The sequence below is a fragment of the Salvelinus fontinalis genome, unplaced genomic scaffold (genome assembly GCF_029448725.1).
Source record: "Salvelinus fontinalis isolate EN_2023a unplaced genomic scaffold, ASM2944872v1 scaffold_0682, whole genome shotgun sequence".
Classification (NCBI taxonomy): Eukaryota; Metazoa; Chordata; class Actinopteri; order Salmoniformes; family Salmonidae; genus Salvelinus; species Salvelinus fontinalis.
Window position 1 is genome coordinate 1 of NW_026600891.1, and position 104007 is coordinate 104007.

The 104007-nt window shown below is 41.0% G+C and overlaps 3 protein-coding genes and 2 pseudogenes across 3 annotated transcripts; all 5 read left to right on the forward strand.

The window, feature by feature from the left end:
• The first annotated feature begins 165 nt into the window (after nucleotides 1-165).
• Nucleotides 166-22577, forward strand: LOC129847041 (zinc finger protein 436-like). Its single transcript, XM_055914817.1, has 5 exons — nucleotides 166-329; nucleotides 6888-7531; nucleotides 7964-8061; nucleotides 8198-8375; nucleotides 20352-22577. Exons 2-5 carry the CDS (start codon nucleotides 7186-7188, stop codon nucleotides 21095-21097), a joined length of 1368 nt encoding a protein of 455 aa, XP_055770792.1. The 5' UTR covers nucleotides 166-329; nucleotides 6888-7185; the 3' UTR covers nucleotides 21098-22577.
• An 8506-nt stretch (nucleotides 22578-31083) lies between these two features.
• On the forward strand, nucleotides 31084-43313 carry LOC129847040 (zinc finger protein 135-like; annotated as a pseudogene).
• A 2794-nt stretch (nucleotides 43314-46107) lies between these two features.
• LOC129847043 (zinc finger protein with KRAB and SCAN domains 7-like) lies at nucleotides 46108-55372 on the forward strand. Its single transcript, XM_055914818.1, has 4 exons — nucleotides 46108-46603; nucleotides 47041-47138; nucleotides 47274-47451; nucleotides 52558-55372. Exons 1-4 carry the CDS (start codon nucleotides 46384-46386, stop codon nucleotides 53106-53108), a joined length of 1047 nt encoding a protein of 348 aa, XP_055770793.1. The 5' UTR covers nucleotides 46108-46383; the 3' UTR covers nucleotides 53109-55372.
• An 8840-nt stretch (nucleotides 55373-64212) lies between these two features.
• Nucleotides 64213-73320, forward strand: LOC129847039 (zinc finger protein ZFP2-like; annotated as a pseudogene).
• Nucleotides 73321-81483: 8163 nt separating this feature from the next.
• On the forward strand, nucleotides 81484-87446 carry LOC129847044 (uncharacterized). Its single transcript, XM_055914819.1, has 4 exons — nucleotides 81484-82066; nucleotides 82525-82622; nucleotides 82758-82859; nucleotides 87257-87446. Exons 1-4 carry the CDS (start codon nucleotides 81751-81753, stop codon nucleotides 87344-87346), a joined length of 606 nt encoding a protein of 201 aa, XP_055770794.1. The 5' UTR covers nucleotides 81484-81750; the 3' UTR covers nucleotides 87347-87446.
• The last annotated feature ends 16561 nt before the right edge of the window (nucleotides 87447-104007 follow it).

Consider the following 104007-nt stretch of genomic DNA (forward strand, 5'->3'; position numbering starts at 1 on the left):
GTTGGTTATTACTGCATTGTCGGAACTAGAAGCACAAGCATTTCGCTACACTCGCATTAACATCTGCTAACCATGTGTATGTGACTAATAAAATTGGATTTGATTTGATTTGATTTGATATGTGTCTGTGTCCCCTCTTTATGGTTACCAGGACAACGCTAGCCCTTCCTCCCTCCCGGAGTCCCCGTGCCGTGCCTCTCCCGGTAGCACCTTACTGCTGGGTATGAAGAGGTTGTCTGTGTTGCTGGTGGACTGCAGGAAAACAACGGGGCTGAGTGGAACTGTGAGAGGAGGAGGAGAGAAGAAAGGATCAGATTTGACTCATCAAAGTAAGTAGTTTAGTTTAGTTCGAACAAATACAATAGATCTGCCCACTGGTATCTGTTACCAGGACAACCAGCAGAGTTCTGTTAGTTGACTGGAAGATGGACTGGTATCTGTTACCAGGACAACCAGCAGAGTTCTGTTAGTTGACAGGAAGATAGACTGGTATCTGTTACCAGGACAACCAGCAGAGTTCTGTTAGTTGACACGAAGATAGACTGGTGGATATGGATGTTATGAATATCATAACACTGAAAAAGGATTCTGCCAATGAAAATAGAGAAACCAATAGACCATATAAAACCTTGGTGAAAGTTAGCTTTAGAGAGAAAGTTTCAAGATGATCTGATGTAAGGTGAATGTGTAAAAGTATAACTTTAGTCCGTCTCCTCGCCCCGGCACGGGCGCGAACCAGGGACCCTCTGCACACACCAACAACAGTCACCCACGAAGCATCGTTACCCATCGCTCCACAAAGGCCGCGGCCCTTGCAGAGCAAGGGGAACCACTACTTCAAGGTCTCAGAACAAGTGACGTCACCGACTGAAAGGCTATTAGCGCACACCACCGCTAACCAGCTAGCCATTTCACATCCGTTACACATGTTTCACAAAATCTTTCCCTAAAAACATTATGGATGTTACATTGCCTGTCCCAGTCAACCCCCTTATCTTTACAAGACTCTAGAACACACAAACTAAACTCCAGACACTTCAATGTGGCCTGTATTGCTTCATTAACATCTGATCTACACAACAAATGTATTGTTTAAAACAAACTCTGTAAGCCTTTTCTAAAAGCCATGAAATATGTATAAATGAAAAGCATTTTTTGTGAGACTTGGCCTCCGTCTCTGTAATGGACAAAATTAATTTAATTTCCTACTTTATCAGGTCAAGTGAAGGCTGAACTCCAACATAGACTTTAAAGAACATTGTTTCATTTGGAAATTACTAACTTTTTTGACATGAATGTGCTGCTAACAGTTTAGTTTCCTCCAATGTCCCTGTCCTCATACCTGGCTTAAACTGTTGATCCTCTGCTTCTCAACACATGTGACCGCTCTCCTTGACAATGAACCGATTGAAGCTATACAAAAGGTACCTGTTGGTTATCTCCGTCTGTGACGTTTCAAGCTCGCTGTGGAGTGAGTTTACGGCCCGTTCTCACCCCCGTTACACATGTTCAGGTTGACTTTCCCACGGAATCGACCATATATGAATGCTGCCCTGCATCCCCAACATCAATTACTGTTGTTGTTTACGCAACCAAAAAAAACGCCTCTTGGACCTTGACTTGGCGCTCCGGTACCGCTTGCCGTGTGGTACCGCTTGCCGTGTGGTACCGCTTGCCGTGTGGTACCGCTTGCCGTGTGGTACCGCTTGCCGTGTGGTACCGCTTGCCATGTGGTACTGCTTGCCATGTGGTAAAAGAGAGAACAGTCTATGACTAGGGTGGCTGGAGTCTTTAACAATTTTTAGGGCCTTCCTCTGACACCGCCTGGTATATATGTCCTGGATGGCAGGAAGCTCGGCCCCAGTGATGTACTGTAGTGCCTTGTGGTCGGAGGTCGAGCAGTTGCCATACCAGGCAGTGATGCAACCAGTCAGGAGGCTCTCGATGGTGCAGTTATCAGGCCTACCACTGTTGTCATCGGCAAACTTAATGATTGTGTTTGAGTCGTGCCTGGCCGTGCAGTCATGAGTGAACAGGGAGTACAGGAGGGGACTGAGCATGCACCCCTGGGGGGCCCCCGTGTTGAGGATCAATGTGGCTGATGTGTAGTTACCTACCCTTACCACCTGGGGGGCGGCCCGTCAGGAAGTCCAGGATCCAGTTGCAGAGGGAGGTGTTTAGTCCCAGGGTCCTTAGCTTAGTGTTGAGCTTGAGGGCACTATGGTGTTGAATGCTGAGCTGTAGTCAATGAATAGCATTCTCACATAGATGTTCCTTTTGTCCAGGTGGGAAAGGGCAGTGTTGAGTGCAATAGAGATGGCATCATCTGTGGATCTGTTGGGGCGGTATGCAAATTGGAGTGGGTTTAAGTGTTACTGGGATAATGGTGTTGATGTGAGCCATGACCAGCCTTTCAAAGCACTTCATGGCTACAGACGTGAGTGCTACGGGTCGGTAGTAATTTAGGTAGGTTACTTTAGTGTTCTTGGACACAGGGACTATGCTGGTCTGCTTGAAACGTGTTGGTATTACAGACTCGGTCAGGGCATGCTCGGAGTACACATCCGGGTAATTCGTCTGGCCCTGCGGCCTTGGGAATGTTGACCCGGAACAGCTGATGCTCTCATGCATGCTTCAGTGTTACTTGCCTCGAAGCGAGCATACAAGTAATTTAGCTCATCTGGTAGGTGTCACGGGGCAGCTCGCGGCTGTGCTTCTCTTTATAGTGTGTGATAGTTTGCAAGCCCTGCAAGAGGGCTGATATTAATACTATGCATGCCAGTCTCTCTTGGCTAAGAGTTGAGGAGAGACTGACTGCATCACTTCTTCTTTTTATAAGAAACATGAATGTGTTGAAAATCCCAAATTGTTTGCATAGTCTGTAAGGGAATTCTGCCCTATGTGCACATAAGAGACCACAGGAAAACTTATTTGATCAGAGGTTAGTTTGTTTAATAAGGATTGCAACACGGAGTTTACACTTACAGCAATTTGCAAGCAACACTCAGTTCAAAAGATGGTGCTTTCCCTTTTTATCCCCTACTGAGGATCACCCCGCCCAGGGTGATGTCCCTTAACTTTAATACCATATAAGCTCATAATTAATAGTTGCTAATACAAAGATGTCTCTGCTAGGCGGAGTTCAGCTTATTGCGTTATTGGCAGTTAGTTTCCCAATCACTCTTCCCCTTATTGCTATCATGTAAGACTGGAAGTAAGACTGGAACATAGTATCAACAGGAACTCTTAGTTCCCTTTATCCATCTGTTACCTAAAATATAGTTTCAACACGCAGACATCTGACTTTGTACAGTTGATCTTTTCATGCACTTGCAGGGTGTCAACCACTGATTCTTAATCTCAAGCTAAAGCAACACAAGAATCATTGTACTTTTGTCATCACAGATGTTCCTATAATGTACAGATATCATCCAAGTTCTTACAAGTCAACTTACAAGTTCTTACAAGTCAACTTACACACAGCTCTGACACACACACTTATCCCACCAGACATGCCACCGGGGGTCTTTTCACAGTCTCCAAGTTTCCAGAACAAATTCAAGAAAGCGTACAGTATTATATAGGGCCCTTATTGCATGGAACTTCCTTCCATCTCATATTGCTCAAATAAACAGCAAACCTGGTTTCAAAAAACCGATCAAGCAACACCTCACGGCACAACCCCTCTCCCCTATTTGACCTAGATAGTTTGTGTGTATGCATTGATATGTAGGCTACGTGTGCCTTTTACAAAATGTATGTAGTTCTGTCCTTGAGCTGTTCTTGTCTATTGATGTGCTGTATTATGTTTCATGTTTTGTGTGGACCCCAGGAAGAGTAGCTGCTGATTTTGCAACAGCTAATGGGGATCCTAATAAAATACCAAACTCTGTTATTCTCTCTGAGCTCAGAAATAAAGAATCTTGGTTTGGTTGGACTCCAGCAGATCCTTATTTTATAATATCCACCACAACTCTCCCACGGATTGCTGTTTATCATTGTCTCAATGAAGAGTTCTTTGTTTTACTTTCCTGGGGGCATTTACAAGCCTCCCACTGGTTGAATAAACGTTGTTTCCACGTCATATTAAAAAACATCCTTAACATTGATGAACCTTCACTACCTTCATCCCTAAACTAGCAACAATAACTATTGTCTATTGTTATTCTCAATAACTTCCTGGCCATATGAAAGCCAAGCTAAATACAATGTCGGTGCCAGTTTTCATGTCTTTGATTATGCAAACATTTGTTTATTCGATTATATTTGTCATATAGCAATGATGCTCTCTCCTCAATCACTTACAGTTTCTTTGGAAAGTATTCAGACCCCTTGACCTTTTTCACATTTTGTTACGTTACAGCCTTATTCAAAAATTGAATAATTAAAACAATTTCCTCAGCAATCTACACAAAATACCCCATAATGACAAAGCGGAAACAGGCTTTTTGTAAATTTCTGCAAATCTATTAATCACAAAAAAATGATTTACGTAAGTATTCAGACCCTTTACTATGAGACTCGAAATTGAGCTCAGGTGCATCCTGTTTCCATTGATCATCCTTGAGCTGTTTCTACATCTAGATTGTCGTCCACCTGTGGTAAATTCAATTGATTGGACATGATTTGGAAAGGCACACACCTGTCTATATAAGGTCCCACAGTTGACAGTGCATCTCAGAGCAAAAACCAAGCCATGAGGTTGAAGAAATTGTCCATAGAGCTCCGAGACAGGATTGTGTTGAGGCACAGATCTGGGGAATGGTACCAAAACATTTCTGCAGCATTGAAGGCCCTTGATTTAGCCCCCTGCAGTAAAAGGTTATTCATGGAGTAAAATGATCTGTTTAAGTCATTAGTAAAGGGCACATCGTTAAGAATACAAGGATCTTTTTTTTTGTGGTCTATATCCTCTCAATCATTTATTCCTTCATAAACAGAAAACATATGTGTACCTAAACACAACATGTGTTCAAGGGCCCCTCTAGGTTCACAATCTGTTGACCATTAAATCTGGATAGCTGACAACTATTTTTTAAAGGGTAAAAGTGATCTGTTTAGGTCGTCAGTAAAGGAAGTATAGTTAAAGAGTACAATGACCCTTCCATAGAGGATGGTGTGACCCTTTCAAAGACAGACATCCTCCGGACCTCCCCCCATAACTATTTTTAAAAGGGTAAAAAATTATCTGTTTAGGTCGTTAGTAAAACATATGTTTTGAAAGACACCTGGGGGTCCAGGTTGTTAGTTATTTTGTGTACATGTAACCGATGTGAAATGGCTAGCTAGTTAGCGGTGGTGCGCGCTAGCAGCCTTTCAGTCGTTGACGTCACTTGCTCTGAGACATTGAAGTAGTGGTTCCCCTTGCTCTGCAAGGGCCGCGGCTTTTGTGGAGCGATGGGTAACGATGGGTGACTGTTGTTGATGTGATTGAGTCTTTGAATGAAGAGATGGAGATAAAACTGTCCAGTTTGAGTGTTTCTTGCAGCTTGTTCCCGTCGCTAGCTGCAGCGAACTAAAAAGAGGAGCGACCCAGGGATGTGTGTGCTTTGGGGACCTTTAACAGAATGTGACTGGCAGAACGGGTGTTGTATGTGGAGGATGAGGGCTGCAGTAGATATCTTAGATAGGGGTGAGTGAGGCATAAGAGCGTTTTATAAATAAGCATTAAACCAGTGGGTCTTGCGACTGGTATACAGAGATAACCAGTTTACAGAGGAGTATAGAGTGCAGTGAGGTGTCCTATAAGGAGCATTGGTGGCAAATCTGATGGCCGAATGGTAAAGAACATCTTGCCGCCCAATGTATCCTACCATGACTATATCCAACCCAGCTCCATGTGCTGCCACTATCATGTATCCTACCATTACTATATCCAACCCAGCTCCATGTGTTGCCACTATCATGTATCCTACCATGACAATATCCAACCCAACTCCATGTGTTGCCACTATCATGTATCCTACTTGGCTGAAGCTTTGATCCAGTGGAAGAAGTATTGAGGAGCAGGGAGGTTAAAGGTCACTTCGGGATACAGCTGTTACTCTACACTATCCCTAGATAATCCAGTAATGAGAGAAACTGAATAGAATATTTAGGGCCCTATCAAATCCCTTTTCTTTTCTTTTTTTAACCTAATTCCATTTTTCCAGGTTTCTGATTTGTCCCTGTTTTTCTGTTTTTCTCTCTAAATCACACTGTTAATAGAAAAACAACAACATTGGATGTTCTAAGTCCACAACAATACTTTAACCACATCAGGAGACCACTTTTGAAGTCTGAGAAAAATCGAAGAAATGTTCATTTTTGTGTGTAGATACCCTTTAATTCAAGTGGCACCAGCAAGAGCCTTGCTTGGTTAGTGGTGTCTCTGTAGCACACATGTGATTGCAGAGTTTGCTGAACAAATCACAACAGGATTGATGCAAATAATCATGATATCATTATGCCAGGTAGGCATAGACTACTTTGTAGTTAACATTTAATTGACAAGGTTTTTGGGAAAGCTTTTCCATCAACCAGAAGATGGTTGTCATTAGCATAATCGCCCAACAGCTAAACATAATGGTAGACAAATGCACTCAGACAGGGGCATTTCTGGGCTGTTTCCTCTTCAGGAAGTTGAAGGAAAATACAAATCACTTAGGCTAATTTAGACGACTTGCAGGCAGTGGGTTCAGAATAACTATGACATAAAAATGAAAACTCTTTAATCTGTCACCTAATCCTGCCTAATGGGCAGGTCAGCCCTGGAGGAAAGTATTGGCTGTAAGAAGTAAGAGAAAACATAACATCTGTTTATTTTTATTTTTATTACCTCTCATGACATTGCTTGCAAGAATAAACATTGTAAATAATATTTTTCCAATCTGCGTTACCCACTCCAGTCAGCAGGTGGCGATTTGAGCCTTTCAGGGGATGCTGCTTGCGTGACGTATAATCTAGTGGACGGAACTGGAGGCTTCTTCAACAGCGACAAAAGGCTTCTGATTCAACCAACGTGGTGGTTTGCTAGCGAACATTAAACCTAAACATTGAAACGTTTAAGACAAATCGTGTGTATATTATTGTTAGTGTTTTAAAAACAATTCTGTTTACTTATCTACTAGTTCATTGAAACGTAGATTGCTTGTTAAATTAGCTAATGTGTTAAATTGATACTGCACTAGGCTAATCGCCCGGAACATGAGCTCACTAATCTCGACGGAGAAAGAAGCTCCGGTGAAAGGAGAGGAAGAAGCTTTCAGGATGAAAAGGGAGGAAGAGGAGGCTATCTCATTGAAAGAAGAAGAGGATGATATTACAGTGAAAGAGGAAGATGGGAAAGAGGTTGTCAAAGTGGAAGAGGAGGAGGTAGAAGCTTTCAGAATCAAAAAGGAGGAAGATGCCATAACATTGAAAGAAGAGAATGTAGTGAAAGAAGAGGAAGAACCTTTTAGAGTAAAAGAGGAAGAGGAGGCTATCTCAATAAAAGAGGAGGAAGACGTTTTGGGAGTGAAAAAGGAGGAGGCTGAAGATCGGATTACAAACAGTGAGTACTGTCTTAAAAACAGGGGCACAAATTATGCAGTTCTTGAAATAATGTGTTGTTTAAACGGGGCATTCTACTTCAGTTCTACACTTGAATATGTTGTTCAGTACTGTGGGAATTTAAGGGGCAATCTGCCATTGGTACATATGTTTTTGGGACTTCGATGTATTGAATTCTCATTCTTCATGTTGTCTACATTAAAGTTCACTTCATCTAGTATAACAGGCTTTTAAAATTGGTGCATTATTTCTGCTTAAAATATCAAAGGGACGTAGAAGGCACCCATTTTGTGGAAATTACCCTTTACATTTGCAACACAAACAATATTTTACAAAATCATAATGAAAGTGGCCATTTTAGACATATTCATGCCTCTTGATTACAATAGAAGATCATAAGTTTACTATCTGTTTGATGTTCTCGTTCACACAGGAGAGAGACGTTACTATCGTGGATCCTCTGGGGAGCCTAAACAACATCCTGATGCTGATGAGTCAGAGAAGAATCTCTCCAGATCAGAACACCAGATGGTACAGCTTAGTCTGGTCTAGCATACAGCTTGCTCTATCAGGGTCTGGGCTGAGTTTCTGTAAATAACTTTATGACAACAGTGACATCAGCATCCATAAAGATATGTGTTTGTGTACCCTCTTTTACGGTTACCAGGACAACGCTAGCCCTCCCTCCCTCCCGGAGTCCCCGTGTCGTGCCTCTCCCGGTAGCACCTTACTGCTGGGTATGAAGAGGTTGTCTGTGCTGCTGGTGGACTGCAGGAAAACAACGGGGCTGAGTGGAACTGTGAGAGGAGGAGAAGAGAAGAAAGGATCAGATTTGACTCATCAAAGTAAGTGTTGTAGTTTAGTTTGAACAAATAAAATAGATCGGCCCACTGGTATCTGTTACCAGGACAACCAGCAGAGTTCTGTTAGTTGACAGGAAGATGGACTGGTGGATATGGATGTTATGAATATCATAACACTGAAAAAGGATTCTGCCAATGAAAAGAGAGAAACCAATAGATCATATAAAACCTTGATGAAAGTTAGCTTTAGAGAGAAAGGTAAAAGATGATCCAATGTAAGGTGCTTGTTTTACAAAAACCTTTCCTTAAAACATTATGGATATTACATTGTCTGTCCCAGTCAACCCCCCTATCTTTACAAGACTGTAGAACAGGCAAACTAAACTCAAGACACTGTTAATTAATTAACTAATACTGGAGGAAAGCTGTCATCAGGCTGCCCACTCAAGAGAAAGCTTCAAACTGTAACCAGTGCCGTCAACCTTGTTCAGGTTATCAATCAACCTACCAGGGTAGTTACAAACAGTACAGAAATTAAATAATCAACATATTTTGATAATATCTTTACTAGGCTGCAGAAATGTGTTTTAAAGCAGTTTCTAGATCCATCAGATGTAGTGATCACAATATAGTAGCCATGTCTAGGAAAGCCACAGTTCCAAAGGCTGGGCCTAATATTGTGTAAAAGAGGTCATACAATAAATTTTGTAGTGATTCCTATGTTTTTGATGTAAATAATATTTGTTGGTCCGTGGTGTGTAATGACGAGCAACCAGACGCTGCCCTTGACACATTTATGAAAATGCTTATCCCAGTTACTAATAAGCATGAACCCGATAAGAAAATGACTGTAAAAACTGTTAAATCCATGTGGATTGATGAGGAATAGAAAAATGGTATGGTGTAGAGCTGTGGTTCCCAAACGTTTTATAGTTCCGTACCCCTTTAAACATTCAACCTCCAGCTGTACCCCCTCTAGCACCAGGGTCAGCGCACTCTCAAGTGTTGTATTTTACATCATTGTAAGCCGGTCACACACACACTATACGATACATTTATTAAACATAAGAATGAGTGTGAGTTTGTCAAAACCCAGCTCTTCCTATAAGAGTTCTTATAGCACCAGCGCACAAATAATATAATAATAATAAATGATTTTCCTCTTTATTTAACAATCTTACATATTAAACCTTATTTGTTCTTTGACATTTGTAAATAACTCACCACAGGTTAATGAGAAGGGTTTGCTTGAAAGGATGCACATAACTCTGCAATGCTGTATTGGAGAGAGTCTCAGTCTTAAATAATTTTCCACACAATCTGTGTCTGTATTTAAAATGTGTCAATACATTGCGCCCTTGATAACCAGCGCGCTTCTGTATTTTGTAAAAGCGTTACATGGTCGCTGCCCATATCGTTGCATCGTGAAAAAAAATAAAAAATTGTTTGACCAGATACAATGCGATCATAACCTGCTGCTGGAAAAACTTGTTATGGCTTTACACCCCCTGCTATATTGTGGATAAAGAGCTACCTGTCTAACAGAACACAGAGGGTGTTCCAGAATGGAAGCCAGTACAACAGAATCAAGGTATAATCGGGAATTCCCCAGGGCAGCTGTCTAGGCACCTTACTTTTTTCAATTTTTACTAATGACATGCCACTGGGTAAAGCCAGTGTGTCTAACGACATGCCTTTGGGTAAAGCCAGTGTGTCTAGGTATGAGGATGACTCAACACTATACACGTCAGCTACCACAGCAAATGAAATGACAGCAACACTTGACAAAGAGCTGAAGTTAGTTTCAGAATGGGTGGCAAGGAATAAGTTGGTCCCAAATATTTCAGGTAACCTTAAGTTACATTGGCCTACTATGCTAATTCTGTAGCTGTATTGTTAGAGGAGCGTAAAGATAAAGATTTTGTTGGGGCGCCAGGCAGGTATTAACCTGCTGAAAGGAGTAGAGTAGTGCTACCAGGCACACATCAGCAGAAGATACTGAATAGAGTGAAGCCTGTTGGCCAGATAGCCAGTAGAGACTAGAGTGGAGCCTGTTGGCCAGATAGCCAGTGGAGACTAGAGTGGAGCCTGTTGGCCAGATAGCCAGTGGAGACTAGAGTGGAGCCTGTTGGCCAGATAGCCAGTGGAGACTAGAGTGGAGCCAGTTGGCCAGATAGCCAGTGGAGACTGTTGGCCAGATTGCCAGTGGGGAGAGAACATAAGACCCACCATATAAAACACCCGTCACAGCCCAGGGGTAACCCAACCAATAATACCTCATACAATAATAATGACAGAGCAATTTAATTTCAACTTCATAGAAACAATTCGCAAGAAAGAACACAATCATCAACATTAGAGGATTTGCAATAATCTGTATTACCTCCCAGTGGTGGAGTGCAGGGGGGTATGCATGGGTGTGTGGGTGGGTGTGTTCATCGACAACAAAGGCCTTAAAATGTAAATAGTCCCTCAAAAAATCAATATAATTCAAACGACAATAAACATGAGCTCTCACGCAAACTCCCTCTAACTTCTTATGGACAGAAGTCTGTGTCTGGACGGTAGCGTCCCACCTGGCCAACATCCGGTGAAATTGCAGAGCGCGAAATTCAAACTACAGAATGATAAATATTTAACTTTTATAAAATCACAAGTGTAATACATCATAATAAAGCTTAACTTCTTGTTAATCCAGCCGCTGTGTCAGATTTCAAAAAGGCTTTAAGGCGAAATGATACCATGCGATTATCTGAGGCCAGCACCCCGCGTACAAAAGCATGAAAAACATATTTCAACCAGGCAGGTGCGCCACGAAAGTCAGAAATAGCGATATAATAAATGCCTTACCTTTGATCTTCTTCTGTTGGTACTCCAAAAGGTCCCAGATACATCACAAATGGTCCTTTTGTTCGATAATGTCCTTCTTTATATCCATAAAAACTCAGTTTAGCTGGCGCGCTTCAGTCAATAATCCACCCAGTTTCCCTCCATCAAAATGCATACAAAATGAATCCCAAACGTTACTAATGAACTTTTCCAAACAAGTCAAACAACGTTTATAATCAAACCTTAGGTACCCTAATACGTAAATAAACAATAAAATTTAAGACGGAGAATCGTTATTGTCTTTACCGGAGAAAAATACCAAAGAACGCGCTCTCTTCCACGCGCTTGGAAACAATACAGCCAAAATGGGAGCCACCTAGAAAAGCTACAATTTCTGTCTCATTTTTCCAAAAACCAGCATGAAACTCTTTCTAAAGAAGATCTAAAGCTCTTAAAGTGACAGCGCATGGTGAAGGCTCAGGATTTCGCCACAATTTCTCTGTATATAATGGCCCATAACTTTAACACTAGCAGAGATCCTGGAACTGATATACCCTTACAGTATATTATATTCAACAATATATACAAAAATCAACATTTATATTTTCAATATTCATGTAAGAAATGTTTGAATGAAATCCGAATACTACTCATATTACAGAGCAAGTGGTAAAGATTCATATTACACCAATTGTTGATTTGTAGCCTGTAGCATCTAATGATGAAACATTATGGAGTCTTGAAGGAGGACTGTAGCATCTAATGATGATACATTATTGAGTCTTGAAGGAGGACTGTAGCATCTAATGATGATACATTATGGAGTCTTGAAGGAGGCCTGTAGCATCTAATGATGAAACATTATGGAGTCTTAAAGGAGGACTGTAGTATCTAATGATGAAACATTATGGAGTCTTAACTTCTTATGGCTAGTGGAACCCCTCGACAACATTCCGCTGAAAAGGCAGAGCGCTAAATTCAATTTTTTTTTTTGAAATATGTAACTTTGATGCATTCACCAGTGCAATACACCAAATTAAAGCTTAACTTCTTGTTAATCTACCCATCGTGTCCGATTTCAAAAAAGCTTTACAGCAAAAGCACACCATATAATTATGTTAGGTCAGAACCTAGTCACAAAAACACACACAGCCATTTTCCAGCCAAAGAGAGGAGTCACAAAAAGCAGAAATAGAGATAAAATTTATCACTAACCTTTGATGATCTTCGTCAGATGGCACTTATAGGACTTCATGTTACACAATACATGTATGTTTTGTTCGATAAAGTTCATATTTATATAAAAAATCTCAGTTTACATTGGCGTTTTATGGTCAGTAATGTTGTGCATCGAAAACATCCTGCATATTTTCAGAGGCACATCAATTTACAGAAATACTCATAATAAACTTATAAAAGTTGATACAAGTATTATGCACAGAATTATAGAGATACTTCTCCTTAATGCAACCGCTGTGTCAGATTTCAAAAAAGCTTTACGGAAAAAGCAAACCATGCAATAATCCGAGTACGGCGCTCAGACACAAGCCATGCAGATACCCGCCATGTTGTTGAGTCAGAAATAGCGTTTTAAATATTCACTTTGATGATCTTCATCAGAATGCACTCCCAGGAATCACAGTTCAACAATAAATGTTTGTTTTGTTCGATAAAGTCCAACATTTATGTCCAAATACCTCCTTTTGTTAGCGCGTTTGGTAAACAAATCCGAACTCACGAGGCGCGGGCAAGTCCAGGGGAAAGTTCAGATGAAAAGTTCAAAAATGTATATTACAGTTCGTAGAAACATGTCAAACGATGTATAGAATCAATCTTTAGGATGTTTTTAACATAAATCTTCAATAATGTTCCAACCAGAGAATTATTTTGTCTTTAGAATTGCAATGGAACGCTGGTCGCTCTAACTTGTAGGCGCGTGATCAGCTCATGCCACTCTGGCAGACCTCTGGTTGAAACAGCTCTCATTCCCCCCTCCTTCACAGTAGAAGCCTCAAACAATGTTCTAAGACTGTTGACATCTAGTGGAAGCCTTAGGAAGTGCAATATGACCCCATAGACACTGTACATTCAATAGGCAATGAGTTGAAAACTACAAACCTCAGATTTCCCACTTCCTGGTTGGATTTTTCTCAGGTTTTCGCCTGCCATATGAGTTCTGTTATACTCACAGACATAATTCAAACAGTTTTAGAAACTTCAGAGTGTTTTCTATCCAATATTACTAATAATATGCATATGTTAGCTTCTGGGCCTGAGTAGCAGGAAGTTTTCTCTGGGCACGCTTTTCATCCGAACGTGAAAATGCTGCCCCCTTATCCCAAACAGGTTAAGTACTGCAGTGCATCTCCTCCTCATGGACTGCACCAGATTTGGCAGTACTTGCTGTGAGATGTTACCCCACTCTTCCACCAAGGCACCTGCAAGTTCCCGGACATTTCTGTGAGGAATGGCCCTAGCTCTCACCCTGCGATCCAACAGGTCCCAGACGTGCTCAATGGGATTGAGATCCGGGCTCTTCGCTGGCCATGGCAGAACACTAACATTCCTGTCTTGCAGGAAATCACGCACAGAAGGAGCAGTATGGCTGGTGGCATTGTCATGCTGGAGGGTCATGTCAGGATGACCCTGCAGGAAGGGTACCACATGAGGGAGGAGGATGTCTTCCCTGTAACGCACACCATTGAGATTGCCTGCAATAACAACAAGCTCAGTCTGATGATGCTGTGACACACCGCCCCAGACCATGACGGCCCCTCCACCTACAAATCGATCCCGCTCCAAAGTGCAGGCCTCGGTGTAACGCTCATTCCTTCGACGATAAACGCGAATCCGACCATAAACGCGAATCCGACCATCACCCCTGGGGATAAATCCGCGACTTGTCAGTTAAAAGCACTTTTTGCCATTCCTGTCTGGTCCAGTGACTGTGGGTTTGTGCCCAGAGACGACGTTGTTGCCGGTGATGTCTGGTGAGGACCTGCCTTTCAACAGGCCTACAAGCCCTTAGTCCAGCCTCTCTCATTCAATTGCGGACAGTCTGAGCTAGAGGTCGACCGATTAATCGGAATGGCCGATTAATTAAGGCCGATTTCAAGTTTTCATAATCGGAAATCGGTATTTTTGGGCGCCAATTTGCCTTATTATTATTATTAATATTATTATTATTATTATTTTTATACCTTTAATTAACTAGGCAAGTCAGTTAAGAACACATTCTTATTTTCAATGACGGCCTAGGAACAGTGGGTTAACTGTCTTGTTCAGGGGCAGAACGACAGATTTTCACCTTGTCAGCCCGGGGGATCCAATCTTGCAACCTTACAGTTAACTAGTCCAACGCAATAACGACCTGCCTCTCTCTCGTTCCACTCCACAAGGAGACTGCCTGTTACGCAAATGCAGTAAGCCAAGGTAAGATGCTAGCTAGCATTAAACTTATCTTATAAAAAACAATCAATCACAACCACTAGTTAACTACACATGGTTGATGATATTACTAGGTATTATCTAGCGTGTCCTGCGTTGCATATAATCTGACTGAGCATACAAGCATACAAGTATCTAAGTATCTGACTGAGCGGTGGGAGGCAGAAGCAGGCGCGTAAACATTCATTCAAAAAGCACTTTCGTAGCACTTTAGTTGTTCCCCTTGTTCTGCATGTGTAGCGCTGCTTCGATGGTGGCTGTTGTCGTTGTGTTGCTGGTTCGAGCCCAGGGAGGAGCGAGGAGAGGGACGGAAGCTATACTGTTACACTTGCAATACTAAAGTGCCTATAAGAACATCCAATAGTCAAAGGTTAATGAAATACAAATGGTATAGAGGGAAATAGTCCTATAATTCCTATAATAACTACAACCTAAAACTTCTTACCTGGGAATATTGAAGACTCATGTTAAAAGGAACCACCAGCTTTCATATGTTCTCATGTTCTGAGCAAGGAACTGAAACGTTAGCTTTCTTACATAGCACATATTGCACTTTTACTTTCTTCTCCAACACTTTGTTTTTGCATAATTTAAACCAAATTGAACATGTTTCATTATTTACTTGAGGCTAAATTGATTTTATTGATGTATTATATTAAGTTAAAATAAGTGTTCATTCAGTATTGTTGTAATTTTCATTATTACAAATAAATAAATAAAAATCGGCCGTTTTAATCGCTATCGGCTTTTTTTGGTCCTCCAATAATCGGTATCGGCGTTGAAAAATCATAATCGGTCGTCCTCTAGTCTGAGCACCGATGGAGGGATTGTGCGTTCCTGGTGTAATTTGGGCAGTTGTTGTTGCCATCCTGTACCTGTAGGTGTGATGTTCGGATGTACCGATCCTGTGCAGGTGTTGTTACACGTGGTCTGCCACTGCGAGGACGATAAGCTGTCCATCCTGTCTCCCTGTAGCTCTGTCTTAGGCGTCTCACACTACGGACATTGTAATTTATTGCCCTGGCCACATCTGCAGTCCTCATGCCTCCTTGCAGAATGCCTAAGGCACGTTCACGCAGATGAGCAGGGACCCTGGGCATCTTTTAGTTTTTGTGTTTTTCAGAGTCAGTAGAAAGGCCTCTTTAGAGTCCTAAGTTTTCATAATTTGAGCTTAATTGCCTACCGTCTGTAAGCTGTTTGTGTCTTAACGACCGTTCCACAGGTGCATGTTCATTAATCGTTTATGGTTCATTGAACAAGCATGGGAAACAGTGTTTCAACCCTTTACAATGAAGATCTGTGACGTTATTTCGATTTTTATAAATATTCTTTGTAAAACAGGGTCCTGAAAAAGACCCGTAATTTTCTTTGCTGGGTTTATTTTGTATATGTTTTATTTTGAAAAGTGTGTTTTTCTCAGACATAAATAAACAACTCCAGGTGAAAGACAAAAGCCAAAGCTGTAATAAAATAACAAATTAACTGGCAAAGCAGCAGAGCGAGGCCCGCATCCAGCAACGTCACGAGTCACGTTTTGCAGCTGTTTCAGTACAGCACTACAGGGAGAGAGAGAGGGAGAGGACAAACTCCACTGGACTAGTTTCAATGTATGGAATCACTTATGAGTTTCTGGATTTTGGTTAAACTTCTCCTTTAAAGCATCAGACTCCATAGTAATTCATCATTAGAAGCTACAGTCCTCCTTTAATGCAGCTGGTGGCCACACCAGATACTGACTTACTTTTGATTTTGACCCCCCCACTTTGTTCAGGGACACATTATTCAATTTCAGTTAGTCACATGTCTGTGGAACTTGTTCAGTTTATGTCTGTTATTGAATCTTGTTATGTTCCAACAATTATTTACTTATGTTAAGTTTGCTGAAAATAAAAGCAGTTGACAGTGAGAGGACTTTTCTTTTTTTTGCTGAGTTTAGATTGACGAGGGGGGGAAAACAATTGAATCAATTTTAGAATAATGCTGAAATGTAACAAAATTTGGCAAAAGGTGATGGGGTCTGAATACTTAAAACCTCTCTGGGATATGTGGGACGCTAGCCTCCCACCTGGCCAAAAGCCAGTAAAAATGCAGAGTGCCAAATTCAACTAAAATACTATAAATATCAAACTTTCATTAAATCACACATGCAATATACCAAATTAAAGCTACACGTGTTGTGAATCCAGCCAACATGTCAGATTTCAAATAGGCTTTTCGGTGAAAGCAAACAATGCTATTATCTGAGGATAGCACCATAGTAAACAAAGAGAGAGAAGCATATTTCAACCCTGCAGGCGCGACACAAAACGCAAAAATAGCAATATAATTCATGCCTTACCTTTGACGAGCTTCTTTTGTTGGCACTCCAATATGTCCCATAAACATCACAAATGGTCCTTTTGTTCGATTAATTCCGTCGATATATATCCAAAATGTCCATTTATTTGGCACGTTTGATCCATAAAAACACCGGTTCCAACTTGCGCAACGTGACTACAAAGTATCTCAGAAGTTACCTGTAAACTTTGCCAAAACATTTCAAACTACTTTTGTAATACAACTTTAGGTATTTTTTTACGTAAATAATTGATAAAATTGAAGACGGGATGATCTGTGTTCAATACAGGAGGAAAACAAACTGTAGCTAGCTTTCTGGTCACGCGCTTCTAACAAACAGGACACTTCGAGTGACCCTCCTTCAAGATGGCCGTACTTCTTCATTACACAAAGGAATAACCTCAACCAATTTCTAAAGACTGTTGACATCCAGTGGAAGCGGTAGGAACTGCAAGAAGGTCCCTTAGAAATCTGGATTCCCAATGAAAACTAATTGAAAAGAGTGACCTAAAAAAATCTGAATGGTTTGTCCTCGGGGTTTCGCCTGCTAAATAAGTTCTGTTATACTCACAGACATGATTCAAACCGTTTTAGAAACTTCAGAGTTGTTTCTATCCAAATCTACTAATAATATGCATATCTTATCTTCTGGGGATGAGTAGCTGGCAGTTGAATTTGGATATGCTTTTCATCCAAATGTGAAAATGCTGACCCCTATCCTAGAGAAGTTTTTAACGAATGCACTGTGTGTGTGTGTGTGTGTGTGTGTGTGTGTATACTGAACCAAAATATAAACAACGATTTACAGTTTATATGAGTCAGTGATTGTAAATAAATAACTGAGGCCCTAATCTATGGATTTTACATAACTGGGCAGACGCCCACCCATTGGCTGGGCCTGGCTCCGCAATCAGAATTAGTTTTTCCCCACAAAAGGGCTTCATTACAAAGAGAAATACAACTCGGGTGGCTGGTCTCAGACGATGTGGAGGTCCTGGCCTGTTGTCGTTACATGTGGTCTGTGGTTGTGAGGCCAGTTGGATGTACTGCCAAATTCTCTAAAATGACGTTGGAGGTGGCTTCTGGTAGAGAATTTAACATTCAATTATCTCGTAACAGCTCTAGTGGATATTCCTGCAGTCAGCATGCCAATTGCACGCTCCCTCAAAACTTGAGACATCTGTGGCATTGTGTTGTGTGACAGAACTGCACATTTTAGTGGCCTTTTATTCTCCCCAAGCACAAGGTACACCTGTGTAATGATCATGCTGTTTAATCAGCTTGATATGCCACACCTGTCAGGTGGATGGATTATCTTGGCAAAGAATAAATGTCAACTAACGGATGTAAAAAAATTCTGCAATCTTTTTTTTCAGCTCATGAAACATCCAACACTTTACATGTTGCGTTTATATTTTTGTTTATTGTAGTTACTCTCAGTTTTAGGAACATCTTCCCAAATATTTCACTTTATTTTTTACTTTACCCAAAATATGACATCAGCGATAGTCAAAATGCTGAAAATCTGTGAACGTCTAAATAAGAAATTGGGCCAATTAAACAGCAGGTGTCGAACCCTTTCGACAACGGGGAGATTTTACTGATGTGCTTTGTGTCTTCGACGTAAAAACAAGTTTTGGACTTCCACTTAAAATTACTTATTTACTTATTTTATGTTTAAGGAAGTGTGTACAGTTGTGGCCAAAAGTTTTGAGAATGACACAAATATGAATTTTCAGTCTGCTGCCTCAGTTTGTATGATGTTAATTTGCATATACTCCAGAATGTTACGAAGAGTGATCAGATGAATTGTAATTAATTGCAAAGTCCCTCTTTGCCATGCAAATGAACTGAATCCCCCCCAAAACTGGAAGCTTCAAAAGGAGGGTGGTGCTTGGAATCATTGTTCTTCCTCTGTCACCCATGGTTACCTGCAAGGAAACATGTGCCGTCATCATTGCTTTGCACAAAAAAGGCTTCACAGGCAAGGATATTGCTGCCAGTAAGATTGCACCAAAATCAACTCTTTATCGGATCATCAATAACTTCAAGGAGAGCGGTTCAATTGTTGTGAAGAAGGCTTCAGAGCGGTTTAATTGTTGTGAAGAAGGCTTCAGGGCACCCAAGAAAGTCCAGCAAGCGCCAGGACCGTCTCCTAAAGTTGATTCAGCTGCGGGATCGGGGCACCACCAGTACAGAGCTTGCTCAGGAATGGGGCAGCAGGCAGGTGTGAGTGCATCTGCACACAGACTGATATTCTGCAAAAGGTACAGGGATTGGACTGCTGAGGACTGGGGTAAAGTCATTTTCTCTGATGAATCCCCTTTTCGATTGTTTTGGGCATCTGGAAAAAACCTTTCTCTGAGAAGACAAGGTGAGCGCTTCCATCAGTCCTGTGTCATGCCAACAGTAAAGCATCCTGAGACCATATGTGGGGTTGCTTTTCAGCCAAGGGTGTGGGCTCACTCACAATGTTGCTTAAGAACACAGGCATGAATAAGGAATGCTACCAACACATCCTCCGAGAGCAACTTCTCCCAACCATCCAGGAACAGTTCGGTGACGAACAATGCCTTTTCCAGCATGAAGGAGCACCTTGCCATAAGGCAAAAGTGATAGGTGGCTCGGGGAACTAAGTGGCTCGGGGGAACAAAACATCAATATTTTGGGTCCATGGCCAGGAATCTCCCCAGACCTTAATCCCATTGAGAACTTGTGGTCAATCCTCAAGAGGCGGGTGGACAAACAAAAACCCACAAATTCTGACAAACGCCAAGCATTGATTATGCAAGAATGGTCTGCCATCAGTCAGGATGTTTTAGCCCAGAAGTTAATTGACACCAGGGTGGATTGCAGAGGTCTTGAAAAAGAAGGGTCAACACTGCAAATATTGACTCTTTGCATCAACTTCATGTCATTGCCAATAAAAGCCTTTGACACTTATGAAATGCTTGTAATTATACTTCAGTATTTCATAGTAACATCTGACAAAAATATCTGAAGACACTGAAGCAGCAAACTTTGTGGAAATTAATATTTGTGTCATTCTCAAAACCTTTGGCCACAACTGTAGCTCGCATTCTGTTTCATACAGCTATGAAAGTTATATATTTAGAACCACCTGCTTGATTGGAATTAAGCGACGTCTGTGTCTTGAGTGTCCTAGAACGGTTTAGTTTTTTGTGTTCTGACTTGTAAAGCAGAATGAATAAAAAAGTAATGTTAACATTATCAGTAATTACCAGGAAACTCTACAACATTTGTTTTAAAATCACACCAAGATTGTTAAAACTGGCCTTAGGTTATTGAGCGATCTGATTAGGATTTACCCTCGTAGCAAGGCCTATTTATCATGTGGAGGTTTCATTCAGGTCTCTTTTTTTAAAAACACACTGTCTTTGGCAGGAGAAAGACCAGACTCAGAGGAACCAGAGCCAGGGACGTCCAAACCAACAAGAAGACACCAGTGTTCCCACTGTGGAAATTGTTTTAACCAGTTAAGGGACCTGAAACTACACGAGAGAATACACACAGGTGAGAAGCCTTACCACTGCTCCCAGTGTGGAAAGAGTTTTGACCATTTAAGTAACCTGAAAAGACATGAGAGAATACACACAGGGGAGAAGCCTTACCACTGTTCCCAGTGTGGAAAGAGTGTTAACGATTTAGGGAACCTGAAAAAACATGAGAGAATACACACAGGGGAGAAGCCTTACCACTGCTCCCAGTGCGGAAAGAGTTTTAACGTTTTGGGGAACCTGAAAATACATGAGAGAATACACACAGGTGAGAAGCCTTACCACTGCTCCCAGTGTGGAAAGTGTTTTAACAAGTTAGATAACCTGAAACAACATGAGAGAATACACACAGGTGAGAAGCCTTACCACTGCCCCCAGTGTGGAAAGTGTTTCAAACAGCTGGGGGGCCTGAAATATCATGAGAGAATACACACAGGGGAGAAGCCTTACCACGGCTCCCAATATGGAAAGTGTTTTAACAAGTTAGGGAACCTGAAACAACATGAGAGAATACACACAGGTGAGAAGCCTTACCATTGCTCCCAATGTGGAAAGTGTTTCAACCAGCTGGGGGAGCTGAAATGGCATGAGAGAATACACACTGGGGACTTGCTGTCTTATATTGTTGACTGATAATGATTACCTATTTTTACCATATGAACTTGAATTGTACAAAGTATACTAAAACATATATTTGTATGTTTTTATTAAAAAACATGAATTTAATATGGAGTTTGAAAATAGAGTAGGTCAGATTCCTTCTGTTTTAAATGGTGGTTTTTTAAACTCTGACACTGTGTGTGTGTTTATCTGTGTGTCATTCCTCCAGCACTGCCGATAATCAAGTGATATTTGGATGTGATGCATTTGTTCCGTTGTTTACATTTGCAATGTTGGCCCACCAATGATTTAATGAAATGATAATGTTCACAGACTCTGTAATGCAAAATATTAATTGTATGTGTCCACATATCTGAGTATGTGACTTGTGGTGAATGAATCAGAATTAGTTGGGTAACATAGATAATTAAGATGTCTTATCTGCATAATATGCTCATGTGATATACTTGTTATTAGAATGTATTGCTTCGGAATCTGGTGTTGGCAGTTGCACTTCTTCCCTCAGCTGGGGCTCAGTCACCTGGGGCCCAGAGAGGGGAGAGGTCAGGCTTGTCTTTTACATGTCCCTGGTGCTATGCAGAATATCAGGAAGGGAAGAGGACAGGAGGGAACATTGTCTTCATATGTGAATGTATCTGTTAAACTGTGTGATTAATGGGGAACCACTTACTGGTTTCCACAATGTCTGTGCGCAAGTCACTCCCTCCTTTGGCATTGGGGGGAGGTGTATGGCAGTGTCTGGAACCATTGTATGGCCTCTCCGATGTTGCACTTATCCTGGGATAGTGTATGACCTAGAGGCTCACTCCCCTCAGTGAGCTTGTCCAGGAGTGGGGTCAAGAAGGGGTTTTACTTGAGATGGGAGTATTTAGAGTTGACAATTGAGTTATGCCATTGGATGAGTTGGTGTTTTTGTGCTATGAAGTACCAGGAACGAGATTAGAACCTCGTCTTAGGGACCAAACTGAATGATAAATTATAGCGAATGCTATCTGGCTACGGGATACTCCTTTCTCATTATAAAGTCTCACTTTGTAAACTGTTCCTAATATCTGTGGTTTATGTCGACTAGGGGGTGGATCTTTGCTATAAAAGATCTCAGTAGCCATTGTGTTGCCACTCTCAACGGTTCATTAGAAATAGTGAATTGTTGAAAGTCATTGCAAAGATCTTATTATTAAAGATGTAGTTTAAGTATAACTCTGATTGGTGTGTGAAGTTTGTCTCTCCTCATTTGGTAATACAGAAATTAACCACCACAGACTAACCTTGTGAAACTGACCTATTATAATCTCCTGTTCCTGGGAGTATCATCCTGCGTTGCAAACCAGTTTGCACCAGTGCCCTTTGTATGAATAATATCCCACCCAGGAACAGGAAACTATAAAGATATGTGCTCATCACCCAATGCTTCAGGAATTCAGACTGTCTACACTGCGCTGTGTAACTCTGTTATTCTCTCTGAGCTCAGAAATAAAGAATCTTGGTTTGACTTGGACTCCAGCAGATCCTTATTTTATAATATCCACCACAACTCTCCCACGGATTGCTGTTTATCATTGTCTCAATGAAGAGTTCTTTGTTTTCTTTTCCTGGGGTCATTTACAAGTCTCCCACTGGTTGAATAAACGTTGTTTCCACGTCATTTCAACAAAACAAATACATGTGATGACGTTTGATTAATGTGGAAAACTGATTGGATTTGTAAAAAGCCATGAACATCAGGTATGTTTTATTTTTCACCGAACTGGCAACCTAAATCCAATGACAGGTGACATTTTGTATTGATTTCATGTTGAATTCACTTTAGTTGAGGACTCAAAGAAATGTAAAGAGAAACTAGACGTTCAACACGTCTGTGCCCAGTGGGCTGGTTTGAATACGTGGTGTTGGATCAATATCCACCTTCGTTGCTAAGTTTCCATGCAATTTGCGACAGATTTCCATGTGAATATTCTCAAATCTGCATAAAACAGTAAACACATTTTCCCACCAGAAATGTTTGCATGAAACTGACTTATTGTGGATAAAAAGCTTTGCGTTATGGCGTAGTGCACAAGAAGAATAACGTTTGCTGTTAAATTCCCATGTACCAAATGAAAAATACAAGTTAAATTGGTTTCCATCACATTTTCAACTCCACCGATGGTTTTAAAAACTTGCGTAAAATAGAAAACGTGCTCTTGTCCCGTGCACTGTAGCCTGCAGATCACATATACAGTGTTGGTAGGCTACCTACATGATGAGATTATTATGGATAAGAGAGATATTATTTTATTTGTCAAATGGTAACCAAGCATCGATCATCATGTCACCAGAGTAAGACCATCAAATTGTATTGGAAAGGAGCATCAAGCTCATCACGTGCAGTTTCACCACCCTGTGAAGTTAATAACTTATTTAATCTGTAGCCTAATAAACTACATGGTTTCCCAAGTCGTAGAGGGAGGACCACATGTAACGGATGTGAAATGGCTAGCTAGTTAGCGGGTACGCGCTACTAGCATTTCAATCAGTTACGTCACTTGCTCTGAAACCTAGAAGTAGTGTTGCCCCTTGCTCTGCAAGGGCCGCGGCTTTTGTGGAGCGATGGGTAACGACGCTTCGTGGGTGACTGTTGTTGATGTGTGCAGAAGGTCGCTGGTTCGCGCCCGTGTCGGGGCGAGGGGACGGTTTAAAGTTATACTGTTACACACACAACATATCGCGTTGACTCCAAGTTATCTAAGATATGATCGTTATTAAATCAATATTTGCGCATAAAAGATTAATGCTGCCATTTCTCGTTTATACATTTTCACTGACACAAAAAGACCCCACCATGTCAAACGAACTAACAAATCGTCTGTCGGCATTTATGAAAGTGTACAGGCATATCCTGTTTCCATCAGCCCGGTCATTACTTTTGAAATGGTTGGATCAATATCCACCTTCATGATATGGATGAAGCCTGATTTGGAATGTCTGAGTAGTTCTGATGTCATAATACACCCCTCTGATAATCAAGTGATATTCACATGTGATGCATTTGCTCCATTGTTTACATTTAAGTTGGAGGCCCACTCTGATGATTTATGTCTTACATAGTGGGGCTTTAAAAGAATAGTATGGTGACATCTTAGTGTGGCTTGAAATGAATAGGATTATTATTGGGCTGATGGTTGGTGGTGCTACTATATAGGTAAGGTTGTCCAATATGAATGTTCAATACACACAATAGGTTGATCGGTAGCCAGTTAGCTAGCTGCTACAGTCCAATATGAATGTTCAATACACACAATAGGTTGATCGGTAGCCAGTTAGCTAGCTGCTACAGTCCAATATGAATGTTCAATACACACAATAGGTTGATCGGTAGCCAGTTAGCTAGCTGCTACAGCCCAATATGAATGTTCAATACACACAATAGGTTGATCAGTAGCCAGTTAGCTAGCTGCTACAGTCCAATATGAATGTTCAATACACACACTAGGTTGATCGGTAGCCAGTTAGCTAGCTGCTACGTCTTTAGCCACACAGCTAGCTAACACAGCTCGCTATCAACAAAGTCAAAATGGACTCCAGGCCTGGTGGTGGCAGCAGTGCACTACAACCACTGTTTACCGGAGCTTCCAGAGTGAAAAATAATTTGGCTATATAAAGAGGGCACGACAAAACCTATTCCACCTCAGGAGACTGAAAAGGTTTGGCATGGGTCTTCAGATCACAACGCAGGGCCAGACGGATTCCAGGATGTGTACTCCGAGCATGCGCTGACCAACTGGCAAGTGTCTTCACTGACATGTTCAACCTCTCCCTATCTGAGTCTGTAATACCAACATGTTTCAAGCAGACCACCATAGTCCCTGTGCCCAAAGAACACCAAGGTAACCTACCTAAATGACTACCGACCCATAGCACTAGTCTGTAGCCATGAAGTGCTTTGAAAGGCTGGTCATATCTGTGGAGATGGGAGAACCTTCAAGAAGGACAACCACCTCTGCAGCACTCTGCCAGTCTGGCCTTTATGGTAGAGTGGCCAGACGGAAGCCACTCCTCAGTAAAAGGCACATGACAGCTGACTTAGAGTTTGCCAAAAGCCAACCAAAAGATTCTCATACCATGAGAAACAAGATTCTCTGGCCTGATGAAATCAAGATTAAACAATGGCCTGAATGCCAAGCGTGACGTCTGGAGGAAACCTGGCACCCTCCCTACGGTGAAGCATGGTGGTTGCAGAATCATGCTGTGAGGATGTTTTTCAGCGGCAGGGACTGCGAGGCTAGTCACAATTGAGGCAAAGATGAACAGAGCAAAGTACAGAGAGATCCTTGATGAAAACCTGCTCCAGAGATCTCAGGACCTCAGACTGGAGCGAAGGTTCACCTTCCAACAGGACAACGACCTTAAGCACACAGCCAAGATAACGCAGGAGTGGCTTCAGGACAAGTCTCTGAATGTCCTTGAGTGGCCCAGCCAGAGCCCGGTCTTAAACCTGATCGAACATCTCTGGAGAGACCTGAAAATAGCTGTGCAGCAACGTTCCCAATCCAACCTGACAGAGTTTGAGAGGATCTGCGGAGAAGAATGGGAGAAGCTACCCAAATACAGGTGTGCCAAGCTTGTGTCGTCATATCCAAGAAGGCTCGAGGCTGTAATCACTGATAAAGGTGCTTCAACAAAGTACTGAGTAAAGGGTTTGAATACTTATGTAAATGTAGTTTTTCATTTCAAATGTCTAAAAACCTGTTTTGTGATGTCATTATGGGGTTATGTCATTATGGGGTATTGTGATGACGGAAAAACATATTTTTATCAATTTTAGAAAAAGGCTGTAACGTAACAAAATTTGAGGCTGTAACGTATTGTTTTAAGATGGCCATACCGTGGATTTTAAGATGGCCATACCGTGGATTATTTAGCTGTTTGATTTTTAATTCTAGGACCCCTTTAGGTATATAAAATATATGTGTTTATATATATACAGTACCTGTCAAAAGTTTGGACACACCTACTTATTCCAGAGATTTTCATTATTTTTACTATTTTCTTCGTTGTAGAATAATAGTGAAGACATCAAAACTATGAAATAACATATATGGAATCATGTAGTAACCAAAAAAGTGTTAAACAAATATAAATATAGTTTATGTTTGAGATTCTTCAAAGTAACCACCCTTTGAGTGGATGACAGCTTTGCACACTCTTGGCAATGTAGAAGAAAGTTAAAATAAAGAAAAACCCTGCAATGAGTAGGTGTGTCCAAACTTTTGACTGGTACTATATATATTTATATGCACTGCTCAAAAAAATAAAGGGAACACTTAAACAACACAATGTAACTCCAAGTCAATCACACTTCTGTGAAATCAAACTGTCCACTTAGGAAGCAACACTGATTGACAATAAAATGCACATGCTGTTGTGCAAATGGAATAGACAAAAGGTGGAAATTATAGGCAATTAGCAAGACACCCCCAATAAAGGAGTGGTTCTGCAGGTGGTGACCACAGACCACTTCTTAGTTCCTATGCTTCCTGGCTGATGTTTTGGTCACTTTTGAATGCTGGCGGTGCTTTCACTCTAGTGGTAGCATGAGACGGAGTCTACAACCCACACAAGTGGCTCAGGTAGTGCAGCTCATCCAGGATGGCACATCAATGCGAGCTGTGGCAAGAAGGTTTGCTGTGTCTGTCAGCGTAGTGTCCAGAGCATGGAGGCGCTACCAGGAGACAGGCCAGTACATCAGGAGACGTGGAGGAGGCCGTAGGAGGGCAACAACCCAGCAGCAGGACCACTACATCCGCCTTTGTGCAAGGAGGAGCACTGCCAGAGCCCTGCAAAATGACCTCCAGCAGGCCACAAATGTGCATGTATCAGCATATGGTCTCACAAGGGGTCTCGGTACCTAATGGCAGTCAGGCTACCTCTGGCGAGCACATGGAGGGCTGTGCGGCCCCACAAAGAAATGCCACCCCACACCATGACTGACCCACCGCCAAACCGGTCATGGTGGAAGATGTTGCAGGCAGCAGAACGTTCTCCACGGCGTCTCCAGACTCTGTCACGTCTGTCACATGTGCTCATGTGCTCAGTGTGAACCTGCTTTCATCTGTGAAGAGCACAGGGCGCCAGTGGCGAATTTGCCAATTTTGGTGTTATCTGGCAAATGCCAAATGTCCTGCACGCTGTTGGGCTGTAAGCACAACCCCCACCTGTGGACGTCGGGCCCTCATACCACCCTCATGGAGTCTGTTTCTGACCGTTTGAGCAGACACATGCACATTTGTGGCCTATATGAGATATATATAAGAGTATATATGTGATATATATGAGAGTATATGAGCTCTATGGTAGTTGACTATAACCCCAGAGTGAGAGACTAACGAGTCATTGAAATAGAACTGAAGGTTAACTAACAGAACCATGATTCTATGATATTCACCAGGTTACCTAACAGAACCCTGATTCTATGATATTCACCAGGTTACCTAACAGAACCCTGATTCTATGATATTCACCAGGTTACCTAACAGAACCCTGATTCTATGATATTCACCAGGTTACCTAACAGAACCCTGATTCTATGATATTCACCAGGTTACCTAACAGAACCATGATTCTATGATATTCACCAGGTTACCTAACAGAACCCTGATTCTATGATATTCACCAGGTTACCTAACAGAACCCTGATTCTATGATATTCACCAGGTTACCTAACAGAACCCTGATTCTATGATATTCACCAGGTTACCTAACAGAACCCTGATTCTATGATATTCACCAGGTTACCTAACAGAACCCTGATTCTATGATATTCACCAGGTTACCTAACAGAACCCTGATTCTATGATATTCACCAGGTTACCTAACAGAACCCTGATTCTATGATATTCACCAGGTTACCTAACAGAACCCTGATTCTATGATATTCACCAGGTTACCTTTCACACATGGAAGACAAACGTACTTAGATGTGAAGACGGGAGAGTCTATGGCCCTTATATAGGAAGTGGAGTCATCTGCTATTAGCTGTTGCTTGACAGACGTTGTTTGATTGGATCTCCCTAGACTCCGCCCCTAACGAGGCTTATAATATCATAGAACAGGGGTTACGTTAGGTAACCTTAAGTTACATGTCCTACTATGCTAATTTCTCTGTATTAAATGGCCCATAACTTTAACACTAGCAGAGATCCTGCAACTAATTTACCCTTAAAGTATATTACGTTCAACAATATATATAAAACATCTAAACATTTATATTTTCAATATTCATATTTATATTTTCTATATTAATAAATTCATGTAAGAAATGTATGAATGAAATCAAAATACAAATCAAATTATGTGTCGACCTTACAGTGGAATGCTTACTTACAAGCCCTTAACCAACCATGCAGTTTTAAGAAAAATAAGTGTTATGTATAAAATACAAATAATTAATATTAAAGAGCAGCAGCAAAATAACAGTAGCGAGGCTGTATACAGGTATTACCGGTATAGAGTAAATGTGGAGGCTGTATACAGGGGGTACCTGTCACGACTTCTGCCGAAGTCGTTGCCTCTCCTTGTTCGGGCGGTGTTCGGCGGTCGACGTCACCGGCCTTCTAGCCATCATCGATCCATTTTTCATTTTCCATTGGTTTTGTCTTGTCTTCCCACACACCTGTTTTCAATCCCATTCATTACCTATTGTGTATTTAACCCTCTGTTTCCCCTCATGTGTTTGTCAGAGATTGTTTTATGTCAGTGTTGTTTCTTGCTTTATAGGTGCGCGACGGGTCCTCGTACCCATGTTTATTTGATGTATGTTAATTTTCGTGTTTGGAGCATGTCGAGTGGACATTTAGTAAAAGTCTACATTTACACTCCGTCTAACTCTCCTGCGTCTGACTTCCATGCCACCTATACACACATTTATGACAGTACCGGTACAGAGTCAATGTGGAGGCTGTACACAGGTATTACCGGTACAGAGTCAATGTGGAGGCTGTATACAGGTATTACCGGTACAGAGTCAATGTGGAGGCTGTATACAGGTATTACCGGTACAGAGTCAATGTGGAGGCTGTATACAGGTATTACCGGTACAGAGTCAATGTGGAGGCTGTATACAGGAGGTACCGGTACAGCGTCAATGTGGAGGCTGTATACAGGAGGTACCGGTACAGCGTCAATGTGGAGGCTGTATACAGGAGGTACCGGTACAGAGTCAATGTGGAGAATGTATACAGGTATTACCGGTACAGAGTCAACGTGGAGGCTATATACAGGTATTACCGGTACAGAGTCAATGTGGAGGCTATATACAGGTATTACCGGTACAGAGTCAATGTGGAGGCTATATACAGGTATTACCGGTACAGCGTCAATGTGGAGGCTGTATACAGGTATTACCGGTACAGCGTCAATGTGGAGGCTGTATACAGGAGGTACCGATACAGAGTCAATGTGCGGGGACACAGGTGAGTCGAGGAAAAATACTACTCCTATTACAGAGCAAGTGGTAAAGCTTCATATGACACCCATTGTTGGAGGACTGTAGCATCTAATGATGAAACATGTAGCATCTCCACAGAGGAGCTCTGTCATGATTGTAGCAGGTTTACTAACGTGTTAGTTATATTATCTGTGTTGACTATGACGTTACTTTAGCTAATATGGTGACAACGATGCTGTGTGTAGCAGTTATGAAATGGTTTGGTTTGGAAAGGTTTTTTCTCCTGGTCACCTACAGCTGATGTGTTGTGCATTGACGTCCACAAGCGAAGGGAAAAGTTGAGCGAATTGACGTGAGAGGAAATACAACGTGGCAGTTGTGAAAGTGAACTGTGTTTACGCGTCATCAGGGGTGAATTCATTCAGACGATTCTGTTGACAAACGTTTCTTAAACGGAACAATACCGGGATAAACATACCTGAATTTGTCCAATAGAATCTCTATTTCAGCTAGATGCAGGTGAGAGTGTGCAAGGCAGTATTGAATGTGTCTGTCCATGTGTCAATGCCTGTCACCTCAAATGTTTCTCTCGACCAGTGTGCACCTACATTCTAAACTTTCATTCATAGGCTAGGTTGTAGCAACCTTATGATGGGTATAGGGGAAATGTTAGTATCATCTAGTAGCCTAAACCTATCGCTGTTACATTGAACAGGGTGAATGGAATATGATTGGCAGTCATCTAATATGCTGTAATAGAAATAAGGCCATGAATAAACAAATCGTCCTGCCTCATCTTAAACGGCACTGACCGCCACTGTTTGGATGGTGGGCCATTCTTGGGAAACTGTTGAGCTGTAAAAACCCAGCAACTTTGCAGTTCTTGACACAAACCGATGAGCCTGGCACCTACTACCATACCCTGTTCAAAGACACTTAAATATGTTGTCTTCCCCATTCACCCTCTGAATGGCACACATGCACAATCCATGTCTCATGTCTCAAGGCTTAATATCCCTTATTTAACCTGACTCCTCCCCTTCATCTACACTGATTGAAGTGGATTTAACTAGTGACATCAATAAGGGATCATAGCTTTAGCCTGGATTCACCTGGTCAGTGTAAGTCATGGAAGGAGCAGGTGTACTTAATGTTTTGTAGACTCAGTGTATAGCACTACAGATAATCAAGTGCTATTTGAATGTGATGCATTTGCTCTGTTGTTTACAGTATTATTTGTATCGTATAGAGCGTGGCTTTAAGGGAAAAGTACCGTCACATCTAGATAAAAACAAATGTGTAAATAAAGAGAGCAAATCTGTATTAAAACACTACCTATTCATAGATGTATTTATTCATCATCTACATATTCATATTAAGCTTCTACGTCTGCGTACAGGAAAGTATTTTTTGTGAGACGTAAGAGAAAATATATCAGTTTATTGTTAAATTATTATGACGTTCTTTCCAATTCAAAAAAGTGTAATAACTGTTGTTTCCAAACTGCGTTTCCCACTCCAGTCAGCAGAAGCGATATGCGTCTTTCGGGTGATGCTTCTTGCGTGACGTATAATTTACTGGACGGGACACGCTTATTCAGGAACAACAAGGCGCCTACTTTTTCAACCACCTCGGTAGCTTGCTAGCCAACATGAAACCGATAGATTTACGCGTTACACCGTGTTAATGTACATTAGCTAATCTCAGTGTTTTAAACACATTTCTGTTGACTTATCAACTGATGACCTTTAACCTAATTTGCTTGTTCAATTTGCAAACTTTTTAAGATTGATACTGAGCCTAGCGTTAGGCTAGTCGCTAATGCTAACTAACTAGCTAACATCCCCGACCATGAGCTCACTAAACTACTTATCCCCAACTAAAGAAGAGGGGGTCTGCTGTATGGAGAAAGAAGCTCTGGGACTGAACAATGTCGTGGAAGATGAGGGTGTTACAGTGAAAGAAGAGGAGGCTGTTATAGTGAAAGAAGAGGAGGCTGTTATAGTGAAAGAAGAGGAGGCTGTTACAGTGAAAGAAGAGGAGGCTGTTACAGTGAAAGAAGAGGAGGCTGTTACAGTGAAAGAAGAGGAGGCTGTTACAGTGAAAGAAGAGGAGGCTGTTATAGTGAAAGAAGAGGAGGCTGTTACAGTGAAAGAAGAGATAGCATCCTCTTCCTCTCTAAAAGTTTCTATCTCAATAAAGGTGAAGGAGGAAAACGTTTTGGGAGTGAAAGAGGAGGAGACAGAATATCAGATTAACACCAGTGAGTACTGTCTTAAACCGGGGCACAAACTGTTGTTGAACTAATGTGGGGTTTTAAAGGGACATTCTACTGAAGTTCTACACTAATGTTAGCTGGTGAGATTAATCGAATTCTCCATGTGGTCGACATTAAAGTGCACCTCATCTAATATAGCAGGCTTTTCAAATTCAATATTGTTGCATTTTTTGTACATTAAATATCAAAGGGACACAAAAGGCACCCATTTCGTGAAACTACCCTTTCACATTTGCAACACAAACATTATTTTATAAAATCATGATGAAGGGGCCATTTTAGGCCCTTTTTAGACATGTTCATGCCTCTTGTAAGACTCTGTGATTGCAATTGAAGATCATAAGTTTACAATCGGTTTGATGTCCTCGGTCACACAGGAGAGAGACATGACTATTGTGGATCCTCTGGGGAACCTCAACAACATCCTGATGCTGAGGAGTCAGAGAAGAGTCTCTCCAGATCAAAACACCAGATGGTACAGCTTGGTCTGGTCTAGCATACAGCTTGCTCTATCGGGGTCTGGGCTGGGTTTCTGTAAAGCACTTCATGACAACAGTGGCATCAGCATCCATAATGATATGTGTCTGTGTCCCCTGTTTATGGTTACCAGGACAACGCTAGCCCTTCCTCCCTCCTGGAGTCCCCGTGTCGTGCCTCTCCCAGTAGCACCTTACTGCTGGGTATGAAGAGGTTGTTTGTGCAGCTGGTGGACTGCAGGAAAACAACGGGGCTGAGTGGAACTGTGAGAGGAGGAGAAGAGAAGAAAGGATCAGATTTGACACATCAAAGTAAGTGCTGTAGTTTAGTTTGAACAAATACAATAGATCTGCCCACTGGTATCTGTTACCAGGACAACCAGCAGAGTTCTGTTAGTTGACAGGAAGATGGACTGGTATCTGTTACCAGGACAACCAGCAGAGTTCTGTTAGTTGACAGGAAGATAGACTGGTATCTGTTACCAGGACAACCAGCAGAGTTCTGTTAGTTGACAGGAAGATAGACTGGTATCTGTTACCAGGACAACCAGCAGAGTTCTGTTAGTTGACAGGAAGATAGACTGGTGGATATGGATGTTATGAATATCATAACACTGAAAAAGGATTCTGCCAATGAAAAGAGAGAAACCAATAGACCATATAAAACCTTGATGAAAGGTAGCTTTAGAGAGACAGTTATAAGATGATCCTATGTAAGGTGCTCGTTTTTCAAAAACATTTTCTCAAAATATTATGGATGTTACATTGTCTGTCCCAGTCAACCCCCCTATCTTTACAAGACTGTAGAACAGGAAAACTAAACTCCAGACACTGTTAATTAATTAACTAATACTGGAGGAAAGCTGTGATCAGGCTGCCCACTCAAGAGAAAGCTTCAAACTGTAACCAGTGCCGTCAACCTTGTTCAGGTTATCAATCAACCTACCAGGGTAGTTACAAACAGTACAGAAATTAAATAATCAACATATTTTGATCATATCTTTACTAATGCTTTAGAAATGTGTTTTAAAGCAGTTTCCAGATCCATCAGATGTAGTGATCACAATATAGTAGCCATATCTAGGAAGACCACAGTTCCAAAGGCTGGGCCTAATATTGTGTAAAAGAGGTCATACAATACGTTTTGTAGTGATTCCTATGTTTTTGATGTAAATACTATTTGTTGGTCTGTGGTGTGTAATGATGAGCAACCAGACGCTGCCCTTGACACATTTATGAAATTGCTTATCCCAGTTACTAATAAGCATGCACCTGATAAAAAAATGACTGTAAAAACTGTTAAATCCACGTGGATTGATGAGGAATAGAAAAATGGTATGGTGTATATGCAGTGGTTCCCAAACGTCTTATAGTCTGATACCCCTTCAAACATTCAACTTCCAGCTGTACCCCCTCTAGCACCAGTGTCAGCGCACTCTCAAGTGTTGTATTTTGCCATCATTGTAAGCCTGTCACACACACACACTATACGATACATTTATTAAACATAAGAATGAGTGTGAGTTTGTCAAAACCCAGCTCTTCCTATTAGAGGTCGACCGATTATGATTTTTCAACGCTGATGCCGATTATTGGAGGACAAAAAAAGCCGATACCGATTAATCGGAAGATTTAAAAAAAAATATATATATATATATATATTAAAAAAGAAAACAAATTATATATATTTTATATATCTATATATCATACACACACACACATTTTTGTAATAATGACAATTGCAACAATACTGAATGAACAATGAACACTTTTATTTTAACTTAATATAATACATAAATAAAATCAATTTAGTCTCAAATAACATGAGAACATATGTTAAAACGAACCACCAGCTTTCACGGGTCTTCAATATTCCCAGTTAAGTTTTAGGTTGTAGTGCAGATAGCAGAGCTTGTCTGCATGGCCCCCTGTCAGTCTGCTCGGTCCCCTGTCAGTCTGCTCCTTGGAGGACAAAAAAAGCCGATACCGATTAATCGGCCGATAAAAAAAAAAAAAAAATATATATATATATATATATAAAAAAAGAAAACAAATTATATATATTTTATATATATATCATACACACACACATATTTGTATTAATGACAATTGCAACAATACTGAATGAACAATGAACACTTTTAATTTAACTTAATACATAAATAAAATCAATTTAGTCTCAAATAACATGAGAACATATGTTAAAACGAACCACCAGCTTTCATGGGTCTTCAATATTCCCAGTTAAGTTTTAGGTTGTAGTGCAGATAGCAGAGCTTGTCTGCATGGTCCCCTGTCAGTCTGCTCCTCCACGAAACACAGACCTTATTTGAAGTAGATCAAGACATTCTCTATGGAAGACATGAACGGTAAAATAACGATAGAACCCCTTTCAAGTTCAGCCGCAGGTTATTTCAGGAATTATAACGCGTCGACTATTTCTCTCTAAACCATATACCTTTGACTAATCCGGAAACTATCACCTCGAAAACAAAACGTTTATTCCGTTCCGTATTTTATCTAACGGGTGGCATCCATGAGTCTAAATATTCCTGTTACATTGCACAACCTTCAACCTTGACAATGTTATGTCATAATTACGTAAAATTCTGGCAAATTAGTTCGCAAAGAGCCAGGCGGCCCAAACTGTTGCATATACCCTGACTCTGCGTGCAATGAACGCAAGAGAAATGACACAATTTCACCTGGTTAATATTGCCTGCTAACCTGGATTTCTTTTAGCTAAATATGCAGGTTTAAAAATATATACTTGTGTATTGATTTTAAGAAAGGCATTGATTTTAAGAAAGGCATTGATGTTTATGGTTAAGCACACATTGGAGCAATGACAGTCATTGATTGATTGTTTTTTATAAGATAAGTTTAATGCTAGCTAACAACTTACCTTAGCTTACTGCATTCGCGTAACAGGCAGGCTCCTCGTGGAGTGCAATGTAATCAGGTGTTAGACCATTGGACTATTTAACTGTAAGGTTGCAAGATTGGATCCCCCGAGCTGACAAGGTTAAAAATCATGCAGAACGTTCCTAGGCCATCATTGAAAGTAAGAATGTGTTCTTAACTGACTTGCCTAGTTTAATAAAGATTAAATAAAGGTGTAAAAAAATATAAAAAATAAAATAAAATCGGGGCCCAAAAATACCGATTTCCGACTGTTATGAAAAATTGAAATCGGCCCTAATTAACTGGCCATTCCGATTAATCGGTCGACCTCTACTTCCTATAAGAGTTCTTATAGGACCAGCGCACAAATAATATAATAATAATAAATGATTTTGCTCTTTATTTATTAACAATCTTACATATTAAACCTTATTTGTTCTTTGACATTTGTAAATAACTCACCACAGGTTAATGAGAAGGGTGTGCTTGAAAGGATGCACATAACTCTGCAATGTTGTATTGGAGAGAGTCTCAGTCTAAAATAATTTTCCACACAGTCTGTGTCTGTATTTAAAATGTGTCAATACTTTGCGCCCTTGATAACCAGCGCGCCCATAGACACTGTACATTCGATAGGCAATGAGTTGAAAACTACAAACCTCAGATTTCACACTTCCTGGTTGGATTTTTCTCAGGTTTTTGCCTGCCATATGAGTTCTGTTATACTCACAGACATAATTCAAACAGTTTTAGAAACTTAAGAGTGTTTTCTATCCAATACTACTAATGATATGCATATATTAGCTTCTGGGCCTGAGTAGCAGGAAGTTTACTCTGGGCACGCTTTTCAACCGAACGTGAAAATGCTGCCCCCTTATCCCAAACAGGTTAAGTACTGCAGTGCATCTCCTCCTCATGGACTGCACCAGATTTGACAGTACTTGCTGTGAGATGTTACCCCACTCTTCCACCAAGGCACCTGCAAGTTCCCAGACATTTCTGGGGGGAATGGCCCTAGCTCTCACCCTCCGATCCAACAGGTCCCAGACGTGCGCAATGGGATTGAGATCCGGGCTCTTCGCTGGCCATGGCAGAACACTGACATTCCGGTCTTGCAGGAGATCACGCACAGAAGGAGCAGTATGGCTGGTGGCATTGTCATGCTGGAGGGTCATGTCAGGATGACCATGCAGGAAGGGTACCACATGAGGGAGGAGGATGTCTTCCCTGTAACGCACACCGTTGAGATTGCCTGCAATGACAACAAGCTCAGTCTGATGATGCTGTGACACACCGCCCCAGACCATGACGGCCCCTCCACCTACAAATCGATCCCGTTCCAAAGTGCAGGCCTCGGTGTAATGCTCATTCCTTCGACGATAAACGCGAATCCGACGATAAACGCGAATCCGACCATCACCCCTGGAGACAAAACCGCGACTTGTCAGTGAAAAGCACTTTTTGCCAGTCCTGTCTGGTCCAGTGACGGTGGGTTTGTGCCCAGAGGCGACGTTGTTGCCGGTGATGTCTGGTGAGGACCTGCCTTTCAACAGGCCTACAAGCCCTTAGTCCAGCCTCTCTCATTCAATTGCGGACAGTCTGAGCTAGAGGTCGGCCGATTAATCGGAATGGCCGATTAATTAGGGCCGTTTTCATATTCGGAAATCGGTATTTTTGGGCGCCGATTTGCATTATTATTATTATTATTATATATTTTTTATACCTTTAATTAACTAGGCAAGTCAGTTAAGAACACATTCTTATTTTCAATGACGGCCTAGGAACGGTGAGTTAACTGCCTTGTTCAGGGGCAGAACGACAGATTTTCACCTTGTCTGTTATGCAAATGCAGTAAGGCAAGGTAAGTTGCTAGCTAGCATTAAACTTATCTTATAAAAAACAATCAATCATAACCACTAGTTAACTACACATGGTTGATGATATTACTAGGTATTATCTAGCGTGTCCTGCGTTGCATATAATCTGACTGAGCATACAAGTATCTACGTTTCTGACTGAACGGTGGTAGGCAGAAGCAGGCGCGTAAACATTCATTCAAAAAGCACTTTCGTGCGTTTTGCCATCAGCTCTTCGTTGTGCGTCAAGCATTGCGCTGTTTATGACTTCAAGCCTATCAACTCCCGAGATGAGGCTGGTGTAACCGAAGTGAAATGGCTAGCTAGTTAGCGCGCGCTAATAGCGTTTCAAAGGTCTCTCGCTCTGAGCCTTCTAGTAGTTATTCCCCTTGCTCTGCATGGGTAGCGCTGCTTCGATGGTGGCTGTTGTCGTTGTGTAGCTGGTCCGAGCCCAGGGAGGAGCGAGGAGAGGGATGGAAGCTATACTGTTACACTTGCAATACTAAAGTGCCTATAAGAACATCCAATAGTCAAAGGTTAATGGAATACAAATGGTATAGAGGGAAATAGTCCTATAATTCCTATAATAACTACAACCTAAAACTTCTTACCTGGGAATATTGAAGACTCACGTTAAAAGGAACTACCAGCTTTCATATGTTCTCATGTTCTGAGCAAGGAACTGAAACGTTAGCTTTCTTACATAGCACATATTGCACTTTTACTTTCTTCTCCAACACTTTGTTTTTGCATCATTTAAACCAAATTGAACATGTTTCATTATTTACTTGAGGCTAAATTGATTATATTGATGTATTATATTAAGTTAAAATAAGTGTTCCTTCAGTATTGTTGTAATTTTCATTATTACAAATAAATAAATAAAAATCGGCCGATTAATCGGTATCGGCTTTTTTGGTCCTCCAATAATCGGTATCAGTATCGGCGTTGAAAAATCATAATCGGTCGACCTCTAGTCTGAGCACCGATGGAGGGATTGTGCGTTCCTGGTGTAACTTGGGCAGTTGTTGTTGCCATCCTGTACCTGTAGGTGTGATGTTCGGATGTACCGATCCTGTGCAGGTGTTGTTACACGTGGTCTGTCACTGCGAGGACGATAAGCTGTCCTTCCTGTCTCCCTGTAGCGCTGTCTTAGGCGTCTCACAGTACAGACATTGCAATTTATTGCCCTGGCCACATCTGCAGTCCTCATGCCTCCTTGCAGAACGCCTAAGGCACGTTCACGCAGATGAGCAGGGACCCGGGGCATCTTTTTTTTTGTGTTTTTCAGAGTCAGTAGAAAGGCCTCTTTAGAGTCCTAAGTTTTCATAACTGTGACCTTAATTGCCTACCGTCTGTAAGCTGTTTGTGTCTTAACGACCGTTCCACAGGTGCATGTTCATTAATTGTTAATGGTTCATTGAACAAGCATGGGAAACAGTGTTTCAACCCTTTACAATGAAGATCTGTGACGTTATTTAAATTTTTACAAATATTCTTTGAAAGACAGGGTCCTGAAAAAGACCCGTAATTTTTTTTGCTGAGTTTATTTTGTACAGTTCATTATATAGTGGGGCAAAAAAGTTTTTAGTCAGCCACCAATTGTGCAAGTTCTCCCACTTAAAAAGATGAGAGAGGCCTGTAATTTTCATCATAGGTACATTTCAACTATGACAGTCAAAATGAGGGGAAAAAATCCAGAAAATCACATTGTAGGATTTTTAATGAATTTGTTTGCAAATTATGGTGGAAAATAAGTATTTGGTCACCTACAAACAAGCAAGATTTCTGGCTCTCACAGACATGTAACTTCTTCTTTAAGAGGCACCTCTGTCCTCCACTCGTTACCTGTATTAATGGCACCTGTTTAAACTTGTTATCAGTATAAAATTCTTCTGGGGATGAGTAGCTGGCAGTTGAATTTGGATATGCTTTTCATCCAAACTTGAAAATGCTGACCCCTATCCTAGAGAAGTTTTTAACGAATGCACTGTGTGTGTGTATACTGAACCAAAATATAAACAACGATTTACAGTTTATATGAGTCAGTGATTGTAAATAAATAAATGAGGCCCTAATCTATGGACTTTACATAACTGGGCAGGGGCGCAGCCATTGGTGGGCCCTGGAGGGCATACGCCCACCCATTGCGGAGCCAGGCCCAGCCAATCAGAATGAGTTTTTCCCCACAAAAGGGCTTCATTACAAAGAGAAATACAACTCGGGCGGCTGGTCTCAGACAATGTGGAGGTCCTGGGCTGGCGTCGTTATATGTGTTCTGTGGTTGTGAGGCCAGTTGGATGTACTGCCAAATTCTCTAAAATGACGTTGGAGGCGGCTTCTGGTAGAGAATTGAACATTCAATTATCTGGTAACAGCTCCAGTGGATATTCCTGCAGTCAGTATGCCAATTGCACCCTCCCTCAAAAGTTGAGAGATCTGTGGCATTGTGTTGTGTGACAGAACTGCACATTTTAGTGGCCTTTTATTATCCCCAGCACAAGGTGCACCTGTGCAATGATCATGCTATTTAATCAGCTTGATATGCCACACCTGTCAGGTGGATGGATTATCTTGGCAAAGAATAAATGTTAACTAACAGGGATGTAAAAAATTCTGCAATCTTTTTTTTCAGCTCATGAAACATCCAACACTTTACATTTTGTGTTTATATTTTTGTTTATTGTAGTTATTCTCAGTTTTAGGAACATCTTCCCAAATATTTCACTTTATTTTTTACTTTACCCAAAATATGACATCAGCGATAGTCAAAATGTTCAAAATCTGTGAACGTCTAAATAAGAAATTGGGCCATTTAAACAGCAGGTGTCGAACCCTTTCGACAACGGGGAGATTTTACTGATGTGCGTTGTGTCTTCGATGTAAAAACAAGTTTTGGACTTCCACTTAAAATTACTTATTTACTTATTTTATGTTTAAGGAAGTGTGTACAGTTGTGGCCAAAAGTTTTGAGAATGACACAAATTTGAATTTTCAGTCTGCTGCCTCAGTTTGTATGATGGCAATTTGCATATACTCCAGAATGTTATGAAGAGTGATCAGATGAATTGTAATTAATTGCAAAGTCCCTCTTTGCCATGCAAATTAACTGAATCCCCCCCAAAACTGGAAGCTTCAAAAGGAGGGTGGTGCTTGGAATCATTGTTCTTCCTCTGTCACCCATGGTTACCTGCAAGGAAACACGTGCCGTCATCATTGCTTTGCACAAAAAAGGCTTCACAGGCAAGGATATTGCTGCCAGTAAGATTGCACCTAAATCAACCCTTTATCGGATCATCGATAACTTCCAAGGAGAGCGATTCAATTGTTGTGAAGAAGGCTTCAGAGCGGTTTAATTGTTGTGAAGAAGGCTTCAGGGCACCCAAGAAAGTCCAGCAAGCGCCAGGACCGTCTCCTAAAGTTGATTCAGCTGCGGGATCGGGGCACCACCAGTACAGAGCTTGCTCAGGAATGGCAGCAGGCAGGTGTGAGTGCATCTGCACAAAGACTGATATTCTGCAAAAGGTACAGGGATTGGACTGCTGAGGACTGGGGTAAAGTCATTTTCTCTGATGAATCCCTTTTTCAATTGTTTGGGGCATCTGGAAAAAAGCTTGTCCGGAGAAGACAAGGTGAGCGCTTCCTTCAGTCCTGTGTCATGCCAACGGTAAAGCATCCTGAGACCATTCATGTGTGGGGTTGCTTTTCAGCCAAGGGTGTGGGCTCAGTCACAATGTTGCCTAAGAACACAGCCATGAATAAGGAATGCTACCAACACATCCTCCGAGAGCAACTTCTCCCAACCATCCAGGAACAGTTCGGTGACCAACAATGCCTTTTCCAGCATGAAGGAGCACCTTGCCATAAGGCAAACATGATAAGTGGCTCGGGGAACAAAACAGCAATATTTTGGGTCCATGGCCAGAAATCTCCCCAGACCTTAATCCCATTGAGAACCTGTGGTCAATCCTCAAGAGGCGGGTGGACAAACAATAACCCACCAATTCTGACAAACTCCAAGCATTGATTATGCAAGAATGGGCTGCCATCAGTCAGGATGTGGCCCAGAAGTTAATTGACACCAGGGTGGATTGCAGAGGTCTTGAAAAAGTAGGGTCAACACTGCAAATATTGACTCTTTGCATCAACTTCATGTCATTGCCAATAAAAGCCTTTGACACTTATGAAATGCTTGTAATTATACTTCAGTATTTCATAGTAACATCTGACAAAAATATCTGAAGACACTGAAGCAGCAAACTTTGTGGAAATTAATATTTGTGTCATTCTCAAAACTTTTGGCCACGACTGTAGGTCGCATTCGGTATCATACAGCTATGAAAGTTATATATTTAGAACCACCTGCTCGATTGGAATTAAGCGACGTCTGTGTCTTGAGTGTCCAAGAACGGTTTAGTTTGTGTTCTGACTTTACCAGGAAACTCTACAACAGTTGTTTTAAAATCACACCAAGATTGTTAAAACTGGCCTTATGTTATTGAGCGATCTGATTAGGAAGGCCTATTTATCATGTGGAGGTTTCATTCATGTCTCTTTTTTTTTAAACACACTGTCTTTGGCAGGAGAAAGACCACACTCAGAGGAACCAGAGCCAGGGATGTCCAAACCAACAAGAAGACACCCGTGTTCCCACTGTGGAAAGTGTTTTAACCAGTTAGGGAACCTGAAACAACATGGGAGAATACACACAGTTGAGAAGCCTTACCACTGCTCAGAGTGTGGAAAGTGTTTCAACCGGTCAGGGGATCTGAAAAAACATGAGAGAATACACACAGGGGAGAAGCCTTACCACTGCTCCCAGTGTGGAAAGAGTTTTAACCAATTATGGAGCCTGAAAGTTCATGAGATAATACACACAGGGGAGAGGCCTTACCACTGCTCCCAGTGTGGCAAATGTTTTTACCATTTAGGGAACCTGAAACAACACGAGAGAATACACACAGGGGAGAAGCCTTACCACTGCTCCCAGTGTGGCAAGTGTTTTTACCAGTTAGGGAACCTGAAACTACATGGGAGAATACACACAGGGGAGAAGCCTTACCACTGCTCCCAGTGTGAAAAGAGTTTTAACCAATTATGGAGCCTGAAAGGTCATGAGATAATACACACAGGGGAGAAGCCTTACCACTGCTCCCAGTGTGGCAAGTGTTTCAACCGGTCAGGGGATCTGAAAAAACATGAGAGAATACACACAGGGGAGAAGCCTTACCACTGCTACACACAGGGGAGAAGCCTTACCACTGCTCCCAGTGTGGTAAGAAGTTTAACCATTTATTTAACCTGAAAAGACATGAGAGATTACACACAGGGGAGAAGCCTTACCACTGCTCCCAGTGTGGAAAGTGTTTCAACCAGTCAGGGGAACTGAAAACACATGAGAGAGAACACACAGGGGTGTTCCCAGTGTGAAAAAAGTGTTAAACCTAACACCTACTTGAAAAAACATAGCAGAATACACACAGGGTAGAAGTCTTACAAATGCTCAGACTGTGGAAAGACATATTACTCATCAGTCACTTAAAAGTCATGTGAGAATCCACACTGGAGAGAATAATTACTTCTCCTAGTGTGAATATTGATATTTAACATCACATTGGCTTAATTAGTCCAGTGTGTAAATTGATATTTTACATCACATTAACTTAAAATTCATCAGAGAACATACACAGTGCTCCCGTTGTCTTATATTGTTGACTGATAATGTGTTTACCTGTTTTTACCATATGAAATTAAATGGTACAAGGTATACTCAAACATATATTTTTATGTTATTATTAGAAAACATGAAGTGAATATGGAGTATTTCAGTTTGAATATAGAGTAGATCAGATTCCATGTGTTTAAATGGTCCTTTTTAAAACTCTGTGTTTGTGTTTATCTGGGTGTGTCTTTCCTCCAGCACTACAGATAATACAGTGATATTTGGATGTGATGCATTTGTTCCATTGTTTACATTTGCATTGTTTGCCCACTGATGATTTAATGAAATGAAAATATTCACAGATTCTGTAATGGAAAATGTTAATTGTATGTGTCCACATAACTGAGTATGTGACTAACCTTGTGAAACTGACCTATTATAATCTCCTGTCCCTGGGAGTATCATCCTGTGTTGCAAACCAGCTGCACCTGCATCCTTGTATGAATAAAGTCCCTCCCAGGAACAGGAAACTATAAAGATATGTGCTCATCACCCAATGCTTCAGGAATTCAGACTGTCTACACTGCACTGTGTAACTGTTATTCTCTCTGAGCTCAGAAATAAAGAATCTTGGTTTGACTTGGACTCCAGCAGATCCTTATTTTATAATATCCACCACAACTCTCCCACAGATTGCTGTTTATCATTGTCTCAATGAAGAGTTCTTTGTTTTACTTTCCTGGGGGCATTTACAAGCCTCCCACTGGTTGAATAAACGTTGTCTCCACGTCATTTCAACAAAACAAATCCATGTGATGATGTTTGATTAATGTGGAAAACTGATTGGATTTGTAAAAAGCCATCAACATCAGGAATCTTTATTTATTTTTCACCCAACTTGTAAATCCAATGACAGGGTGACATTTTGTGTTGATTTCATGTTGAATTCACTTTAGTTGACGACTCAAAGAAATGTAAATAGAAACTAGATGTTGAACTGACGTCTGTGCTCAGTGGGCTGGTTTGAATACGTGGCAGGTGTTGGATCAATATCCACCTTAGTAGCTAAGTTTCCGTGCAACTTGCGACAGATTTTCATGTAAATATTCTTAAATATGTACAAAACAATATATGCATTTTCCCACCAGAAATGTTTCTTTCAAACAGACTAATTGCAGATATAAGGCTTTGTGTGAAAATCCCATATACCCTATGAAAAAAGGAAGCTTAGGAAGCAACACTGATTGACAATAAATTTCACATGCTGTTGTGCAAATTGAATAGACAAAAGGTGGAAATGATAGGCAATTAGCAAGACACCCCCAATAAAGGAGTGATTCTGCAGGTGGTGACCACAGACCACTTCTCAGTTCCTATGCTTCCTGGCTGATGTTTTGGTCACTTTTGAATGCTTACACACATTGGTGCTTTCACTCTAGTGGTAGCATGAGACGGAGTTTACAACCCACACAAGTGGCTCAGGTAGTGCAGCTCATCCAGGATGGCACATCAATGCGAGCTGTGGCAAGAAGGTTTGCTGTGTCTGTCAGCGTAGTGTCCAGAGCATGGAGGCGCTACCAGGAGACAGGCCAGTACATCAGGAGACGTGGAGGAGGCCGTAGGAGGGCAACAACCCAGTAGCAGGACCGCTACCTCTGCCTTTGTGCAAGGAGTAGCACTGCCAGAGCCCTGCAAAATGGGATTTTCAGTGAGTTTCAGAAGAAAATAAATTGGTAAAACATTAAAATAAAATCATTTTTGGATAAAACTATACTAAATATAATCACATCACCAAATAATTGAATAAAACATACTATTTTGCGTCCTCCTCTGGGTACATTGACTTCAATACAAAACCTAGGAGGCTCATGGTTCTCAAGGCTTCCATAGACTTAAACAGTAATTATGACAACTTCTGGAGGACATCCTCCAACCTATCAGAGCTCTTTCAGCATGAACCTTCTCCGCTGTGCAATGCGGTTTCCGAGCTGGTCATGGGTGCACCTCAACCCCGCTCAAGGTACTAATCGATATTATAGAGTTAAGAAAATGAGCAAATGACCAAAAGTTAAAAAAAATAATAAAAAGTAACACAATAAAATAACAATAACAAGGCTATATACAGGGGGTACTGGTACCGAGTCAATGGGTACAGGTTAGTCGAGGTAATTTGTACATGTAGGTCGGGGTGAAGTGACATTTCATAGATAATAAACAGCAAGTAGCAGCAGTGTACAAAACAAATGGAGGGTCAATGTAAATAGTCCAGGGGGCCATTTGATTAATTGTTCAGCAGTCTCATGGCTTGGGGGTAGAAGCTGTTAAGGAGCCTTTTGGTTCTAGACTTGGTGCTCCGGTACCGCTTGACGTGTGGGAGCAGAGAAAACAGTCTATGACTTGGGTGACTGACAATTTTTGGGTCTTTCTTTATATAAGTCCTGGATGGCAGGAAGCTTGGCCCCAGTGATGTTCACTACCCTCTGTAGTGCATTACGGTCAGATGCCGAGCAGTTGCCATACCAGGCGGTGATGCAACCGGTCAGGATGCTCTCGATGGTGCAGCTTTAGGACTTTTTGAGGATCTGGGGACCCATGCCAAATCTTTTCAGTCTCCCGAGGTGGAAAACTTGTTGTCGTGCCCTCTTCACGACTGTCTTGGTGTGTTTGGACCATGATAATTAGTTGGTGATGTCTTCACGACTGTCTGTCCATGTGTCACTGTCTGTCACCTAAAAAACGTATCTCGACCTGTGTGCACCTACGTTCTAAACTTTCATTCATAGGCTAGGTTGTAGCAATCTCATGATGGGTATAGGGAAAATTCTAGTATCATGTAGTAGCCTAAACCTATTGCTGTTACATTGAACAGGGTGAACGGAATATGAATGACAGTTATCCAATATGCTGTAATAGAATTAAGGCCATGCTCATGAAAAAACAAATCGTTCTGCCTCATCTTAAACGGCACTGTTTGGGTGTTGGATGATTCTTGATACACATGGGAAATGGTTGAGCTGGAAAACCCCAGCAGCGTTGCAGTTCTTGACACAAACCGGCGCCTGGGACCTACTACCATACCCTGTTCAAAGGCTCTTAACTATTTTGTCTTCCCCATTCACCCTCTGAATGGCACACATACACAATCCATGTCTCATTTGTCTCAAGGCCTAAAATGCCTTACAGGATGATTTGTGTCTTAAAGAGCGTAGCTTTAAGGAAATAGTACCGTCACATCTAGATAAAAACTAATGTGAAAAATGAATAGAAGTATGTATTCACCATTTACAATATATCAGCTTATTGTTAAATTATTATGACTTTTTTTTCCAATACAGAAAGTGTAGTAACTATTGTTTCCAAACTGCGTTACCCACTCCAGCCAGCAGATGGCGAAGTGCGTCTTTCATGTGATGCTTCTTGCGTGACGTGTAATTTACTGGACGGGACGCTTCTTCAGGAACAACAACGCGGCTACTCTTTCAACCGCCTCGGTAGCTTGCTAGCCAACATAAAACTGAAAGATTGACGCTTTAGACCATGTTAATGTACATTAGCTAATCTCAGTGTTGTAAACGCAGTTCTGTTGACGTATGAACTGGTTAACTTTAACCTAATTTGCTTGTTCAATTTGCAAAGTTGTTAAACATTGATACTGAGCCTAGCGTTAGGCTAGTCGCTAATTCTAACATCCCAGACCATGAGCTCACTAAACTACTCATCCCCCGTTAAAGAAGAGGTCTGCTGTATGCAGAATGAAGCTCTGAGGCTGAACATTGTCGTGAAAGAAGAAGAGGATGTTATAGAGGAAACAGAGGAAGAACCTTTTAGAGAGGAAGAGGATGCTATCTCAATAAAGGTGAAGGAGGAAGACGTCTTGGGAGTGAAAGAGGAGGAGACAGAATATCAGATTAACTCCAGTGAGTACTGTCTTAAAAACAGAGTCACACACTATGCCGTTGTTGAACTAATGTGGGGGGTTTTAAGGGCCATTCTACTGAAGTTCTACACTTGAATATGTTGTTCAGTACTGTAGGAATTGTTAAAGGGGCCATCTGCCTTTGTTAGTTTTAATCTGCCATTGGTACATATATTTTGGGGACTTTTAAAATAGATGTATTAAATTATCCATGTAATTTATCCATGTAACTAGTATAACAGGCTTTTAAAATGCAATGTTGGAGCATAATTTATATTTAAGATATCAAAGGGATGCAAAATGAACCCATTTAGTGCAACGACCCTTCAACATTTGCATTTTAGGCTGTTTAGAGAGATTAATGCCTCTTGTAAGACCCTATGATTATAATAGACGGTCGTAAAGTTCACTATCTGTTTGATGTTCTCATTAACACAGGAGAGAGACATGACTATCGTGGATCCTCTGGGGAGCCTCAACAACATCCTGATGCTGATGAGTCAGAGAAGAGTCTCTCCAGATCAGACCACCAGATGGTACAGCTTGGTCTGGTCTAGCATACAGCTTGCTCTATCTGGGGCTGGGCTGGGTTTCTGTAAAGCACTTTATGACAACAGTGACATCAGCATCCATAATGATATGTGTCTGTGTCCCCTCTTTATGGTTACCAGGACAACGCTAGCCCTTCCTCCCTCCCGGAGTCCCCGTGTCGTGCTTCTCCCGGTAGCGCCTTACTGCTGGGTATAAAGAGGTTGTCTGTGCTGCTGGTGGACTGCAGGAAAACAACGGGGCTGAGTGGAACTGTGAGAGGAGGAGGAGAGAAGAAAGGATCAGATTTGACACATCAAAGTAAGTGCTGTAGTTTAGTTTGAACAAATACAATAGATCTGCCCACTGGTATCTGTTACCAGGACAACCAGCAGAGTTCTGTTAGTTGACAGGAAGATAGACTGGTATCTGTTACCAGGACAACCAGCAGAGTTCTGTTAGTTGACAGGAAGATAGACTGGTATCTGTTACCAGGACAACCAGCAGAGTTCTGTTAGTTGACAGGAAGATAGACTGGTATCTGTTACCAGGACAACCAGCAGAGTTCTGTTGACATGAAGATAGACTGGTATCTGTTACCAGGACAACCAGCAGAGTTCTGTTAGTTGACAGGAAGATAGACTGGTGGATATGGATGTTATGAATATAACACTGAAAAAGGATTCTGCCAATGAAGAGAGAAACCAATAGACCATATAAGACCTTGATGAAAGTTAGCTTTAGAGAGAAAGTTTCAAGATGATCTGATGTAAGGTGCTTGTTTTACAAAACCTTTTCCTTAAAACATTATGGATGTTACATTGTCTGTCCCAGTCAACCCCCCTATCTTTACAAGATTCTAGAACACACAAACTAAACTCCAGACACTTCAATGTGGTCTGTATTGCTTAATTAACGTTGAAAAGTTTAACTATGTCTCATTGGTTAGAAGACATTAGTTTGTGTATTATTCCAATAACCAACCTGGAAAGGTAGTGTATCAATTTAATGTATGTATTAAATTGAATGAGACAATGATATCCAATCAGTTGAGACTGGATTGATATCCTACAGCGTAACCTGAATTATTATGAAAAATGACTGCCGATTCTTCGCCAGAGGTTACTGATAGCGCAAGCTGAGATCTCACATGATTCCCACCCGGCGCGGGAATTCACTATGAACAAAGGGGAAAACAAAAATGGCTGCTCCCCTTTCTTAGCTTAGCATCTGGCGCAATGCTTAGCTTTCCTTGGGCGGGGTTTCCACTTCGCGGCGCAAGGGAAGTTCCCCCCAACAAGGGAACGGGTTTACTAGGTGACGTCTCACGTTCAACCCTTAAACTCTTCACGTTACCAAATGCGAGAGGTAGAAAGATAATGGCTTCGCTTCGGTCAAACGAATATACCTACTCAAATTTCCGTAATGGCTGGCTCATATGTCCTTTGCTCTAGGAATTGCTTATGACCGAGTCAGATCACTCCTGAAAGCGACCTACTAGTTGGGCCACTAGTATTATTCTCAGAATGCCTGCATCCGCTGGTACATATGCCCTAGCTCGTAGCATTCAGTAGACCCTCCGACACACTGGCTTTCGTCAGATGTACCACAGGTGTGGTTCTCTCCCGACCAGTATCTGGGTGAAATGGAACGACACACACACGCTTCTCCCACACCAGTCCTGCCTATAGCTATTAATGGTATATATGTATCTTGCTACACAATTGGTATGGAATTAACCCAAAAGCTATTAATCTTACAGCTACCCCCCCCCCCCCTCCCCTTCAATTTCCGCCTGAAGACATACCCAAATCTAACTGCCTCTAGCTCAGGCCCAGGAGCAAGGATATGCATATTCTTGGTACCATTTGAAAGAAAACACTCTGAAGTTTGTGTAAATGTGAATTGAATGTAGGAGAATATAACACAATAGATCTGGTTTAGATAATACAATGAAAAAACAATATGTTTTTTCTTTTTAATTGTTGTATCATCATCTTTAAAATGAACAAGATAAAACAAACATTCAGATATGAATATGAGGACAATTTCAGTGGAAAACATAAGGCAACAGTACTTGTGCAAAGTTTCAGAATGATAACTTCCAAAATGAGTATGCTACATGACATTTAACATGAAGTCACCCAGGTGTCCCACACATGTAGCCCAAATGTACCCAAGTGGCCAAATTGGTGAAGGTATACATTTTGAAACAAATAACTATATACAAAATACCAAAATGATATTCTAACACACCCCCCAAAAAATGGAGAGAAGAAAAAAGGGAAAAAATATATATACATTTACAAAATAACACAGGTAACTATTTACACACTTTCAATATTTGGAAGACCCTCAGTCCTCTATCAAATCAAATCTGTTTATATAGCCCTCAAGAGTAAATATGAACAGTTTACCTCTAGATGGCCCGGGAGGTGTGGAGCCAGAGACAGCAGGGGTCCAGCTGGATGAACCAACTTCAGAGGGGGATGGACACACGTTGGGGATGGACACGTTGGCGGCAGACACACGCATCTCGACCATGCTCCCTCTAATCCATAATATGTAGACTGAGTTGAGGAAGCATGCGCTGGAGGAAGTATAGCCAATGTGTACTTTAAACATTTCATTACATTTTTATATATTGCAAATAAAATGTAAAAACAATCACAAATAATATTTTATATTATTCATTTCAAACAACGGCATTAGCATGAGAAGAACTTACCAGTCCAAAACAATGTCCTCTCCGTTCAAAAAATATGCTTCCATTTGAGTCATGGTCGCTAACTGAGTCGTCTTCCAAAAGCATATGTTTCACTTTCACGATCAATTTCCTCTATAATGTTGTCTACATTCGTATATCTAGTCTTAGATTTAGCTTTCCCTGATTTATTCGCCATGATTTTCGATATATAAACATCTGAAGATGCTTGTTAGCCAAACAGTGCTGTGCATAATGAGTTTGGCTACTTCCAGTATGAAACTTCAATGGCGAATGACAATCTTTATGCCGGAGTTTACTACATGGGTTGGTCTTCCAAAAAACAAACATTAGATATTGCCGTTTACCTCTGCTCATTGGCTATCTACCCAGCTAGATTTCAAGACGATTGGTGGTCATTGGGTTAAAATACAGTCAATCAACGAAACAGTGGTCATATAATTGGTGCACAATGAGGTCGTTACTTGTTGTCTTCCAATCGTTTTTTTCGGGTCAACACGTCCCGCGAAATGACCCATCAAGTTTGGTTGTGTTACAAACAAACAGTTGATTGCAAGGAAACCAAACATGACTGGATAAAGTCAGGTTTAGTCTGTGTATTTACGTCGAATGTTTAGTCGAAAATTGAATGACACGAAATTCAACGAGATAAGCGTTCACAAAATGTTTCGTGTTAGGCTATAAAAATGGATTTAACTGAACAAAAGCCCATTCAGTGTGTAACAATGAGCCTTGGGATTGCAAACAGAGTAAAATTTCCAAAGGTAAACGATTTATTTCATTGCAATCTGTGATAATGTTACGCTAGTGCTGGTTGAAAAAGTAGTTTGTTATGGAGCGCTGAGCTCAGATAATCGCATCCTATTCTTTCGCAGGATAATCCTTTTTTAAATCTGACAACGCAGTTGGATTAGCAAGATTCTAGGCTTTTGAAGCATGTGAGACACTTGTATTTTCAGGAATGTTTAATATGACTATTTGTGGCGATCACCGTATGTTGTCGAATTCAAACCCGCATCCGGTATCCGTAGATAAGAGAAGTTAATGGTATATATGTATCTTGCTACACAATTGGTATGGAATTAACCCAAAGTGCAGCCATAGTTTTATCTTTGATGCCTCCCACGGGGTGCCAATATTTCGTGGCGTTGTATTAGTTAATGTGACGACTGCTGCTCATCGAATGATTAACGGTTTATAATTGCGTGATTAAATGAATCAGACAGTTATTAACTCATTAACCTGGGCACCATGGGAAAATTAGTTTTATTGAGTTTCTATTTCCCAAATTACCTCAAAGAATATCAGAATATCGATTTGACAACAGTCGCTAATTAATCAATTTCCTCTACAGTCTCATTGTGAACGTCGCATAATCCGGGAATCTGCACAAACCCGAGTCCCACCAATGAGTTCGTACCACACCAATTTTAGTTGATTATTTATTTACTAGAAAGCTAAAATGATAATAGAAGATACGCATAAACAAAACACAGTCTAGGCTGTTGATTAGAACTTAGTACAACAGGCCAACACACTCTGACGCGTGTTCCCCAAAATGGGGATTTAAAAGAGAGAAAAAGAGAAAGTACACGAGAGAAATATACATTTGGGTGCATTTGTCAGCTATGCTTATTTGAACCCTGACCTTGCCCCGAACTGCCGCTCTTATGGGTCAGAATATAATGATGTAATTACGTGTTGAAGGTCTCCGCTGTGGGTCTCTCCGCGTGGGCCGTTTAGGCTTCAAGAAATGATGCAATTCTTTGGTGCAACTCTTTGGTTGTCCTCATGATGTCAGTGTCCTTTTTGCTTAGTGGTCTGATTCCTCACCCTTGTTCTGAAAGGGTTCTTCTGAGGACAGCCAGCCCTGTAGCTCAGGGCTCACAGCGTAGGAATGAAAACAGTGTAGATACCACGATTCGATGGTGGGTGGAGACCGGGTGGTCCGGCTTGAATTCACCCGCTTAGACGCAGCTATTCATCCATAGCATGAGAAGAAAAGGATTCTTTTGTCTTCAACCTCGTGTTGTGTTTTGGGTTCGTTGACTACTCAGACCTTTGCTGCAGCTCGGGTCACTTAGTCTGATATGTTAATTCTTAACTCGCATGTCTTATACCCTCGGGTCAGATGTGGGCGTAACCGCCTTTAGGGCAATTCTCTGGGCGTACCAAGTTATGAGGCAAGGTCTAGATTTTACTCAAATCCAATTTTAGACAACTAACTTCACATTTCATCTTTACCAAAACATTCTCTTTGATTTGAACATTTTCCACACAACGTACAATGTATGAACATCAAGCATATACTAGGAAAACTCTTAAAGTTACAATGTTTTCATAATGAAGGTCGTCCTTTAACCTTTAATAACAAAACAAAAATGACATTAATTTTCATATTCCATCTATCGTCATTACCACCATTGTGGCTGACGGAAACCATTGTTCCAAAGTCCATTTATTCCATGTTTAATGTTCTGAGGCCGGTTCTCCATAGTGAGAGGACAAAAGAATTTTGTCTGTTGCCTAAGATTTATAATGGGCGTGAGGGGTCAAAAACCCCCCACATCTTCATACCCCTAGATCTCTCCTAAGTTGGGGGTGAGAGATAATCGGTACGGTCATGACACCTCATACAAGGCAGCATTATCATGAAGAGGTTTCATTCAGGTCTCTCTTTAATTAAACACTGTCTTTGGCAGGAGGAAAACCAAACTTCGAGGAACCAAAGGTGTCCAAACCAGCAAGACGACACCTCTGCTCCCAATGTGGAAAGAGTTTTAACCAGTTAGGAAGCCTGAAAGCTCATGAGCGAATACACACAGGGGAGTTGCCTTACCACTGCTCCCAGTGTGGAACTAGGTTTACCAGATTAGGAAGCCTGAAAAGACATGAGAGGATACACACAGGAGCGAAGCCACACCATTGCGCCCAGTGTGGAAAGAGTTTTAACAAGTTAGGAAACATGAAATCTCATGAGCGAATACACACAGGGGAGAAGCCTTACCACTGCTCCCATTGTGGAAAGAGTTTTAGAGAGTCAGGGAACCTGAACGCTCATAAGCGAATACACACAGGGGAAAAGCCTTACCGCTGCTCCCACTGCGGAAAGCGTTTTAACCATTCAGGAAAGCTGAAAGAACACATGAGACTGCACACAGGGGAGAACCCTTGCAAATGCTCAGACTGTGGGAAGACATATTACTCATCACGGTCACTTAAACGTCATGTGAGAATCCACACGGGAGAATAATTACTTCTCCTCGTGTGTAAACTCATGTTTCACATCACATTGACTTAAAATTCATCAGAGAACATACACAGTGCTCCCATTGTCTTATATTGTTGACTGAGAATGTGTTTACTTGTTTATACCATATTGAATTGTACAAAGTAGTCTTAAACATATATTTGTATGTTTTTACGAGAAAACATGGAGTGAATATGGAATCTGTCAGTTTGAATATAGAGTAGATCAGATTCCATGTGTTTAAATGGTCCTTTTTTAAACTCTGACTGTGTGTGTGTTTATCTGGGTGTGTCATTCCTCCAGCACTACAGATAGTACAGTGATATTTGGATGTGATGCATTTGATCCATTGTTTACATTTGCATTGTTGACCCACGGATGATTTAATGAAATTGAAATGATCACAGACTCTGTAATAGAAAATGGTAATTGTAAACTCAGCAAAAAAAGAAAGTCCTCTCACTGTCAACTGCGTTTATTTTCAATAAACTTAACATGTGTAAATATTTGTATGAACCTAAGATTCAACAAATGAGACAAAATGAACAAGTTCCACAGACTTGTGACTAACAGAAATGTGTCCCTGAACAAAGGGGGGGTCAAATTCAAAAGTAGCATTCAGTATCTGGTGTGGCCACCAGCTGCATTAAGTACTGCTGTGCATCTCCTCATGAACTTCACCAGATTTGACAGTTCTTGCTGTGAGATGTTACCCCACTCTTCCACCAAGGCACCTGCAAGTTCCTGGACATTTCTGGGGGGAATGGCCCTAGCCCTCACCCTCCGATCCAACAGGTCCCAGACGTGCTCAATGCGATTGAGATCCGGGCTCTTCGCTGGCCATGGCAGAACACTGACATTCCTGTCTTCCAGGAAATCACGCACAGAAGGAGCAGTATGGCTGGTGGCATTGTCATGCTGGAGGGTCATGTCAGGATGAGCCTGCAGGAAGGGTACCACATGAGGGAGGAGGATGTCTTCCCTGTAACGCACAGCGTTGAGATTGCCTGCAATGACAACAAGCTCAGTTTGATGATGCTGTGACACACCGCCCCAGACCATGATGGACATTCCACCACCAAATCGATCCCGCTCCAGAGTACAGGCCTCGGTGTAACGCTCATCCCTTCGACGATGAACGCGAATCCGACCATCACTCCTGGTGAGACAAAATTGCGACTCGTCAGTGAGAGCACTTTTTGCCAGTCCTGTCTGATCCAGTGACGATGGGTTTATGCCCGTAGGCGACATTGTTGACGTTGATGTCTGGTGAGGACCTGCCTTACAACAAGCCCTCAGTCCAGCCTCTCTCAGCCTATTCCGGACAGTCTGAGCGCTGATAGAGGGATTGTACATTTCTGGTGTAACTCGGGCAATTGTTGTTGCCATCCTGTACCTGTCCCGCAGGTGTGATGTCCGGATGTACCGATCCGGTGCAGGTGTTGTTACACGTGGTCTGCCACTGCGAAGACGATCAGCTGTCCGTCCTGTCTCCCTGTAGCGCTGTCTTAAGCATCTCACAGTACGGACATTGCAATTTATTTCCCTGGCCACATCTGCAGTCCTCATGCCTCCTTGCAGCATGCCTAAGGCACGTTCACGCAGATGAGCAGGGACCCTGGGCATCTTTCTTTTGGTGTTTTTCAGAGTCAGTAGAAAGGCCTCTTTAGTGTCCTAAGTTTTCATAACTGTGACCTTAATTGCCTACCGTCTATAAGATGCTAGTTGCTTAACGACCGTTCCACAGGTGCATGTTCATTAATTGTTTATGGTTCATTGAACAAGCATGGGAAACAGTGTTGAAACCCATTACAACAAAGATCTGTGAAGCTATTTGGATTTTTACGAATAATCTTTGAAAGACAGGGTCCTGAAAAAGATCTGTCCATTTTTTTCTGTGGAAGAAAAAGGGACGTTTCTTTTCTTGCTGAGTTTGTGTTTGTCATTGCAACGATCTTATTATTAAAGATGTAATTTAACTGACTGGTATGTGAACTTTGTCTCTCCTCATTTGGTAATACAGCAATTAACCACCACAGACTAACCTTGTGAAACTGACCTATTATAATCTCCTGTTCCTGGGAGTATCATCCTGCGTTGCAAACCAGCTGCACCTGCGTCCTTGTATGAATAAAGTCCCTCCCAGGAACAGGCAACTATAAAGATATGTGCTCATCACCCACTGCTTCAGGAATTCAGACTGTCTACACTGCGCTGTGTAACTCTGTTATTCTCTCTGAGCTCAGAAATAAAGAATCTTGGTTTGACTTGGACTCCAGCAGATCCTTATTTTATAATATCCACCACAACTCTCCCACAGATTGCTGTTTCATCATTGTCTCAATGAAGAGTTCCACTTTCCTGGGGTTATTTACAAGCCTCCCACTGGTTGAATAAACGTTGTTTCCACGTCATTTCAACAAAACACCTTTTGCTTCATGGACTTGCAACCTAAATCCAATGACTGGTGACATTTTGTGTTGATTTCATGTAGAATTCACTTTAGTTGACGAACCAAAGAGATGTAAATAGAAACTAGATGTTGAACTGACGTCTGTGCCCAGTGGGCTGGTTTGAATAAGTAGCAGGTGTTGGATCAAAATCCACCTTAGTAGCTAAGTTTCCATGTAATTTGCAACAGATTTTCATGTGAATATTCTAAAATCTGCATTAAACAATATATGCATTTTTCCACAAGAAATGTTTCTATCAGACAGACTTATTGCTAATCAAAGGCTTTACGAGACAAAAAAATACTTTTGCTGTTGAATTCCCATGTGCCGAATGGAAAAATACAAGTTAAATGGGTTTCCATCACATTTTCAACTCTACTGATGGTTTTAAAAACTTGCGTAAAATAGAAAACGTGCTCTTGTCCCGTGCACTGTAGCCAGCAGCTCACATATACAGTGCTGGTAGGCTACCTACATGATGAGATTATTTTGGATGAGAGCAATATTATTTTATTTGTCAAATGGCAACCAAGCATCGATCATCATGTCACCAGAATAAGACCATCAAAATGTATTGGAAAGGAGCATCAAGCTCATCACATGCAGTTTCACCACCCTGTGAAGTTCATAACTTATTTTGTCTGTAGCCTAATAAACTACATGGTTTCCCAAGTCGTAGAGGGAGGACCACACAACATATCATCGCGTGACTCCAAGTTAACTGAGATGTGATGGTTATTAAATCAATATTTGCTCATGAAGGAGTTTCCACCATTTCTTGCTCATAAATGTTTACTGACACATAATGATCCCACCATGTAAAACAAACAAACAAATTGTCTATCTGCATTAATAAAATTGTACAGGCATATCCTGTTTCCGTCAGCCCGGTCATTACTTTTGAAATGGTTGGATCAATATCCACCTTCATGATATGGATGAAGCCTGATTTGGAATGTCTGAGTAGTTCTATATGATGTCATAATACACCCCTCTGATAATCAAGTGATATTTGGAATGTCTGAGTAGTTCTATATGATGTCATAATACACCCCTCTGATAGTGATACATTTGCTCCATTGTTTCCATGTCAGTTGGTTTCCCACTCTGATGATTTATATCTAACAGAGGGGCTTTAAAGGAATAGTATGGTGACATCTTAGCGGGGCTTTAAATAAATAGGATTATTCATTAATTTAATACTCCTATACCAACAATACACTGCAGCTTTGACATCAAGAAGAGATTGGGCTGATGGGTGTTGGTGCTACTATACAGGTAAGGCTGTTCAATATGAATGTTCAATACACACAATAGGTTGATCAGTAGCCAGATAGCTAGCTGCTACAGTCCAATATGAATGTTCAATACACACAATAGGTTGATCAGTAGCCAGTTAGCTAGCTGCTACAGTCCAATATGAATGTTCATTACACACAATAGGTTGATCAGTAGCCAGTTAGCTAGCTGCTACAGTCCAATATGAATGTTCATTACACACAATAGGTTGATCAGTAGCCAGTTAGCTAGCTGCTACAGTCCAATATGAATGTTCAATACACACAATAGGTTGATCAGTAGCCAGTTAGTTAGCTGCTACAGTCCAATATGAATGTTCAATACACACAATAGGTTGATCAGTAGCCAGTTAGCTAGCTGCTACAGTCCAGCTGCTACGTTTTTAGCAACACAACTCTCTATCAACAAAGTCAGAATGCCCTCCAGGCCTGGTGGTGGCAGCAGTGTACTACATCAACTGTTTACCAGAGCTTCCTGAGGGGAAACAATTAGGCTGTATATAGCTTGATTTTGGAGCCAGCAGCATACCACCCTACTTCCCACAGCTGGCTTGCTTCTGAAGCTAAACAGGGTTGGTCCTGGTTGGTTATGCAAACATTTGTTTATTAGATTATGTTTATCATTAAGAATATTGTTTTATTTCTAAATGGTCACGCCTTGCTTTGGTCATGTGTTCTCTTATGGGTCAATCATTTTAATTAGAATATAGCAATTACGGTGTCTCCTCAATCACTTCCGGTGCCTTTGGAAAGTAATCAGATTGGGGACATTGCCTTGTGTAGGGTGCCATCTTTCAGATGGGACGTTAAACGGGTGTCATGACTCTCTGTGGTCACTAAAGATCCCATTGCACTTATCATAAGAGTAGGGGTGTTAACTCTGGTGTCCTGGATTAATTCCCAATCTGGCCCTCATACCATCATGGTCACCTAATCATCCCCAGTTTACAATTTGGCTCATGCATTCTCCCTCCTCTCCCCTGTAACTATTCCCCAGGTTGTTGCTGTAAATGAGAATGTGTTCTCAGTTGACTTACCTTGTTAAATAAATAATAACCATGTTTCCAGACAAAGTTTATTCATTAGGATATATACAAATATGATGATGTCATAGTGAATTCATGACATGTGAATGAACAAGCCTTTTCATACTTTATAACATGGCTATATACAATGCCTTCAGAAAGTATTCAGACCCCTTGACTTTTTCCACATTTTGTTACATTACAGCCTTATTCTATTGTGTATTAAATCATTTTTTCCCTCTCATCAATCTACACACAATATCCCATAATGACAAAACAAAAACAGGTCTTTAGAAATTGTTGCTAATTTATTAAAGAATAAAAAACTGAAAAATAACATTTACATAAGTATTCAGACCCTTTACTCAGTACTTTGTCGAAGCACCTTTGGCAGCGATTACAGCATTGAGTCTTCTTGGGTATGACGCTACAAGCTTGGCACACCTGTATTTGGGGAGTTTCTCACATTCTTTTCTGCAGATTCTCTCAAGCTTTGTCAGGTTTCAGGTTGGATGGGGAGTGTTGTTGCACAGCTATTTTCAGGTCTCTCCAGAGATGTTAGATCAGGTTCAAGTCCGGGCTCTAGCTCGGCCGCTCAAGGACATTCAGAGACCAGAGACTTGACCCGAAGCCACTACTACATTGTCTTGGCTGTGTGCTTAGGGTTGTTGTCCTGTTGGAAGGTGAACCTTCGCCCTCAGTTTGAGGTCCTGAGCGCTCTGGAGCAGGTTTTCATCAAGGATCTCTCTGTACTTTGCTCAGTTCATCTTTCCCTTGATCCTGACTAATCTCCTAGTCCCTGCTGCTGAAAAACATCCCCACGGCATGACGCTGATACCACCATGCTTCACCCTAGGGATGGTGACAGGTTTCCTCCAGACGTGACGCTTGGCATTCAGGCCAAAGAGTTCAATCTTGGTTTCATCAGACCAGAGAATCTGGTTTCTCATGGTCTGAAAGTCCTTTTGGTGCCTTTTGGCAAACTCCAAGTGGGCTGTCATGTGCATTTTACTGAGGAGTGGCTTCCGTCAGGCCACTCTACCATAAAGGCTTGATTGGTGGAGAGGTGGAGAGATGGTTGTCCTTCTGGAAGTTTCTCCCATTTCCACAGAGGAACTCTAGAGCTCTGTCAGAGGGACCATCGGATTCTTGGTCACCTCCCTGACCAAGGCCCATCTCCCCCGACTGCTCAGTTTGGCTGTGCCGCCAGCTCTAGGAAGAGTCTTGGTGGTTCCAAACTTCTTCCATTTTAGAATGATGGAGGCCACTCTGTTCTTTGGGACCTCCAATGCTGCAGAAATGTGTTGGTACCCTTCCCAAGATCTGTGCCTCGACCCAATCCTGTCTCGGAGCTCTACAGACAATTCCTTCTACCTCATGGCTTGGTTTTTACTCTGACAGTCTCATAATAAAGGGTCTGAATACTTACTGTTATGTAAAGAAGGTATATTTTTTATCTTTAATAAATGTTTCTATAAACCTGTTTTTGCTTTGTCATTTGAATGTTTTATGTTTAACTAGGCAAGTCAGTTAAGAACAAATTCTTATTTACAATGACGGCCTACCGCTGAACAGTGCCTTGTTCAGGGGCAGAACAACAGATTTTTACCTTGTCAGCTCGGGGATTCGATCCATCAACCTTTTGGTTACTAGCCCAATGCTTTAACCAATAGGCTACCTGCTGCCCCAAATGATGGGCTATTGTGTGTAGTTTGCTGAATATATAAATATCTTTTTTTAAATCCATTTTAAAATAAGGCTGTAACTTAATAAAATGTGGAAAAAGTCATGGTGTCTGAATATTTTCCAAAGGCACTGTACAAACATCACATTGAATATTCACCTCACTTTTGAAAAGCTCCATGAGAAAGAAAGGATTCCCAGATGATCTTTTAGATGTTCTGTCTTCAGGATGTTCTGAGTTGATGGCTGTTGGAGAGGGGAGGGGCAGTTGAGTGAGCTGGGGCCTTTTATTGCCCTTCCTCTGGGAGCCTGTCAGCTTGTGACATGATGAGAGAGAGTGAGAGAGGACATACCTGTAAGATATATTGTGTTATAAATGTACTTCTATTTGAAGAGGTTTTTGACCATTCAGGGACCTAATCTCAAACACTCATGAAAACATGAAAAAAATATTGTCCACACGAAAGATAGAATTTGGTAATAAAAAATATTTTTGACAAGTTATATGCATGAAAATAAAGATGTTTAAAAAATGTGACACTTTGGAGAGGTTTTTGCAGACTATATGGGAGGCCTAAGCCTTGTTATGGATACATGTCTATAAAGAATGACTGGTATAAGATATCAGCTCCATTTTTGCGGCACATGTTGACAAGATGTTGGGGAATCACTGGAGGGGAATGTTGACCAACTGAGCATCTCAGTGTACAGTTCAATAAACACAATAGTAGTTTTGTTACATTTCAGTCTTCTGTTATGTATTTAAAGTGTCATATTGGGATGCAAACTCAAATATGAATACATTTAAACTGTATCTGACATGGTACTGGTGTCTCCTTTTTTTAAAGCCCATAACCATGTGTGTGATGTGTAAACAACAAAGGGCACCCCCCCCCCCCCCCCCCCATAAAAAGATCCTGCAACAGAAAGCTGCACAATATGTTGAGTAAAGTATTTTGCTTACCATGACTATATCAAACTCTACTCCATGTGTTTCCACTATCATGTATCCTACCATGACTATATCCAACCCAACTCCATGTGTTTCCACTATCATGTATCCCACCATGACTATATCAAACCCTACTCCATGTGTTGGCACTATCATGTATCCTACCATGACTATATCAACCCAACTCCATGTGTTTCCACTATCATGTATCCTACCATGACTATATCAAACCCTACTTCATTTGTTGCAACTATCATGTATCCTACCATGACTATATCAATCCCAACTCCATGTGTTGCCACTATCATGTATGCTACCCTGACTATATCCAACCCTACTCCATGTGTTGCCACTATCATGTATCCTACCATGACTATATCCAACCCAGCTCCATGTGTTGACACTATCATGTATCCTACTTGGCTGAAGCTTTGATCCAGTGGAAGAAGTATTGAGGAGCAGGGAGGTTAAAGGTCACTTCAGGATACAGCTGTTACTCTACACTATCCCTAGATAATCCAGTAATGAGAGAAAATGTATAGAATATTTAGGGCCCTATAACATCTCTATCTATATATAACATCTATATCTCATTTTTTTAAATTAACCTATTTCCATTTTCTCCGTCTGGTTTTTCCAGGTTTCTGATTTGTCCCTGTTTTTCGGTTTTTCTCTCTAAATCACACTGTTAATAGAAAAACAACAACATTGGATGTTCTAAGTCCTCAACAATACTTAAACCACATCAGGAGACCACTTTTGAAGTCTGAGAAAAATCTAAGAAATGTTAATTTTTGTGTGTAGATACCCTTTAATGTTAGTGGCACCAGCAAGAGCCTTGCTTGGTTAGTGGTGTCTCTGTAGCACACATGTGATTGCAGAGTCTGCTGAACAAATCACAACTGGATTGATGCAAATAATCATGATAGAATTCTGCCAGGTAGGCATAGACTACTTTGTAGTTAACATTTAATTGACAAGGTTTTTGGGAAAGCTTTTCTATCAACCAGAAGATGGTGGTCATTAGCATAATTGCTAACAGCTACACATAGTGGTAGACAAATGCACACAGACAAGGGCATTTCCGGGCTGTTTCCTCTTCAGAAAGTTTAAGGAAAATACAAATCACTGAGGCAAATTTAATGACGATTTGCAGACAGTGAATATAGAATAACTATGTCAAGAAAATGAATACAGATTATACCACCACCCAAAAGGGCACTTCAGAGACTGTAAGGGCAAAGGGGCATGTGCTCTACAAAGGTAGAGCCCTATCTGTCCACGTCCTATCTGTCTTTAAACAAAGCGGGCACTGCTACATGTGGCAACAGCAACACTCACCTAAATAGCCCATATGCCACTGGGTGAGAGAAGTTAGCATCGTATCGTTAGCATTGTCTCTAAAGGAATATTTCACATCAAATAGAGGCTACTTAAAGTTCATGAGAGAACACACATACTGCTCGAACCCTTTTTTACAAAAATATAATTGTGCTTTTGGTCATTAAGCCACATTAAATCAAACTGTATAAAGCTGTATGTTTTCTATTTCAACACCTTCCTCTACACTGTGCCTCAGTACATTGACTCGATACATGGACCCCCTGTATATTAACTCTGTAATCTATTTCAACACCTGCCTCTACACTGTGCCTCAGTACATTGACTCGATACATGGACCCCCTGTATATTAACTCTGTATTGTTTTCAACACCTGCCTCTACACTGTGCCTCAGTACATTGACTCGATACATGGACCCCCTGTATATTAACTCTGTATTGTTTTTCTTATTGTGTTAATTTTTTTTCCTTTAGTTTATTCAGGAAATATTTTCTTAACTCATTTTTCTTAAAACGGTGTTTTTGGTTAAGGGCTTGTCAGGGAGGATTTCACAATAAGGTCTACACTTGTTGTATTCAGCATTTCACAGTAAGGTCTACACTTGTTGTATTCATAATTTCACGGTAAGGTCTACACTTGTTGTATTCAGCATTTCACGGTAAGGTCTACACTTGTTGTATTAAGAATTTCACAGTAAGGTCTACACTTGTTGTATTCAGAATTTCACAGTAAGGTCTACACTTGTTGTATTCAGAATTTCACGGTAAGGTCTACACTTGTTGTATTCCGAATTTCACAGTAAGGTCTACACTTGTTGTATTCAGAATTTCACGGTAAGGTCGACACTTGTTGTATTCAGAATTTCACAGTAAGGTCTAAACTTGTTGTATTAATGTGACAAATAACATTTGATTTGAACTACATATGGACTATGTCAGTTTCAATATTACGTCTTTTGATTAAATTATATTTTTCAAACTCAGGCTGTGTGTGTGTGTGTGTGTGTGTTTATCTCCGCCATTCCTTGATCATTCTTTGTGGTCCTGTAGCTCAGTTGGTAAAGTATAGTGCTTGTAAAACCAGGGTAGTGGGTTTGATTCCTGGGACCACACATATGTAAAGTGTTTGCACACATGACTGCAAATATGTACACTGATTATACCAAACATTTGGAACACGTTCCTAATATGGAGTTGGACCCTCCCCTTTCTCCCTCAGAACAGCCTCAATTCGTTGGGGCATGAACTCTACAAGGTGTCGAAAGCTTTCCACAGGGATGCTGGCCCATGTTGACTCTAATTCTTCCCACAATTGTGTCAAGTTGGCTGGATGTCCTTTGGGTGCAGTGGAGGCTCCTCAGAGGAAGAAGGGGAGGACCCTCCTCAGTGATTTTCATAAAAATAAAAATGGTAAATATATAAAAAGTGATCATTTTTTAGATAAAACTATACTAAAGATAATCACGTCACCAAATAATAATTTAAATTTGAGTATCATGTAGTGGTCTAAACCTATCGCTGTTATATTGAACTGGGTGAATGGAATATGAATGACAGTCATCCAATATGGTGTAGTAAAAATAAGGCCATGCTCATGAAAAACAAAATGGTCCTCCCTCATCTTAAACGGCACTGTTAGGGTGGTGGACCATTCTTGGTACACATGGGAAACTGTTGAGCTGAAAAACCCAGCAGCGTTGCAGTTCTTGACACAAACCGGGGCGCCTGGCACCTACAACCATACCCCGTTCAAAGTAACTTAAATATTTTGTCTTCCCAATTCACCCTCTGAATGGCACACATACACAATCCATGCCTCAATTGTCTCGCGGCTTAAAAATCCTTATTTAACCTGTCTATCCCCCTTCATCTACACTGATTGAATTGGATTTAACTAGTGACATCAGTAAGGGATCATAGCTTTCACCTGGATTCACCTGGTCAGTCTAAGTCATGGAAGGAGCAGGTGTTCTTAATGTTTTGTATACTCAGTGTAAAGCACCACAGATAATCAAGTGCTATTTGCATGTGATGCATTTTCTCTGTTGTTTATATGATGATTTGTATCTTATAGAGCGTGGCTTTAAGGGAATAGTATGGTCACATCTAGATAAAAACGAATGTGATAAATGAACAGAGTATTAACACAAATGTGTATTAACACACTACCTATTCATATAAGTATTTATTCATCATCTACATATTCATATTAAGCTTCTACGTCTGTGTACAGGAAAGTATTATTTGTAAGACGTAAGAGAAAATATATCAGTTTATTGTTAAATTATTATGACGTTCTTTCCAATACAAAAGTGTAGTAACTTGTTTCCAAACTGCGTTACCCACTCCAGCCAGCAGATGGGGATGTGCGTCTTTCAGGTGATGCTTCTTGTGTGACGTATAATTTACTGAACGGGACGCTTCTTCAGGAACAACAACACGGCTACTCTTTCAACCGCCTCGGTAGCTTGCTAGCCAACATAAAACTGAAAGATTGAAGCGTTACACCGTGTTAATGTACATTAGCTAATCTCAGTGTTTTAAACACATTTCTGTTGACTTATCAACTGATGACCCTTAACCTAATTTGCTTGTTCAATTTGCAAACTTGTTTAAGATTGATACTGAGCCTAGCACTAGGCTAGTCGCTAATGCTAACTAACTAGCTAACATCCCCGACCATGAGCTCACTAAACTACTCCTCCCCTGCTAAAGAAGAGGGGGTCTGCTGTATGGAGAAAGAAGCTCTGGGACTGAACAATGTCGTGGAAGATGAGGCTGTTACAGTGAAAGAAGAGGAGGTTGTTACAGTGGAAGAAGAGGAGGCTGTTACAGTGAAAGAAGAGGAGGCTGTTACAGTGAAAGAAGAGGAGGCTGTTACAGTGAAAGAAGAGGAGGCTGTAACAGTGAAAGAAGAGGAGGCTGGTATAGTGAAAGAAGAGGAGGCTGTTACAGTGAAAGAAGAGGAGGCTGTTACAGTGAAAGAAGAGGAGGCTGTTACAGTGAAAGAAGAGGAGGCTGTTACAGTGGAAGAAGAGGAGGCTGTTACAGTGAAAGAAGAGGAGGCTGTTACAGTGAAAGAAGAGGAGGCTGTTATAGTGAAAGAAGAGGAGGCTGTTACAGTGAAAGAAGAGGAGGCTGTTACAGTGAAAGAAGAGATGGAAACTTTTAGAGAGGAAGAGGATGCTATTTCAATAAAGGTGAAGGGGGAAGACGTTTTGGGAGTGAAAGCGGAGGAGACAGAATATCAGATTACTACCAGTGAGTACTGTCTTAAATAGGGGCACAAACTGTTGTTGAACTAATGTGTGGTTTTAAAGGGGCATTCTACTGAAGTTCTACACTTGAATATGTTGTTCTGTACTGTAGGAATTGTTTCAGGGGCCATCTGCTGTTGGTACATATATTTGTGGGACTTTTAAATTAGATTAATTGAATTCTCCATGTGGGCGACATTAAAGTGCACCTCATCTAATATAGCAGGCTTTTCAAATTCAATATTGTTGCATATTTTGTACATGAAATATCAAAGGAAACAAAAGGCACCCATTTCGTGAAACTACCCTTTCACATTTGCAACACAAACATTATTTTATAAAATCATGATGAAGTGGCCATTTTAGGTCCTTTTTAGACATATTAATGACTCTTGTAAAACCCTTTGATTGCAATAGAAGATCATACGTTTACAATCCGTTTGATGTTCTCGTTAACACAGGAGAGAGACCTGACTATCGTGGATCCTCTGGGGAGTCTCAACAACATCCTGATGCTGAGGAGGCAGAGAAGAGTCTCTCCAGATCAGAACACCAGATGGTACAGCTTAGTCTGGTCTAGCATACAGCTTGCTGGGTCTGGGCTGGGTTTCTGTAAAGCACTTCATAACAACAGTGACATCAGCATCCATAATGATGTGTGTCTGTGTCCCCTCTTTATGGTTACCAGGACAACGCTAGCCCTTCCTCCCTCCTGGAGTCCCTGTGTCATGCCTCTCCCGGTAGCACCTTACTGCTGGGTATGAAGAGGTTGTCTGTGCTGCTGGTGGACTGCAGGAAAACAACGGGGCTGAGTGGAACTGTGAGAGGAGGAGAAGAGAAGAAAGGATCAGATTTGACACATCAAAGTAAGTGCTGTAGTTTAGTTTGAACAAATACAATAGATCTGCCCACTGGTATCTGTTACCAGGACAACCAGCAGAGTTCTGTTAGTTGACAGGAAGATGGACTGGTATCTGTTACCAGGACAACCAGCAGAGTTATGTTAGTTAACAGGAAGATGGACTGGTATCTGTTACCAGGACAACCAGCAGAGTTCTGTTAGTTGACAGGAAGATGGACTGGTGGATATGGATGTTATGGATATCATAACACTGAAAAAGGATTCTGACAATGAAAAGAGAGAAACCAATAGACCATATTAAACCTTGATGAAAGTTAGCTTTAGAGAGAAAGTTCTAAGATGATCCAATGTAAGGTGCTCGTTTTTCAACAACATTTTCTCAAAATATTATGGATGTTACATTGCCTGTCCCAGTCAACCCCCCTATCTTTATAAGACTGTAGAACAGGAAAACTAAACTCCAGACACTGGTAATTAATTAACTAATACTGGAGGAAAGCTGTGATCAGGCTGCCCACTCAAGAGAAAGCTTCAAACTGTAACCAGTGCCGTCAACCTTGTTCAGGTTATCAATCAACCTACCAGGGTAGTTACAAACAGTACAGAAATTAAATCATCAACATGTTTTGATCATATCTTTACTAATGCTGCAGAAATGTGGTTTAAAGCAGTTTCCAGATCCATCAGATGTAGTGATGACAATATAGTAGCCATATCTAGGAAAACCAAAGTTCCAAAGGCTGGGCCTAATATTGTGTAAAAGAGGTCATACAATACGTTTTGTAGTGATTCCTATGTTTTTGATGTAAATAATATTTGTTGGTCCGTGGTGTGTAATGATGAGCAACCAGACGCTGCCCTTGACACATTTATGAAATTGCTTATCCCAGTTACTAATAAGCATGCACCCTAATAAGCATGCACCCGATAAGAAAATGACTGGAAAAGCTGTTATATCCACGTGGATTGATGAGGAATCAAAAAATGGTATGGTGTATATGCAGTGGTTCCCAAACGTTTTATAGTCCGATACCCCTTCAAACATTCAACCTCCAGCTGTACCCCATCTAGCACAAGGGTCAGCGCACTCTCAAGTGTTGTATTTTGCCATCATCTTCCCAAATATTTCACTTTATTTTTTACTTTACCCAAAATATGACCTCAACGATAGTCAAAATGTTGAAAATCTGTGAACGTCTAAATAAGAAATTGGGCCATTTAAACAGCAGGTGTCGAACCCTTTCCACAACGGGGAGATTTTACTGATGTGCTTTGTGTCTTTGACGTAAAAACAAGTTTTGGACTTCCACTTAAAATTACTTATTTACTTATTTTATGTTTAAGGAAGTGTGTACAGTTGTGGCCAAAAGTTTTGAGAATGACATAAATATGAATTTTCAAAGTCTGCTGCCTCAGTTTGTATGATGGCAATTTGCATATACTCCAGAATGTTATGAAGAGTGATCAGATGAATTGTAATTAATTGCAAAGTCCCTCTTTGCCATGCAAAGGAACTGAATCCCCCCCCCCCCAAAACTGGAAGCTTCAAAAGTAGGGTGGTGCTTGGAATCATTGTTCTTCCTCTGTCACCCATGGTTACCTGCAAGGAAACACGTGCCGTCATCATTGCTTTGCACATAAAGGGCTTCACAGGCAAGGATATTGCTGCCAGTAAGATTGCACCTAAATCAACCATTTATCGGATCATCAATAACTTCAAGGAGAGCGGTTTAATTGTTGTGAAGAAGGCTTCAGGGCACCCAAGAAAGTCCAGCAAGCGCCAGGACCGTCTCCTAAAGTTGATTCAGCTGCGGGATCGGGGCACCACCAGTACAGAGCTTGCTCAGGAATGGCAGCAGGCAGGTGTGAGTGCATCTGCACAAAGACTGATATTCTGCAAAAGGTACAGGGATTGGACTGCTGAGGACTGGGGTAAAGTCATTTTCTCTGATGAATCCCCTTTTCGATTGTTTGGGGCATCTGGAAAAAAGCTTGTCCGGAGAAGACAAGGTCAGCGCTTCCAACAGTCCTGTGTCAAGGAATGCTACCAACACATCCTTAGAGAGCAACTTCTCCCAACCATCCAGGAACAGTTCGGTGACGAACAATGCCTTTTCCAGCATGAAGGAGCACCTTGCCATAAGGCAAAAGTGATAAGTGGCTCGGGGAACTAAGTGGCTCGGGGGAACAAAACATCAATATTTTGGGTCCATGGCCAGGAATCTCCCCAGACCTTAATCCCATTGAGAACTTGTGGTCAATCCTCAAGAGGCGGGTGGACAAACAAAAACCCACAAATTCTGACAAACTCCAAGTATTGATTATGCAAGAATGGGCTGCCATCAGTCAGGATGTTTTAGCCCAGAAGTTAATTGACACCAGGGTTGATTGCAGAGGTCTTGAAAAAGAAGGGTCAACACTGCAAATATTGACTCTTTGCATCAACTTCATGTCATTGCCAATAAAAGCCTTTGACACTTATGAAATGCTTGTAATTGTACTTCAGTATTTCAGAGTAACATCTGACAAAAATATCTGAAGACACTGAAGCAGCAAACTTTCTGGAAATTAATATTTGTGTCATTCTCAAAACTTTTGGCCACGACTGTAGGTTGCATTCTGTATCATACAGCTATGAAAGTTATATATTTAGAACCACCTGCTCGATTGGAATTAAGCGACGTCTGTGTCTTGAGTGTCCTAGAACGGTTTAGTTTTTTGTGTTCTGACTTGAAAAACAGAATGAATAAAAAAGTAATGTAAACATTATCAGTAATTACCAGGAAACTCTACAACATTTGTTTTAAAATCACACCAAGATTGTTAAAACTGGCCTTATGTTATTGAGGGATCTGATTAGGATTTACCCTCGTAGCAAGGCCTATTTATCATGTGGAGCTTTCATTCATGTCTCTTTTTTTAAAAACACACTGTCTTTGGCAGGAGAAAGACCAGACTCAGAGGAACCAGAGCCAGGGATGTCCAAACCAACAAGAAGACACCAGTGTTCCCACTGTGGAAAGAGTTTTAACCTGTTAGGGTCTCTGAAACGACATGAGAGAATACACACAGGGGAGAAGCCTTACCACTGCTCCCAGTGTGGAAAGAGTTTTAACCAATTAAGGAGCCTGAAAGTTCATGAGATAATACACACAGGGCAGAAGCCTTACCACTGCTCCCAGTGTGGCAAGTGTTTTAACCGGTTAGGGAACCTGAAAGAACACGAGAGAATACACACTGTTGAGAAGCCTTACCACTGCTCACAGTGTGGAAAGTGTTTCAACCAGTCAAGGGATCTGAAAAAACACGAGAGAATACACACAGGGGAGAAGCCTTACCACTGCTCACAGTGTGGAAAGAGTTATAACCATTTAAGGAACTTGAAAGTTCATGAGATAATACACACAGGGGAGAAGCCTTACCACTGCTCCCAGTGTGGAAAGTGTTTCAACTGGTCAGGGGATCTGAAAAAACATGAAAGAATACACACGGGGGAGAAGCCTTACCACTGCTCCCAGTGTGGAAAGAGTTTTAACCAATTAAGGAACCTGAAAGTTCATGAGATAATACACACAGGGGAGAAGCCTTACCACTGCTCCCAGTGTGGCAAGTGTTTTAACCGGTCAGGAGATCTGAAAAAACATGAGAGAATACACACAGGGGAGATGCCTTACCACTGCTCCCAGTGTGGAAAGAGTTTTAACCAATTAAGGAACCTGAAAGTTCATGAGATAATACACACAGGGGAGAAGCCTTACCACTGCTCCCAGTGTGGAAAGTGTTTCAACCGGTCAGGGGATCTGAAAAAACACGAGAGAATACACACAGGGGAGAAGCCTTACCACTGCTCCCAGTGTGGAAGGAGTTTTAACCAGACAGGACACCTGAAAGCTCACGAGAAAATTCACACAGGGGAGAAGCCTTAACACTGCTCCCAGTGTGGAAAGTGTTTCAACCGGTCAGGGGATCTGAAAAAACACGAGAGAATACACACAGGGGAGAAGCCTTACCACTGCTCCCAGTGTGGAAGGAGTTTTAACCAGACAGGACACCTGAAAGCTCACGAGAAAATTCACACAGGGGAGAAGCCTTAACACTGCTCCCAGTGTGGAAGGAGTTTTAACCAGAAAAGCAACCTCAACCAACATGAGATAATACACAACGGGGAGAAGCCTTACCACTCCTCCCAGGTGCAAAGCTTTTGCCCATTTAGGAAGCGTGAACGAACACATGTGACTGCACATAGAGGAGTAGGCTTACAAAAGCTCAAACTGTGGGAAAACATATTACTCATAACAGTCACTTAAACGTCATTAGAGAATCCACACAGGAGAGAGAAATTACTTCTCTTAGCATGTATTATGATATTTCACATCACATTGACTTAAAATTCATCAGAGGACATACACAGTTCTCCCGTTGTCTTATATTGTTGACTGATAATGTGTTTACCTGTTTTTACCATATGAAATTGCGTCTTCCAATTATTGATAAACATGTACCTGTTAAGAAACTGACTGTTAGAACTGTAAAGACTCCGTGGATTTATGAAGGATTTAAAAACTGTATGTTTGAAAGAGTTGGGGCAAAAGGAGTGGCTAATAAGTCTGGCTGCACATCTGGCTGGCTTACGTACTGCAAATTGAGAAATGATGTGACCAAACTCAACAAAATAATACACTTTATTAGGAAGCCAAGATCAATGATATAAAGAATGATGGAAAAAAAACGTATAAAAAATCATAATGAAAGAAAAGCAGTGCAAGTATTGAATGTTGTAAAGTTAGTGTGGGAGAGGTGGAAAAATTGTCATTGATCAATAATGACATTGACAACTTAGAAGGAAAGCTACTAAGGACATATTTTTAATCTGAGCCTAGAGGAAAGTCTTTGTCCTCAGGCCTGGAGGAAAGCCAAAGTAATTCCATTACCCAAGAGTGGTAAACACGGCCTTTACTGGTTCTAACAGCAGACCTATAAGCTTGCTGCCAACTCTTAGCAAACTGTTGGAAAAAATTGTGTTTGACCAAATACAGTGCTATTTCTCTGTAAACAAATGAACAACAGACTTTCAGCATGCTTATAGAGAAGGGCACTCAACATGTACTGACTGACACAAATGACTGATGATTGGTTGAGAGAAATTGATGACTGTGGGAGGTGTACTGTACAAGAAGATTGTGGGAGGTGTACTGTTAGATTTCAGTGCAGCCTTTGATATTATTGACCATAACCTGTTGTTTAAGAATGTCTGTGCTGTGGCTTTTCAACCTCTGCCATAATGTGGATTCAGAGCTATCTATCTACTAGAACTCAGAGGGTTTTTAATGGAATCTTCTCTATTGTCAAACATGTGAAGTGTGATGTACCGCAGGGCAGCGCTCTAGGCCCACTACTCTTCTATTTTTACCAATGACCTGCCACTGGCATTAAACAAAGCATGTGTGTCTCTCTGGGATAGGTTGGAAGTTAGCTTCCCACCTGGCCAACATCCGGTGAAATGGCAGAGCGCCAAATTCAAATTAAATTACTATAAATATTAATCTTTCATGAAATCACAAGTGCAATACATCAAAATAAAGCTTAACTTGTTGTTAATCCAACCACAAATTCCTATTTCAAAAACGCTTCACGTCGAAAGCACACCATGCGATTATGTTAGGACAGCGCCTAGCCACAGAACCACAGACATTTTCTAGCAAAGGAGAGGACTGAAATTAATCACTAACTTTTGATGATCTTCTTCAGATGGCACTCCCAGGACTCCATGTTACACAATACATGTTTGTTTTGTTCGATAAAGTTCATCTTTATATCCAAAAACCTCAGTTTACATTGGCGCGTTATGTTCAGTAATGCATTTTCTCAAAAACATCCGGTGAAATTGCAGAGAGCCAAATCAAATAACAGAAAATACTCATCATAAACATTGATGAAAGATACAAGTGTTATACATAGGATTAAAGATAAACCTCTTCTTAATGCAACCGCTGTGTCAGATTTCAAAAAAGCTTTACGGCGAAAGTACGCCATGCGATAATCTGAGTACAGCGCTCAGCTTGCAAAACAATACATACAGTTACCCGCCAAGTTGTGGAGTCAGCAAAAGTCAGAAATAGCGTTTTAAATATTCACTTACCTTTGATGATCTTCATCGGATGGCACTCCCAGGAATCCCAGTTCCACAATAAAGGTTTGTTTTGTTCGATAAAGTCCATCTTTATGTCCAAATTTTCTGGAATTTTCCTAAGCTGTTTAACGGCACAGTCAACTTAGCGTATGTAAACTTCTGACCCACTGGAATTGTGAATTATAAGTGAAATAATCTGTCTGTAAACAATTGTTGGAAAAATGACTTGTGTCATGCACACAGTGGATGTCCTAACCGACTTGCCAAAACTATAGTTCGTTAACAAGAAATTTGTAGAGTGGTTGAAAAATGAGTTTTAATGACTCCAACCTAAGTGTATGTAAACTTCTGACTTCAACTGTATCCTTCACTATCTATTCTTTACTATCTATTGCATCTTAGCTGCTCTGTTACTGCTCATCCATATTTTTTATACTTATATATATCCCATTCCTTTACTAGATTATGTGTATTAGGTTTAGTTGTGGAATTTGTTAGATATTACCTGTTAGATACTGCTGCACTGTCGGATCTAGAAGCATAAGCATTTTGCTACACTCACAATAACATCTGCTAACCATGTGTATGTGACCAATAACATCTGCTAACCATGTGTATGTGACCAATAACATTTGATTTGATTTCAACAAAACATATCCATGTGATGATGTTTGATTAATGTGGACAACTGATTGGATTTGTAAAAAGCCATCAACATCAGGTATTTTTATTAATTTTCACCTAACTGGCAACCTAAATCCAGTGACAGGTGACATTTTGTGTTGATTTCATGTTGAATTCACTTTAGTTGACGAATCAAAGAAATGTAAATGGAAACTAGATGTTGAACTGACGTCTGTGCCCAGTGGGCTGATGTGAATAAGCAGCAGATGTTGGATCAATATCCACCTTAGTAGCTACATTTCCATGCAATTTGCGACAGATTTTCATGTGAATATTCTCAAATCTGCATAAAACAATATACGCATTTTCCCCACCGGAAATGTTTGCATCAAACAGATTTATTGTGGATAAAAGTCTGCTGATGAAGTAGTGCACGGAACAAAATGTTTTTCTGTTGAATTCCCATGTACTGAATGAAAAATGCAAGTTAAATGGGTTTCCATTGCATTTTCAACTCTACTGATGGTTTTGAAAAACCGTTGAGTTATATAGCAAACGTGCTCTTGTCCAGTGCACTGTAGCCAACAAAAATAAAAAAATAAAAATACTAAACTGTTCATGTTGGAAATTATTACTAGGTTTGTTTTGTTAGTGAATTGACACATCCTGTCCTATTTTATTTAAGGGAAGATGTTATGGGTTTAAGATGGCACAGTGATGCCATCTGTTGGTAAATGTTCATTACTGCAACTCATGTGTTTTACCGGTGTGCTTGAGATACCCGGATGAACTGTGATGTACGGAACAAGACTGGTTACTCGCATCAATGCCTCTGTCTCGTCATTTAACATTCAAACAATGTACTGAATGAAAAATGCAAGTTAAATGGGTTTCCATTGCATTTTCAACTCTACTGATGGTTTTGAAAAACCGTTGAGTTATATAGCAAACGTGCTCTTGTCCAGTGCACTGTAGCCTGCAGCACACAGATACAGTGTTGGTAGGCTACCTATATGATGAAATTATTATGGATGAGAGCGATATTATTTTATTTGTCAAATGGCAACCAAGCATCAATCATCATGTCACCAGAAGAAGACCCTCAAAATGTATTGGAAAGGAGCATCAAGCTCATCACATGCAGTTTCACCACCCTGTGAAGTTCATAACTTATTTCATCTGTAGCCTAATAAACTGCATGGTTTCCCAAATCGTAGAGGGAGGACCACACAACATATCATCACGTGACTCCAAGTTAACGAAGATATGATCGTTATTAAATCAATATTTGCATAAAGGATTAATGCCGCCATTACTCGTTTATACATTTTTACTGACACAAAAAGACCCAACCATGTCAAACGAAATAACAAATCGTCTGTCTGCATTTATAAAAGTGTACAGGCATATCCTGTTTCCATCAGCCCCGTCATTACTTTGGAAATGGTTGGATCAATATCCACCTTCATGATATGGATGAAGCCTGATTTGGAATGTCTGAGTAGTTCTATCTGATGTCATAATACATCCCTCTGATAATCAAGTGATATTTGGAATGTCTGAGTAGTTCTATCTGATGTCATAATACATCCTCTGATAATCAAGTGATATTCACATGTGATGCATTTGCTCCATTTTTTAAATTTAAGTTGGAGGCCCACTCTGATGATTTATGTCTTACATAGTGGGGCTTTAAAAGAATAGTATGGTGACATCTTAGTGTGGCTTGAAATGAATAGGATTATTAATGGGCTGATGGTTGGTGGTGCTACTATATAGGTAAGGTTGTCCAATATGAATGTTCAATACACACACTAGGTTGATCAGTAGCCAGTTAGCTAGCTGCTACAGTCCAATATGAATGTTCAATACACACTAGGTTGATCGGTAGCCAGTTAGCTAGCTGCTACATCTTTAGCCGCACAGCTAGCTAACACAGCTCGCTATCAACAAAGTCAAAATGGACTCCAGGCCTGGTGGTGGCAGCAGTGCACTACAACCACTTCCACTACAAATGCAAATTAATTACTTAAAAATCATACAATGTGATTTTCTGGATTTCTGTTTTAGATTCCGTCTCTCACAGTTGAAGTGTACCTATGATAAAAAATTACAGACCTCTACATGCTTTGTAAGTAGGAAAACCTGCAAAATCGGCAGTGTATCAAATACTTGTTCTCCCCACTGTATATATATATAATTAAATCAAATATTGAATTTGGGCTTTACTAATATTGCCCATAGAAATGCATTGATAAACACGTTGATAACTGGAAAAAGATATATATATTTTTTAAGGAATAAGGTTTTGAAGTGTCTGTCCTATATCTAGGCGATATAAGAAAGCTCAGGTAATATTTTATATATTGTTTTACATATATTTAACCCCTTATTTTGGGGGCACAAAACTACCTCCGTACTTCCATTTGTGTGTATAGGTTACCTTCAAACGAGTTCCGATGAGCAACATAGAGAACACCGTTATATTGGTGAGTCTCCCCTTTTCCATTTGATTTTGTAGCTCAAACGGTTTGGATGCTACAGACATTTTTTCGTGAGAAGACACGATATTTGGGATGTCTTATGGTCTGACAAAAACCGCTGTAGCGACCACCTTCCACCTCACAGGCGGAAGGCCGACATTTGCAGATGTGATGGATTGAGACGCAGCCCATGCAACAAAACACATCTTTATCTTAAACTGATGGATTTGGATGGGATTTTTTTTTTACTATGTTACTTAGATTGACGCAAAGTGCTTCAATAGACTCTTAAGGATTAACATCAGCAGTAGGCTAAGGCTATCACACCCTTATGATATACAGTATCTATTTTCATAAGAGTAATGTGACTGCATTAACATCACCAGTAGGCTAAGGCTATCACATCCTTATGATATACAGTATCTATTTTCATAAGAGTAACGTGACTGCATTAACATCACCAGTAGGCTAAGGCTATCACATCCTTATGATATACAGTATCTATTTTCATAAGAGTAACGTGACTACATTAACATCACCAGTAGGCTAAGGCTATCACATCCTTATGATATACAGTATCTATTTTCATAAGAGTAACGTGACTGCAAGAGACAGGTCGGGAATGTCAGACTGTTTTACGGGACAAATCAACCTTTTTTTTCTAAATTAGTGGTGTTTGAATTTGTTGATAAAATGCAGGACATGATTGTTTGATTGTGCGGGACTGTCCGGGACATGTGGTCACCCTAATTACCTGCCTCACTGACTCTCCCTTGGCCAGGTGAAACGACCTCTCTCTCAGAAGCACTTCACTCCCTGCCTCTCGCTTCAGTAACTCAGCCACTCTTTTACCATAAGATGGTCCGTCAATCTGTAAGTCTCTGCTTTCTTCGCTTTTGATGTGCTGGTTTAGTTTTAGTTGTGTTCTATGGGCTCCTGCCTGTGCTACTTGGTCTCGAGTTGTTAACAATGTTGGGCTCTGGCTTGCTACTTACTACTTACTGTGGTGGTTGGCTAGCTAGGCTAGTTAGCTGGCTAGGCTAGCAGGTTAAAATAGCTAATGTTAGCTGGCTGGCTAACATAACTGCATGTAACATGATTTGATAACTGGTTAGATGGCATTGTGTATTTACAAAACTTTGGTTTACTTTAATGTGGCTCAATTTGCTATTAAAGCTGTAAATTAGAGCTTGCTAGGTGTTGATAGCTACTGGCTGACTCATGCAGTGCTGAAGTAGGTAGGCCTGGTAGGGCTAACATTAGCAGGCTAGTTGCCTAGCAACCTTGCAAGCTTATCTGTAACCGTCAATTCATAAAGTATTTGCTTGTAAGTTGGCTGAAAATGTTATTGAAACCACTAGTCATGAGTGCACACGATTTGGTTTAATTTGAAGTGATCTATTTGAAGATATTTCGGTCAGAGTTTACATTGTAGGGAATAGGCTGGCTAGCCGGGTCCTCCATATTACTTCACAGCCTGTAAAAAAACATTCTGACATGACTTCGGCATTCTTTGGAATTCTGATCGGTTTTATGTACTCTAAAAATAGAAAAGAGAGGTGGAACTTTGCATTGGGACTTGTGATGCTATACTAATGCAGATCCATATGTTACATGTGGTTACATTTAGCTACCTCCACTTTAAGGGAGTTGTATGGTCACATTTAGATCTGAATAAATAACAGACAGAGAAAACAATTATATTCTATTCTAACAGTATTTGGGTCATTCTTGAGCTCTGGTAATATTTCAGTCCCACTGACTGATTTTGTTAATAAATTGAAATGTCCAGTATAATGAATTGAAATAAATATAGAATTAATTTAAATTTTATTATCGCAATTGTTTCATGTCCCCCAGGTGTTTCAATGAATTTTTACCTGGGAAATTAATATTAAAATGTGCACATAATTTAATGCAAACATAAATTTGTGTTATTTTGTTGAGAAAGTATTTTTATCAAATAAATGCCTGATTATTGATTAAATGTACAGAATTTAGCTCTGTCCCTTAGTCTACATGTAACGGGTTGTAAACCTGTGACAGGGTTGAGTTATTTACTTTATTTATGAATATTATCTAAACATAAGCATCTACATTATATATTGTTTATATTCACTTATGAAACATGCTGTAACGTGTTCCATGTGAACAGAAAATATATTTTATGGCAGGTAGCCTGGTGGTAGGAGAGTTGGGCAAGGCTCTTCAGTTGTTCCTTTAAGTTGCTCTGGATCCTAAATTACTCAATGATTATAGTGTATACATGTATATATTCTAAGAATCTTTGATTTAACGTTATTCCATTGAAACATCTAGGGAATGATGGCACCCACATCAGCAGCAGAACGACAAAGGCAGTGTCTAGCACGTCACAATGCTGACCCAGTAAAAAGGGAACAGTACTTTGAGAGATGGAAAAGGAATGTTGATTCAGGGGGGAAAAGAAAAGATAATTGATTTATTAAGTTAGACAGACCAGCATCAGAAGCGTAAACAGTGGAGAACAGCATACAAAAGAAGCAAGGAGAGGAAAGGAGCACTGAGGAACTTGACCACTAAGTCCACATCATGAACGTTGAAGAAAACGGCAGACAGGTTGGTGGCTAAGGGCCGTGATATCAGCGATGCACAGGACCTTTACAAAGACCTCCATCAGACAAACACGTCAGTGAAGCTGTTCTGTGTGAAGAGTGCCCATGTTGAACGTGCGATGGAGATGATGCCAAGACCCATAAAAGTGGTGCCCTCCACCATGAGAATACACCAGGTCATCCCCATGGCTCCTGGTGAGCTGATGTCTGGGGATGTCAGTTGTCTTTGTTCAACAAAGAAGGACCTAAACTGTACATGCTTTAATAACACACAGCACTTCAGTTTCAGGCAGAAGGTCCTGGCTGCTCCAGAACAACCAGCCAATGAGGAAAATCGTTTTTTATCCAGGCATCATCCTCGGACGGATGAAGTTAGTGTATAAGTGAAATATATACATCGCGAAGGACCAAACAGATTTTTCTGGAATTCTCGAGACGACTTCCACTAGTGTCAGTTTGATGAAGTCCTTGAGATGATTCCAGTCCTTGAGTCCTTGAGATGACCTCCCTACTCTTCTACATTTGCACACACTGTACATAGATTTTTCTATTGTGTTATTGACTGCACATTTGTTTATGTGTAACTCTGTGTTGTTGTTTTTGTCACACTGCTTTGCTTTATCTTGGCCAGGTCACAGTTGTAAATGAGAACTTGTTCTCAATTGGCCTACCTGGTTAAATGAAGGTGAAATAAATAAAGAATACCTTCATGAGGTTCTATAGTAGCAAGGATCTGACACCTCCGGAGGGCTTGATCGCTCAATCCACCAGAGGTATGGCTACAACATAGGCATTGTTCAAAGGCATCTCTGTTCAAGAGATCTGTAATGCAGCATGTTGTGGTGATGTACCTTCATGAGGTTCTACTGACTGGACATCACTACACATACGGTGAGTAGAGTGGGGACCTCTGAGGGATGATCCTGTCTAGACTTGGCATCAGAGAGTATATAAGCTCTATGGTAGTTGGTAGTTGACTAGGTTACCTTTCACACATGGAAGACAAACGTACTTAGATGTGAAGACGGGAGAGACTATGGCCCTTATATAGGAAGTGGAGTCATCTGCTATTAGCTGTTGCTTGACAGACGTTGTTTGATTGGATCTCCCTAGACTCCGCCCCTAACGAGGCTTATAATATCATAGAACAGGGGTTATGTTAGGTAACCTTAAGATACATGTCCTACTATGCTAATTTCTCTGTATTAAATGGCCCATAGCTTTAACACTAGCAGAGATCCTGGAACTAATATACCCTTATACCCTTAATGTATATGTTCAACAATATATATAAAAAATCTAAACATTTATATTTTCTATATTAATAAATTCATGTAAGAAATGTATGAATGAAATCAAAATACAAATCAAATCAAATTTTAAGTGTCGACCTTACAGTGGAATGCTTACTTACAAGCCCTTAAACAACAATGCAGTTTTAAGAAAAATAAGTGTTAAGTATAAAATACAAATAAATAATTAAAGAGCAGCAGTAAAATAACAGTAGTGAGGCTGTATACAGGTATTACCGGTACAGAGTCAATGTGGAGGCTATGCACAGGGGGTACCAGTCCAGAGTCAATGTGTGGGGGCTGTATACAGGTATTACCGGTACAGAGTCAATGTGGAGGCTGTATACAGGTATTACCGGGACAGAGTCAATGTGGAGGCTGTATACAGGAGGCACCGGTACAGAATCAATGTGGAGGCTATATACAGGAGGTACCGGTACAGAGTCAGTGTGGAGGCTATATACAGGGAAGTACCGGGACAGAGTCAATGTGGAGGCTGTATACAGGAGGCACCGGTACAGAGTCAATGTGGAGGCTATATACAGGAGGTACCGGTACAGAGTCAATGTGGAGGCTATATACAGGGAAGTACCGGGACAGAGTCAATGTGGAGGCTGTATACAGGAGGCACCGGTACAGAGTCAATGTGGAGGCTATATACAGGAGGTACCGGTACAGCGTCAATGTGGAGGCTATATACAGGTATTACCGGTACAGCGTCAATGTGGAGGCTATATACAGCTATTTCTGGTACAGAGTCAATGTGGAGGCTATATACAGGAGGTACCGGTACAGCGTCAATGTGCTGGGGCACAGGTGAGTCGAGGAAAAATACTACTCCTATTACAGAGCAAGTGGTAAAGCTTCATATGACACCCATTGTTGGAGGACTGTAGCATCTAATGATGAAACATGTAGCATCTCCACAGAGGAGCTCTGTCATGATTGTAGCAGGTTTACTAACGTGTTACTTATATTAGCTGTGTTGACTATCACGTTACTTTAGCTAATATGGTGACAACGATGCTGTGTGTAGCAGTTATGAAATGGTTTGGTTTGGAAAGGTTTTTTCTCCTGGTCACCTACAGCTGATGTGTTGTGCATTGACGTCCACAAGCGAAGAGAAAAGGTGAGCGAATTGACGTGAGAGGAAATACAACGTGGCAGTTGTGAAAGTGAACTGTGTTTACGCGTCATCAGGGGTGAATTCTTTCAGCCGATTCTGTTGACAAACGTTTCTTAAACGGAACAAAACCGGGATACACATACCTGAATTTGTCCAATAGAATGTCTATTTCAGCTAGATGCAGGCGAGAGTGTACAAGGCAGTATTGAAAGTGTCTGTCCATGTGTCACTGTCTGTCACCTCAAATGTTTCTCTCGACCAGTGTGCACCTACATTCTAAACTTTCATTCATAGGCAGGTTGTAGCAACCTTATGATGGGTATAGGGGAAATGTTAGTATCATGTAGTAGTCTAAACCTATCGCTGTTACATTGAACAGGGTGAATGGAATATGAATGACAGTCATCTAATATGCTGTAATAGAAATAAGGCCATGAATAAACAAATCGTCCTGCCTCATCTTAAACGGCACTGACCGCCACTGTTTGGGTGGTGGACCATTCTTGGGAAACTGTTGAGCTGGAAAAACCCAGCAACTTTGCTGTTATTGACACAAACCGATGAGCCTGGCACGTACTACCATACCCCGTTCAAAGACACTTAAATATGTTGTCTTCCCCATTCACCCTCTGAATGGCACACATGCACAATCCATGTCTCATGTCTCAAGGCTTAAAATTCCTTATTTAACCTGACTCCCCCCCCTTCATCTACACTGATTGAAGTGGATTTAACTAGTGACATCAATAAGGGATCATAGCATTAGCCTGGATTCACCTGGTCAGTCTAAGTCATGGAAGGAGCAGGTGTTTTTTAATGGTTTGTCCACCCAGTGTATAGCACTACAGACAATCAAGTGCTATTTGCATGTGATGCATTTGCTCTATTGTTTACAGGGTGATTTGTATCTTATAGAGCGTGGCTTTAAGGGAAAAGTATGGTCACATCTAGATAAAAAGGAATGCGAAAAATGAACAGAGTATTAACACAAATGTGTTTTAACACACTACCAATTCGTAGAAGTATTTATTAATCATCCACATATTCATATTAAGCTTCTACGTCTGTGTACAGGAACGTATTATTTGTAAGACGTAAGAGAAAATATATCAGCTTATTGTTAAATTATTATGACGTTCTTTCCAATACAGAAAGTGTAGTAACTATTGTTTCCAAACTGCGTTACCCACTCCAGTCAGCAGATGGCGATGGGAGTCTTTCAGGTGATGCTTCTTGCGTGACGTATAATGGACTGGACGGGACGCTTCTTCAGAAACAACAACGCGGCTACTCTTTCAACCACCTCGGTAGCTTGCTAGCCAACATGAAACCGATTGATTGACGCGTTACACCGTGTTTGTGTACATTAGCTAATCTCAGTGTTTTAAACACATTTCTGTTGATTTATTAGCTGATGACCTTTAGCCTAATTTGCTTGTTCAATTTGCAAACTTGTTTAAGATTGATACTGAGCCTAGCACTAGGCTAGTCGCTAATGCTAACTAACTAGCTAACATCCCCGACAATGAGCTCACTAAACTACTCCTCCCCTGCTAAAGAAGAGGGGGTCTGCTGTATGGAGAAAGAAGCTCTGGGACTGAACAATGTCGTGGAAGATGAGGCTGTTACAGTGAAAGAAGAGGAGGCTGTTACAGTGAAAGAAGAGGAGGCTGTTATAGTGAAAGTAGAGGAGGCTGTTATAGTGAAAGAAGAGGAGGCTGTTACAGTGAAAGAAGAGATAGCATCCTCTTCCTCTCTAAAAGTTTCTATCTCAATAAAGGTGAAGGAGGAAGACGTTTTGGGAGTGAAAGAGGAGGAGACAGAATATCAGATTAACACCAGTGAGTACTGTCTTAAACAGGGGCACAAACTGTTGTTGAACTAATGTGTGGTTTTAAAGGGGCATTCTACTGAAGTTCTACACTTGAATATGTTGTTCATTACTGTAGGAATTGTTTCAGGGGCCATCTGCTGTTGGTACATATATTTTTGGGACTTTTAAATTAGATTAATCGAATTCTCCATGTGGTCGACATTAAAGTGCACCTCATCTAATATAGCAGGCTTTTCAAATTCAATATTGTTGCATATTTTGTACATTAAATATCAAAGGGACACAAAAGGCACCCATTTCGTGAAACTACCCTTTCACATTTGCAACACAAACATAATTTTATAAAATCATGATGAAGTGGCCATTTTAGGCCCTTTTTAGACATATTCATGCCTCTTGTAAGACCCTATGATTGCAATAGAAGTTCATACGTTGACTGTCTGTCTGATGTTGTCGTTCACACAGGAGAGAGACATGACTATCGTGGATCCTCTGGGGAGCATCAACAACATCCTGATGCTGACGAGGCAGAGAAGAGTCTCTCCAGATCAGAACACCAGATGGTACAGCTTGGTCTGGTCTAGCATACAGCTTGCTCTATCTGGGTCTGGGCTGGGTTTCTGTAAAGCACTTCATGTCAACAGTGACATCAGCATCCATAATGATATGTGTCTGTGTCCCCTCTTTATGGTTACCAGGACAACGCTAGCCCTTCCTGCCTCCTGGAGTCCCCGTTTCGTGCCTCTCCCGGTAGAGGAGACTCTAGAAGAGGCAGACAAAACTCCATACACTTCAATGTGGTCTGTATTGCTTCATTAACATCTGATCTACAGAACATGCAAATGTACAGTTGTAGTCGGAAGTTTACATACACCTTCGCCAAATACATTTAAACTACGTTTTTCACATTTCCTGACATTTAATCCCAGTAAATATTCCCTGTCTTAGGTTAGTTAGGATCACCACTTTATTTTAAGAATTTGAAATGTCAGAATAATAGTAGAGATTTATTTCAGCTTTTATTTCTTTCATCACATTCCCAGTGGGTCAGACGTTTACATACACTCAATTTGTATTTGGTAGCATTGCCTTTAAATTGTCAAATGTTTCGGGTAGCAATTGTTTAACCTTTGTCAAACGTTTCGGGTAGCCCCTTCCACAAGCTTCCCACAATAAGTTGGGTGAATTTTGGCCCATTCCTGCTGACAGAGCTGGTGTAACTGAGTCAAGTTTGTAGGCCTCCTTGCTCACACATGCTTTTTCAGTTCTGCCCACACATTTTCTATAGGATTGAGGTCAGGGCTTTGTGATGGCCACTCCAATACCTTGACTTTGTTGTCCTTAAGCCATTTTGACACAACTTTGGAAGTATGCTTGGGGTCATTGTCCATTTGGAAGACCCATTTGCGACCAAGCTTTAACTTCCTGACTGATGTCTTGAGATGTTGCTTCAATATATCCACATAATTTTCCTCCCTCATGATGCCATCTATTATGTGAAGTGCACCAGTCCCTCCTGCAGCAAAGCATGATGCTACCACCCCCATGCTTCAGGGTTGGGATAGTGTTCTTCGGCTTGCAGGCATCCCCCTTTTTCCTCCAAACATAACGATGGTCATTGTGGCCAAACAGTTCTATTTTTGTTTCATCAGACCAGAGGACATTTCTCCAAAAAGTACGATTTTTGTCCCCATGTGCAGTTGCAAACCGGAGTCTGGCTTTTTTATGGCGGTTTTGGAGCAGTGGTTTCTTCCTTGCTCAGCGGCCTTTCAGGTTATGTCGATATAGGACTTGTTTTACTGTGGATATAGATACTTTTGTACCTGTTTCCTCCCGCATCTTCACACGGTCCTTTGCTGTTCTGGGATTGATTTGCACTTTTCGCACCAAAGTACGTTCATCTCTAGGAGACAGAACGCATCTCCTTCCTGAGCCGTATGACGGCAGCGTGGTCCCATGGTGCTTGCGTACTATTGTTTGTACAGATGAATGTGGTACCTTCGCGCGTTTGGAAGTTGAACCAGAGTTGTGGAGGTCTAAAAAAAAAATCTGATGTCTTGGCTGATTTCTTTAGATTTTCCCATGATGTCAAGCAAAGAGGCACTGAGTTTGAAGGTAGGCCTTTGAAATACATCCACGGGTACAACTCCAATTGACTCAAATTATGTCAATTAGCCTATCAGAAGCTTCTAAAGCCATAACATAATCATTTTCTGGAATTTTCCAAGCTGTTTAAAGGCACAGTCAACTTAGTGTATGTAAACTCCTGACCCACTGGAGTTGTGATACAGTGAATTATAAGTGAAATAAGACATTTGTGGAGTGGTTGAAAAACGAGTTTTAATGACTCCAACACCAGTGTATGTAAACTTCAGACATCAACTGTATGTATATATTTTTAAACAAGCTGTGTAAGCCTTTTTTAAAAGCTGTGAAATTAATTAAATGAAGAAAAACATGTGAGACTTGGGCTCCGTCGACAACATTAATTACATTTTCTACTTTAACTGGTCAAATAAACTCCAACATATAGACTTTAAAGAACATTGTTTCATTTGGAAATGACTCACTTTTTTTGTTAATGTAACTGACATCAGTGTGCTGCTTACAGTTTAGCTTCCTCCTCTGTCCCCATGCTTGGCTCAAACTAGTGATCCTCTGCTTCTCAACACATGTGACCGCTCTACTTGACAATGAACCGATTGAGCTATACAAAAGGTACCAGTTGGATAGCTCCATCTGTGACGTTTCAAGCTAGCTGTGGAGTGAGTTTATGGCACGTTCTCACCTCCGTTACACATGTTCAGGTTGACTTTCCCACGGAATCGACCACATACACTACCAGTCAAAAGTCAGGACACAACTACTCATTCAAGGGTTTTTCTTTATCTTTACTATTTTCTACATTGTAGAATACTAGTGAAGACATCAAAACTATGAAATAACACTTATGGAATCATATAGTAACCAAAAAAGTGTAAAACAATATGCCACACCTGTCAGGTAAATGGATTATCTTTGCAAAGGAGACATTTTAACTAACAGGGATATAAACAAATTTGTGCACCAAATTTGAGAGAAATAAGCTTTTGTGCGTATGGAAAAAATCTGCGATATTTCAGCTCATGAAACATGGGACCAACACTTTACATATTTATATATTTTTGGAACATCTACCCCAAATATTTCATTATTTTTTACTTTACCCAAAATATCATGACATTAACCTCTCTAGGGTACGTGAGACGTTAGCGTCCCACCTCTTCAACAGCCAGTGAAAGTGCAGGGCGCCAAATTCAAAACAACAGATATCCCATAATTAAAATTCCTCAAACATACATGTATTTTAGACCATTTTAAAGATACACTTGTTATAAATCCAGCCACAGTGTCCGATTTCAAAGAGGCTTTACGACGAAAGCAAACCAAACGATTGTTAGGTGAGTGCCTATTCACAGAATAACATAGCCATTTTTCCAGCCAAAGAGAGGATTCACAAAAAGCAGAAATATAGATCAGACGATTCACTAACCTTTGATGATCTTCATCAGATGACACTCATAGGACTTCATGTTACACAATACATGCATGTTTTGTTCGGTAAAGTTCATATTTATATCCAAAAATCTTAGTTTACATTGGCGCCTTACGTTCAGAAGTCACAAAACATCCTTTGATTTTGCAGAGAGCCACGTCAATTTACAGGAATAGTCATAATAAACATTGCTAAAAGATACAACTGTTATGCATGGGATTTTAGATGCACTTCTCCTTAATGCAACCGCTGTGTCAGATTTCAAAAAAGCTTTACGAAAAAAGCAAACCATGCAATAATCTGAGTCGGCGCTCAGAACCCAATCAAGACACAAATATAGCTTCCATATTATGCAGTCAACAGAAGTCAGAAGTAACAATATAAACATTCACTTACCTTTTGGTGATCTTCATCAGAATGCACTCCCAGGAATCCCAGTTCCACAATAAATGTTTGTTTTGTTCGATAATGTCCATTTATGTCCAAATTCCTCCTTGTTGTTCTAGCGTTCAGTACACTTTCCAAACTCACGACGCGCGGGCTGGTCCAGCGGAAAGTCCGGATGAAAAGTTAAAAAAGTTATATTATAGTCCGTAAAAACATGGGAAACGAGTATTGAATCAATCTTTAGGATGTTTTTAACATAATTCTTCAATAACGTTCCAACCGGAGTATTCCTGTGTCTTCAGAATTGCGATGGAACACAGCTCGCTCTCACGTGAACGCGCATGGTCAGAGCATGGTCACTTCATGGCAGACCTGACTCATTCCTCTCTCTGTCGGCTCCACTAAACAGTAGAGGCATCAGACAAGGTTCTAACGACTGTTGACATCTAGTGGAAGCCTTAGGAAGTACAACATTACCAATATCCCACTGTATCTTCAATAGGAGCTGAGTTGAAAATCGACCAACCTCAGATTTACCACTTCCTGGTTGGATTTCTTCTCCGGTTTTTGCCTGCCTGATGAGTTCTGTTATACTCACAGACCTCATTCAAACAGTTTTAGAAACTTCAGAGTGTTTTCTATCCAAATCGACTAATAATATGCTTATTCTAGCTTTTATGGCTTTGTAGCAGGCCGTTTACTCTGGGCATGCTTTTCATCCGGATGTGAAAATACTGCCCCCTACCTCAAAGAAGTTAATGATAGTCAAAATGTGTGAGCGTCTAAATAAAGAAATGCCATTGTGTCGACCCTATCAACGATGGGGAGAAGTTACTGAGGTGCTCTGTCTCCAATGTAAAAAAACGAACTTTTAGTCATCCACACAAAATTACTTTTTTAAACTTATTTTATGTTTAAGGAAGTGTGTAGGTCGCATTCTGTATCATACAGCTATGAAGGTTCTATATTTACAACCACCTGCTTGATAGGAATCCAGCGACGTCTGTGTCTCGAGTGTCATAGAACTGACTAGTGTTTTGTGTTCTGACTTATAAAACAGAAATAAAAATAAGTAATGTAAACATATCAGTAATTACCAGGATGCTCTACAACATTTGTTTTAAAATCACGCAAAAAAAATTACATTATGAAATGTTTGAAAGCTGGCCTCAGGTTATTGAGGGATCTGATTTGGTTTAAACCTCATAGCAAGGCAGTTTTATCATGTGGAGATTTCATTCTGGTCTGTCTTAAAATAAACACCGTCTTTGGCAGGAGGAAAACCAAACTTGGACGAACCAAAGACGTCCAAACCAGCAAGTCGACTCCTCCGCTCCCAGATTGGAACGAGTTTTACCAAGTTAGGAAGCCTGAAAATACATGAGGGAATAGATACAGGGCAGAAGCCTTTCCATTGCTCCCAGTGTGGGATGAGTTTTAAGCGGTTAGACACCCTCAAAGCTCATGAGCGTATACACACAGGGGAGAAGCCTTACAAATGCTCAGAATGTGGGAAGAAGTATAACTCATTTCACTCACTTAAAAGTCATGGGAGGATTCACACAGGGGAGAAGCCTTACCTCTGCTCCCAGTGTGGCAAGTGTTTTAACTGGTTAGGGGCCCTGAAACAACATGAGAGAATACACACAGGGGAGAAGCCTTACCACTGCTCCCAATGTGGAAAGAGTTTTGGTAACTTTGCAAACATGAAAGCTCATGAGCAAATACACACAGGGGAGAAGCCTTACCACTGCTCCCAGTGTGGCAAGAGTTTTACCCTGTCAGGGGCCCTGAAACGACACGAGAGAATACACACAGGAGAGAAGCCTTACCACTGCCCCGAATGTGGAAAGAGCTTTAGTCACTTTAGAAACATGAAAGCTCACGAGAGAATACACACAGGGGAGAAGCCTTACCACTGCTCCCAGTGTGGCACGTGTTTTAACCGGTTATGGGGCCTGAAAAGACATGGGAGAATACACACAGGGGAGAAGCCTTACCACTGCTCCCAATGTGGCAGGTGTTTTAGCCTGTTAGGGGCCCTGAAACGACATGAGAGAATACACCCAGGAGAGAAGCCATGAGACTGCACACAGGAGAGAATCCTTACAAATGCTCAGACTGTGGGAAGACATATTATTCATCAGTCACGAATAATTACTTCTGGTGTGAATATTGATATTTTACATCAAATTGACTTAAAATTCATCGGAGAACATACACAGTGCTCCAATTGTCTTATATTGTTGACTGAGAATGTGTTTAACTGTCTTTACCATATGAAATTAAATGGTACAACGTATACTCAAACATATATTTTTATGTTATTATTAGAAAACATGAAGTGAATATAGAGTAAATCAGATTCCATGTGTTTAAATGTTCCTTTTTTAAACTCTGTGTTTGTGTTTATCTGGGTGTCTTTCCTCCAGCACTACAGATAATCAAGTGATATTTGGATGTGATGCATTTGTTCCGTTGTTTACATTTGCAATGTTGGGCCACTGATGATTTAATGAAATGAAAATGTTCACAGACTCTGTAATGCAAAATGTTAATTGTATGTGTCCACATATCTGAGTATGTGACTTGTGGCGGATGAATCAGAATTAGTTGGGTAACATAGATAATTAAGATGTCTTATCTGCATAATATGCTGATGTGATATACTTGTTATTAGAATGTATCCCTTCGGACTCTGGTGTTGGCAGTTGCACTTCTTCCCTCAGCTGGGGCTCAGTCACCTGGGTCCCAGAGAGGGGAGAGGTCAGGCTTGTCTTTCACATGTCCCTGGTGCTATGCAGAATATCAGGAAGGGAAGAGGACAGGAGGGAACATTGTCTTCATATGTGAATGTATCTGTTAAACTATGTGAAGGGATGGTGTGATTAATGGGGAACCAATTACTGGTTTCCACAATGTCTGTGCGCAAGTCACTCCCTCCTTTGGCATTGGGGGGAGGTGTATGGCAGCGTCTGGAACCATTGTATGTCCTCTCTGATGTTGCACTTATCCTGGGATAGTGTATGACCTAGAGGCTCACTCCCCTCAGTGAGCTTGTCCAGGAGTGGGGTCAAGAAGGGGTTTTACTTGAGATGGGAGTATTTAGAGTTGACAATTGAGTTATGCCATTGGATGAGTTGGTGTTTTTGTGCTATGAAGTACCAGGAACGAGATTAGAACCTCGTCTTAGGGACCAAACTGAATGATAAATTATAGTGAATGCTATCTGGCTACGGGATACTCCTTTCTCATAATAAAGTCTCACTTTGTAAACTGTTCCTAATATCTGTGGTTTATGTCGACTAGGGGGTGGATCTTTGCTATAAAAGATCTCAGTAGCCATTGTGTTGCCACTCTCAACGGTTCATTAGAAATAGTGAATTGTTGAAAGTCATTGCAAAGATCTTATTATTAAAGATGTAGTTTAAGTATAACTCTGATTGGTGTGTGAAGTTTTTAAGTATAACTCTGATTGGTGTGTGAAGTTTGTCTCTCCTCATTTGGTAATACAGAAATTAACCACCACAGACTAACCTTGTGAAACTGACCTATTATAATCTCCTGTTCCTGGGAGTATCATCCTGCGTTGCAAACCAGTTTGCACCTGTGCCCTTTGTATGAATAATATCCCACCCAGGAACAGGAAACTATAAAGATATGTGCTCATCACCCAATGCTTCAGGAATTCAGACTGTCTACACTGCGCTGTGTACCTCTGTTATTCTCTCTGAGCTCAGAAATAAAGAATCTTGGTTTGACTTGGACTCCAGCAGATCCTTATTTTATAATATCCACCACAACTCTCCCACGGATTGCTGTTTATCATTGTCTCAATGAAGAGTTCTTTGTTTTCTTTTCCTGGGGTCATTTACAAGTCTCCCACTGGTTGAATAAATGTTGTTTCCACGTCATTTCAACAAAACAAATACATGTGATGACGTTTGATTAATGTGGAAAACTGATTGGATTTGTAAAAAGCCATGAACATCAGGTATGTTTTATTTTTCACGAACTGGCAACCTAAATCTAATGACAGGTGACATTTTGTATTGATTTCATGTTGAATTCACTTTAGTTGAGGACTCAAAGAAATGTAACGTTTGCTGTTAAAAAAGAAGAATAACGTTTGCTGTTAAATTCCAATGGACCGAATGGAAAATACAAGTTCAATTGGTTTCCATCACATTTTCAACTCTCCTGATGGTTTTAAACACTTGTGTGAAATAGAAAACGTGCTCTTGTCCCGTGCACTGTAGCCTGCAGCTCACATATACAGTGATGGTAGGCTACCTACATGATGAGATTATTATGGATGAGAGAGATATCATCATCACGTGACTCCAAGTTAAATAAGATGTGATGGTTAGTATATAAATATTTGTGGATAAATGAGTTTCCACCGCCATTTCTTGCTCATACATTTTTACTGACACAAAAAGACCCCACCATGTTAAACAAACTAACAAATTGTCTATCTGCATTAATAAAAGTGTACAGGCATATCCTGTTTCCGTCATCCCGGTCATTACTTTTGAAATGGTTGGGTCAATGTCCACCTTCATGATATGGATGAAGCCTGATTTGGAATGTCTAAGTAGTTCGGTCCCGTGTGGCTCAGTTGGTAGAGCATGGCGCTTGCAACGCCAGGGTTGTGGGTTCAATTCCCACGGGGGGACCAGGGTTCAATCCCCATGGGGGGACCAGGATGAATATGTATGAACTTTCTAATTTGTAAGTCGCTCTGGATAAGAGCGTCTGCTAAATGACTTAAATGTAAATGTAGTTCTATCTGATGTCATAATACATCCCTCTGATAATCAAGTGATATTTAGAATGTCTGAGTAGTTCTATATGATGTCATAATACACTCCTCTGATAGTCAAGTGATATTTAGAATGTCTGAGTAGCTCAATCTGATGTCATAATACACCCCTCTAATAATCAAGTGATATTTGGAATGTCTATATGATGTCATAATACACTCTGATAGTGATCCATTTGCTCCATTGTTTCCATGTCAGTTGGTTTCCCACTCTGATGATTTATATCTGACAGAGGGGCTTTAAAGGAATAGTATGGTCACATTTACAGGTTGTGGCTCAGTATTCTTAGTATGATGTGAAAAAAGAACAATCAACTATTTATTGATCATGTATTTTCCTATTCAGCTTCTACATCTGCATAGAGGCAAACAGTATCTTAAAGTTGATTAAATATATATATATAAATTGTACACTTCTATTTTCACAATTTGAATTATTATTCATCAAAAACTATGCCAACAATACACTGCAGCTTTGACGTCAAGAAGAGATTGGGCTGATGGGTGGTGGTGCTACTCTACAGCTAAGGCTGTTCAATATGAATGTTCAATACACACAATAGGTTGATCACTAGCCAGATAGCTAGCTGCTACAGTCCAATATGAATGTTCAATACACACAATGGGTTAATCGGTAGCCAGATAGCTAGCTGCTACAGTCCAATATGAATGTTCAATACACACAATAGGTTGATCAGTAGCCAGTTAGCTAGCTGCTACAGTCCAATATGAATGTTCAATACACACAATATGTTAACTGTTGACCGATGTGAATGTTCATAATAAGGAAAAAATAAAGGTGGGCTCTCCTGTCAACATGGGGCTCCTGCTGCAGGTAGCCTAGCGGTTACTAGTGTTGGGCCAGTAACCGAAAGATCTCTGGTTTGAATCCCAAAGACAACTAGGTGAAAAATCTGCCAATTTGCCCTTGAGGACAGCAGCAGCAGGAGCCTTATGTTTCTCCCATTCTTCTCTGCAGATCCTCTCAAACTCTGTCAGGTTGGATGGGGAGTGTCACTACAAAGCTATTTTCAGGTCTCTCCAGAGATGTTAAATCGGGTTCAAATCCGGGCTCTGGCTGGGCCCCTCAAGGACATTCAGAGATATCTCCCAAAGCCACTCCTGCATTGTCTTGGCTTTGTGCGTAGGGTCGTTGTCTTATTGGAAGGTTAACCTTTGCCCCAGTCTGAGGTCCTGAGTGCTCAGGAGCAAGTTTTCAAAAATTATCTCTCTGTATTTTGCTCCGTTCATCTTTCCCTCGATCCTGACGAGTCTCCAAGTCCATGCCGCTGAAAAACATCCCCACAGCATGATGCTGCCAACCCCATGCTTCACCGTAGGAATGGTGCCAGGTTTCCTCCAGACGTGACCCTTGGCTTTCATCAGACCAGAGAATTTTGTTACTCATGGTCTGATAGTCCTTTAGGTGCCTTTTGGCAAACTCCAAGCTGGCTTTCATGTGCCTTTTACTGAGGTGTGGCTTCCGTCTGGCAACTCTACCATAACGTCCTGCTTGGTGGAGTGATGCAGAGATGGTTGTCCTTCTGGAAGGTTCTCCCATCTCCACAGAGGAGCTCTGTCAGAGTGACCATTGGGTTCTTGGTCACCTCCCTGACCAAGGCCCTTCTCCCCCGATTGTTCAGTTTGGCCGGGCAGCCAGCAGTAGGAAAGGTCTTGGTGGTTTCAAACTTCTTCCTTTTAAGATGATGGGGACCTTCAATGCTGCAGAAATGTTTTGGTACACTTCCCCAGATCTATGCCGTGACACAATCCTGTCTCGAAAGGAGTATATCAAATCAAATACAGGCTACTTAAAGTTCTTTAGAGAACACACATATGCTTGTACACTTGTCTCATTTTTACAAAAATAGAATTGTGCTTTTGGTCATGCAATATTTCCTTTATATATATATACACTGATCATACCAAATATTTGGAGAGAAATAAATGTCCTAATATGGACTAGGAACCTCCTCCTTTTCCCTCAGAAGAGCCTCAATTTGTCGGGGCATGAACTCTTCAAAGTGTCCAAAGCCTTCCACAGGGATGCTGGCACATGTTGACTCCAATGCTTCCCACAATTGTGTCATGTTGGCTGGATGTCATTGGAAGGCTCTTCAGAGAAGGATGGTCTTCCCCTTCCTCCTCTGAGGAGCCTCCACTGCACCCAAAGGACATCGAGCAAACATGACATAATTGTGGGATGGGATTTTCAGTGAGTTTCAGAAGAAAATAAATTGGTAAAACATAAAAAAAGTATCATTTTTTTTTATAAAACTATACTAAATATAATCACATCACCAAAATAATTGAATAAAACAATAATTGAATAAAACATACTATTTTGTGTCCTCCTCTGGGTACATTGACTTCAATACAAAACCTAGGAGGCTCATGGTTCTCAAGGCTTCCACAGACTTAAACAGTAATTATGACAACTTCCGGAGGACATCCTCCAACCTATCAGAGCTCTTTCAGCATGAACCTTCTCCGCTGTGCAATATGGTTTCCGAGCTGGTCATGGGTGCACCTCAACCCCGCTCAAGGTACTAAACGATATCATAACCGCCATCGAGAAGAGACAATACTGTGCAGCTGTATTCATGGGTTGGCACCCCCCATTGGGATGTGCCATGGCGAAGATCTTTGTGGGCTATACTCGGCCTTGTCTCAGGATGGTAAGTTGGTGGTTAAAGATATCACTCTCGTGGTGTGGGGGCTGTGCTTTGGCAAAGTGGGTGGGGTTATATCCTGCCTGTTTGGCCCTGTCCGGGGGTATCATCGGATGGGGCCACGGTGTCTCCTGACCCCTCCTGTCTCAGCCTCCAGTATTTATGCTGCAGTAGTTTATGTGTCGGGGGGCTGGGGTCAGTCTGTTATATCTGGAGTATTTCTCCTGTCTTATCCGGTGTCCTGTGTGAATTTAAGTATGCTCTCTCTTTCTCTCTTTCTTTCTTTCTCTCTCTCGGAGGACCTGAGCCCTAGAACCATGCCTCAGGACTACCTGGCATGATGACTCCTTACTGTCCCCAATCCAGCTGGCCATGCTGCTGCTCCAGTTTCAACTGTTCTGCCTGCGGCTATGGAATCCTGACTTGTTCACCGGAGGTGCTACCTGTCCCAAACCTGCTATTTTCAACTCTCTAGAGACAAATGTTTCTTAAACAGAAAAAAACGGGATAAACATACCTGAATTTGTCAAATAAAATCAAACTTTATTTGTCAAATGCGCCGAATACAACAAGTGTAGACCTTACAGTGAATTGCTTACAAGCCCTTAACTAACAGTACAGTTCAGGAAGAGTTAAGAAAATGAGCAAATGACCAAAGTAAAAAATTATAAAACGTAACACAATAAAATAACAATAACAAGGCTATATACAGGGGGTACTGGTACCGAGTCAATGTGCGGGGGTACAGGTTAGTCGAGGTAATTTGTACATGTAGGTCGGGGTGAAGTGACATTTCATAGATAATAAACAGCAAGTAGCAGCAGTGTACAAAACAAATGAAGGGTCAATGTAAATAGTCCAGGTGGCCATTTGATTAATTGTTCAGCAGTCTTATGGCTTGGGGGTAGAAGCTGTTAAGGAGCCTTTTGGTTCTAGACTTGGTGCTCCGGTACCGCTTGACGTGCGGGAGCAGAGAGAACAGTCTATGACTTGGGTGACTGACAATTTTTGGGTCTTTCTTTATAATTGTCCTGGATGGCAGGAAGCTTGGCCCCAGTGATGTTCACTACCCTCTGTAGTGCATTACGGTCAGATGCCGAGCAGTTGCCATACCAGGCGGTGATGCAACCGGTCAGGATGCTCTCGATGGTGCAGCTGTAGAACTTTTTGAGGATCTGGGGACCCATGCCAAATCTTTTCAGTCTCCCGAGGTGGAAAACTTGTTGTCGTGCCCTCTTCACGACTGTCTTGGTGTGTTTGGACCATGATAATTAGTTGGTGATGTCTTCACGACTGTCTGTCCATTTGTCACTGTCTGTCACCTAAAAAACGTAAATCGACCTGTGTGACCCTACATTGTAAACTTTCATTCATAGGCTAAATTGTAGCAATCTCATGATGGGTATAGGGAAAATTCTAGTATCATGTAGTAGCCGAAACCTATTGCTTGTTACATTGATCAGGGTGAGCGCAATATGAATGACAGTCATCCAATATGCTGTAATAGAAATAAGGCCATGCTCATGAAAAAACAAATCGTTCTGCCTCATCTTAAACACCACTGTTTGGGTGTTGGATGATTCTTGGTACACATGGGAAACTGTTGAGCTGGAAAACCCCAGCAGCGTTGCATTTCTTGACACAAACCCGGCGCCTGGGACCTACTACCATACCCTGTTCAAAGGCTCTTAAATATTTTGTCTTCCCCATTCACCCTCTGAATGGCACACATACACAATCCATGTCTCATTTGTCTCAAGGCCTAAATGCCTTTTTTAACTTGTCTCCTCCCTTTCATCTACACTGATTGAAGGGGATTTAACTAGTGACAATAAGGGATCATAGTTTCCAGCCCCAGCTAACACACCTGACTCCAATAATCACCTAATCATAATCTTCAGTTTAGAATGCAGTTTGATTAATCAGCTGTGTTTGCTAGGGAGGGAGAAAAGGTGTGACATCAATCAGGCCCCCGAGGACTGGAGTTGCCCACCCCTGGTTTACAGGATGATTGGTATCTTAAAGAGCGTAGCTTTAACGGAATAGTAACGTCACATCTAGATAAAATGTGAAAAATGAACGGAGCAAATGTTTATTAAAACACTACCTATTCATAGAAGTATGTATTCATCATTTACAATATATCAGCTCATTGTTAAATTATTCTGACGTTTTTTTCCAATACAGAAAGTGTAGTAACTATTGTTTCCAAACTGCGTTACCCACTCCAGCCAGCAGATGGCGATATGCGTCTTTCAGGTGATGCTTCCTGCGTGACGTTTAATTTACTGGACGGGACGCTTCTTCAGTAACAACAACGCGGCTACTCTTTCAACCACCTCGGTAGCTTGCTAGCCAACATTAAACTGAAAGATTGACGCTTTAGACCATGTTAATGTACATTAGCTAATCTCAGTGTTGTTAACGCAGTTCAGTTGACGTATCAACTGGTTAACTTTAACCTAATTTGCTTGTTCAATTTGCAAAGTTGTTAAACATTGATACTGAGCCTAGCACTAGGCTAGTCGCTAATTCTAACATCCCAGACCATGAGCTCACTAAACTACTCATCCCCGGTTAAAGAAGAGGTCTGCTGTGTGCAGAAAGAAGCTCTGAGGCTGAACATTGTCGTGAAAGAAGAAGAGGATGTTATAGAGGAAACAGAGGAAGAACCTTTTAGAGAGGAAGATGATGCTATCTCAGTAGAGGTGAAGAAGGAAGACGTTTTGAGAGTGAAAGAGGAGGAGACAGAATATCAGATTAACACCAGTGAGTACTGTCTTAAAAACAGAGTCACACACTATGCCGTTAGTTTAACTAATGTGGGGATTTTAAGGGGCATTCTACTGAAGTTCTTCACTTGAATATGTTGTTCAGTACTGTAGGAATTGTTAAAGGGGCCATCTGCCTTTGTTAGTTTTTATCTGCCATTGGTACATATATTTTGTGGACTTTTAAAATAGATTTATTAAATTATCCATGTGGTCTACATTAAAGTGCATCTCATCTAGTATAACAGGCTTTTAAAATGCAATGTTGGAGCATAATTTATACTTAAAATATCAAAGGGATGCAAAAGGGCCCCATTCAGTGGAACGACCCTTTAACATTTGCATTTTAGGCCCTGTTTAGAGAGATTAATGCCTCTTGTAAGACCCTATGATTATAATAGACGGTCGTAAGTTCACTATCTGTTTGATGTTCTCATTCACACAGGAGAGAGACATGACTATTATGGATCCTCTGGGGAGCCTCAACAACATCCTGATGCTGATGAGTCAGAGAAGAGTCTCTCCAGATCAGAACACCAGATGGTACAGCTTGGTCTGGTCTAGCATACAGCTTGCTCTATCAGAGTCTGGGCTGGGTTTCTGTAAACCACTTCATGACAGCGATGACATAAGCATTCATAATGATATGTGTCTCTGTGCCCTCTTTATGGTTACCAGGACAACGCCAGCCCTTCCACCCTCCCGGAGTCCCCGTGCCGTGCCTCTCCCGGTAGCACCTTACTGCTGGGTATGAAGAGGTTGTCTGTGCTGCTGGTGGACTGCAGGAAAACAACGGGGCTGAGTGGAACTGTGAGAGGAGGAGAAGAGAAGAAAGGATCAGATTTGACTCATCAAAGTAAGTGCTGTAGTTTAGTTTGAACAAATACAATAGATCTGCCCACTGGTATCTGTTACCAGGACAACCAGCAGAGTTCTGTTAGTTGACAGGAAGATAGACTGGTATCTGTTACCAGGACAACCAGCAGAGTTCTGTTAGTTGACAGGAAGATGGACTGGTGGATGTGGATGTTATGAATATAACACTGAAAAAGGATTCTGCCAATGAAAAGAGAGAAACCAATAGACCATATTAAACCTTGATGAAAGTTATCTTTGGAGAGAAAGTTTCAAGATGATCTGATGTAAGGTGCTTGTTTTACAAAACCTTTTCCTTAAAACATGATGGATGTTACATTGCCTGTCCCAGTCAACCCCCCCCCCTATTTTACAAGACTGTAGAACACACAAACTAAACTCCAGACACTTAAATGTGGTCTGTATTGCTTCATTAACATCTGATCTACACAACTTGTTAAACAGGCCAATATATATTTTAAAACAAGCTTCTTTTTTGTCTTGACCTTCGTCTCTGTAATGGACAAAGTTCATTTCATTTCCTACTTTAACAGGTCAAGTAAAGCCTGAACTCCAACATATTGACCTTAAAGAACATGGTTCATTTGGAAATGACTAACTTTATTCATAAAATGTGTAACTGATGCTAACAGTTGAAATTCCTCCACTGTCCCTGTCCCCATACCAGGCTCAAACCAGTGATCCTCTGCTTCTCAACACACGAGACCGCTCTCCTTGAGAATAAACTATATTTAGAGTTCTAGAGCCACACACTCACTATAGCACAATAATTACTATAGCACAGTGTATTTAACAGATGGTGAGATCAGAAACAAATCAGTCCCTTTGTTGCTCTGTTTCAGAGCTACTCTGCCTTCTGACGAAGGAAAACCTTTTCAACTATAAATGTATATTTGGCTGCCATTTAGGCTGCAACAACTATACAGTGGAACACCCCCTGATCTGTTGTTTTATGAAGGGTCACCTACGCCCAGTACCCAAACAGCTAGTCCCATCCTGGGATTTTTATGTTTTGCTTGAGGCCATTTCTGCTGTTGGAGCCGCTGGAAAGAATAGAAATTAGATTTATCTTGTTTAAAACGGCTTTACTTCAGCCATTATATCCGTATAATGAGTTACACCCCCATATCTTCATGAGATTCTATAGTAGCAAGGATCTGACACCTCCGGAGGGCTTGATGGCTCAATCCACCAGAGGTATGGCTACAACATAGGCATTGTTCAAAGGCATCTCTGTTCAAGAGATCTGTAATGCAGCATGTTGTGGTGATGTACCTTCATGAGGTTCTACTGACTGGACATCACTACACATACGGTGAGTAGAGTGGGGACCTCTGAGGGATGATCCTGCCTAGACTTGGCATCAGAGAGTATATGAGCTCTGTGGTAGTTGAATATATCCCCAAAGTGAGAGACTAACGAGTCACTGAAATAGAACTGAAGGTTCCCTAACAGAACCCTGATTCTATGATATTCACCAGGTTACCTAACAGAACCCTGATTCTATGATATTCACCAGGTTACCTAACAGAACCCTGATTCTATGATATTCACCAGGTTACCTAACAGAACCCTGATTCTATGATATTCACCAGGTTCCCTAACAGAACCCTGATTCTATGATATTCACCAGGTTACCTAACAGAACCCTGATTCTATGATATTCACCAGGTTACCTAACAGAACCCTGATTCTATGATATTCACCAGGTTACCTAACAGAACCCTGATTCTATGATATTCACCAGGTTACCTAACAGAACCCTGATTCTATGATATTCACCAGGTTACCTAACAGAACCCTGATTCTATGATATTCACCAGGTTACCTAACAGAACCCTGATTCTATGATATTCACCAGGTTACCTTTCACACATGGAAGACACATGGAAGACGGGAGCGACTATGTCCCTGATACAGGAAGTGGTCTGCTATTGGCCGTTGCTATCGGAGAGTACAGTGCCTCCTGAAAGTATTCAGACCCCTTGACTTTTTCCACATTTTGTTACATTACAGCCTTTTTCTAAAAACACAATACCAAACATTTTTGTTTGATAATTTTGCTAATTTATCAAAAAATACAAAACTGAAAAATTACATTTACTTAAGTATTCAGACCCTATACTCAGAACTCTGTTCAAGCAGCAGGTTCTGCTCTGGAGCAGGTTTTCATCAAAGATCTCTCTTAAAGGAGGACTGTAGCTTCTAATGATGAAACATTATGGAGTCTTAAAGGAGGACTGGGATGGGAAAGGAAAGGGGATATCTAGTCAGTCACAACTGAATCCATTCACCCTAAATGTGTCTTCTGCATTGAACCCAACCCCTCTGAATCAGAGTGGCCTTAATCGACGTCCACGTTATCGGTGCCCGGGGAGCAGTTGTTGCAGGTTAACTGCCTTGATCACGGCAGCTTTTTTCTACAATAGAGATAGTGACCTGCGTCATAAGTCTTTGTATGGTAGATAGGCTTTCAATGGAAAAACAGGCATTTCAAAATAAAAGCATTTCCTGGGTGGATTTTCCTCAGGTTTTCACCTGCCATTTCAGTTCTGTTATACTCACAGACATTATTTTAACAGTTTTAGAAACTTTGGAGTGGTTTCTATCCAAATCTACTAATTTGCATATCCTAGCTTCTGGGCCTGAGTAGCAGGCAGATTACTTTGGGCACGCTTTTCATCCAAAATTCCGAATGCTGCCCCCTACCCTAGTGAGGTTAAAGGAGAAGTTTACCCAAAATCCAGAAACTCTGAAGTGATTCCATACATTGAAACTAGTCCAGTGGAGTTTTCACTCTCCCTGTAGTGCTGTACTGAAACATCTGCAAAACGTGACTTATGACGTTGCTGGATGCGGGCCTCGCTCTGCTGCTTTGCCAGTTAATTTGTTATTTTATTACAACTATGACCTTTGGCTTTCACCTGGAATTGTTTATTTATGTCTGAAACACTTTGTATTGATATAAGTATATAAATATGATGATGTCATAGTGAATTCATGACATGTGACTGAACAAGCCTTTTCATACTTCATAACATGGCTATATACAGTGCCTTTGGAAAGTATTCAGACCCCTTGACTTTTCCATATTTTGTTACGTTACAGCCTGATTCAATCTACACACAAATACCCCTTAAACCTGTCTATGACATGCGTTCCGCTAGCGGAACCCCTCGACAACATTCCGCGGGAAATTCAAAAATATTTTTTTGAAATATGTAACTTTCACACATTAACAAGTCCAATACAGCAAATGAAAGATAAACATCTTGTTAATCTACCCATCGTGTCTGATTTCAAAAATGCTTTACAGCGAAAGCACAACATATGATTGTTAGATCACCACCAAGTCAAAAAAACACAGCCATTTTTCCAGCCAAAGACAGGAGTCACAAAAAGCAGAAATATAGATAAAATTAATCACTAACCTTTGATGATCTACATCAGATGACACTCATAGGACATCATGTTACACAATACATGTATGTTTTGTTCGATAATGTGCATATATATATATCCAAAAATCTCAGTTTACATTGGCGCCATGTTCAGAAATGCCTCCAAAATATCCAGAGAAATTGCAGAGAGCCACATCAAATAACAGAAATACTCATCATAAACTTTGTTGAAAGATACATGTTTTACATAGAATTAAAGATACACTTGTTCTTAATGCAAACGCTGTGTCAGATTTCAAAAAAACTTTACGGAAAAAGCACACCATGCAATAATCTGAGACGGCGCTCAGAAAAAAAAATTCTCTGCCATGTTGGAGTCAACAGAAATCAGAAATTACACTAAATATTCCCTTACCTTTGATGATCTTCATCAGAATGCACTCCCAGGAATCCTAGTTATCCAATAAATTGTTGTTTTGTTCGATAATGTCCATTATTTATGTCCAAGTAGCTACTTTTGTTAGCACGTTTAGTACACATATCCAAACGCTCGTGCAGGTCCAGGCGAACGTCGGACGAAAACTTCAAAAAGTTATATTACAGGCCGAAGAAACTTGTCAAACTAAGTATAGAATCAATCTTTAGGATGTTGTTATCATAAATATTCAATAACGTTCCAACCGGAGAATTCCTTTCTGTGTAGAGAAGCACAGGTCGCTATCATGTGAAATGCGCGTGACCAGGAAATGGCTCTCTACCAGTAACCTGACTCATTCCCCTCTTATTCAGCCCCACAACACAGTAGAAGCCCCATTCAAGTTTCTAAAGAGGGATGACATCTAGTGGAAGCCGGAGGAAGTGCAAACAGATCCATATCCTACTGTGCATTCAATAGGGACTGAGTTGAAAATCGACCAACCTCAGATATCCCACTTCCTGGTTGGATTTTTCTCAGGATTTCACCTGCCATATGAGTTCTGTTATACTCACAGACATCATTCAAAAAGTTTTAGAAACGTCAGAGTGTTTTCTATCCAATAGTAATAATAATATGCATATATTAGCATCTGGGACAGAGTGGGAGGCAGTTCACTCTGGGTACGCTATTCATCCATAAGTGATAATGCTGCCTCCTATCCCAAGAAAGTTAACCACAAAGCAAAAACAGGTTTTTAGACATTTTTGCAAATGTAAAAAAATACATATCTTATTTACATAAGTATTCAAACCCTTTGCTATGAGACTCGGAATGGAGCATCCTGTTTCTACTGATCATCTTTGAGATGTTTCTACGACTTGATTGGAGTCCACCTGTGGTAAATTAAATTGATTGGACATGATTTGGAATGGACACACCTGTCTTTATAAGGTCCCACAGTTGACAGTGCATGTCAGAGCAAAAACCAAGCCCTGAGGTCGAAGGAATTGTCCTTGAGAGAGGATTGAGTGACAGCACAGATCGGAGGAAGTGTACCAAAACATTTCTGCTGCATTGAAGGTCCCAAAAAACACAAGGTCCTCAATCATTCTTAAAAGGAAGAAGTTTGGAACCACCAAGACTCTTCCAAAAGCTGGCTGCCTGGCCAAACTGAACAATCGGTGCAGAAGGGCCTTGGTTAGGGAGGTGACCAAGAACCCGATGGTCACTGACAGAGCTCCAGAGTTCCTCAGTAGAGATAGGAGAACCTTCCAGAAGGACAACCAACTCTGCAGCACTCCAACAATCAGGCCTTTATGGTAGAGTGGCCAGATGGAAGCCACTCCTCAGAATAAGGCACCTGACAGCCCACTTGGAGTTTGCCAAAAGGCACCTTAAGAACTCTCAGACCATGAGAAACAAGATTCTCTGGTCTGATGAAACGAAGATTGATCTCTTTGACCTGAATTCCAAGCGTCACATCTGGAGGAAACCTGGCATCATCGCTACAGTGAAGCATGGTGATGGCAGCATCATGCTGTGGGGATGTTTTTCAGCAGCAGGGACTGGGATACTAGTCAGGATCGAGGGAAAGATGAACGGGGCAAGGTACAGAGAGATCCTTGATGAAAACCTGCTCCAAAGCACTCAGGACCTCAGACTGGGGCAAAGGTTCACCTTCCAACGGGACAACGACCCTAAGCCAACAGCCAAGACAACGCAGAAGTGGCTTCAGAACAAGTCTCTGAATGTCCTTGAGTGGCCCAACCAGAGCCCGGACTTGAACCTGATCGAACATCTCTGGAGAGACCTGAAAATAGCTGTGCAGCAATGCTCACCATCCATCCTGACAGAGCTTGAGAGGATTGCCAAGCTTGTAGGGTCATACCCAAGAAGCCTCAATGCTGCCAAAGGTGTTTCAACAAAGTACTTAGTAAAGGGTCTGAATGCTTGTGTAAATGTGAAATGTAAGTTTTTTTAATACATTTGTAAAAATCAATTCCTGTTTTTGCTTTGTCATTACGGGGTGTAGTTTGTACATTTTAATGAGGTAAAAATACATTTTAATCAGTTTTAGATTATTAAAGTGGCTAGAGATTTGAACGGCTTGGAAAATTCCAGAAAATGATGTCATGGCTTTAGAAGCTTCTGATAGGCTAATTGACATCATTTGTGTCAATTGGAGGTGTACCTGTGGATGTATTTCAAGACCTACCTTCCAACTTGACACCAGGAGAAAATCAAAAGAAATCAGCCAAGTCTGGTTCATCCTTGGGAGCAATTTCCAAACGCCTGAAGGTACCACGTTTATCTGTACAAATAATAGTACGCAAGTATAAACACCATGGGACCACGCAGCTGTCATATTGCTCTGGAAGGAGAAGCGTTTTCAGTCTCCTAGAGATGAACGTACTTTGGTGCGAAAAGTGAAAATCATTCCCAGAACAACAGCAAAGGACCTTGTGAAGATGCTGGAGGAAACGGGTACAAAAGTATCTATATCCACAGTAAAACAAGTCCTATATCGACATAACCTGAAAGGCCGCTCCGCATTGAACAAAACCGCCATAAAAAAGACAGACTACGGTTTGCAACTGCACATAGGGACCAAGATTGTACTCTTTGGAGAAAAGGACAACAAAGTCAAGGTATTGGAGTAGCCATCACAAAGCCCTGACCTCAATCCCATAGAAAATTTGTGGGCAGAACTGAAAAAGCATGTGCGAGCAAGGAGGCTTACAAACCTGACTCAGTTACACCAGCTCTGTCAGGAGGAATGGGCCAAAATTCACCTGAGTTGGGTGAGAACATTTCGTTGAGGTGATGTGACAAAGTCTCACTTCTCATGAGAACGTCGCTCACATAGATTATCGTCCCCCTAGAGGCTGCGTCTGGCATTACCTTGTGCAGAAAGATGTTGAACTCTGAGGGGGAGTTCACATACCCGAGCGGGCAACGATTGAACGTGAAGAGCTTGTTCGAGAAAGAGAAAGCCAACTTGTGTTGGTCACGAGGGTTGACAGTCATGGTCCAGAAACCGTTTGCCACGTCGACGGTGGAGAA

Coding starts and splice junctions, on each gene's coding strand:
- LOC129847041 (XM_055914817.1), top strand. CDS start 7,186: ATGAGCTCACTAATCTCGACGGAGAAAGAAGCTCCGGTGAAAGGAGAG. Junction 7,532..7,963: donor TGAAGATCGGATTACAAACA/GTGAGTACTGTC, acceptor TCGTTCACACAG/GAGAGAGACGTTACTATCGT. Junction 8,062..8,197: donor CCAGATCAGAACACCAGATG/GTACAGCTTAGT, acceptor TACGGTTACCAG/GACAACGCTAGCCCTCCCTC.
- LOC129847043 (XM_055914818.1), top strand. CDS start 46,384: ATGAGCTCACTAAACTACTCATCCCCCGTTAAAGAAGAGGTCTGCTGT. Junction 46,604..47,040: donor AGAATATCAGATTAACTCCA/GTGAGTACTGTC, acceptor TCATTAACACAG/GAGAGAGACATGACTATCGT. Junction 47,139..47,273: donor CCAGATCAGACCACCAGATG/GTACAGCTTGGT, acceptor TATGGTTACCAG/GACAACGCTAGCCCTTCCTC.
- LOC129847044 (XM_055914819.1), top strand. CDS start 81,751: ATGAGCTCACTAAACTACTCCTCCCCTGCTAAAGAAGAGGGGGTCTGC. Junction 82,623..82,757: donor CCAGATCAGAACACCAGATG/GTACAGCTTGGT, acceptor TATGGTTACCAG/GACAACGCTAGCCCTTCCTG. Junction 82,860..87,256: donor ACTCCATACACTTCAATGTG/GTCTGTATTGCT, acceptor CGTCTTTGGCAG/GAGGAAAACCAAACTTGGAC.